This window comes from Eretmochelys imbricata, chromosome 3 (genome assembly GCF_965152235.1).
Source record: "Eretmochelys imbricata isolate rEreImb1 chromosome 3, rEreImb1.hap1, whole genome shotgun sequence".
In the NCBI taxonomy this organism is placed as follows: Eukaryota; Metazoa; Chordata; order Testudines; family Cheloniidae; genus Eretmochelys; species Eretmochelys imbricata.
The window spans coordinates 5,768,477-5,910,637 of NC_135574.1; the positions used below are offsets into that span (position 1 = coordinate 5,768,477).

Genomic DNA, 142,161 nt, shown 5'->3' on the forward strand with positions numbered 1-142,161 from the left:
CTCACCTGCCTGTGCCCCTGGCCTCAGGCAGGAGCCTTCTCTGGAGATAACCTTCCTCTCCATGTGCAGCTCCAGCTTCTCTTCAGTCCCTTTGGTGTCACTCAAACTGGGAAGGGGCTTTCTCAGCTCGCTTCTATCAATGAGGAGTGTCACAGTGAGCGTCTTCTCTGTTATTACGGTTCCTGAAGGTGGCGATGTCAGATCCATCCCTGCTGGCAGAGTGCAGCGATCCGGGTTAGTCTGGTTTCCTGCCGTGCCATCACTCCTGCCCGTCTCCATGGTGGTATCTTCCACTGGCGTTGGAGGACGTGTGGAACAAGAGGAGCTTGTGCTTTGCTTCCCTGTCTGCAATGCGCTGCGATGGTCTGCGGTTACTTTCCCTTTTGATGCTACTGCCCCAGGATGCTTCCAGGAGTAAGACCTGGCCATTTGCTGCCTTCTGTCTGTGGGTAGGGCACGTCCATCCTCCAGCCACATCTTACTGGGGGCCCTTAGAGGCAACAGAAGAGCTGTGTGAGGTTTCTGCGGGGAGAGGGGTAAGACCTGCTCATGCTGGAGTCTCCTTGTGTGCAAGTGACAGTCCAACTCCTCCCGGACATCATGGCTTCGGAAAGGGACCCTGCTCATGTTGAACTTCACCCTGGGGTCTCTGTCTGGTGGGCGCAGAGCAGGGGCATTAGGGATCATCTTGGCCAGTGACTCTGTGTATGGGGTAGGTGCCCCCAGTTGGCTCTGCAGATGCTTCTGTCGGATGTTGAAGTCTAAGCCATGGGCTGACGTCTGGTCCAGACCCATGATCTGCTCTCGCCGGTCTCGTCTGCTGTGGACAGCAGGCCTGGAGAGAAGATGGTCATGGATGGGATGAGTGGATCCTTCCCAGCCCGTGACAGCCATGATCTCCCTTGTGTGGCAGAGGGGCTCTGACCGAGCCACGGAGGCTTCTCTCAGCGAAAAGGAGCTGGGATTCCAGGGGAAAGAGGTGATGGATTCCATGGAGGAATCAGAGAACCGGCTCACGGCAAATGTCATCACATTCGGTCTGTGGGAGAGAGCAGACAGGGACAGACGGGACATGGCCCTGCTGAGCAAAGGCAAGCCTTGGGCACAGCCTTCCAACTGTACTGCGATGGGGCAGTGTCTAGGCATGCATGGCACACCATGCTCTGACACAAGGACATCAACTGGATAACGAAGGACTGTGAGGGGGAGCTGGCACCCATTTTATCTTTAACGATAACCCCCTTGTCACACGCAAAGGTGCAGCACTTTAGCACAATGGGGCCTTGAGCATGATTGGGGACCGAGTGCTATTTTAATAGAAAGATTAGCTAACAAAAATTGGTTTGGGTGAGGAAGATGTGAGCATGTGTATGTAACCCTTGCCAGAGGATGTTGTGAAGGCCAAGACCATAAACAGGGTTCAAAAAAGAACTAGATAAATTCATCAATTACTATTAGCCAGGATGGGCAGGGATGGTGTCCCTAGTCTCTGCCTGAAGCTGGGAATGGGCAACAGGGGATGCATCACTTGATAATTACCTGTTCTGTTCATTCCCTCTGAAGCACCTGGCATTGGCCACTGTCAGAAGACAGGATACTGAGAGAGATGGATCTTTGGTCTGACCCAGTATGGCCGTCCTTAAGTTCTTATGTTCTAACCCACTGGAAAACTGTCCTCTTCTTGTGTCTGAGGCACTAAAGGATAACCACCTACTACTGCTACCAGTTAATGGAGTTTCTTCTTTAGCTCCAGTGGTGGAGGTCTGTGCTCTGGTCCTGAAAGTCCTGGGTTTGAACCCAGTTGATGACTCATATTTGGGGTGTATCACTCCATGCACCTCTCACTGCTTGTCTGGTACCTCCTCCTGGTGACTCCGGGAATTAGCACTTGAGGTCAATGCCTCTTCCCATTGTCACACGTGGTCACATCGTCTCTCTCTCGGGTCTGCAACTCCTCTCTCGTTCCGGGAACTGCAGTGTCCTCTTCTTGACTCAGCCCCGTGGCTCGGCCACTCAGCGTTTCCCCCTCTTCCAGAGTACAGCCCTTCAATTATCTCTCACTCCCACAGTGACCCAGACAGTCTTCCTGTTCACTGACCCACCCGTCTATGCCGTGCCTTCGGTGGCCGGTCGGGAAACCCAAGCCCTCAATTTACACCTGGTTCCAGGCCAGGGACCCTCAACGCAGCAGTTCTGGGCTTTCCTCTCCCAGCCTTCACTGCTACTTCCCTGGACTGCTTCCTACTACTCCTGGTTCCCCTCCATGCTCTGGGTGTACCAGCTCCAAACTAGTACTTCCCACTTTTCCCAGGGAGGGATTGCTCTTTCCCAGCAGCAGCCCCTATCTCTTGCCAGATTCCTGGCTTTATAGGCCCCACCTATTCCTGCACAGCTGAGTCTGCTTGCAATCAATTCACGGCTCCCTGTCTCTTCCTCCAGGTGCACCCTGTAGAGTTCATACGTCTGCCTGGCCACCTTAGCCCCTTCCAGTCCTGGGTGGGGTGGACAGCTCATCACAGAGCCTCCCGCTCAAGACTGCTCCTCATGGGGGGAGGAGAAGAAGGTAGCACCTCCCCTGCCTCTCATGCAGCCAAGTACAGACTTTCCCTCCCTTTCTTTATGTCACCCACCATGAGTAGTTTCCCTTTCTCCTCCCTGCTGTCTCTCCGTTTCTGGTGCTGAGATTCCAGGTCTTGCACAACCTCTTGCAGGGTCTGCGCTGCAGCTACCAGCCTCCCCTACAGCTGCTTCATCTGCCCCACTGAGTCCTCCAGCACCCTCGCTCTCAGGGTCTCAGTCCCCACTGTCTTGTGGGTCACCTTGGCATTAATTCCTACCTGCCTCAGCTTCCTCCCCTGGCGGGTTTCTCTGCTCCCCCCAGTCTCACCTGCCTTTTGGCTTTCACCACAACATCTACAGGCTCACTAGGGGCCTCTCTTTCTCCTTTTCTTTTCTTTCTTCAGGCCTTTGCCTTTTTCTTGACTGTCTTTCTTTCCCCTTGGGGTCCGTTCCCAAAATACGGACCCTTTCGTTAGCGTTCAGCTGCCTTACAGTCTCGCTCTAGCCCCCTTGGGGTACTCTTCCTACACAATTTAGATCCGATCCCTTGCATCAGGGGCGACTGTCAGGTACAGTCTCTCTCACAGTCCCCTGACATCAGGGTGACTGTCTCATACAACGCTTCACTCGGTCTACAGTCCTCTGCACAATCCCTTTCCCACAGAGGTGACCGAGTACCCACATTTCCCAGCACATTGTCACGGGGGGCACCCCTCATTGCTTGTCTGGTGCCTCCTCCTGGTCACTCCGTGGATGGGCTCTTGAGGTCAATGCCCCTTCCCATGTCGCACGCCATCACTCCGTCTCTCTCTTGGGTGTGCAGCTGCTCTCTCGTTTCAGGAACCTCAGTCTTCATGACTCAGCCCGCTGGCCCTGTCACTCAGCGTTTCTCCCCTTTGGGGTACAGTCCTTCAATTCTCTATGATTCTTGCAGTGACCCAGGCAGGCTTCCTGTTCATTGTCTCGCCAGTCTCTGCCACGCCCTCAGTAGCTGGTAAGGGAACCTGGATCTGCCATCTACTCCAGGTTCCAGTCCAGGGACCCTCCATCCAGGAGTTCTGGGCTTTCCTCTCCCAGCCTCACCACTTCTTCCCTGGACTGCTTCCTGTTACCCCTCGTTCCCCTGCTGGGTGTACAAGCTCCAGACACTCCCCCCATCTTCCCAGGGAGGGACTGCCCTTTCCCAGCGGCAGCCCCTGTCTGTTGCCAGCTTCCTGGCTGTATAGGCCAGGCCTATTCCTGCCAAGCTGAGCCTGCCTGCAATCAATTCCCTGCTCTCTGACTCTTCCTCCAGATGCAGCCTGTGGAGTTAATAGGGCTAGCTGCCCACCTTAACCCCTCCCAATCCTATGTAGGCTGGACACCCCATCACAGGGTGTCATTTGATTGCTTTTTCTTTCAAACATAGCAGGGGAAGGTTCTAGACAGTCATCTGGTGGGAGATATTGCCGTACAGAAGGATTTGTTCCTACTCACAACCCCATCTTGTAGTCTCTGCATTTAATTTCTGATAATCCCTCACCTCGCTTTCACTGGTACCTCACCTTGGAAGCGAAACCCTCTTAGTGGCTTTTTCCCTGTTATTTTAGGATCCTGGAGTGTCTGGTTTTTTCTGCTCCCTCCTCTCTACATTCACTATCCCCTCCCACCCAGCCCCCAGTCTGGTACCCCCCGTTCAGTTGCCTTACGGTATCAGAACTTCATCCAGCTGTCTGGCCACGTACTGTATCCTCCTCTCAACCAGCCTGAGGCTGTCAGCCAAGGTGAGCCTCTCCAGGGGCACGCGGCAGCTGTGTAACAGAGAGAGCAGATAGTTGAGTGCAGGCCCTGCCCTCAGGCCCTCTTTTACCTACAGGTGCGGCACTGAAAGGCTCCGTGTCCCATTCTCCACTGAGGCAACCTCCTCCCATGCCATACCCAGGCCTTGGATGTTCTGGTTTTGTGTTAGCTGGATTGTTAGGTGATCCCTGTCTAGTGCTGAAAAGGTGAGAGTATGTCCTGCTGGCAGCGTCTGTGTCATGTGCCTTCCGCAGAAGCTAATCAACATATAGGATAACGGCCTACTACAGCTACCAACTAATGTGGCTATCTCTTTAGCTCGAAGGGGTCTTTTATGCTGCAGAGCTGAAGGTCCAAGGTTCAAGTCCTACTGGGAACCCATGCTGGAAGACTGGAGGCGGGGGTCGAATAGGGGCCATTACACAAGTGCTGCCGGATCCCTTTCACCCTACTCACCGTCCCAGAAAGGTCAGCCTTCCTCAGTAAACTCTCCCCTCCCTGGTGTACATGGGGCTGCTCCCATAAAAGGTTTTCTCCCCCTCTTGGGAGGGAAGGATGGTCCAGTCCAGTCGACACAATCTACCACCCCACCCCCAGCCCCATGATGCTAGAGGAAGGGAATGGCCCACTGTACGATGCATGGGGGTGGATTAGAGAGGGCAACTTCTGCTGGGTGAGAATGAATTGCATGATTCTAAAGTAGAATAGGTGCTTGCCTGGTATATAGGTCGGGGCAGGGGAAGGATTACTAGGGCTACTGCCCCGGAGTGGGGATGAATTGCATGACGCTAAAGGAGGGGACTGACCCACTGCAGATTTATGGAGGGGGGCATTGCTTACCATGTCCCTAGGGATGCACAAGCCTCCTCCATCTCTTTCTCACGACGTCCAAAAGCTGCCAGAAGTGAGACATAAGGGAGACATTGAGCTGCTTGGCCACCCTTTGCTTCCTAGCACCCCAGAGTCCCAGATTTCAGGGGCAGCGTGTGAACGGATCCCCAGACAGTGCTTCTACATGACTCTGGGCATGTCTGTGCCTTCGCAGGAAGAGGGGAGGCGAGTGGGGGAATAGACCCGATTTCTCTGCTTTGCATGGGGCCCGAGTCTGCCACCACAGCTGTGGGGACAGGGACTGCTTACCTTTCTTTTTCTTCTTTTTGTGTCTGTGCCTCGTCTTCCTCTGAGAAGCCTGCTACACACAGAAAAAGCAGCAGGGTTAGAGAGAACTCCTCAATAAAACTGGGATAACAAGGAGCCAGAGGGGATTGCCATGTGGGGCCAGAGGGAAGTTTTTTCTTGTGGGAGAGTATTGCACTCTGAGGCATCATGGGTAGGCATTGTACTTTCCTATCATGCAGCCTGTCATAAATATAAAGGGAAGGGTAAACCCCTTTGAAATCCCTCCTGGCCAGGGGAAAGCTCCTCTCACCTGTAAAGGGTTAAGAAGCTAAAGGTAACCTCGCTGGCACCTGACCAAAATGACCAATGAGGAGACAAGATACTTTCAAAAGCTGGGAGGAGGGAGAGAAACAAAGGGTCTGTGGGTCTGTCTATATTCTGTCTTGGCCGGGGATAGACCAGGAATGGAGTCTTAGAACTTTTAGTAAGTAATCTAGCTAGGTACGTGTTAGATTATGATTTCTTTAAATGGCTGAGAAAAGAACTGTGCTGAATAGAATAACTATTTCTGTCTGTGTATCTTTTTTGTAACTTAAGGTTTTGCCTAGAGGGGTTCTCTATGTTTTGAATCTAATTACCCTGTAAGGTATCCACCATCCTGATTTTACAGGGGGGATTTCTTTATTTCTATTTACTTCTATTTTTATTAAAAGTCTTCTTGTAAGAAAACTGAATGCTTTTTCATTGTTCTCAGATCCAAGGGTTTGGGTCTGTGGTCACCTATGCAAATTGGTGAGGCTTTTTATCCAACATTTCCCAGGAAAGGGGGGGTGCAAGTGTTGGGAGGATTGTTCATTGTTCTTAAGATCCAAGGGTCTGGGTCTGTAGTCACCTAGGCAAATTGGTGAGGCTTTTTACCAAACCTGGTCCAAGAAGTGGGGTGCAAGGTTTTGGGAAGTATTTTGGGGGGAAAGACGCGTCCAAACAGCTCTTCCCCAGTAACCAATATTAGTTTGGTGGTGGTAGCGGCCAATCCAAGGACAAAGAGTGGAATATTTTCTACCTTGGGGAAGTTTTGACCTAAGCTGGTAAAGATAAGCTTAGGATGTTTTTCATGCAGGTCCCCACATCTGTATCCTAGAGTTCAGAGTGGGGGAGGAACCTTGACACAGCCCACATAGGGCACACAGCACAACCCATTACAGGGGTCCCTGGAATCATCGAGGGGTTGGAGAAACAGGGATTGCTGGTACCAGGAGCCTGCAGAGTTTATCAGCGTTGAAGGAGAGAGCCTGCAAAGTTTTCTTTCCTGCAGAGCTTCTAAAACTCTGCAGGTTTAAGGTCTGCAGGGTATGCAACGAACCACAGATACCAGCCCCCGAATTCAGACCATGGGGGAGAAATCCGACATCTGGACAACAGTGTTTCCTATTTCCATATTTAGGGAATGGATGATATAGGGGCTTTATCTGCATGCTTTTGGGATGGCCATGCTACTCCTGAGTGGTGAAGCCAGGAATGGGTTATGAAAATCCTCCTAAACAAGTGCTGATATAACCCCGATATCATCCTGAAACAGCAGCTGTTTTGCACCAAAAAAAACCCAACACAACAGTTTAGCATGAGTTCAGCCCACTTGCCTGGGAGCTGCTGAGCATTGATGGGCTCTTCATGGTGACCTTAGGATCATGATCAGGACCATTTGGGTCAGTGGTGCTGGTTCTGGTGGCCAGTCCTAGGCTAGTCCTGCAGGTAGGGGTGGCATCTGAACTGGAGGTTGGAGAAAGCTGCTATCTCACATTTGAGGCTGCTGCTTCTTCTTCTTAGTGTACGCACAATGTGCCTGAAGTGGCACGTGAGCAGGATTCATCAATGAATTTGGTCTGTTGGTTGGATCATTGGCTTCCCCGGCCCGGCCTGGGTACCGCTGGGGTCAGGGAGTGCAACGTGAACATTGATCCATGCCCCCCGAGGCTGCCGAGATGCCATTTGTCAAAGGAATAGCAGTGCTGTTGCTGGGTCTGGTTCTCTGCCCACCACAGCAGCAGTCACTGGGATATGGTGCCTTGTAGATCCCACTCTTGGCACCACACCTGCCAGCCCCCAGCGGGCTGATGAAGGTCTGCCAACTTCAGGCTTCAAACACTTCGCTACATACCCACTGCAGGTCTTATTTCACCCTCTTGAGGCATTAACTCACAACAAAGTGTCCCTGGTTGACCGGGGACTGTTATGACAGTGCTAAGAGGACCAAGCACCCTGAGTTGAGAGAGCATCACTCTGCTCAGCTCTGGGTCCTTTCTGTAGGACAAATATTCTCAACCCAGGCCCAGACTGAGTGTGCTTCTTTCTGTGAGCAAGGACTTCTCCCATGGCTCAAAATCTTCCTTCTGTCATAAATATAAAGGGAAGGGTAAACCCCTTTGAAATCCCTCCTGGCCAGAGGAAAAATCCTCTCACCTGTAAAGGGTTAAGAAGCTAAAGGTAACCTCGCTGGCACCTGACCAAAATGACCAATGAGGAGACAAGATACTTCCAAAAGCTGGGAGGAGGGAGAAAAACAAAGGGTCTGTGTCTGTCTCTATGATGCTTTGGCCAGGGATAGAACAGGAATGCAGTCTTAGAACTTAGTAAGTAATCTAGCTAGGTGTGTGTTAGATTATGATTTCTTTAAATGGCTGAGAAAATAGCTGTGCTGAATAGAATGACTATTCCTGTCTGTGTGTCTTTTTTGTAAGTTAAGGTTTTGCCTAGAGGGATTCTCTATGTTTTGAATCTAATTACCCTGTAAGGTATTTAACATCCTGTTTTTACAGAGATGATTCTTTTTTACTTCTATTAAAAGTCTTCTTGTAAGGAAACTGAATGCTTTTTTCATTGTTCTAAGATCCAAGGGTTTGGGTCTGTGGTCACCTACGCAAATTGGTGAGGATCTTTACCAAACCTTCCCCAGGAAGTGGGGTGCAAGGGTTGGGAGGATTTTGGAGGGAAAGACGTGTCCAAACTACGTTTCCCAGTAAACCCAGATAAAGTTTGGTGGTGGCAGTGGAAATCCAAAGGTAAAATAATTTTGTATCTTGGGGAAGTTTTAACCTAAGCTGGTAAAAGTAAGCTTAGGAGGTTTTCATGCAGGTCCCCACATCTGTACCCTAGAGTTCAGAGTGGGGAAGGAACCTTGACACCTTCCTAATAGCCCATCCATGCTGACTGCCTACTATTTGGTGGGCATTCCCCTGGTGCAAGCACTTTTGTAATTGATACATAGCCCATGTTCCTGACTTCAGATACAGAAATGATACATCCATACAAATAGGATAATCACATTCAGTAAATCATAACCGTTCCAATGATATCTCACATGACCCATCTTGCATAAAACATACCTTACTTAGGCCATATTCATATAACAATATTTCTATGAAGAATATGGGATGTATGTCACAGGGGTGAACAAGCATGTGGACAAGGGTGATCCAGTGAATATAGTGGACCTGAACTTTCAGAAAGCCTTGAACAAGATCGCTTAAGCAAAGTAAGTTGGTTATCATGGAATAAGAGGGAAGATCTTCTCATGGACCAGTAACTGGTTTAAAGATAGGAAACAAAAGCTAGAAAGAAATGGTTAGTTTATGGAGAGAGATAAATTGCAAGGTCCCCCAAGGATCTGTATTGGGAAAAGAGTTGTTGAACATATTCATAAATGATGTAGAAAAGGGGGGAAACAGTGAAGTGGCCAGATTAGCAGATGATACACAACTAAAGCTATTTAAATTCAAAGCTGAATATGCCGTCCTTGTTCCTAGATGTGTAACTCTGTGTTGGGCTGTATGAAAACACACTTTCTTTGAATGGGCCCCTTTTTCAAACAAACTCTCCAGAACTCTCTGTGTGACTGCCCTGTCCTCATCGTTACTGACCATCCTGCCAATCTTTGGCTCATCGGCAAATTTTTATCAGCAGCAATTTTATATTTACTTCCAAGCCATTGATAAAAATAGTGACTAGCATCAGACCGAGTACTGATCCCTGCAGAGCCCCATTACAAACACCCACATTCAAGGAGCCCATTGACAATTACTTTTTGAGATCTGCCAGTTGGCCATTAGCCTGTACTCAGTCCATTTAACCTGTGCTCCAGTGATATTGTATAGTGCTAATTTTTTAATCCAGATGTCCTGCGGTACTTGAATGCATAAACAGGGGAATCTCAAGTTGGAGGAGAGAGGTTATTTTATCTCTGTATTTGGCAGTGGTGCAACCACTGCTGGAAGCCTGTGTCCAGTTCCGGTGTCTAACACTCAAGAAGGATGTTGGTAAATTGCAGAGGGATCAGAGAAGAGCCAAAAGAATGATTAAAGGATTAGAAAACATGCCTTGTAGTGATGGACTCTAGCAGCTCAGTCAATGTCGCTTAAAGAGGTTAAGGGTGGTTTGATTAAAAGTCTATAAATACCGACATGGGGAACAAATAATTACAAATGGGCTCTTCAATCTAGCAGAGAAAGGTCTAACATGATCCAATGGCTGGAAGTTGAAACTAGAGAAATTCAGACTGGAAATAAGGTGTACATTTTTAACAGTGAGAGTAATTCACCATTGGAACAATTTTCAATGTCCTGGTGGATTGATTCTCCATCGCTGGCAATTTTTAAAATCAAGAGTGGATATTTTGATAAAAGGTATGCTCTAGGAATTACGGTGAGGAAGATCTTTGGCCTGTGCTATGCAGGAGGGTCAGACTAGAAGATCACAATAGGCCCATCTTGCCTTGGAATCTATGAAAAACAACACCTTACAAAAGTCTAAGTTTGTCACATCTATGTTTGACATGACCCATGTTCCATAAAACATTGTTAACCTGCTTTAAATATATTCCTGTCCTTTAATTCTTTAGCGATTGAATCCTGTATCGCTTTGCCCATTATTTCAGGCTAACTGGCCTATAATAAGCCGGGTCAACCTCCCTTACCTTTTTGAATATTGACAAAACATGAGCACAAATTCCAGCCTTCTGGAATTCCCTCAGTTATCCTAAATTTGTTAAAAATTACTGTCAGTAGGCCAATAACCTCCTGAGCCAGTTCTTTGAGGACTCTTGGGTGTAGATGATCTGAGCCTGCTGATTCAATAATACTTAAGTTTGGTTCCTGCATTCAACTGGCATCAATCCAGCCTTTCCATCTCTCTCGGATTCTCACTTACCTCAGATCTGGCGAGGCTCATCACAGCATGAAAGACGAGAAACAGCACCGTGCATCTCAGGATCCTTAGGCAGGAGGCCCAGTTGAAATATAGGAGGAGTGAACTCATTTCCCAGGGCTCAGACACTAAGAACCACAGATACTCTCAAACCAGCAACAAGTACCCAGGCTACACCTGACTGCAGCTTGCTGCTCTGGCATCAGGCAGGTGCTGATGTCGTCTCTAGGTCAGAATGGGGCTGCCCTCCTGCAATCTCCCTCTCGCCTGTGAGCTGTCAATGCCATACTTACATCAGGAGATAGGATGGGGCAACCGCCCCAGGGGGCTGAGCTGCTGAGCTCAGAATAAGGCAGGAGAGAGGGCATCCAATTTCCCAGGAAAACCCCGGCTCTTTTCCGAGCTTTACGACTCTCAAGCCCCTAGGCAAGGGACGTTTTCCCCCTCCTTGTGGGAACTCATAAAACCCCTGTGACTGAGGCGGAATCTCCCAGCCTGAAGCGAGAAGCAGCCCTGAAGTGATTACCTAGCGCTACGAGCGCAGACAAACTTTCACGGTATCGCCAGCCCAAGCATTCCAAAACCATGAGTTGGGTCCCACCAAAATCATGAGATTGGCTTCAAAATAGTGAGATTTTCCAAAAAAATTCCTCTGGGGAACTCTTCATTTGCCTGCTGGTGTCTGAGCTTCTAGGGTGCATTCAATTCACGTCCTCCAGCTTCTCTTTGCAGCCATGAGGGCTTGAAAATGGTTAACAAATAAAATAAAAAGCAGAGATTCTCAAATAATTCACTTGACTCCATGACTGGATGCTTTAGGAAAAGCACCCTCTATCATAAGAAAATAAAGAGCCCTAGCTCTTATCTAACATGTTCAATCAGTAGATCTCAAAGCTCTTTACAAAGAGGCCTGGAACATTAGCCCCCTTTTAGAAATGGGAAACTGAGGCACAGAGAAGAGCGGTGACTTGCCCAAGGTCACCCAGAAAGACAGTAGCCGAGCCAGGACTAGCACTTAAGCCTTCTGAGTTCCATCTACCTGGCACGGTGGGGGGGAGAAAACCTGGATTTGTGCTGGAAATGGCCCACCTTGATTATCATACACATTGTAAGGAGAGTGATCACTTTAGATAAGCTATTACCAGCAGGAGAGTGGGGGGAGAGAAAACCTTTTGTAGTGATAAACACCCATTTTTTCATGGTCTGTGTGAATAAAAACATCTTCTGTATTTTTCACAGTATGCATCCGATGAAGTGAGCTGTAGCTCACGAAAGCTTATGTTGTTAATAAGCTGTTATGTATAATAAGTAATATGTAATAATATGTTGTTATGTATAATAAGCTTATAAAGCTTATTTATGCTCAAATAAATTGGTTAGTCTCTAAGGTGCCACAAATACTCCTTTTCTTTTTGCGAATACAGACTAACACGGCTGTTACTCTGAAATTGTTATTGAAGTTACACATTTTGACCTGTGACCTGTGCTGGCACGGGGCATCATTATTAAAACAAATTTCTCACAGCAGGTTGCATCTGAGTTCTTGTTCGGCCTGAACACAAGTTAACTGGACCATGTCTCCGATGTCCCCATGAGAAAGTTTAAAAGCCATTGAAGGCCTTGCAGTGCATTGACATACTGGGATTTTCAGAAAGCCTTTGACAAGGTCCCTCACCAAAGGCACTTAAGCAAAGGAAGCTGTCATGGGATAAGAGGGAGGGTCCTCTCATGGATCAGTAACTGGTTGAAACATAGGAAACAAAGGGTAGGAATAAATAATCCATTTTCACAATGGAGAGAGGTAAGTAGTGGGGACTTTTCATTTTTGAAAAGACAAGTACAGGGGATATGATAGAGGTCTTCCAAATCATGAATAGTGTGGAGAAAGTAAAGAAGAACATGTTATTTACTCCTTCTCATAACACAAGAACTCAGGGTCACCACATGCAATTAATAGGCAGCAGGTTGAAAACAAACAAAAGGAAGTATTTCTTCACACAATGCACAGTCAACCCAAGGAACTCTTTTGCCAGAGGCTGTTGGGAAGGCCAAGACTCAAACAGGGTTCAAAAAAGAACGAGATAATTTCATGAAAGATAGGTCCATCAGTGGCTCTTAGCCAAGAAGGGCAGGGATGCCACACCACGCTCTGAGTGTCCCTAGCTTCTGTTTGCCAGAAGCTGGGAATGGGCGACAGGGGATGGATCACTTGATTCCCTGTTCTGTCCATTCCCTCTGAAACACCTGGCATTGGCCACTGTCGGAAGACCGGAGACTGGGCTCCATGGACCTTTGGTCTGACCCAGCATGGCCGTTCTTCTGTTACAGCTCTTCAGTCTCCTTTATACCTGTGATGTCATAATCCTGCTCAGTTCTCCAGCCTTCCATGGCGTCTGGGTGGAAAGACAGGGGAGATGTCACCTCGTGATCTGGGCCTGTAAGAGCAACCTGTGTTCAGGCAGAGAGGGGCTCTTGGGAGAGCAGAGTCAGTGCTCCATTAAAGAGCCGGAGACAAGGGCCTGGCCTGAGTGTAACCCACCAAACTTTGATTACACCCGTACCCATAATAATTCCACGTTAGTGCAGGGCTAGTGAGCAGGTTCAGTCTGTTCTGACAGCGGAACTCCCACCTGTGGAGAACAACACAAATATGCAAATTGGGCAGTTGGGGATGTCAGTCACCTGAGTTGCTCCGATTTGGAGGAAAGACACCACAGTGTAGTGAAGCTGCTCAGACTAAACAAAAAAATCCTTCCCTTTATAAGAAGAAAATCTGTGGGTTAACTAAGACGCCTCATAAATCTAAACATGCTCTTATCATTACAGCAATACAGCACATAGCGGTCAAAGAAAAATAATCATGTCCAACAAACAGATTTCTTCACTACTGAAAGGTACATGGGCCACGAAGCCTCCGCCTTTGAAGCATGCGCTGCTTATTTGGCTTTTATGTCCTCACACCCTCCTGAGCTGAGCAAGCAGCAAGCACCCTGTTCTTTGAATGGGCTGGGATCTTTCTCCTGGCAGTTCTCTGCTTGCTGCAGGTAGTCAAAGCAGGCCTGCGAACATCAGTCCTCAGGGCAGAGATCTTCACCGCCCCTCCGATAGGGCTGTCTCCCTCTGGCGCTGGATGAACTGGTGGAACAGGTTGGCACCCCCCTTTTTTTCAATTTGGGAGTGGAATTGGCCCTCCGCCCTTGGAGATGCCCTTCTGAGCAGGTGTGACCCAAAGCAGCCCTCTATTCACACCCTACATGCTATGGTAAGAATCTTTGTACGAAATATGCCTTGTGAGGTACCATTTGAAAAGGAACAACTCTCTGGTCAATAAGATCATGATGCAACATCACATATAGAGTTATGAGTTCCCCCTCTACGACATTATTTGTGAAAACTCGACAGCCCCTCCTAGGCAAACGTTGTGAAAGAGGTCTGTCCTAAGCAAAGGAATGGGGGTTTATACAAGCAGCAAACAGGGTCCTCAAGAAAGCAGGGGAAGGAGATGGTGCAGAACAGAGCAATTTACATTTCAGCAAACAGAAGCGGGGGGAAGAAAGAAGAGCACATGTGATGTTGACAGACCCTGGTTACTGGCAGGCAGGATCAAACCTGGGATCTCTGGAGCTTAGTACAGGAGCCGCTATCGCATGAGCTCAGAGCCGACTGGCTGTTAGCTAAGGCTGCAGAGCAGACTCATTTCACTGTCTCTAAATGGTCTCGGTGCCACTTGATAGGACAGAACACCACACCCAGGAGGTGTGCGGGTTACATACTTCCCCTCGCTGAGGAAGCACGTCCCGAGCTCAGAGACTTCCTGGTTGAAATCCCAGACGAGCCCCCACTTGTACCCTTGACAGACCCCTGTTGGCGGCGAGCGGGATTGAACCTAGGGCCTCTGGAACATACTGCATGAGTCTCTACCGCATGGGCTAAAAGCCAACTGGCTCTGAGCTGAGGCTGTAGCGCAGACTCATTTCATCTCTCGCTCAGTAAGTGGTCTTGGTTCCACTAGATGGGACAGGACACCTCACCCAGGAGCTGTGTTGGTTACACATGGAGCCTTCACCACCAGACTTCAGGTCGCCTTCCTCACAGCTTGGATAAACTTTGTTTGAGGGGTACCCTGTAGAACAGTGGCTCTCAACCTTTTCCATCTACTGTGCCCCTTTCCGGAGTCTGATGTGTCTTGTGTACCCCCAAGTTTCACCTCACTTCGAAAATACTTGGTTACAAAATCAGTCATAAAATATAGGTGTGTCACAGCACACTCTTACTGAAAAATTGCTGACTTTCTCCTTTTGTCTGTACAAAATGTTAGTTTGTACTTATTTTGCTCGTGCTTTTTATGTAGCCTGCTACAAAACAAGGCAAATATCTGTAGGAGTTGCTGTATTCCCAAGAAGACCTCTGTCTACCCCGTACCCCTGTCTAAACCACTGCTTTAGAAGAATCAACTTCCAAGAGTCAGTGGGCTATAAAAGAAAGAGGCAGACAACCCCACATTCTTTCACCTAAGAAAACAAAAACACCAGCACCTTTGGGCCCCTTAAAGAGAGCCTGAGCAAGGGGAGAGCCAGTCACCATTTTGCTGCAAGACTGTGGATGAGAGAAACCACCTTGAACAGAGCCTGTTTCTTGATAGATTAAGTTTTAGACCTTTTAAAGTGCAGCTTGTTTTGTTTTACTTGTAACTCTTTCTATCTGCATTCCTTATACTTGACTTTGATGACTCCTATGTAGGTTTTGTTAATAGACTCATTTCAGTTTCAGTTTTACCCTAAACTCAGGGCTGCGTTTCAAGGGAAGAGTCTAGTTACCCCCAGTTAAGTTAATAAGCTGTGAAGGGCTTTGGTGTCTTTAAAGGAAGAAACAAACCATACGATTTCTCTGGACTGTCCATGGGTTGAGGAAAATCCAGGACTGGGTGTGTGTTGGGGTCGCCCTGCATGTAGTAACCCAGGCTGGTAGAAGCCAGAGTGGGGCTGTAGACAGGCTACTGGGGTCAGAGCTGTGGAACCAGGCCGCCTGGCACACAGAAACTCAGGGGGTGACCCGCTTGCTGGTAGGCTGGTTGTGAGTGGCCCAGGTTGGGAGCTACAACAGCAAAGCATTGTGAGGCACCCACAGTTACAGGGAAGATGGTGACACAGCCCCTCGCTGGTCTGGATTTGTACCCTGAACCAGAAAGACCGTGACAGCATGTCCCAAAGGTTTGTGAACTTCCCCCCCTCCATTAGTCCCAGGCTAGCTGGAGCCAGTATCCAGCTGCCTCACTCCTCTGGCAAAAAGAACAAACCATCCTGTATGACTGTTTCAAGGAACAGTGACAGATGCATGGGTTACATGCGCACATGGGAAGAGGCCCTGGGAAAGGAAGCCAGGGCAGTCTGGGATATAGGAGAGGCAGACCAATTGTTTAGGATCCCAAGGCCTGAAGTAGACGGTGGGTGGGTGTTCCCCCTATGCTGCCCCATAACAAGGGCAACATTGGAGCCCAGGAGGGCTGGATGCTGGAGCCAACTGAGGGGCTGAAGCCAGCTGGGGAAAGGACAGACCCTCAGAGGAAGGGCTGGGCTGGAAGATGGGGTTTGGCATTTTCCTTTGGACTCTGATTGACTCCGACTGCGGTGAACTCTGTGACTTGGCTATGTCACCCCGGTGCAGCAGTGCTCCTACATGAGAACCCCACAGCCGCTTGCCAGCCTGTGGATAACTTCTGAGAGGGGAAACTGAGGCAGAGGCTGGGCCTGCTGTCAGACTGGGTAGATTCCTATGACTGGAGAGAAGACCTGAATTTCTCATGTAAACCCCATTAACAAGCAGAACCACCCCCAGCCCCAAAACATACATTTTCCACCTTTCTGGAGCTCCCCCACCCTTTGCCCTTTGCAGGGGTGAACTGAGACAGCCATGAACACCGGCTGTGCACCGCTTGTCTCCAAGGCTCTTTGAGAAGGTCATAAGCAGATCTGAGGTGTTACTTTTGGAGCTGCCAGCATGGCTCCCTTTTGTTCAGCCTGAGCCTGACTGGCAAGGACCGGGGGATCTGGTGTGGCAGCCAACGAATATGCCCTTAAAGGCTGCTAAGAGGTTGGGGGAGCAGCTATGACAGAGGAGCAGAGTGCTTTGAACCCAGCTGCTTTTAAGCCGGCAGTGAACTCAGCTTCCCTGCTGCTGTTGCTGCTTCGTATCGTTCCCGCTTGGAAGCACTAACTGGAGCGATGTCGATGCTGAACATGAGGGTAGAGCAGGAGCAAACATCCCGAGCCTGCAAGCACGGACTTCTCTCCCAGCAAGGAAACCAAGGGTCAGATCGTCAGCCCGCAGAAATCAGCATGCCTCCACCAGCTGAGGCCCTGGCCCCAAATCTTTCCTGGCTGCTGGGAAGCTACAACAATTGGAAAAGCGAAGTACTCCATGTTGTATCAGAGATTCACCGGAGTAGCTACACATTGCGCTCGATTTGGAGCCCTGCAGCACAAAACACCACCCCTTAAGCTAGAGCAGTACCTCCGTCAGCTGGCTCCAGGACAACCCCCACACTGGTCTGCTTTGACCACGGTGGAGAAATAGTATTTATCGCTATGTTAAAAGAGTAATAGGTAAAGCAAAGCGTCACTCCCCGAACTCCTGCTTTTAATACACTCCTCTGGAAACGACTAACCCTCTTTTAATTGGATTTGATTTTTGCACAGACAGAATGATTACAAGAGCGAAGGGGGACGCGGGGAGCTGCAAACAAACCCGGCTGAAAGGATCTGTTCCCATGACTCTGAACAACCTTCGTCCTATGAATTAAGGGGTTTTAACCCCATTTGATGGCTCTTCCCCAACCTCAGATCTCAACGGTAGGGTCGTCTCTTATTTCCCTATGTTGCTTTTTATTAAACGCCACACTTGGGGCTGGATGTTAAAGGTGGATATTTAGGTAGCCACATGAAATGGGTTGGAGGGTTTGGGGGAAGAGGGAACCAGGGCCCCACTGTCCCCTCCCAGTTATTTGTGGGCTGAAGCCAGCCCCTGCAATCACAGGTCTCCTCTCCCCAGAGCAGGAGCTCAGGGCAGCAGCACCAGGACGATGGTGGGGGAGGCATCTTCACCGCCTCCTGGACCCAAAAGGATGGCACCAAATTCTGCTTTCTACCTGTGCACTCTGGAGACTCTTTCCTCTCTACTCATTGGCTGTTTGTGGCAACATCCTCTGAACCATCTCCTGCTGCCAGCCTCACTCTCCTGCCCTCCCTGCTCGTCCCTCCTTCCTTCCCTCCTCATCATTCCCCACTCCCCACGCTGCCATGTCCCTTTCTTCCGAGTCATCGATCCCAAGGCCAGAAAGAAGCAGTGTGATCATCTTGTCTGACCTCCTGTACAACACAGGCTAGACACCTGCCCCCCGATAGTTCCTGGAGCAGATCTATCAGAAAAATATCCAATCCTGATTTTAAAATAGTCAGTGCTGGAGACTCCCCCATGACCCTTGGTACATTGTTCCAATGGTTAATTACTCTCACCATCAAAAGTTTACACCTTATTTCCAGTCTGAATTTGTCTAGCTTCAACTTCCAGCCATTGGACCATGTGACCCCTTTCTCTGCTAGACTGAAGAGCCCATGATTAAATATTTGTTCCTCATGTAGGTACTTGCAGACTGTGATCAGGTCACCCTTTAACCTTCTCTGTTAAGCTCAATAGACTCAAGGGGCTCAGTCTGTCACTCTAGCGCAGGGGTGGGCAAACTTTTTGGCCCGAGGGCCACATCGAGGTGTGTATGGAGGGCCAGGTAGGGAAGGCTGTGCCTCCCCAAACAGCCTGGCCCCTGCCCCCTATTTGCCCCCTCCCACTTCCTGCCCCCTGACTGTCCCCCTAAGAACCCCCCACCCATCTAATCCCCCCGTTCCTTGTCCGTTGACTGCTCCCTCCTGGGACCCTCCGCCCCAAACTGCCCCCCCCCCGGGATCCCACCCTCTATCCAACCCCCCCACTTCCTGTCCCCTGACTGCCCCTCTGACTCCTATCCACACCCCCACCCCCTGACAGGCCCCCTGGGACTCCCACACCCTATCTAACCCCCCCCGTTCCCTGACCCCTGACCGCCCCAGAACCTCTGCCACATTGAACCATCCCCTGCTCCCTGTCCCCTGACTGCCCCCCAGGACTCCCTACCCAACCCCTCCACCACTGCCACCCTGTTACCATGCCGCTCAGAGTGGCAGGAGCTCGCAGCCCCTCTGCCTGCGCGATGGAGTAACTGCGGGGGAGGGGGAACAGCGGGGGAGGGGCCGGGGACGAGCCTCCCGGGCCAGGAGCTCAGGAGCCAGGCAGGACGGTACCACAGGCCACTGTAGTTTGCCCACCTCTGCTCCAGCACATGTTCTCTAATCCTTGAATCATTCTTGAGACTCTTCTCTGACCCCTCTCCAATGCATTAACCTCCTTCTTGACACCAGTTCCCTCGCTCCTGTTAAATCCTCACCTCCTGCCTTCTCCCCTGGCCCAAAACATTGCCCCATGATCAGAAGGCTTTGCTTTCTCTAGGGCCTGTGCAGCCCAGGTCTCCAGGCCAGGGAGCAGCTGCCCAGAAGCTGGTGCTCACACCCAGATACAAATGGGTGGAGTTCCATATATGATCCACAGCCACTTTCACATGGACCAACCAAGACATGCACGTTACAGCCCTAAGGGATCACACCAACATACCGTATCAATCCTCATTCTCCTTTCCCCACCCCCACTCCCACTCCCCCACCTCTCATCGAGATCCTTAGGGCTGGAGATACTGGAGTCAAGCTGTGCAAACGCTTGACTCCAGGAGCACTGCACTGTCCAGGAGACCCCTCACAGCATTAAGCACTGTGCTTGGTGGACAGCGATTGCAGGATCAAGCTCTTGGATTGTATGGTGCTTGGGGCAGGGGCCTTGGCTGAGAGATTCAAAGGGCCTAAGGGAGTTGAATTTCACTGGGAGGGACCTTAGTTCCCTATGAGAGCCCCAGCCTTCATCTCTCTCATCTCTCTGTCTAGTACCAGCATTTTCTAGGGCACTGGGCAGATCCTAATAGAACTGTGACTGACTGCAGAGTGGAGAAAGCCAGTCATTCTGTCTCAGCCGGTGCACATTGGCCCAGCCCCATTGACTGCAGTGGAGGTAAGCCGAATTTCCCCAGCGACAGATCTGGCCCCAGAGGATTGAGGGAGTGCTAATGAATGTTTCGCACCTCAGTTACAGACAGGTGTTGACTAGCAAAGATTAAAAGGTGGGTCTAGTTCGGAGAGCGGCTCTGTGGAACTGCTATAATTATCATCAAAGTCCGGGTTGGTTCAGCGTACAAGCCAGTGTCCACCAGGGATTTGAAAAACCAGCTGTGTTCTGTCCATCTCTCACATCCTCCTCTCTAGTGTAGATTTTGCAGCCAGAATTTAGCTACTGGTGACATTGATGCAGAATGGAGTCCCCAGTCCTGGAGCCTCCGGTGTGTGGAAGGCCAGCATCCAGCTGCCCCCATTCTCTTGGGGAAGGGGACAGACTCTTCCTTGCTTTTGCAAAGGGAAACCACAGCCTGGGGGTGGGGGGTGTTCCTTCCCAAGAAATATCCCTTGCAAGGAGAAGAACTGCAGAGCTGACCACATGGTGGTGCTTGGCTGTTGGCAGCAGAGCTTGCTAGTGCAATTCTGTCCTCTCGTCCATCCGTCCAAGGATCATTCCTAGGCAGGAATTGGGCGGGGCGGGGAGCCTTGTCTAGCTCCTCAGATCTTTGGGCTCCGCAGAGACTCCTTCAAAAGGCAGTGGGTCTCATGGAGTCAGCTAGCTAGAGATAAGCCCTGCTACGCAGAGATCAATAGCAGTCTGTGCACATGCCCCCCAACACACACCAATGGGCTGAGTAGGCACCAGGGACCTGAATCAAAGCATATAGCACGGGGAGGGATTATTCTAGGAGCCTATCAAGATGGAAGGAGTGTTAATGTGTCTCCTACTGGGTCAGGGCAGGTGGTCTTTGCTGCTAGCCCACAAGATGCCTGTCAGAGCCCAAACATTGACGAAAGATTGGAGTTAGGCTTTTCCTTTCTCCCCCATAGGGTTTGCCAGCCCATAGGTGGTGCAGGAGGTCCCTATGATTCTCCCTGATGTGTCGATCTGCTGGATGTTCTGCGTCACCATGATGGTGACTTGCTTGTTGGCCATGCGGTTGGATCGCCACTTGGTCTGGAAAGGAAGGAGAGGGAAGGTTAATCATTGGTGCCATGCCAGTCCAGGCCCCCCAGCAATGGTACCAAGGCAGCCGGTGATTCCACGTTGCCGGAATGTAGCGTATTATGGAGAGAATTCAGCCAGACCAGTGGCCTCTTCTGGTTACAAACAAATAAGCAAAAGGTAGAGGTGCAGGGTGGGGACTGGAGATATTGGGGCATTGATAGGTGCTAATGGGATATGGAATCGTATGGAATAAAGTTGGGTAGAAGGGACCTCAAGAAATCATCAAGACCAGTCCCCTGCGCTGAAGCAGGACCAAGTAAACCTAGATCAGCCCTGACAGGGGTTTGTCCAACCTGCTCTTAAAAACCTCCAGTGACGGGGATTCCATAACCTCCCTGGGAAGCCTGTTCCAGAGCTGAACTCCCCGTAGAGTTAGAAAGTTTTCCTAATGTCTAACCTAACTCTCCCTTGCTGCAGATTCAGCCCATTGCTTCTTGTCCTGCCTTCAGTGGACACAACGAACCATCGCTCACTGTCCTCTTGTAAGAGCCCTGAACAGATGTGAAGTCTGTTACCAGGTCCGTCCTCAGGCTTCTTTTCTCAAGACTAAACAGGCCCAGTGTTTGTAACCTCTCCTCACAGGTGAGGTTTTCTCAACCTTCGCTCATTTGTGTTGCTCTCCTCTGGCCTCTCTCCCATTTGTCCACCTCTTTCCCAATGTGCGGCCCCCAGAACTGGACATAGTTCTCCAGCTGAGGCCTCCCCAGTGCTGAGCAGAGTGGGACAGTTATCTCCTGTCTTACATGGGACATACCTGTCAATACACCCCAGAAGGATATTAGCCTTTTTCACAACTGCATCACATTGCTGACTCGTATTCAGTGTGTGACCCACTGTACCCCCCAGATCCTGGTCAGCAGTACGACCCCCTCGTCTATTATTCCCCATTGTGTAGGTTTGCGTTTGACTTTTCCTTCCTAAGTGCAGTACTTTGCCCTCATTTTACTGACTTTTCTCTTGTTGCTTTCAGACTGTTTCTCCAATTTGTCAAGGTTGTCTTGCCCTCCAGAGTGCTTGTAATGGAGCATAGCAGCCCCTAGGCACTAGGCAGTGCAATCTCATGGGTTAGACACCAGACTGGAACTCAGCAGAGCTCTGTTCTAGTCCCTGCTCTCCCACTAACCTGAGGCATAACCTTGGATATGTTGCTTCCCCTCTCACTCTGTCTGACTTGCCTTTGTGGCAGGGCCTGCCTCTTACTCTGTGTTTGTCCAGCTCCCAGCACACGGGGGCCCTGATCTAGCTTTTGGGGCCTCTAAGAGCTCACCTAATAATTAATGAGGATGGTTTGAATAGCACACAGGAAACAGCAGTGCTTGAAAGCTGCCCCCAGCTGATGGCTGTTCAGTGGCCTAAGTGAGACATTGGCCTCAGTCCAGTTCTTGGGGGACTTTACAGATTCTAGACCATTTGTCGGCCATCTCAGCAGAGGTGCCAAGGAATGAATGGGCCACGGAGCCTGAACTCCCCTCTCATGCATTTCCCCCTGGGTCAGACTCCCCAGAACGGGGGAGCTTTTACTTTAGTTTATTTGCATTATGGTAGCACATAATGGCTGTAGTCAGGGAAGAGGAGTCCGCTGTACGAAAATGAGTCACAAGAAGATGGTCCCTTCTCCAAAGAGCTCACAGTCTGGGTGGGACACAAGACAGGGCAGGTGCACGGAACAGACCCATGGAGGAGAAGGTGACAGTGGAATGGGTGCGTCTTGCAGAGCAGACAGTGGTTGCAGCCTGGCACTACCTTACACGTGCATGGGGGAAGTTTGTGCTCCAGCTGCCTTTGCTGGACCTGGTTTAGGGACAGCTAAAAGCTCCATCTGCCATGGGTGTCAGGCACCAGCATGAACCTCCTTTCGAAATGGGGAACTTGGAGAGGATGCTCTTGGAGTCATCAAGTATTTGGGAGGAGCATACCCCTGGCAGTAACAAAAGCAAGGGTTGTGGACTGAAGGCACATGCCTGGGACATCAAGGAGTGCTGGGGATTGTGTGACAGATGTGGGAAAGCGGGGACATGAAGTGACTCACTAATGCTGGAGGAGATTAACTGTTATAGCAGCTCTTTTCTCTCTGTGTCTCCCCCTACCCCAGCCTACAGAAACGGCACAATTGTACCTCTCAGCACATTTTGCCTGGCCTAGATTTAAATTTCTGTGTCTAGCTCCCGGGGGACCTTGGGCAACATCTGGAAGAGGAGGCCATTAGACGGACTGATGGAAGTCGGTGGAGGTGAAGTTTGTCTCACAAGCTTATGTTTCAGGGTTTGCTAGGTCTCCCGAAAGAGTCGGGTGTTGTTCAAAATTCCAGCTAGAAATGTGCTCCCTTGGAGAGAGGAGGTTGGTCATCTTAAGCCATAGAGATAGGATCCTCCCCCATCACTTGCATCATAGCACACGGTCACTTCCCCTCCACCCCATCTACAAGTAGGTACATCCCTCCACACAGTGCTGACGAACTACAGCTGGTCAAGAATATATTGATGAAACATTTTTTTAATTGGAAATGACAATTCATCACACCTGGAATTTTTCCCAGCAAAGGGTTGGGTTGGAAGGTTTCTCAGGTCCAGGATGGAATTTCTGCTCAAAATCTGAGAGAGAAAGAGAGAGGCCAACAACCCCATAGTTAGCACTCCCTGGGGATGTGGGGAGTGCCGTAATTCATGTCTCTCACATCTCAGGTGAGTTTCCTAACGGATAGAGTCAGTGACTCTTGTCGGAGCTGTGATTTCTATAATGTGCAACTAACGTATTGAGAGGCCTGCCGAGACTGACTCTGTAGCCTGGGGTTTAGTGCCCTCTCCTGGGATGTGGGAGACCTCGATTCAACACCTTCCTGCAAAGCAGGGACTTGAACCTGCATCTATCACATCCCCGGTGAGTGTTCTGGGCTCTCTTGCTCTCCCTCATTGTTTGTGAAAAATTTCAGAAGGTCTCAGTTTCTTCTTAATGTGGAACTGAACATTTTTTTGAAATCTCGACTGTTTGCAGGATGGGGAAACCATTTTCCACCTCGCTCTGCTCCTCACAGCATACTGGGGCACTGTGGTCGGTGCTGACAGAGGGACGAGCTCCTCCTACTGAAAAAACGAACCCATGGTCTATCTCTTGAGAAGTTACCCATGCATCTCCTGGTGAAGCCCACCTCCGTCCTATGAAACAACCTCACCTCCTCAGTACAGAGCACACTTTTTTTCTGCAGTGTTGTTCCAGAGGGCGAGAGTCCATTCAATGGCTTGTGGGTTACTTGACTTCCACCAGCTGGAGCTTTGACTTCATTCAAGGACAAATCAGACGTCACAGAGCAAACTTTCAAGTAGGCCTGCGCTGGGTTAGGAATCCCATCGTCAAAGAAATCTCCTAATGGAAAACGAAGAAATACTTTTTGAGCCAATTCAGAGTTATGCTTCCCGCTAATGTAAAATGAAGGGCTCACAATTAAAACACAGGGTTCAGAGTAACAGCCGTGTCAGTCTGTATTTGCAAAGAGAACAGGAGGACTTGTGGCACCTTAGAGACTAACACATTTATCTGAGCATAAGCTGTAGCTCACGAAAGCTTATGCTCAAACAAATTTGTTTGTCTCTAAGGTGCCACAAGTCCTCCTGTTCTTTTTAATTAAAACACAGAGGACCATTTCTGAGTGAAAACAAGCCCCTTTCAAAAACTCAGCATGGGCACTATTTTGCTGAAATGACTTTTTGGTATGAAATGAGATCCATCTCCAAGCTGAAAGGGAATGCCAAAAGCTTCAAATCTGGCTTCAAATTCTTTGCACAGTAGAAGAGCACGATGAGCTGTGAATTCTTTGCACAGTCCCTACTTTCACCAGTCTGGAGTTCATTTGCCGTGAAGTGTTGGAAATAGAATGAAACTCAAAACCATTTTTGTATTTCAAAATTACAAAATAAAATGACAACTAGGCTTGGCAGATTGTTTTAATAATTTTGACAGATAGCGACGTTTATGTTAAGCCTTTCCCCTCTATTTTTATCGATTTAAATGTTCACAGTCTCTTTGGGCTTCAGTTTCCCCATCTATAAAATAGGCACAAGACTTCCCTTCCCCCACCCTTTTTCTGATTAGGCTTCAAGATCTTCTGGGCAGGGACTGCCTATTGCTATGTGTATGTGCAGGGCCTAGCACAGTGATCCCCAGACTTTTTCGGTCACGCTCCCCTGCTTACCCGGTCTGTGTCCCCCCTCCCTGGGAGCTGCAGTGGGGAGGCCAGGCTGGGAGTGGGTGCAGAGCCGCGGTTGGGAGCCAGGGCCAGGACCAGGGGCGGAGCCTTGGCCACCATCGGGAGCTGGGAACTGTGGCCAGGAGTGGGGCCGTCATCAGGGGTGGGGCTCGGAGCTGCGGCTGGGGCCACGGTGAGAAGCAGAGCCACAGCCGAAAGCGGGTCCGGGAGGGGAGCAGGGACTAGGATTGGGGCTGGGGGCGGGGCCTGGAGTGGAACTGGGGGCAGAGTGGGCTGGGTGGCACTTCTTCCCCACCCTCTGTGGGGGCTGGCCTGAGCCCTGCCGTGCTCCCCTGAGCATTCCTCCGTGCCCCCCTAGGGCAGCATGCCCCACAGTTTGGGGACCACTGGCCAAGCACAACTGAGGCGCAACCGAGATTGGAACCCCAACATGCCACTGTAATAGCAATATTGTTTTACAAGTTCTGCCTCATTGCAAGTTATGCTGTCACGGCTGCTCTGCATATGGATGCAATGAACTGAATCAAACATACAGCACCTCTATGGAACACAGTGTGTCTCTGTCGATTTATTTCATTTTTATGGCTGGGATCAGGGAAGAGAAGCCATGAAATCCTCTCAGCAGGAAAGCTCGCAGATCTGATCATTTTCTTCCCTGAATTACACATTCTGCCCCCGAGATCTCAGCAGAAGTAAAAGGAACCACTTGCTATCAGGATGTGGGGTAACTTGGTGTGAAAATTATTGTAAATGATTATGGCTGCTAAGGGAGAGAGCCAGGACTGGTCATGCTATTTATTAGATCTAAGGATCAGGACAGATCTGCATGGAATGGTCAAATCTTTGCACCATGCTGTCGGTAGATGCCTTAAAAGGGGTATTTTATCCTCCTTTATACTGCATCTTGTGCATTTTCTCCTGTGCTCTACCCATGCGGAACTCAATGAACTCATGTAATCATAGCACGTCGAGATGGATGAGACCTCTGGCCTCATCTGCACCTTTCCCTAGGACCGGTGCAGACTTGGTCAGTATTGCTCATTTGCTACCGATTGGTCCAGTCTGGTTCTAAATGCCCCAACTAATGGGTTTAGCAAAACCTCCCCTATTCGCCTAAACCAAAGCTAGGGGGAAACTGGCATGTATTCAAGCTGCCTTTCTGCTCCAGTGAAAGCAGCTTTATTCCCTAGCCCCCAGAGACTCAGCAAATTTAATAGGGGGCTTGACATCTTAAGGAAGAGACAGTCATGGGGGTATGGACATGGGCTGTGCTGAGTTTTTCATCTGACAGTTAGCTGGCTTTTTCTCAAGATCACACCCTTAAGTATCGGTAGCAATCCTGAGGGAGTGCAAGGTCACTCCCCTGGCTGCACATCACTGTGCAGACTCCGGCTGAGTTACAGCACAGTAAGAGATGGCCTGTAGGATGGCTTTCCTATGGGGAATCACTGTTGCTTGCAGTCTAGAGGGCAGATCCTTGGAGGTGACCTGAGTGAGCTCTGGATCAGACCCTGGATGCACATAAGAATGGAGCCCTATCAAAGTTCCTGGACTGATACTCAGAGTTTCCCCTGATGGTTCATTTTCCCCTCTTGCTTCTGGGGCCAGTTTAGGTTTTATTTCACCAACTTTCCAAGGGATTCTTGTAAACATGGCTACCAAATTTGACAGCCAAGCTATATCCATGGCGGCAAATCTGAGCAACAGCAGATCAGCACATTCTAAAAAATTTTTCAGGCTGATGTTCATTTTACGGTGGAAGCCAGACTCAAGGGGACACCTTACAACACACAACTCCTCCTCCCGCGAAAGGGGGATACCTTGGGTTTATAGCCCCCTTCATTCCCCCCGTTCTTTAAAAGGCCTGATTTTTTTCCCCTGCTTCTTTTCACCAAGCCATTCCCCAGACTTCAATTCAAACACACAGTATCTGGGGGAAGTTCTCTGGCCCGTGTTATACAGAAGGTCAGACAGGATGATCATAATGGTCCCTTCTGGCTTTGGAGTCTATGAATCTATAAGGCACCATGTCAATACAAAACACCTCACAGTTTGTTCCCATCCAGCCGTGCAGCAGGGAGACCGGGAACAGATCCAGCCTGTGGGTATCGCTGGCCTGTGGGTATAGCGGCTCTCACCTGGCCTGAGTTTGCCCCAGCGTTACCAAGACGCTGCAGCTTGCCCTGTGCACCACGAGGTGTCGCTGTTGCTTCACACCGTTCTGTCCCGAGGGACATCCCCTACAGGTGGGCAGCGGCCTGCTCTGCACTGCAGGTTGGACTGAGGTGTTCACAGCGTTAACCCTGTCCATCCACAACCCCCAGCGTGGGGCTCCTATCGAAACTGGGGGACAACGTGTTCATGGTGCAAACCACAGCTCAGAGAGAGTGACTTGTGGCCTCCATCTCTCCCCCGTTCACCATCGTGCGGGTCCCTCCTCCGCTCCGTTGGCTGGACCTGCTCCCCATTCCTATCCGCCCGGCCCACCCGGCCCCCCGCTGTACCTACAGCAATTGGCATGTGCACCAGCCGGTACGAAGGCATTAAAAGATACCCTGCTCCTTTCCATGCCACTGAGCTCCTGGAGACCTGTCAGAGCGGCCAGCACCCTGCAAACAGCCCGCTCTCCGCAGGCCACCAGCAGCAAGTGCTCTGACCAGCCCTGCTTGGGGACCTCTGTTCTACCCTCTGAGCATGGCACCACCCTCAGAGGTATCTCAGCATGACTGAGTGCCCCAGAGGGCCAGGCGCCTATCCTTGCCATTGAGCACGGCCTGCTGTCTTACCTGAGTTCATCGTGCTCTTCTCCCTGTCAAAGGCAGCCCCAGGGGAGCTCTCCTGTGGGATGGTCTGGAGGGCGGAGAGCGGGATGTCGGCATCTGTGTTCATCAGCCAGGTAGACTCCGTCTCTTTGGTCCAGTTCTCCCGGTACCTCGGCTCCAGGCCGTCCGTCCGGCTGCCCCCACAGCCTATGGCAAGGGCTGACTGGCGTCACTGATGGCACGTCAGGCAAGCGTCTCGGAGTATGGCAGGGAAATCGGTCCCTCAGCCACCCTTTGTGAGCATCTTCCTGCCTCCCGGGTGTCACGCTAGTGGGATCCAGCCCCTCCTTCAGCCAGAGTTATTCCCACCCAACTCTCTTGGGTAGTTCCCTCCCCTGCACCTGCAGTCAAGGGAAGAGCCATCCCTGGGTGTGTTAGCCTCTGTGAAATGGGGTGGCCGGACTGCCGACCAGGGGTTAGGGTCCTTCAGCTGGTCTATGAGTTGGAGTAAGGCACCTGAAAGGGTAAATAAAAAAGATAGGCATTGTCTTTGTCATTCAACCACTCAGTTCATTGGAGACCAGAAAAACATTAACCACAATGTAGCCCTGGCTGGCCCTATTGCTGGGAAGCTTCTCTATGAAATAAATGTGCAGTTTGGGGCTGTCCTAGCAGATCTGAAGAGCTGCAGTTACTGAACCCAGCAGGCACTGAGCTGCTGCGGCTGGCAAATTACTAATGGCGGAGCGGGGGGGAGGGAATAATAAACCTAGAGGGTTTTAGAATCTCTGTCCACTTTATCCCTATTTCCCTGTCGTGCACGAGGGCACCCATGCAATCAAGGCACCTGCAAATCTCTATTAGATCTGGGGTTGCTATTTATTAGGAAGTATCTACTTACAGAATTGGACCCTTCTCCTGGTTTCCGAATCACCCCTGAGCAGCCCGTGACATTTACGATTTTTCGAAATCCAAATTAATAATTAACCTGCAGCATCCAGGAGGCGGTGCTACCCCATTGCTTTGCCTGTACGTTTTCAGTGGGGATGGGCTAAGCCTTCTAAATGTAGCTCTAAGCCCATTCCAGAGTTTGACTTGGTTTGTGTTTCACTACGGAAAGGCTGCAAAAAGGAGCAGAGGGGAGAGACCAGTGAAAATATACAGTGAGAATTGGAGTGGAAGCAGATAATGATTGAAAGAGAGATCCTAAGACTTTGATAAAGAGCTGGTGGGAGAGAAAGAAATCAAGTGCGGGGAAAGGAACAGAGAGTGACAGCAAATCCAGAGTGAGCATGTGAAGAATGGAGCCGAGAGGAATATTCAAAGAAGAAATGAGTGCAGACAACATACAGTGCGGAGAGGAAGCAGCAGGTGCCAGCCAAACCTTGCAGGGAACAGTCTATTCCAAGTCCATACCCCAGAACTCCTTCAGCTAGAGACTCCTTTTTAAGTGACAATGGGGGATTGGTTTAAATTGCAGGGGAGAAAAAGGTTTGGGACTCAAACTAGCTTGGAGAATCTTCAGACAATTAGTCTGAGAGCTTTGTAGAACTGAAAGCTCGTCTCTCCCTAGCTCCCATCTCTGTGGCTTCGTTAGTCATTTAGCGCTTTACAAGACAAAGCGTGGTCCCTGCCCCAAAGAGATCACCGTCAAAGGCCCCCATCCTAACATGGGAGCCTCCCAAATGACTTTATTATTTAGAGTACGGTAACACCTAGAGGCTCCAACCAAGATTGCACCAGGCACTGTACAGACCTTACCAAGAGACTGTCTCTATCCTGACAGGTTTCAGAGTAACAGCCGTGTTAGTCTGTATTCGCAAAAAGAAAAGGAGTACTTGTGGCACCTTAGAGACTAACCAATTTATTTGAGCATGAGCTTTCGTGAGCTACAGCTCACTTCATCAGATGCATACCGTGGAAACTGCAGCAGACTTTATATATACACAGAGAATATGAAACAATACCTCCTCCCACCCCACTGTCCTGCTGGTAGGAAAGCTGACTGTTAGAATCGAGGTGGAAGGGGAAACAGATGGGAAGCCCGTTGCTCCAGGTCACTCAGCGGGTCAACGGCAAAGCTGGGATTAGACCCCAGGTCTTGAGTTCCAGTCCACTGGCCTACCGGCTAGAAAAGCCTGCCTGGAGTAGGACGGTGCATGGACACCAGTCCACGGCAGTGAGCATCCCCCTGAAGGCAGACTTGGAGCTGAGGAGATGCAATGGGAAATCCACAGGGACTCATTCAAATGGGTTTCGATCTTTTCAGGGCAGGGAGTGTGTTTTTACAGCGTGTCTGCACATCGCTTAGCAGCACATGGAGCCCGGAGCCCTGACTGGTGCTGCTGTAACGCAGATAAACAGCAGTAACAGTGTGTGTGTGTGCAACACCCCCCCCACCCCCCCCAGGAATCGGAAAGTTCAGAGATCCTGAGGACTTTGTCAGTGTCTAGCAAACCAGCAAAGCCTTGAGATTCTGCACCAGTCCCCTTGGGGCAGCCCAGCTGAGCAGAGGCAGTGCCAACAAACCAACCCCTCCATTCTCCCTGCTCGCTCCCAGGAAGAAACTCTGCCTGCTGCAGTAATCCCTGGCCGGAGGGCGTGGTCGTGTTAAGGACAATTTTTCTCTCACCTTATCGGTGCTGGAGAAGCTGCTTCTCTGGTTCCGTTCCCTGCTTCTCTCCAGCCACAGCGGCAGCTGCTTTGTGCTCTGCCCCTCCTGTTCGCTCCTGCATCTCCTCAGGGCCTCGGTGCTCCACACCTCAGCAGCCCCCTGCGCTGGGATCAGTGTGCGGCACCAGCTGGAGGAGGTGCTGAAGCGGGACCCAGTGACGTCTGCTCTAGCATCACTCAAGGAGCAGCATGTGCAGAGTGAGCCATTGGTTTGTAGTGCCTCACTCTAGATGGGTCAATCCAGCCGTTGTGAAATACTAAGAAACCGGGAGACGTTAGTGGAAGACTCGGATATGAGACGCTGCGATGAATGCCTAGGTCTGCAGAAAATGCTTTGTGATCTTTTCTTCCCTTCTTGGATCTAATCTACTGCAGTGTTGCTGTATCTTGTTCAAAAGCTGCTAGGGTTCATCCCAGAGGGGGCTGCATTGCAGTGATGGATAAAGTGATTTTATATATTAGCTGGTTAGCTGCTTGGGACTGGGACTGGGCCCTGCTTGGCCCCTTTGGGAATTGCTGCAGTACGGATGTTAAACAATCAATACGCACATTTCAGCACAGCCCCAGAAGTGAGGCAGGTGCTTAACGTCTGCAGAGATGAAGCTCCCGTCCGGCATTCTCAGGCCTAGATTCTACCTGTGCTCACCCCCAGGCATGGTGCCAGTTACCATTACTACTGTCTGTACTGAGCGTTACTAGTGAAAACACTGAGCACCTGCAGGATCAAGCCCTAATTTCAGATGGGATTGAACCAGGAATTCCCAGACTGGATCAGACCCGAGCTCCATCTAGGCCAGGGTCCTCCACTCCGACAAGGGACAGCACCAGCTGCTTCAGAGGACGGGGGGAGAAATCCTGCAGTCAGCAGTGATGGGGCAACCTGCCCCTGGGGGCTCTTTCCTCCTGACCCCCAGCACTTAGTTTGGTTTATGCCCTGAAGCAGGAGGGTTGACGTCTCTCTGGTGCAATGGGAGGGTGCCAAACAACGGAGGGGCTGGGGTGAGGCTGGGCGAGCGCCGCAGGCCTGGGACTGGCTGGCGACTCGTGGCGTGGCAGACCTTAGGCTCTGTCTGCACTGCACTCGGGGCAGCAGGGGTCGGCACACCGAGCTAGTTTGCTAAACGCAGCGGCGTAGCCACCGTGGCACAGGCGAGCAGCCCACGGACGTCCCCGGGGCCCTGCGGCAGTCGCACCTCCTGCGGCAGAGCGGCGGGACCCCCAGAGATCTAGACACTGTTTTAAGGCAAGTACCTGCCGCGCTCTGGTGCTTCTCCAGCCCCCATGACCGTAGTACTTGAGCACCCCCGAGTCTTTACTGTATTTACCCTCACAGTGCCCCCGGGAGGCAGGGTAGGGCTGTGATCCCCACGGTACAGGCGGGGAACTGAGGCACAGAGACGGCTTGAGAGTGACTGCCCCAAGGTCACCCGTGCCACAGCAGGTGGCCCGAATCCCAAGCTAGCCCCAGTTTAGCCTTCCCCTCCAGTGCCAGCCAGGAGAAGGCAGGGACAAAGACCCACATTGCAGGCCCCTGCGTTGTTTCTGCGAGGGAGGCTTCCTCCCCAGAACCCGTCATCTTCCTCACGCGATCCAGTGCCTCCCAGCTGGGAGTCACTGGCAAGTCACCCTTTAGCCCTGGCAGCCCCGGGGATCCTCCCCCCGGATGGCTAGCAGCATTCAGAGCCCCCATTGTGAGCCTTCTCCCAGGGGTGCCTCCACCCATCAAATTCTTCTCATGGCGTGTACAGCTGAGCCGCTCTCACGTCAAGGGTCACTGCCGGGTCAGATTTCAGTCAGTGGCCCTGCATCCCTGTGTGCCAGGCTGCAACGCCACATTGCAATGCCACTCAGCTTTGCGGAGCCTCTCAGACAGTGGGCCTGGAACAAACTGCCCCTTTTGCCCCCGCTCTGGGATACACCCTGGGTTTAATGGGCATATGGGTGTGGGCAGCACTGCTTTCTCCTGCGTATAAATGGAACCCACTGGCTCAGTTGGGTCTTCCTCTAGTGGCTGGTCCACAAAAGAGGATAACAGCCTGATAGATCTACCAGCGAAAGGAGCGACTCCTTTAGCTCACACAGTAAAGCTTGTGCCAGGGAAGTGGATTATTCACTGTTATAGGTGAGCAAACAAAGACTTTGATTACAACAGAGGAACTCGGATCCCCTGCACTAGGACCACTTAGGACAGTGGTGTGGTCGAGTGAAAAGGCACTGGGCTGGCACTCAGGAGACGTGGGGGTCTGTTCCCAGCTCTGCTGCTGAGTTGCTGTGTAACCTGGGGCAAGTCACCTCATCTTTCTGTGCCTCAGTTTCCCTACCTAGTCTGAGGACAGTGGCCCTCAGCCACTGTGGTAAAGTGCCTAGAGCTCTCTGGATGAGCCGGTACCTAGCAAATCACCGCAGCACCGAGGCGGATTCTGCATCAACCCAGCAAGGCTGTTCCTGAACAGAAATTCCCTGTGTTATTACTGAAGAAGCCTGGAACATGAGACTCAGTGGTGAGATTCTGACCGCAAGGAAGCGGTGCCAGCCGCTCTCTGGACGGGAAGTGCCTTCACTGGCTTCTCCTGCTGTTTCTCTGAGATTCCTCTTGCAAAGCATTGCCACCCAAGAGCAGTCTCTGAGAAGCAGCTCGATCTCCACGCAGGCTGATTGCCCAAATATACAGCAGTGGTACTGTCATAAATACAAAGGGAAGGGTAACCACCTTTCTGTATTCAGTGCTATAAAATCCCCCCTGGCCAGAGGCAAAGTCCTTTCATCTGTAAAGGGTTAAGAAGCTCAAGTCACCTGGCTGGCACCTGACCCAAAATGACAAATGAAGGGACAAGATACTTTCAAATCTGGAGGGGGGGGGAAAGGCTTTTCTCTGTCTGTGATCTGATTCCTTTGCTGGGAACAGATGAAGGATGCAAGCCCTCCAGCTCCTGTAAAGTTAGTAAGTAATCTAGCTAGAAAATGCGTTAGGTTTTCTTTATTTTGGCTTGTAAATTCACTGTGCTGGAGGAAATGTGTATTCCTGCTTTTGTGTCTTTTTGTAACTTAAGGTTTTGCCTAGAGGGATTCTCTATGATTTGAATCTGACTGCCTGTAAGATTATCTTCCATTCTGATCTTACAGAGTTGTTCTCTTATCTTTTTTTGTTCTCTAATAAAGTTCTGTTTTTTAAGAATCTGGTTGGGTTTTTTTGGGTCTTAAAAATCCAAGGCTGGTTTGTGCTCATCTCGTTTATTCTTAAGCCTCCCCAGGGATATTTTGGGGAAATAGGAACTCCAAGTGGTCCTTTCCTGGATTGTTTGTTAAATCACTTGTTGTTGGTAGCGTTTACCTAATCCAAGGGCAAGGACTTTGTGCTTCGGGGAAGTTTTAACCTAAGATGGTAGAAATAAGCTTAGGGGGTCTTTCATGAGGGTCCCCACATCTGTACCCTAGAGTTCAGAGTGGGGAAGGAACCCTGACAGGCACCTTCATTGCTCATAACTTGGTTGGGCTCTCATCTTGTTTTCATGCACAGCACCTTCCCAATTACCTTTTACATCTGGCAGGGGGAAAATAGCCTTGTAACAAATCCACTGCTAGCCTGGACTTCAGGACTGTCACCATGCTGCACCGCACAGACACTCAGAATTGCACATTGACATTTCAACTCCTCCTTCTCTAAGAGACTAGACCAGTCTGCTCTGAAGGAGAATCTCCCTTAAATGTTTACACTATAGGGCCTGTGGCACACAGTATGGCAGTTCTTAATCCATCCAGCACAGGGCAGTAGTAACCCGTACACACACAGCAGTTTATTACAATATCAATAAGCTATCTTACGGCTTGTGGTTTAAATTGCTATGCAACAGCCGCTGCCAGCTTTGGGTGCCCCGTGCCCGTTTACTGTAAGAAAGCTGCACTCGTAGAACGGTGAGAGGCTCACAGATCGGTGGCAGAGCCCTAGGATGTACAGGAATCCCTGCCATAGCATGCAGGGAAACAATGTGTATGCCTCACTTCCCCCCCCTGCTTAAGACTCTGCATCTCCCAACACCTCAGCTTTGTACTTGCTACACAGCCCGTCGTGCTCTCCGCCTCCCAGCCCCTTGGAGAGGTGGGGAAGGAATTTTGCAGCTAGGGAACAGATAGATGAAGCCACTTGCCTAAAGTCACACAGACTGTCTGTGCCAAAGCTGGGAATTGAACCTAGATCTCCGGGTCCTGTGCTTCAACGCACTGTCACACTCGCTCTCCCCAGCACTGGCCCTTTTCGCCTGGCGCTTGAACCTGTGACCTTGTCATGAGAGATGGGCCTGGATCCAAACACCCCGGACTCTGGGGAAGCCAGGCTCTGAGATACCAGAACCAGCCATCTGTCTAATGGAGCTAAATCTGCCTCCTTTCAAACCTGGGCCAGAATCCACAGAACTCCTGGCATGCAGATAACACCCTGACCAGCACTTTCTCCAGGAGTGGTACCTGGGCAAAGGCCCCTTGATCAGCACATGATCCGACAGCACAGAGCCTACAGACTGTTTCCATTCACTGATGGTTCTTTATTGATGTGTTCTCTCTGACAATGTGTTCGGAGCTGTACAGGACACTAAATGTGGACAGTCCCTGACTCAAGAGCTTCCAGCCTAAGAGATGGAGATGGGACATGCTGGAAGCCCAGAGAGATAATGGTTAGGTTCTAATCTGGGGGACATCATGGAAGGAGCAAGTCTCACAAGGAGCATTTCTAAAGGACAGAGCATGGGAGATGGGCTGGCAAGCTTCATTTCTCTTCTCCAGCGTCCCGTCCTCCCTTAATAAAACACCTTCTCCAGGTACGCGTTCAGGAACATGCCGGTGGGATCCAACTCCTCCCGGATGGTGCAGAACTTCTGGAAGCCGGGATACATCTTCTCAAAGTCCTTCCGGGTACAGGTGTGAGCCTACAAGAGAGCGACTGTGTCACACAACCCCTGCCCACAAACACTGAGCAACAACAACAGCAGACATGAGCTCTCCGCCAGAGACACAGCAACAGAGTCCCGACCCCAGAGGCTTTACAATCAGAGCGGGACTAGCTGGCTCCATCTGGAGAGGAGCAGCACAGGGTGGTATGGTTGTTACAGATGGAAGGTCTGCGAAGTCCAGGGGTGGCAGGAGCTAAAACATACAGCTCTGCCCTGAAATCCCCCTGCCTCTGACACCTTTAGGGACATCTCCCTTGCTTTGTAAACCCAGGTCTGTGGCTCATTTCCAAGCCCAGCCTTGAGCGTCCACACTGCATGGTAAACCCGGGCTTACAATTGCTGGGCCCAGGTCTTCCAGTCATGCTAGTGCGTCCACACTGCACAACACAGACCTTCTGACTCAGGTCCACAGCTTGACCTGGGTCCACACTGCACAATGCCAGGGGTTGGACTGATTCACAGCAGGGCCTGGGCTCTGACCCACCCCCTGGCAGGGTCCTAGGGCCCAGGCTCTGAGTACTTGCTGACCTGACTCAGAGTGATTGGTGTGTGGACGGAAGAGGGACTTGGTCTCAAACCTGAACCAGAGCCTGGGTTCCGTGTGCAGTGTAGACAGACCCTCTATGTCTAAAGGGACCACTTTGCTCATCCATGAGATTCTAAAGGCCACGTTTGCCCTCATGAGTCCAGACTGAAAGCTAAGCCAAGCCACCCCTTCCCCCATCTCTCCTTCGCCCCCTGCCCTAGGAGGACCCTCACCTACCACCCGCCCCTCCTTGAATCTACTGAGGCCTTTCCCTTACCCCAGGGGGACAATGACTGATTCATGCCACCCCCACCCCTGCCTGGCCCCTGGCCCAACTCTCCTGTATATGGCTGGGAACCCGCAGCAGTGGAAATGGGGCACGTCAGAGAGGACAGGCCGGGGGGTTCCCAGATGAGCCAGATCAGGTCTCTGCCTCAGTGAGCATCCAGGCAGGCCCCACTGCACCTTTCCACCCACAGCAGCCACCCTCCTCGTTACCCTCAGAACCTGGAGTGTGGGTCAGGCCTGTCTAGTTCACGGGGTTAAAGAGCAAGGGCTGGGCTCAAAGACCAGGGCTCTGATTCCTCCCTGAGCCCACGGGCCAGGCTGCATCGGTACCTTTGCCCAGTGCGGTCGCCCCCCAGCCTTCTTCATGATGCTCTCGTAGGCCAGCCAATAGTCCAGCCGGGGCACGTCCTTCCCGTAGGGCCTGAGGGCACAGGGCAGAGTCAGTGGCTAGCAGCTGCCTCCGTCCCCCTTCACAGAGGGCTTCTTTGGCATTAAGACGACAAAGGGGGTACATGACGACAAAGGGGGTACATGACGACAAACTCATTCACCTCTTACACGGATGGGCCACTAGAGGGAGACAGAGCTACCCTCTCCTTCACAGAGGTTGTGGCTTCCCCCCCTGGGGGATGCTCATGGGACCCACGGGAGTTTGAGCCCCTGGGCTGGGTGCTGCTTCTGTAGCCAGCCCGACTCGGGCCAGCGGTGGGGTGTGAACCCGGCACCGTCAGCGCTGGAGGTAGCAGCTGCTGGCACATGAGCTCAAGGACGAACCCCGGCTGGGTAGGGCCTGCGGTAGACTCTGCTCCGGCTCAGATTAGGTGGGCCAGAGGCGCGCTCTGTCTCCAGGACCGGATTAAAACTGAGCCAAGGGCACCGGGGGTGAATGTCAGGAAGACCTTCTCGGGGGGGAGATGGATCTCTGCCGTGCACTGTCCCGCGGGAAAGACCCATCGCTTGGGACATTTAACATTGGTCAGGACAGAGCCCCGGAGAACAGGCTGGGTAACATTTTCGGGTCTGTGTTTGTCCAGCACAATGGGGACCTGGTCCATAACAGGGCCCGTAGACATCCCCACAATACGAACAATTAAGTAACAATAAGAATTCCCAGTGGGACAGGACCCAACAGCTCTTTTAATCTGGTTGTCCATGATCAAACCAACCAGCTGGGAGTAAATAATAAACTCAACAGTTAAAATCTCCATGACCCAGCCCGTATTGTAATCCCCGTGTGACATGTGGGGAAACTAAGGCACAGGGAGGCGACTTGACTGGCCCATGGTCCCATAGCCATGGAGCTGGGAACATAAGTCAGGACTCTCAAGCGAGTGGACAGTTTTTCTGCCCCTGGGCAGCAGAGGAAGGAAACTCTGGGGTCACCGGCCCACCAACTCCTAGCGGAGCACGAGCAGCGAGATCCGGATCGGCCGCGCCGTCGACGTCTGGTAACACCAGCTTCCAATGTCCACGTTAACTCTGCCTTGTGCTGCAGCCCCCGTCCTCTCGGCCCCCGGCCCTGCCAGAGCCAGAGCTGGCCGCAGCCCGTTCTTCCCGGCCCAGCCCCCGCTTTACCTGTACATGATGATGTTCATGTAGCAGCTGTCTCTCTGGAAACAGGGACTCAGCAAGATGTCGTCCCCCCGAGCAAAGCGCACCTCCACTGGGTAGTGGGCCACCACTTTGGGGTTGTTCTCCAGCACGGCCTTCAGCTCCAGCAGGGCCTCCTTCGTCTTCTCACTGCCCAGGTGCAAACGGCCCCCAGAGCGCACGTCAGCACTGGAGCCGCCATCTCGCTGCTGTGCCTCAAACCACCCGTCCCCACAGCGGGGCGAGTTCAGAGCCTGACCACCTCTGCCCCTAGCGCTGCAAGGGCAGGGGTTGCGGGTCGGGACTGAGGGGATCAGCAGAGCTGTTGGGGAGGGTGCCCCTGGTTGGAATAGCAGGGGGGCTGCGGCACGCTGGCAGAGCAGAGGGGGGGAAGCTTTCATAGCTGCCTGCATCGCACTTGGCTCTAGCTGGCATTAAAATCCCTCCCTTTTGTGAGTGATTAATTTACGGAGTCGTTATCAATTTAGCTTACGGAGTCGTTATTAGAGCTAAGCCGGGACCAGAACCACCTTCCAGCCTCTCGCCACCAGCAGAGCTGGTCCCTGCAGGACGGCCCCTCAGGCTAACAGGGAAGCGATGCTGCTCTGAGTTTTCTGTGCATGTGTTTGGAGAGATTCCCCCCACATACACACGCCCCCAGGGTTTAACCCCAGCGGCCGGGCCCTGCATTTCAGCGCTTCATGCCCGGTGTGCTCTCAAGAGGCGACGAATTCACCCTTCTGTGTCTGTTTGAGAGGAACATGCAAATGGAGGAACCAGTTTGGGTCCTAGTGCACCGGTGGCTGGGTTACCCACCTGGGGTGGGAATCTGCTGATTGGTCCCACATGGAACAAAACCAGAGTGTGAAAGCAGTAACCCGCTTCGAGGAGTAACCCTCCAAGGGTATTAGGTACCTGACCTCAGTGGGAGTTAAGCCACAGGGAGTTAGGATCTGGACCTAAATTCTGTGGGTCTCTTCAGGTCTTCAAGTGTCAGGGGGATAGCCGTGTTAGTCTGGATCTGTAAAAGCGGCAAGGAGTCCTGTGGCACCTTACAGACTAACGGACGTATCGGAGCGGGAGCTTTCGCGAAACCTTATGCTCCAGTACGTCTGTTAGTCTACACGAAGCCACAGGACTCTTTGCCGCTTCATGTCTTCAGTAGTTCAAGGCTCTCTCAGCCCTGTCCCCACATACCCCTAAGCTGTGCTGGGCTAGCAACTTGCTCAGTCATTGGGGGGGCAGGCGGGGGAAGGGGGAGGCTTCCTTTATACATCCTTGGATATGCCAATTAATCTAAATGGCTAGGGCAGTCATGTGACCTACAGCAGTGCTCCAAGCATGCCCTGGTCCCGGGTTGAGGAGACACAAGCTGCGCTGTAATGGCTAGAACAGGGATTCGTTAGTGAGGCAGCTGGATACAGACAGACCCTGAGTTTCTCTCAGGTCTCTGCTGCCAGCATCACAGCACAGTGGGGCCCCGTAAGCCCTGGCCTGGGCCCAGCCATCCTGCAAGGGATTGCTGATTACCCCAGAGCCTGGCCGTCTCGCAAACCCCCAGCCTGGACGTCCGTGTGCTCTGGAGGCATCCAACGGTTGCTGAGCAGATGAGTCACGGGAAGGAGCTTTCCAGAGCCTGGCTCCTGCCTGAGCGTGACTAGTGCACTGTTCAGTCATTGCCCTCACACCCCAAGCTTGAGATGCTGCGCCCCCTTTTCTGGCCTTGCACCCCAGCAGAGATGTCAGCCTCAGAGCACTGCTGGGAGCCAAAGGGGCCAAAGCTCACTCGGACATGCCACCCCCCTTAGAATCAGAGCAATGTCGGGCTGGAAGGGCCCTCGGGAGGTCCTGGAGATCAGCCCCCTGCGCTGAGGCCGTACAATCTGGAGGCTGCAGTGACAGTGCCCTAGAGGGTTCCTAAACCTCCTAGTACCTACAGAGGAGGAGATTTCAGAGAGTAGGCTCTTTAATCTAGCCAAAGGTAGATCAAGGCAGAGCAGCTGGGAGTTGAAGCGAGATAAAGTCAGGCTAGAAATAGGATGCATAGGATTAACTGCGAGGGTAATTCATCACTGGGGCAGCTCACCTAGGGACATGGTGGATTCTCCATCATGCAGAGTCTGTAACTCAGGCCTGGGTGTCTCTTTCTAACAGATCTGCTCTAGCTCATCCAGAAGCTCTGGGCCTGATGCAGGAATCGCTGGATGAGATGTGATGGCCTGTGCTCTAAGGAGATCAGACTACTCAGCGTACTGCTCCCCTCTGGCCTTACACATCTATCAGTCTGGACCTGTGTGAGCAGGAGGAAGTTTCAGCAAAACGCCCTCAGGAAGCCCAGATCATGGGCCCGATTTGAGGCCAGTGAAACTCCACCAGCTGGATGGGAGCTGGAACATGGATGGCTCTGGCCCAGGGAGTGGAAACGCCCACAGGACCCATGCAGCCAAAGGAAATCCTTCACATCAGGAGCTGTCGCTTGTATGCCAGAGACCCCCAGAGTCCCCAGCTGAGATCAGGGCCCGCTGGGCTGGGCAAACACAGAGCAAGAGACAGGTGGGGAGCAGCCTGGCTCAGGGGCCAAGTGAATGTGAGGCAAAAAGCAAAGCCAGGGAACAGGGGAAGGCGGAACAAGGCCATAGCCAGATTTCCACCCTCAAACCCCCCACACGCTGCATTCCCCCTCCTTCCCTCCCTCCACCATTCAGCCCCCGGCCCTTCCCTGGCCATGTGGTTCTAAGCTAGGGGGCTGAGGGTGGATTGCACCCTCAGCAAGTTTGCAGATGACACGAAACTGGGAGGAGAGGTAGATACGCTGGAGGGTAGGGATAGGATACAGAGGGACCTAGACAAATTAGAGCTTTGGGCCAAAAGAAATCTGATGAGGTTCAACAAGGACAAGCGCAGAGTCCTGCACTTAGGACAGAAGAATCCCATGCACCGCTACAGACTGCCACTGCTGATTTCTTCTCACACATGGGTAACCACCAGATGTCACTGGTAATTCAAGCAGTGTGTGTAAGGTATTTGTTTAATTTTGTGTTGTAAAAGCATTTGTACACCTCCTTTGCACCCTGACATAACTTTCTCGCCATCAGAGAAAGAACGTAAAGTATTTTGAGGGTCAAGACCCAGTTCATGGAGGTCTTTCCAAATTTATTGTGTAATATCTTCAGTGATGAGGCCATGCAATTGGGCCTCCAATAAGTCTCTCCTTGGTTTTGCCATCAGTGGAATAGTATAAAACAGTGGACACATTTTCTACATTCACAGCAACCCTTGTCAAGTTCTTCTGCCTGAAACGTGATATTACCTCGCCACTTTTCTGAGTATCTTCAACAGTGACTTTCAAAAGCATCCTCCTCACTGCATCAATCATTTCATTCTGAATTGCAGCAGAAGTGTACTTTGCATTTTTCAGAGTGGTTTTCAGAGCATCCTTGAATTTTGGATCTTGTCCCGCAGTAGACTTAAGTAGGTTGATGAGAATTCCTGAGGAACTGTTCAGAGTAAGATCTAAATCCTTGGTGTTTATGGTACCTTGATCTCCTCTCAGAGGCAATTCATTGATTATCACAGCAAACTGGAGAATTTTTGCCAAGGCTTTTAAATAGTACCTGTTTCTTTCAATTTGAGGGCATGACACCAAAGCAGGAATGGTGGCACCTGAAAAAGGAAGTTATGATGAAATAACTATCAGAATCAAATTCATAATTCAGTAACTTCCCTGGGCAAACGAATACTGAAATCATAAAACTAGTACATTTTTTGTATGCTGGAGCTTTCCTCAAGATAAGGGATTTATTATAGGCTGAAGAGCCTGTTTTTAAAAGGTTTCAGAGTGGTAGCCATGTTAGTCTGTATCAGCAAAAAGAACGAGGAGTATTTCTGGCACCTGAGAGACTAACAAATTTGTTAGTCTCTAAAGTGCCACAAGTACTCCTCGTTTTTTGTTTTTAAAAGGTTTTTTCCCCCCTCTCTCTTTTGCTCTCCTGTTCTCCTCTCCTCCCCCTCCCCCCCCCATGGCATGATGACTCATGGTTATGGAGGTGGGGAAAATTCCCCCCTTAGTTTTCCACAACTAGGCTTTTCTTATCAGATTCAAGTTGCTTCAATGTTTTCCCATTAACTTTAATGGTCCACCATTGTCTTTTCCGGGTTGTACTTGGAGGTACTTGGAGCTAGTCTCTGGCTGGGGAGGTGGCCCCTCCCGGTCTGATTGTTTCAGCTCTTGGTAGTCAGGTGGAGCTCAATGTTGCAGCACAAATTATGCACACATTTGTATACAGACAAAGTCTCAAAGGGGGAGTGTGAATACCAGCCTCTCGCACCCCCTTTCTTCTGGTTAACAACAGCTATAGGGGAGGATGCCCGGGAGCCTGCACAGATGATGATACACACAGCTTGAATACGTTACAGAGTAGCAGCCGTGTTAGTCTGTATTCCCAAAAAGAAAAGGAGGACTTGTGGCACCTTAGAGACTAGCAAATTTATCTGAGCATAAGCTGTAGCTCACGAAAGCTTATGCTCAAATAAATTTGTTAGTGTCTAAGGTGCCACAAGTCCTCCTTTTCTTCTTACAGCTTGAATAGAGACTAGGACTAAGATTCACATCTGCAGCCTCCACCTACTGTGGGCATTCCAGGTGTATAACACTGACCTTGCTCTTTGGTGATTTCCATACAAGACTCCAAATGAGAGGACAAATGGTTCTTGACAATTTGTTTAATAGAAAGATTAAAAAACCTTATTTTGTTATAAAAAAATAATCTCCCCGACTTTACGGATCCCTGGCTCTGTTTAGTGAAAAAAGCTTTTCCCACTTGGGAGCCATACCTTGTCACTGCTGCTGAATTAATTTAGATTTGGCCCATGTAGTCAAGGTGTCAACATAACCCAGTCATGGTCCAACATTAAACCGTCTTAAACAAGGTCTGGGGTTTGGTACACTGGACCTCAGCCTGCTTAGCACCATGGCAAACACACTAGAAAATTCAGACCAAAGGTTAGAAATTGATTGACTGAAACACACAAAGGGAAAAGAGTCAAAATGAGATAAAGAGCGTTGAAACTCAGATAGATGTGTTCATGCAAAACAAAACAATCAAAACCCGTCCAAGTCCTTTTTTTTCTTTTCTTTTTGAGGCAGTGAATATTGGTTAAACAGCCCTTCCTGATGGGGGAGAAAGGGATTAGTTCTAATGTTCCCATCTGAATGGGGAATGATAGTCACTTTCCTGCCTTACACAAAACCTGGAACACAGCTCTGTATAGCTAAAAAGTTTGGTTTTTTTCACCAACAGAAGTTGGTCCAATAAAGATGTTACCTCACCCACCTTGTCTCTCTTAGACCAAACAGGCAAACACTGACACAGACAGGAAAGAAGAGGTGGGGGGAGTACGGCTTTTCTGGATGTTCTCAGGATAGAGGGTGGCTGGTCAGTCACGGGCAGATGCTTTGGGCTAGCAGGCAGGTCACCATGACAGCTGTTGTTCTGGACTTCAGCTCCCCTCCCCAGTCAGAGACATCAGCTGGTTGGTCTGATCAGGTCCTTCTCATTCACTGATCCTTCTCAGGCCAGGCCGAGCTAGATGGGCCCTCTCCTCTTACCTCGCTGGTGCTGGTGCCCTGCAGCAAAGGTGAGTTCAGGGTCAGGTGGAAAGCCAAGAGAAGGAGAGAGCACAGAGCAGACACGAAGAAGGTGGGGGCAGAAAGGAGTGGAAGCGGGAGGGGGAAACAGAGCAGGAGCTCACACGTGGGGGATCCTTGCTGGTGCAGCGATCATGATCAGATGTCCTCACGCAAGTTCTGGTGTCATGGCAACAATACGTCCACCGCTGCCACAGTGATGGTAAAAGTTCTTCTATGTTCTCCCCCAAAGTCTCTTTCTACAGGCCCCAAACAGGCGGGGGGTGAATAACCATCCTCTCATGATTCTGTCCACCAGTTAGGCCTTATTTCCGACAGGCCAGTTTTGGTTCCTTGATTTCCGCTCCTCTTGTTTACCAGCCATGACCTGATCACAGAGCAGGAGCAATAGGCCCGTTCTGCTTAAATTCATTCAGCCTCCGTCGCCTCCCTTTTTCTCAAACAGCTTTATATAACAGAGCCTTGCAGCCATTCAGGAACCTTCACCCACTTCTCAGCAGGGGAGCTGACAATCAGGGTACATTTGTAGGCCAGTTATCACAATGCTGCCAGCCAGTTCTGCCCCCCCGTGTCATCGGCCCCATTCAGAACACAGGCCGTTAATGGAGAAGACGGGATTTCAGCAGCCAGGCCAAGGGGGTAGAAAGTTCTTTTGGAATGACACGGGCCACCTATCGATATTCGAGCTTCTAGCATAAATGGATCCACGTCAGTGAGCAGGAAGGAATCCCCGTGATAACATTACGCAGGTCAGCATGCTATCTTGTGGAGGGGGAGGATGTTCCCGCTTTTGAAACCCCAGGACTGACCGCACGGCTGGAGCCAAGATGGGTTATTTGTCCGATTTGGGCTGGCGGAGGGAGCCACAGAGACTAACTCCACGCTACCCTCTGCCCCCAGCGGAGTCCCTCCAGGGCAGGGCATGGCCCGTGCCCACGGCACGTGAGCAGGGCAGTGTGGGGGAGCGCACCCTGCCTGCCCCGTCTCCAGGGAGAGAAAGAGGACTTCCGCACCACCGACCGTCACGCCCATGCCTCCCAGTGGCATTAGACTGAGCTAGGAAGGCCTCGTCCCGTCTGTGGCATCCCCGTCCTCAGGGGCATGGGCTCTGGGGGCTGGGACCAAGGGAGTGGGGTCCGGGGGGGGCGGGGGTTGGGAAGAAGAGGCTGTTCACATGTCAAAGCCCATTCACTGGTTTACCTCGACCTGCGGCTATTGCCTGAATGAAGCAGAATAAACTGGAGGCAGTCTCTGCAGTGGCAGAGCCCCCAGGAAGGAAGGAAGCGAGGAGGAGACCAGTGTCTGGGCGGCTCAGCTGGACGCACTCTCCTTGTGTGTGGCCAGGTAGTGGCGTCCAGCCCCCGTCACGGCACTCGGGCTCAGACCCCGCCGTGCGAAGAGGGAGGGGGGCGTTTCTTCAGCTGCCTCCAGAGGTTCTGGCCAACAGGCAGCTGAAGAGGCCCAGGTACGTCTAGAGGAGCTTTGGGAGACAATAACTGTGGCAGAGAGGAAGGGCAGTGGTGTGTCTGAGACTTGGGATGCTGGAGGTCTGGATTCAAGTCCCACGTTGGCCACAGACTTGGGCAAACGTCACTGCATGATGTGGGCCTGAGTCCAACCACTCGGGCTGCCAACTTTCGAATCGCACAAAACTGAACACCCCTGCCCCGCCCCTTCCCCGAGGCCCTGCCCCTGCCCCGCCCCTTCTCTGAGGCCCCGCCCGCTGCTCGCTCCATCCCCCCTCCTTCTGTAGCTCACTCTCTCCCACCCTCATTCACTTTCATCGGGCTGGAGAAGGGGGGGTGCGGGAGGGGAGTGCGGGCTCTGGCTGGGGGTGCAGGCTCATGGGGTGAGGCTATGGATGAGTGGTTTGGGGTGCAGGAGAGGGCTCCAGGCTGGGGCAATGGTTGGGGTGCGGGGGTGGGGGTATGGACTCTGGACTCAGGGTGCGGGCTCCAAGTGGGGCCAGAAATGAGGGGTTCGGGTACGGGAGAGGGCTCTGGGCTGGGGGAGGGGGTTAGAGTGGGGGGGGGGGCTCCGGCTGGTGGTACGGGCTCTTGGGTAGGGCCAGGGATGAATGTTTTGGGGTGCAGGAGGGGTCTCCGAGCTGGAGCCAAGGGGTTCGGAGTGCGGGAAGGGGTGTGGGCTCTGTCTGCATGGACATGAGGATTAATTAATGGTTGTGAATGCAGTTTGATTGTATGGTGGCTGTGGATTATAAAAGAATTATGGGCCTGGCTAGGGCTCCCCTCTCCCGCTAAGGTTGATTCCAGGGCTGCCAGTGAGCTACTGCGGAGCGAGTGTCTGCTCCCGCCTTTCAGTGCCGGTACCTCGCTCCTCTCTTGTAAGGGCTTCGAGTACCAAAGGCAGCAGATCAACCCCTGAGCCCGGCTAAGCCCATTCTGGGCATGGTGCAGGCCAAGAACGTGAGGATCTGTTGTGGTGTTTATCGGCCACATTGCAGCCTATGCTCATGCTGTGCTAACTATCCCGTATCTTCAAGTTGTGGTGATTTACTCCTCAAAGCGGCTTCTTGTTCCCTCTGAAATATCCTTCTCTCGGCCATGTGTGACTGGCGCAGATTTGGTTTTACTGAAGTGTTTCTGCCTAATTCCACTCGTCCAGTTTCCCCCCCAAGTCTGTTTTCCCCTCGGAGTTGTTGGGGACACTGGGGCATGGCCACTAGGTAACTCGAGGGGATGGAAGACCACGAGTGTCGATGAAGCCCCCTCGCACTAGGCCCAGGTGTCCTTGGCCCCCGCCCCCCGCCTGGAGGCACTCGCAGCAGCTCTGCGTACTAGGCCCAAGTGTCCTTGGCCCCCCGACCTGGAGGCACTCACAGCAGTTATGCTGAGGATCTGCAACAATATGTTGCAGAGTCAGACTGCCTGAAACTAAGGAAGGCCACAGAGGGCAGATATGGAAGAACAATGGTGAATAAAGCAGCTTTATGTATGGTTTAACAAATGATACAGAGAATCAGGGAACTAGCTGGGAACTGGATTGGCTGGCTATATGGATACTTGGGGCAGCTTGCTATTGGATAAGTATGCTGGGAAAAAGGATGTATAAAAGCCTGTGTAACTTCCTGCTCTGGGTGCAGGATTTGAGATTTTATTCTCCCTGTACCTTTTTGCAGCTGCAAATAAACTTTTCTGCTTCTCCACCCCGTTGTGATTATTGGGTGTAGCACACTGGGTAACGAACCACTCAAGCTGTTGTTCAGCGTCTCGGCCCTGGGTGCCGGCAACAGAGTGAATAATTAGCCCGCTCCTTTGCTCACCACCCTGCCTTTCCTAGGGCGGCTGAAATACCCGCTTCCCAAACACTGGCCTTTGGTCCTGACTGCTCCATGCCTGAGCGCATCCCTGGCCTCCTACAACCTAGTGCTCAGCACACGCCAACGCCGGCTGCTTTCGGCCACAGGGTCTCTGTGCGATCGGCCTAGGGTGACTTCTCCCCCTCCCTGATGAGGAGAAGGGGTTCCAGCCGGGATCTACCACCTCTCAGGTGAGCGTCCCAATCACTGGGCTACAGGGGGAGTCTTGCTTTTCCCTGGCCCAATTAATATTTCACTGACTCCTCACAGCGGAGCTCATGATTAGGGTACATTTGTAGGCCCCATTATTACCACATTCCTCTTACGGGTCCCCACTGATGTTTGAGAAAGTGGCACATTCTCACCTTTATACGGCCCGCACCACCATACCAGCTCGCGAGCCCTATGATGTACATTTCCTCATTTCCTAGCTGGGGAAACTGAGGCATTGGAAGGGCTTTTTGTTTTTTTTAAGGGACAGGTTTTCCAGTGTTCAGCACCCACAATTGGGACCAGACCTTCAGAGGTGCTCAGCAGCCAGCTGCTCTGCTTGTGACCCTGGTGTTTAAACTGGAGCAGGGATTGCTTGTGAATCTGGTCCTTGGGGACTCACTCAAGGTCACATAGTCTGGGGCACAGCGCAGAGTTGGACCCCCATCTCCTGAGTCTCATGCGAGTGCCTGGCCCTGACTCTCGTTCCTCTGCCAGCCGGGGGCTGGACTCTGCCCTGAATAAGGCTTTCCTCTGATGCTCGTTCAATGGCTTGTATGCAGTGAGTGGGGAGGGTCCCAGTTCAGATCCCAGTGGACGGTGCCTGCGTTCTGAAAAGGCCACCAACGAGCATTGTTATTGTACAGCAAGGGGTGGACTGGCAAAGTGCCCATGGATGTCAGTGGAGTTGTGCTGACTGACACCAGTGAGGACCCTCCCCTCCCACGGCTGGAAGTTGAGTTCCTTTTTCCCTACTAGGAGCTGGTCCCTGTGGGGCAGGGCGGGGGCACATGGGCAGGGACTGGTGTGGGGGAAGCCAGCACTGTCTCCAGCTGTGTTGAACTTATCCCCAGGGCTTCAGTCTCCAGAGCTGCTTTTACCAGCACTTTGAAAACCTCGGACTCACGCCCTTCTTTTCCACAGTGAAAACCCCACAGATTTCAGCAGAAGTCTCTCCCGGTGGCAAATGTTCACATTTAATCAGCATGGCTGAACTGTGAAAGGGGAGGGGGCAGCCCAGCCCAGCTGCCCTCGGAGTCACTAAACCTGAACCCCTCACTCTGCTCTCACTCGGGGTGGAGGGAAAGACAATCCAGGCACAGGTGTCAGAGTCGCAGCTGTGTTAGTCTGTATCTGCAAAAAGAACAGGAGGACTTGTGGCACCTTAGAGACTAACAAATTTATTAGAGCATAAGCTTTCGTGAACTACAGCCCACTTCATCGGAGCCAGGCACAGACGCACTCAGCTCTGAGCTGCCGGCACTTCCAGCAGCACTGGGAATGGGCCTTTAAAACTCGCTGGAAAAGCCACCCACGGAAACCAGGCCCAGCTGAACACAGCTCTTGGAGTCACAGCAGATAGTTCCACAATGCGTTATTTACCTCTTCACATAACACAAGAACCAGGGGTCACACAAGGAAATGAATAGGCAGCAGGTTTAAAACTAACACAAGGAACTGGATGACAAGAGGATGGATCACTCAACAAATTGCCCTGTTCTGTTTATTCCCTCTGAAGCATCTGACACTAGCCAGTCAGAAGCCAGGATACTGGATCTGTGTGAAATGACAGGGTGGTCTTAGTCCTGTTTCAATCTGGCAAACCCCAGGAATAGTCTTATCTCAGCTACCTAGGGCTGAGTGAGAATAGAACTCTGAACCACCATCTCTCTCCAGGAGCTGGCCCCTCCAGGTAATGGCTGAAGGACGTTGATAAGGGATGATGGTACGTATGGAAATATCCCACTGCTTCCACCTATGCTCTGTGAGCAGAGCATATTGGTCGCCAGCCTTCACCTTGTTTAGCAACAGTAAGTTCACTTCTAAGAATCCCAAAGGACCCGCGGCAGGGCTGAGAATCTGCAGCAGCTGAGTCTGCCCGGAACGCCTTTGGCAATGTGGGAAGAGGACGAACCATGCACTAGTTCACTCGCCGATACATTGGAATGTACCAACCAGCCTCTGTTAAGCGGCTAATTCGCTAGGTCGCACTTTGCCCTCGGCCTGGGGATGAAGCTGTGGAATAGGCCGTGGGCACGTTGTGCAGCTTTTAATGACCTTTGGTCCTGCCCAGCTGGCGTGTTGAATCAAAGCTGCTGATCTGTTACAGAGGCCGATGTTCCAATGGTCGCCCAGCCTTGCATTCAAGGGTCACAGACACAACTGCATTTTACGCCGCTGGACCAAAGCTTGCTGAGGTCTGATAACAGGAGCATGAATTAACGGAGCCTGTGGCGGGGCGGGACTCACCACCATGGCGTCTCCTGCTGGTCGTCCAGGGAATTAGCTTCTCTAGCCTCCGGAGTGCCCTCTGTCGGCCGGTGTCTTGCCCACCGCTGGCCCCGTGTCCCTCCTGGACCCCGGTGCCCTTCTAGACCAGGGTTCTGCCCCCAGCAGTAACCCCCAATCTCCGAGTCTCCCTTCTCCGGGGAACCCCCTACCCTCTATCCCCACCTTACCTCAGTGGCTACTGCCAGTCACCATCTAGCCCCCGCTCACTGGGGCAGACTGCAATATATAAGCCATTCATCATCAGCAAGGAGGGTTTTGGACCTGCTGTCTTTGTCTACCCTGGGCTGCGCCTTTGCAACCCCAGTACCCTTCCCAGCCTTTAACAAGGCCTGCAGCCTGGGGGGTTTCCAGGCTGGAGCTCCCGAGCAACCTTGGCCTTCTCCCAGCCATGCTCCACTCCAGGTACCCTGTCCAGCTCCTGGGCAGCAAGGTCCTGTCTCTCCAGAAGCTAGAGAGAGACCGTCAGCCTCTGGCCCACTGCCCTCTTATAAGGGCCAGCTGGGCCCTGATCAGGCTGACCAGAACTGTGGCTGCTTTCCCCCAATCAGCCTAGCTTTTTCACAGCCGCAGCCCTCTCCAGGGCTGCTTTAACCCTCTCAGGGCAGAAGTGGGGTGATCACCCCGCTACAGAGCCACAGGAACTCGGCGTGAATGTGTCACTTGGACAGGGGCTGAACCCAGAATTATTCACTTCTTCGCACCAAACGTGGCTAAGAAAACGTCTGTGGGGAATTGGATCGAGGGGCAATGTTAGATCCCATCCGTTCAAGGAGTTTCCCAGGGCGATTTGAAGACCCCGGGAGAAGATGATGCAGACGCCATTATGCCAAGTAGCAAAAAGCCCCAAGGTCATCAGCATTAGAGAGAATATGTCGGTTATTAAGGAAATGGGGTAGGCAAAGTATCAGACCTGGGGAACAGGCTCCAGGGCCTTTGGCCTCTACGCCCCTGGTTCAAAAAGGAGCGGGAGCAAGAGTCGATCTCAGCTGGAGTCCGATCTCTGGTAGGAAGTTTTCCAGCTCAGAAAAGCCAGTGTCCCATTGGGCACCATTTTAGCGCTTTGCGGGCAGTGCAACGACTGAAGAGCTGTGGAGAGTGAACTCCCCTCTCATCCTTAATACGGGAAAGACACATGGGACTGCTAGATACCAGCAAACCGCCCGGCTCAGCACGAGCTGGCAGCTCCTGGGGATCAGTGACTTCTGAGCAGGTTCTGAAGCTTTATAAAGCAGCTGCCTGTCCACCAGCAGGGGTTTGAGCCAGAGCTCAGTGGCGTATGGGGCAGGTGCTGGTGGCCTGTGATAGACTAGACGATCCGCTGGTCCCTTCTGCCCCGAAACTCTATGACATAAATACATCCCGGCCTGGAGTTAACAAGCAACGTCCTTGCCTCCTGACACACTGTTTCATAACTCCACCTAAAGGATGCCTGGCACGCGCTCCCCAGCCTTGCAGGTGACCGGCCAGCTCTTCTCACAGGGGACCAGCCGGGCACCTCTGCACCCAGCCTGCGAGCGGCTGCAGCTAATTATGAAGTTAATAATAGAGCTGTTAACAGCCAGTCCCCTTTCGCCACCTGCCATTTATTTGGCCGTAGATCATTTATCAGAGGCCCCCACACGCTTCCTAAAGATCGCCTGGTCCAGATTTATCGTCCCTCCTGCGGTCAGCACTCATTGTCCCGGGGGACGTGATGAATAGTTATGGCTTTTCCTTTCATGAGCTGCATGCATGTGTGTGTGTGGGGGGAGTTCCCTTAGCTCTGCCCCACAGCAGCTGTCTGCCCCCAGAGAGCCAGGACTTCTGAGCGGGCTTTTAGACAAGATGGGAACCCCTGGCCTGGAATGCTCCTGGCTATTAACCTACAACCTCCTCTGTTTGCTGGGTCCAGCTCTGACAGCCAGGGGTCTGGGAGAAGCGGGTCCCAGGACACCTCAGCCCAGCTATTCTCAGTGTGTAGCATGGGACAATTGGGGGCATTTGTTCTTCTCCCTCTTGCAGCACTGACCAGGCGCTGGGGTTTCAGTCACTGTTATTAGTGCCGGTCTCCTGGGAGCTAGGGATGGTTGTTATCGTCCTCCGGATGGATTTATTCTCACCACACCCGGTTCACACAGGGAGCCCCAGGGCCAGGTTTGTTAAGGTGTTTACTTGCCTAAAGATGCAGATTTCTTGTGGGATTTTCGCCCAGATCCTCAAATGTAGTTAGGTGCCTAACTCCCATTGGTTACAGTGGGAGTTAGGCACTTTGTAACAGCATGGTTGCCCATGGGCTGGAGAGCCTGAGACTAAGCCAGCCCTGAGGACCAGATGAGCCCCAGCTGAGAGCAGGCAGCGAGTTCCTATCTCTCTGCACAAGGGAGCAGGGAGCTGCCAGGGGGCGGGTGGTGGGGAGAAGTAGTCGGAGGGGGAGGCCGGGTCGTAACCTGGGGGATGCTCAGGAACAGAAACCTGAGACCCTGTATCTGGCGTGAAGATGCAGCAAAGACTGGCTCCTGCAGAGGCGCTGAACTGGGACCCAGCTCTGGCCAAGCGGGATGGGAACCCCCAACTAAGGGGAGAGAGACACTGAACTGGAGGGCCAGAGTGTACCTGAGGACGGAATAATTTGGGCCCCAAATTTTCCCATGGACTGGGTGGAGTCTGTTTGAGGAGCCCTGTGAAGGAGGAAACAAGGGTGGGGCGGTGGCACCCCTGGCCATGAGGAGGCGCTGTGGAGACAGTAAGCGGCCGACCTGGTTACATACCTCATTACCATGGAGGATCTGGGGCCTAGGCACTTTTGAAACCCTACCAGGCTCCCACCTGCACCCCGTTAAACATTGGATGCGGTGGGTACGTCTACACGGAAGCTGGGAGGTGTGATTCCCAGTGCCGCACATGGCAGCTCTGCTTGAGCGAGCGCCTGAAAACTGCACCGTGGCTGCCCGGTGCCCCAGGGGGCAGGTGGGATTTAACGCCAGCAGCTACCCCCTGCTGCCGCGGCCATGCCGCTGTTTGTAGGCGCTCGCTCCAGCAGAGCTAGCAGGTGTGTGCCCACTGGGGCTGGGAGCGCCACCTCCCGGCTGCTGTGTAGACACAGTCTCAGTGACGTGCCAAGGGCCATGCAGAGTGCCCGTGGTGGAGCCCCAGCCTTGTACTCGAACCGCTGGACTGTCCTTCTGCCAAAGCCGCCACGGAGGGCAAGGTGGCCACGCCCACGTTCCCCGAACACCGGGCACGCTGGTACCTCATGTACGGCACGCTCTCCGAAAGGGTGGCCCCTGTCCGATGCTGGACAAAAGCACGCCTGGTTTTGTGTCTGTAACGGACGGGGGACAGACCAGCCCAAAAGAGGCCCGCCCGGCTTAAAACTGGCCCAGTGCCCTCCACCCCGGCCGCGTGCTGATTGAGCCAGGCAGGGGGCTAGGCCCAAGCCGACAGTGCAGGAGGAAGCACTTGTTTGTGTCCTGTATCTTTTCTAGGTGGCTCCCGGAGGCAGCAGGAGGCGTGAGCCAGATGCCAATCCGCTTCCTGCCAGACCTGGACCTAACACGCAGGCCACCTGGGGAGGCCCCGCGCGTGGCTGGTCCACCCTCTTTGGTTCCAGCTGGCCCGGGGGGCACCAGGTCTGAGAGATCAGATCTGCCATGGTTCCCCCTGTGTCCTGGGGCCTGGCTTGCTCAGAGGAGGGCAGGGGGCAGGTTGCAGAGACAAGGCGAGTGCGGTTACTCATTAGCCCTTCTTCGCCTGGAGGAGGGAGGTGCTTTGCTGGCCAGACACTTCCCCAAACAGGTTCTGCACCCAGCCAGCCTGACTCAGCAGCTGCTCCCTGCTGCTCTTGCAAGTCAGGAGAACGGTCTCCCTACGCCCCACACTCATCTTCTTCTGCTTCATCTGGGCCCAGCCCCCCACATACCACAGCCCCCCTTCGCCTGGAGCCACAATCCAGGACCCTGCTTTGGTCAGAGACCGGACCCCAGCGAAACCAGCGCGATGGTAAGGATCTGCTCCTGGAGGAAACTGCTTCTGGCCTCTGGGAGCAGGGGTGAGGGTGAAGGGTGCGGCTCTGCAGTGCAGGAATAATCCAGGGGCAGGCGGGGGTGCAAAGCACACGTGGGGGAGAGTTTTAAAATTGTAACTTGGGGGCGGGATGCAGTTGGACGAACAATGCCTCTTTGACCAACAGCCAACTTGTTGATGAAGCAAACAGGCCCCACACCCCAAACCACTTTGCTTTTGGTACCCAATGGTCAGGTTTGGGGCTCGGGAAAGCAGCATTACTTTGGGCACAAGCTTTTGTGAATAGAAACCCACACGAAAAGCCTACCCACGAAAGCTTATGCCCAAATAAATCTGTTAGTCTTTTCGGTGCCACCGGACTCCTCGTTGTTTTTGTGGATACAGACTAACACGGCGACCCCCGATACTCAGAATTATTTTGTTCTGACTGATTAGCTGGAACACGCGCGTGTTTTGAAAATGGAACATTATTGTTTAACCAAACACCGAGTTTTTGGTTCAGTTTTTGGTTTAGGTTTTTCATAGGAAAAAAAAAACATCATGGGAAAATTGAAAGCAATGAAAACTTCTGCAGAATGTCCCACCAGAACTGACTTGGCCTGGCCCTGCAGCTGTAATCCAGAGGCTGTTGGGGGCTGGGTTTGGTCAGTGGAATAAGTGCTGAGAAAGGGGGCGGGGGGGAGGACAAGCGGGGGGGCCTCTGTGCTCAGCACAGGTAGTAGCAATGCAAGCAAGGCCCATGCCCTGCTGGCCACTCCCCAAGCCCCTGGTCCTGGAGGAACCCCCCCACCCCCACCCAAGGAATCTGTCTCCCCCGCAGGAGTTTGAGATAGGAGATAGCTAACTGGCTGCTTGCTAGGGGCCCCATGTGGAGAACAGACAATGCAATGACAAAGGGCCTCATTTGTACAGCCTCTTCCAGAAAAACTGGGTCCCCAGAGCGCAAACACAATGCTAAACTACCCATGCACTAGCAAAGGGGGTGTGGGAGTGTGTCAGGAGTGCAGCAGATGGGGAGTTTGTGCAGCATGGCTGCTCTTGCACCAACAGTGCGGGGGGGGGGGGGGGGGCAGGGTCCAGGAGAGGATCTGGGGAGGGGAGCTGAAAGAGAAGTGAGGAAGCAGCCTTGGGGTTCTAATCCAGGTCTGCTGCGTGTGCCAAAGGGGGTGTCCATGCTGCAGCTGGGAGCGAGTCCCCCAGCCCGGCTACACGGCCACAAGGCAGTGCGCAAGCAATAGCTGGGAGCTCAGAGCCAGGGCTCTCAAGCCTGTAGAGTTGGGTGGGCTTGAGCCGCAAGGTCCGCACTAAAAGAAAAGGAGGACTTGTGGCACCTTAGAGACTAAGAAATTTATTTGAGTGTAAGCTTTCGTGAGCTACATCCGATGCAGTGAGCTGTAGCTCACGAAAGCTTATGCTCAAATAAATTTCTTAGTCTCTAAGGTGCCACAAGTCCTCCTTTTCTTTTTGCGACTACAGACTAACACGGCTGCTACTCTTAAAGGTCCGCACTGTGATTGCTAGCAAGAGTCTGACTACCTGGGCTGGGAGGCTCCGCCCACCTGCAGTGAAGACAGACCCTGGCTCTCCTCCCTTGTAATGCTGGGATAGGGACGAGTTTGTAGCTTGGCGACTGGGGGTGGAGGCTGCTCCGAGCTGCTGTTGAGGCAGTAGCAGGTTCTCAGAGGGAGGGAAAAGGGAAAAAAAAGGGAAGAAGGAGGATCCTGGGAACTACAGGCCAGTCAGCCTCACCTCAGTCCCCGGAAAAATCATGGAGCAGGTCCTCAGAGAATCAATCCTGAAGCACTTACATGAGAGGAAAGTAATCAGGAACAGCCAGCATGGATTCACCAAGGGAAGGTCATGCCTGACTAATCTAATCGCCTTCTATGATGAGATTACTGGTTCTGTGGATGAAGGGAAAGCAGTGGATGTATTGTTTCTTGACTTTAGCAAAGCTTTTGACACGGTCTCCCACAGTATTCTTGTCAGCAAGTTAAGGAAGTATGGCCTGGATGAATGCACTATAAGGTGGGTAGAAAGCTGGCTAGATTGTCGGGCACAACGGGTGGTGATCAATGGCTCCATGTCTAGTTGGCAGCCGGTGTCAAGTGGAGTGCCCCAGGGGTCGGTCCTGGGGCTGGTTTTGTTCAATATCTTCATAAATGATCTGGAGGATGGTGTGGATTGCACTCTCAGCAAATTTGCGGATGATACTAAACTGGGAGGAGTGGTAGATACGCTGGAGGGCAGGGATAGGATACAGAGGGACCTAGACAAATTGGAGGATTGGGCCAAAAGAAATCTGATGAGGTTCAATAAGGATAAATGCAGGGTCCTGCACTTAGGACGGAAGAACCCAATGCACAGCTACAGACTAGGGACCGAATGGCTAGGCAGCAGTTCTGCGGAAAAGGACCTAGGGGTGACAGTGGATGAGAAGCTGGATATGAGTCAGCAGTGTGCCCTTGTTGCCAAGAAGGCCAATGGCATTTTGGGATGTATAAGTAGGGGCATAGCGAGCAGATCGAGGGACGTGATCGTCCCCCTCTATTCGACATTGGTGAGGCCTCATCTGGAGTGCTGTGTCCAGTTTTGGGCCCCACACTACAAGAAGGATGTGGATAAATTGGAGAGAGTCCAGCGAAGAGCAACAAAAATGATTAGGGGTCTGGAACACATGACTTATGAGGAGAGGCTGAGGGAACTGGGATTGTTTAGTCTGCAGAAGAGAAGAATGAGGGGGGATTTGATAGCTGCTTTCAACTACCTGAGAGGTGGTTCCAGAGAGGATGGTTCTAGACTATTCTCAGTGGTAGATGAAGACAGGACAAGGAGTAATGGTCTCAAGTTGCAGTGGGGGAGGTTCAGGTTGGATATTAGGAAAAACTTTTTCACTAGGAGGGTGGTGAAACACTGGAATGCGTTATGTAGGGGGGTGGTGGAATCTCCTTCCTTAGAAGTTTTTAAGGTCAGGCTTGACAAAGCCCTGGCTGGTATGATTTAATTGGGGATTGGTCCTGCTTTGAGCAGGGGGTTGGACTAGATGACCTCCTGAGGTCCCTTCCAACCCTGATATTCTATGATTCTACGATTCTATGAAAAGGATCCCCCTCAGTTCTAAGCCGTGGGGATGTCTAGGAGAAGGGCAGGGGAGAGGGAGATGACCATGCCTTGCAAATCCAAGAGTTACGATTCCAGATCCGGCTGGCCTGGGCCACGCTGGCTTTTCATGGTGCCCATTTGCCGAGGGATTTCCCTGTGGATGGCCCATTTCCCCAGCAGGAGCAGCAATCTCGCTGGCGTTAAGGACTCTGCGTGGCCGAGCCTCCCAGGCTATGCCCAGGCGCTGGCTCAGCTTTGAGCCCAAGCCCCTTTCCGTTCACACACACATCAGGCTGACTCGGGCCAGCGAGCACCCAGGATGTGGCTCCTCGGTCCTGGCTGGGGCCTGGGTCAGAGCTGAGCCCTGCTGTGACGCGGGTCCACGCCCTGTCCTTGAGCAGTGTGGACACAGGCCCGAGTCAGAAGGTGGGCGGAGCACAGAGGGACGCGCTAACACAGGTGTGAGACCCGGCTCCAGCGAATGGAAACCCAGGCTCACAATGCAGCCTGGACACTCAAGTGCAGGCATGGAAACGCCGAGTCCACAAGGCCGGATCGGGCAGCCCCGGGTTTACAAAGAGTGTGGATGCACCCCCAGGGAGCTGGGTGGCCGTACAGAGGGTTGCGGCTGCAGTTAGAGAGCCGTTTACAAAGGGGCAGCCAGGGATTGCCTGCTGCTGGGCAGTGGAGGGCCGGGGGGGATCTGGCGTTCCTGTGGCTGAGCGAGCTGTGGTCAGCTCCACTGCTTCTGGGCACTGCAGCTTCCTGCGCCTTTGTGTTGGTGCCCGCTTCGTAACGCGTTTCTTCTCCGAAGCCCGAGGAGACAGCTCCACACCCGTGGTCCAAGCCTGATCCTGTCCGAGCCCCTAGGCGTGGACTTGGGCAGCTTGGGCTGTCGGGTAGGAGGGGAGCAGGGTGGGGGCTCTGCATGGGGATCGGGGGCAGTCAGGGTGTCAGGGATAGGAGGGGAGTGGGGTGGATGCTCTGTGTAGGGAGCGGGGGAGTGTTTGGCATAAGGGGGGAGCGGGGTGGGTGCTGAGCATGGGGAACGGGAGGGTAGTTGGGGTGTCCGGGATAGGAGGGGAGTGGGGTGGATGTTCTGCGTAGGGAGCAGGGCAGTGTTTGGGGTAGCAGGGGAGCGGGGTGGGTGCTGAGCATGGGGAACGGGAGGGTAGTTGGGGTGTCCGGGATAGGAGGGGAGTGGGGTGGATGTTCTGCGTAGGGAGCAGGGCAGCGTTTGGGGTAGCAGGGGAGCAGGGTGGGTGCTGAGCATGGGGAACGGGAGGGTAGTTGGGGTGTCCGGGATAGGAGGGGAGTGGGGTGGATGTTCTGCGTAGGGAGCAGGGCAGTGTTTGGGGTAGCAGGGGAGCAGGGTGGGTGCTGAGCATGGGGATCTGGCGGCAGTCAGGGTGTCCGGGATAGGAGGGGAGTGGGGTGGATGTTCTGCGTAGGGAGCAGGGCAGTGTTTGGGGTAGCAGGGGAGCAGGGTGGGTGCTGAGCATGGGGAACGGGAGGGCAGTTGGGGTGTCAGGGATAGGAGGGGAGTGGGGTGGATGTTCTGCGTAGGGAGCAGGGCAGTGTTTGGGGTAGCAGGGGAGCAGGGTGGGTGCTGAGCATGGGGATCTGGCGGCAGTCAGGGTGTCAGAGATAGGAGGGGAGCGGGGTGGATGCTCTATGTAGGGAGCAGGGGAGTGTTTGGCGTAAGAGGGGAGCAGGGTGGGGGCTCTGCACAGGGAGCAGGGAGCAGTCGGGGTGTCCGGGATAGGAGGGGAGTGGGGTGGATGCTCTGCATAGGGAGCAGGGGAGTGTTTGGAGTAGGAGCGGAGCAGGGTGGGGGCTGAGCATGGGGAGCATTTGCCAGCATTTCTCTGGAGTTGTCCCTGCTCCCGCAGCCATGCTAGACGTGGGACCCCATCGTGGGACCCCATCATGCTGCTGCTGCTGGGTGTGTTGAAGTCCCTTCCTTTGACCCTGTTTGGACACAGGGCTGGCGAGAGGCGCTGGATTGACAGTCCCTGAAGTTCCCCGGAAGCTGTTCAGCCGAGATAGCTGAGTGATCCCCACCCGTTGGAGTGGCCAACTCGGCGAAGAGACGGTGGTACACTCTCCTGTCCAAAGCCCAGTGCTAGTCCCCATCGGCAGCGCTGGGCTCTAGGCATTAGGTGGAGGCCATCCATGCCCTGCACGTGGCCTGGCTTCTGCACAGCCCTCAGAGGGTGATTACCAGGGGCTGTTCGTCGCTCCGGATCTGACCTGCAAAGGCAGGCTGGGTAGCTGGGTATACTGATCCCATTGTCCCCTCTCCTCTGGTTTTGACCAATGATTGGTGCTGTCAAGGGAACATAGGAACTGCCAGACAGCATCAGACCCAAGGTCCACCTAGCCCAGTGTCCTCTCTCTGACAGTGGCCAGTAGCAGAGACTTCAGAGGAAGAAGTAAGAAACCCCACAGTATGTGCTTACGGGATAATCTGCCCCCATATAGGTCACATCCTGGTTTCTCATAATTAGAGACTGGCATAAGCCCTGAAGCGTGAGGTCCAATAATGAATATCCCTTCCAGAATTCCATTGTCATTAATTATGATCATTCTGGATATGCCTGATATCCATATCCATATTCAGATCCTTTTGCAATGTTGTTCAGTTCTTTACCTCAATAACTTCCTGTGGCAGGGAGTTCCACAGTTTAATTGCATGTTGTGTGGAAAAAATCATTCCCTTTGTCAGGTTTGATTTGTTTTTGTCCTAGGTTCACGGCCAGGGAGGGGTCAAGTTCCAAAACTGGGCCAGGACCTATGGATCCTCTCCAGAACTGTACTTCCAGCCAACATCGGTGGAGGAGATCAAAGAGGTAAGAAGGAAGTTTCGATCGTATGGTCCATTGGAATAAAAAGCCAAGGCAGAATTGGTAGGTGGAAGGCTCAGGGCTGAGGTTTCCTCCCTTCCTTCTGAGTACCAACCCAGCCCTCACCAGGAAAGCAAAATAACCACCGAAGCCTCCAAAGTACAGAGCATGAGCATCTTCTCTGACAGCTACCCTTAGAGATTCCAAGGCCAGAAGGGATCGCAGTGATCATCTAGTTTGGACTCCCGTATAGCAAAGGCCAGAGACCTGCCCCACAATAATTCCCAGAGCAGAGCTTTTAGAAGAACATCCAGTCTTGATCGAAACATTGTCAGTGATGGAGAATCCGCCTGCAGCTTCTTAGAATCGTCCCTCTCTCTGATTGGAACTAACAATAGGAGGAGGAGGGGAGGAGAATCTGTACTCCAAAGCAAAACAGCCTTTTTAGACTCAGGGTGAAATCCTGGGGGACTCAACACGAGGTCTAGGCACCACTTCAGTCCATTCAAGGGGTGCCGAATCCTCAGGCTGGCCATCTGCATGTGGTGGATTTCACCCCTAGGGGTGGTCAGGGTAAATACACCAGTTACTGCCCCTTGGAGGATGACTAGCTAGATTTTATTTTACTGGGTGCTTATGCGTTAGCAACTTTGCTCTGTTTATTCTCCTGTGCTGTGGTAAAGCTTTGCTCCCTCTAGTGGCTGGAGGCCTAGGGAGGACAGCAGTGTTACCACAAACGCTTGCTGTGTTCTATTGTCATCCAGCTCAAATGGACTCACTGCTACTCTTGTACACAAGCGTCCTGGGTTCGAGTCCCGCGGGCAACTGATTCTCCATGTGCTCAGGACTCAGAGTGCCTTTGAAGAGTAGCCGGCACTCACAGTGTGATGTCTTTACAGATTTTGGATTTGGCCAGGCAGCGGAGTAAGAGGGTGAAGGTGGTCGGTGGTGGACATTCCCCTTCGGACATCGCCTGCACGGATGACTTCATGGTTCAAATGGGGAAGATGAACAAGATCCTCAAGGTACTGTAGGTCCCTGCTTTGCCAGGCTCTGGGATCTCCCCAAGGTGTTACGGGTTGGGGACACATTGGTGTAACGTTCCTACAAATGCAAATCGGTAATTATTGTGCATCATAGTAGTAACAATAACAGTGAGAGCTGATCAAAAAAGGAGAAGGGGGGGAATCACCAAAAAAAATTAACATTTTATCCCATTTGGAATTTTGGGGAAGAAAACCTCAAATTTTGAAATGTCCCAAAATAAAGAACTTTCAGGCAACTCTCCAACTGGTCAAAAAAACAGGGGTGCAGGAGGAAATTAGCAAAAGTATCCTCAAAATTGTGCCTCATTTTAAACTCTAAATTCAAAACATTATGACCAGCTGTATATAGTAATAAAGTAGTGTTGCTTTAATCTGTGTTTTGCTCTTATACACACTTCACAATCAACATAAGAACGGCCACACTGGGTCAGACCAATAGTCCATCTAGCCCAGTATCCTGTCTTCCAACAGTGGCCAATGCCAGGTGCCCCAGAGGGAATGAACAGAACAGGTAATAGAGTGATCCATCCCCTCTCACCCATTCCCAGCTTCTGGCAAACAGAAGCTAGGACAGCATCCCTGCCCATCCTGGGTAGTAGCCATTGATGGACCTATCCTCCTTGAACTTATCTAGTTCTTTTTTGAACCCTGTTATAGTCTTGGTCTTCACAACATCCTCTGGCAAGGAGTTCCACAGGTTGACTGTGCGTTGTGTGAAGAAATATGTCCTTTGGTTTGTTTTAAATCTGCTGCCTATTAATTTCATTTGATGACCCCTAGTTCTAGTGCTATGAGAAGGAGTAAATAACACTTCCTTATTTACTTTCTCTACACAAGTCATGATTTTATAGACCTCTGTTATATCCCCCTTTAATCGTCTCTTTTCCAAGCTGACAAGTCCCAGTCTTATTAATCGCTTCTCAGATGGAAGCCGTTCCATACACCTCGACATTTTTGTTGCCCTTTTCTGTACCTTGTCCAATTCCAATATATCTTTTTTGAGATGGGGCGACCACATCTGCACACAGTATTCAAGATGTGGGTGTACCATGGGTTTATATAGAGGCAATATGATATTTTCTGTCTTATTATCTATCCCTTTCCTAATGATTCCCAACATTCTGTTTGCTTTTTTGGCTGCTGCTGCACATTGATTTCTACTCCCCTTCCCTCCAGCTCTTCGCTATGGCAGGGCAGGGGGCAGGTTGAACCTGTCTGGGGCCTGGCACTGACAGATTGTGACAACTGGAGGTGGGTGGCCCCACAGTGAACACTGCTAATTCCAAGCTAATAAATCACCAGAGCTCAGTCGTTACCGATAATCAGCTGCGGCTTTTAATTACAGGCAAGGCCTGTTCCCTGACGGCTTTTGCTCTTAGGGACTGAAATAAATAGCTTGCAAGGTTAATGAATGGGCTGTGGAACTGCAGGGGTGGAAGCATCTCTGTTAGCCTGGCTGAGCAGTGACAGCAGGGCTCACAGGGCATGGGCATGAGCCAGAATAGACGGTGTCCCCAAGCAGAGCAAGGGGCCGGGGGGCACAAGGGAGTCAGTGCACAGGGTGGGGGCAGAGGCGTTGAGTCCTGTAGAGCACAAGCTGGAATGGTTTGGGTGGGTCAGGCAAGTCCCAGGTGGGTGGATTTTTCTCCGTACTGCAAAGTGGTCCCATTCTGAGCAAGGTTGGAGAAAGGGAAAGGACTGGAGCTGCAGGGGGGCTGCCGGTCAGGGCCAAGGTGCGTTGGCAGAGCTAGGGGATGAAAATGTGGGTTGGCACAGCAAGGGGGCTGCCGGTCAAGGCCGAGGTGCATTGGCAGAGCTAAGGGAGGAAGATCTGGGCTGGAAGAGCATTGGCTCCAGCAACATGGCTCTCTGCACCATCTCCCCTTTGCATATTGGTCCATGCTAAATCCCTTGGATTCATCCCCTGGGGTGTTTTACTTGGGAAGCTTCAGGATGTGTAGCTCAGAGGCTGGGGTCAAACCACAATAATCCCAGTGGAGGTGCTCTGCGAGGAGCCTGGATTCATTGCATAGTCACACCGGTGACTGCCGAGTAGGCATGTTGTCCACGTTTACCTTCTACCAGCAGCATCTTCAGGAAAGGGAAGGTGTCCTGCTTGGCTCTTGGTCCATTTGTGACCTTGGCCAGGAGCTTGTCTTGTTGAGAGATAAAGTGAAGGACATGAGGAGTCATTCCCTCCAGGCATTGTCCTGCTTTGGAAGTTGAGGATGGTGTATAAGGTCTTGAATTCCTATTTCTGGAAATATCAGGAGAGCTGCTTTTTCTCTGGGGCCTCTGGCTGGAAGCAGAAATGCAGGGTCACCTGAGAATACAACAATTGGGGGAGACAAGAAACCTTATCTCAACTTCTGGTCATCTTGAGAGTTTGGCTCAAGTCTTTGTCTAAAGTTCAGGTGGGTTCTAATGGCCTAACTTCATTATCATGCACATTGTGTAAAGAGTTGTCACTTTGGATGGGCTATCACCAGCAGGAGAGTGAATTTGTGTGGGGGGGTGGAGGGTGAGAAAACCTGGATTTGTGCTGGAAATGGCCTAACCTGAAGATTACTTTAGATAAGCTATTACCAGCAGGACAGTGGGGTGGGAGGAGGTATTGTTTCATATTCTCTGTGTATATATAAAGTCTGCTGCAGTTTCCACGGTATGCATCTGACGAAGTGAGCTGTAGCTCACGAAAGCTCATGCTCAAATAAATTGGTTAGTCTCTAAGGTGCCACAAGTACTCCTTTTCTTTTTGTCCTATGAAGCGGTTCCAAGCCTGGAGTCCCCTCTGTTCATGGAGCTGGCAGAGCATTAGGGCAAGCTTCCCCCCACACACCCCCCCCCCACACACACACCCATCCCTCCCCAGACACAGTGGGCTTCAACAGCAAGGACCTCTCTGTAGACACGGGAAGGTGGGTCCACACTCCGTGGCACATTTGAGACTCTCAAGGAGGCCAGCTGGGGCCAGCTGTGCTGGTGGGATTTCTGCTGGGGACACTTGTCCTCTAGGACCCGGAATGAGACACATCCGCTCATAGGCCACCAAGGAGCCAATTTGCAATTGCTGCCTAGCTGGGCCAGGTTCTGACTCGCAGCCCAGACATGGAACGCTATGTATCACCTCACATTCCTCTCACCAAACAGAACCCAACCAACCACCTCGGTTTGGCTTTCGCCTTCCGGTTCTATACAGCCACCCAGCAAGGGGGTTGATTCTCAGTGCGAATTGTGCCCAGAGGTGGTGACAAGCAGCAGGGGGCTTCTCTCTAGGCCATGAATACAAGTCCTCAGAGCTTATCTCTTGCAGGTGGATGAAGAGAAGAGGCAAGTGATGGTGGAAGCGGGAATCCTCCTGTCTGATCTAAACGTCGAGCTGAGCAAGTACGGGTTGGCCCTGGCCAAGTAAGTGAGCTGTTTGCTGTTTCAGTGTTATTCAGGACAACCTTAATGCTTTAAGGAGTACTTGTGATGAAGTGAGCTGTAGCTCACGAAAGCTTATGCTCAGATAAATAAGTGAGCTGTAGCTCACAAAAGCTTATGCTCAAATAAATTTGTTAGTCTCTAAAGTGCCACAAGTCCTCCTTTTCTTTTTGAGGATACAGACTAACATGGCTGCTACTCTGAAACCTGTCTTAATGCTTTTCTGATCTTTGGACTCCTTCATTGCCCCAAGCCAGGATCTAGAGCTTGTCTACGCAGGGAAAGTTACCGGGATAAGCGAAACTGAAAAAAGGCTCTCCTATTCCGGAATAAGAGTCCACATGGTAATTATATCAGTAAACTTCCCTGTATAGACAAGACTTTACTTACACACTGTATTGTTCAACAGCATGCCCAAGATCAATGATTTATCTTACTTGGTTCTAAACTGGCAATAGATTTCCCTGCTGGGAGTTCAGGACATGGGGAAGAGATTCCCAATAGATGGCTCTTCAGTCTAGGAGATGAAGGCCTAACATGAGCTGATGGCTAGAAGTTGAAGCCAGACAAATTCAGACTAGAAAAGGGGCAAGATTTTAAGAGTGATTGTAAATAGCCACTGGAACAACTTACCTAGGGCCAGGGTCTATAGCGGAAGTCTTTAACTCACGAGCGGAAGTCTATTTCTAAAAGATGAGCTATAGCTCAACCAGAAGTTATGGACTTGAAGTAGAAGTTTAGTGAACCCCTCCTCAAAGCCTTTTAAAAACAGTCACTGTTAGAAAGGTCTGTAGATTTAAAATGCGGAGGCCATGTGGGTCATACCAGATATGTGAATTTCACTGACACTAGGGGAGAGCATACTCTTTAATCACTGGGTAACTGAATCGATTGATTCCTCGGTCATCTGGAGTTTACGCTGCACTAATTCCAGGCTCCTGGGGACTGACTGAACAGGATGCTCGCCGGGCCTTGGATAGGATTTCAGAAAGACATGCCTCAGGGGCGTGACAAAGAGGGTAATTGCAGAAGTAAGCGATCCGTTTTGTGTGGTCACCATGCATTGTGTTGGGCGCACGTCTGGGGTGCACGTTTCTGTCCCCGTCATGCAGCCTGACGTATTCACAGCCTGCACTCACTTGGGCTTGGAAGAGCAAAAGAGTCACAAGTTTATTGTTTATTTGTTCTCTTGTACGAGCCCCAAGCGAGATCAGGCCACCGTTGTAGAAGCGCTGTAGAGACCCGTCGTGAGTGACAGTCCCTGTCCCAAAGACTGTACACTCTGTAATGATGTAGTTCCCGAGGCATACCAGGAATAGTCTAGTTATTACTTAGTCTTGTCTTGAAAGCAGGGGACTGGACTAGGTGACCTATCGAGGTCCTACTTCTAGCATTAGAGATTTGTGCTGTGGCTGAATTTTCACCCCGTGTTTCCCCATAGCACGTGCGAAAATAAACGCGAGAGGGTTTAGTGGTCCATTGCAAACCAATTCCAACCACGTGCCTCACTCAGAATTACATCCCAGGTTAAGGTCTCCCCATTGCCTGGATTTCCTGCGTCTTGCCCAATAACAGCCAGTGGCCTGGCGGTCGGTGCGCTGGGGCTGCGGGTCCGTTACCCCCTGCGCTGTCCCAGCACGCTGCGTTCCAGCTGGGCTCAGCCAGGGAAGCAGCTCCCCGTTAGCGGAGCTGACCTGCAGGTTACCCCGGTAGCAGGGGATCTCGGATGCTGGCAGGGAAGGTGGACCAGGGGCGTGGGTCCCATTTCAGCTGGTGTCATATGAACATGCCCCCTCAGTGCCCAGAAGCAGTCAGGGCTCGACCTGTCCCATGCACAAGTCCCACATGCCTGGCACTGGGTCCATGCCGTGGATCTGGGGAATGGGTGACGTTCCCTGAGATCAGCCTAAGGCCCTGGGAGAGCATCAAAGGGACTGTCTTGAATCGGAGTGTCAGGCCCATGTCTGGATCCCCTGCCCACCAGCCTGTGATCTCAGCACGGTTTGATACGAAGCAGCGGGTGCATTACATTGGCTTGGCACATCCTGATCTGGGACAGCTGGCAATTAACGGCCCTCGTTCTGGGTGTCACATTAATCAATATCGTCTCAAGAGACGCGTCTGGGAACAACAACCACAACTAACTGCCGATGACGTTTCTTTGTCTGTGTGCAGCTTAGGAGCCGTTTCGGAAGTGGCGGCCGCTGGGGTTATTGGAACGGGGACACACAACACGGGCATCAAACATGGCATCTTGCCCACCCAGGTAAGGCCCGGAGCTGGCGGAACGAGGGCTGGCTGGGGAACCAGAATGCTGTTGGGGGAGAAGTTTCAGAATAGGTTTGGTTGAAAACGAGCTCTTTGGGGAGAGAGGGAGACCCCCGGGGGGTAGGACGCGCTCACCTGGCCTGTGACAGACCCCGAGTCAAGTGCTGGAGCTGAATCAGGCAGGGCAGGGCCTTGAACCCGTAACTAGGCCGGGAAGAGTTTGCCTGGCCCCTTTCAAGTCAGACACAGGATGCTGTTTATCCCCCACTACAAACCATCTCAGAATTCACAGCTCAGGGTCCAGTTCATCTGCCCAGCCCCCAGCCTCCGAGGGAGGAAACTCCCTGAGGCTGCACTGCCCGCAAAGGGGGTCTCTGCTCACGGCCCCCGGCAGATGGCGGGTTTTCCCCGGTGTCAAGTGAGCTGATGCCTTCCTCCCCAGGGCTGGAATATTGCACACACCCCCAACCCCAACCCCGTCCTGCCCCCCAGCCCTGCTGTTGCTTTCAGTCCCTGAACAGGGAGAAGTGGGAGGGGTTAGTAACAAACGCTTGGTCCTTTCATGCCCTTCGTCTCCCAGTTCCTGGCTCCTCCTCACACCCCCGGAGAGAGGAGAGTCGACATCATTAACCCTAATCTACAGGTGGGGAAATCAGACCCAGGCAGGCGAAGTGAGGTGCCCCAGGCCACACAACAAGTGCTGGAAGGCTGGCTCCCGCTCCTGCGCTCCGACCACTAGACCATGCTGCCCCTCCTCACCCCGGTTGGTCCCTGGCCCCCATGGGGCTGCGCTGAGCACTCTGAGAGCAGGAATTGCTTTCTGCTGGAAGTGCCACCAGAGCGTATGATGGGCGCATCGCGTGCCTCTCGCCAGCATGACCATCTGGCAGGATCTGGGTCTCAATGCCAGGCTAGTCTGGACAGGATTCCCCTCATGCTCTGCCCACCTGTCTTGGGCCCTGTGTTGTAGTGACCGGCTCTCTGAGCATGGCTCTCCCTGGAATGCTGAGAACAGCTTGATATGCAGACCCGGGACTGAGCACATGGTCCCCTGGATACCATGTCCTGGCCTATCACAAGGGACCTAGGGCTTTAATTCTGATCTGCTTCCGGCCAGCACAGCCTGCTGCTCCTAGACCACTAGCTTGACCCGTCCCATCCTGCATCACCCGTCACACACAGCACATTCACAGAGCCTCTATGGCCTGACATCAGCCGTGAGGATCCAATTCATGTAATGCGCCAGGCAAAGGCGCCGTCTCCGATCTTCTCTCTCTTACGGGCGCAGAAGGCACAGAACAGACCATACCCCTTACGGTGCCATCTAGCGCAACAGGGCTTGCCAGCTGCCTGCGGCTTATCCTAGCTGAACTGGACAAAGCCCAGGCCAGTCAGCCATAGGGAACCGTCCTCCTTTAGCAGGGAATGAACTCCAGGCCCTAGCAGATCTTTTCCATCACTGACGTCTAGAGCAGCTGGAGGAATGAACTTATGCTGCTGGAGCCAGGAGGAGTCAAAGGAGTGAAAACGGCTGTTTCTTTTCACCTCTTTTACTGTTCCTCTCTCTCTCTTCCTTCCCCCGGCTCCCCAGAGTGCCCCCTCTCTTGGTAGAGGAGAAACAGGACTCGGTTTTACTGAATATAAAGGGAATGGTCTATTGGGACATGCTGCTGCTGGACACAGACGGACCCTGTGGTTCTCTCTGGCCCTTTAGCTTCCGCACCTTGTGTTGCCTGGCGTCACTAAACAGGGTCTCCTTCAGTCCTGGCCTGGACTCGGCAGCCATGGAAGGGACTGCTGACTATATTACACTATCCCTGCTGCTCTGTGCTGAGCGACCCACATGAGATCCCTAGGAAATGCTATGCTAAGGGTCAGGCACTGCTGGGCAGGGTCAAAGATCCAGGACCCAATCCTGCAAACCCTCTATGGGACTTCCACTGAAAGCAGCAAGAGCCCCTCTGCTTGGGAGGCACACAGGCTCAGGTCCCCTGACTGCTACATCATTAATATCTCAGAGCTCGGTACAGAATTAGCAATGCTTCCATCGTTAGATCCTAGCTGCAGAGTTAGATCCAGAGCAGACTTACCCACTTTCATCGTGTCTGACAAATGCATACAAAATCAGGGCATTAAGAAATGACAAATAAGTGAAGTGATAGAGGAGCGGACTGAATGGGGTGCAGGGTGGCTGGGGATCGATATACAGCCAAGCAGCTTCTGTCTCTCGAGAACAGACATCACCAAAAATTCACAAGCAGCTGTCAAAAATTCCATAAAGTACCTGAAAAGCAAATTATAATAAGCAACAATAAATCAGCCTGTTACAGTGCAGTAAGTGGCAAGGCAAGTCTTCCCGGTGAATTTCTGCAACCACAGGACCAGCCTCCCTCCTGTCGGGAGTAGGGATGGCTGAGGTTCACCCGTGCCCAAGGTATCAGGAATTTGAACCCCTGGGAGATATTTATTTCAGTGCTTATATGGCCCTCACTGCCATAGGTATCTGACTGCCAAATTTCAAGTTCCCGCTCCTAAGCATGGGGGTGCTGGAGCTTTTCAAAGAAAAGATCACTAGAATGTTTTAACACGGGCAAAACAAGTTATTTTTCCCTCATCTCATTCTTGGAAATGGCTGAATTGTTTTGACTGAAATTTTCCAAAAAAGTTCACCCTGCAGCAGCATGTCAATGGGATGAAGTTTGGCACAGCTACTGAAAACAGGGTCTTATAATGGGAAGTGTTGAGCAACCTGAATTACTGGGCATGCTACTCGACCACCTATATTATACTATCTCTGAGCTCCTTACAAAACAGTGCTTCCAGGGCTCGATCACAGCTGCAGAGTTAGATACAGAGTGGCTCAAAGTGATTCATTATGCATAAGGAAAGGCTCTGTGTCCCAAGGCCAAGCCACTAAGAACATAAGAGTTGCCAGACTGGGTCAGAGCATGGTTCATCTTGCCCAGTGTCCTGTCTCCGACAGTGGCCTGTACCAGAGCTCCTTGGGGAGTGTACAGAACATGGTGACCCTAAACCTCTAACTGCCAGAAGCTGGGTGTGGACGACAGGGGATGGACTTGGTAAACTGCCCTATTCTGTTCATTCCCTCTGAAGCACCTGGCACTGGCCACTGTCGGAAGACAGGACACTGGGCTAGATGGACCATTGGTCTGACTCAATATGGCCGTTCTTATGTTCTTAACACAATTATGGAGTTATCCACCCTGTCTTCTGCTCCCAGCTCCTGGTAATCAGAGGTTGAGGGACATCTTGAGCCTAGTGTTGCATCCCTGACTATCTTGGCTAATAGCCATTGATGGACCTATCCTCCAGGAACTTATCCAGATCTTTTTTGAACCCCGTTATACTTTGGGTCATCACAACATCCCATGGCAATGAGCTCCACAGGCTATTTGTGCGTTGTGTGCAAAAGTGCTTCCCCTGGCTTGTATTAAACCTGCTGCCGGTTAATTTCATCAGTGAAACCCTGATATTTTTATTGTGGGAACGGTAAATAATATTTATTCATGTTTTCCACACTGTTCTTGATTTTATAGGCCTCGATCATATCCTCCCTTAGTCGTCTCTTTTCTAGGATCAACAATCCTAATCTTTTTAGTCTCTCCTCATCTGGAAGCCGTTTCATACCCTTGATCATCTTTGTTGCCCTTCTCTGAACCTTTTTCCATTCCACGGTATCCTTTTTGAAACGTGGCGACCAGAACTGGACACAGTATTCAGGGTGTGGGCACACTATGGATTTATATAGTGGCACTATGGTATTTTCTATCCCTTTTCTAATGATTACTAACATACTGATAGCCTTTGTGACTGCTGCGGCCCAATGAGTGGAAGTTTTCACAGAATTATCCATGGTGACTCCAAGATCTCTTTCTTGAGTGGTAACAGCTAATTTGGACTCCATCATTTTATATGTATAATTGGGATTATCTTTTCCAATGTGCATTACTTTGCACTTATCAATGTTGAATTTCATCTGCCATTTTGTTGCCCAGTCACCAAGTTTTGTGAGATCCCTTTGTAACTCTTCACAGTCTGCTTTGGACTGAATTCTCTTGAATAGCTGTTGTATCACCTGCAAACTGTGCCACATAACTGTTCACCCCCTTTTCCAGATCATTAGTGAATACATTGAACAGCTCAAGTCCCAGTACAGATCCTTGGGTGACCTCACTGGTCACCTCCCTCCATTGTGAGCTCCAGTGAGCTCTAATCCACCTGCAGTCTGTCTGTGTAAGAGCTGCAACTTGAGCAGCAATTATATTCTGGGCACGTGGACAGAGATCCTAGAGCAACAGAACTTGGGTTCAGTAGCTTTCTAGATGATCAGCCGATCCCTTTCAGGGATTTTGCTTTAGATCAGTATTACAGTACAAACCTCTCTGAGCCCACAGCAATACCCTGTTGTGGCGAGTAAATCTCCCCCTTGTGCACCTGTTTTGTACCCTCCACTCTTCTTTTGAACACCACAAATACCCCACCAAAAATCCCCCATCCAGAGCCAGTCACAAGGGTTTTGCTCATATTGCCACACGGTGATACTTTGCATCAGCAGGCTCGGAAATCAGACGTCGTTTTCCTGCAAGCAGGCAGGTGACAGAGCGTGGACATAAACAGCAGAAGGAAAGAGGACGGACATGGTGCTTATGTTTTTAATTTGGAAATGCAAGTCCAAAATCAACTTGGCAGCGCCATCTGCGGGAGAAAGGTCCCTTTCATATTCTGTCAGGGGGAAATTCACCCACAAGGCCTAGACAGCACTTCACTGGGCCACAGCCTCCTGCTGGCCCTTTGCTGGAAGGTGAATTCCCCTCCCAGCGCCCCTGTCCTCAGCAGCAGCTGGCACTGCTGGGTCTAGGGCCTCCTGTGGAATGAAGCATGCAAAGAGCATGGCATATCCTTTCTGCTCCCGACACCAGGAGTGGAGGCAGTATTGCCTAGTGGGTAGAGCGCTGGACTGAGAGACCAGGGTTCAAATCCCAGTTCTGCCTCTGGCCTGCTGGGTGGCCTTGGGCAAGGCATGTCCCCTACCCGTGCCTCAGTTTCCCAACCAGTAAAAAACTGGGGATAACGATGCTGACTCTCCCTTTGTCAAGTGCTTTGAGATCTCCTGCTGGAAGAGCTAGGGATTATTAGTTTTATGTCATCGGGCCAGGGATCGTGTCATTTCCCACAAGCTAAACAGGGCTGGTGCCTGGAGGAGGGAAAACCGAGGTGCTGATGTTCCAAATGGCATTGCTCTCTCTGAGCTAGTACATTCCAGCAATGCGGTGGCAGGGGGCAGGGGGCTGTTGGAGGTGCCGTCTCATGGAGGGGTTATAAAACCCAAGGTCCTGACTGTCTGTGGTCATGGAGGATCTCAGGGCTTTTCCTCACAGGATGGTGAGGCCCTAGTCCAGGGGTGGGCAAACTTTTTGGCCTGATCGGGGTTCCAAAACTGTCTGGAGGGCTGGGTAGGGAAGGCTGTGCCACCCCAAACCCTAACCGTATCCGCCCCCTCCCACTTCCTGCCACCCTGACTCCCCCCCTCAGAATCCTCGACCCATCCAACCCCACCTACTCCTTGTCCCCTGACCGCCCCCTCCTGGGACCCCCCGCTACTAACCGGCCTCCCCCCGGGACCCCACTCCCATCCAACCCCCCCTGCTCCCGGACTGCCCGGACCCCAATCCACACCCCCGTCCCCTGACCGGCCCCTCAGGACCCCACCCCCTATCCACCCCCCCCTCTAAAGCCCCTTTCAGAATGCGGCCCTGTGAACACGGGCAGAGGACTCGGGAGGAGCAGGGGCAGCCATGCAGCCGGAGAGAAGCAGCGGTTTCCCCTTCAAAGCACTGCTTCTCTCCGGCCGGCTGCGCGGCTGCCTGGTCCTCCTGAATCCTCCGCCCGCGTTCGCTGTGCTCCCGCCACCCGCACTGCCCGCCTGCTCCCCTGTGGCTGCCTCCACCGGGGAGCCTCCCTCCTTGCTCTCCCCTGCCCCCGCAGCGCAGCCCCCTCCCACGCTGGCAGCACGGCGAGCTGAGGCTGTGGGGGAGGGGGGACAGCAGAGCCGGGGCCGGGGGCGAGCCTCCCCGGCTGGGAGCTCAGGGGCCGGGCAGGATGGTCCCGCAGGCCGAATGTGGCCCGCGGGCTATAGTTTGCCCACCTCTGCCCTAGTCAGATTCCAAATGATGCAGTTAAAATCCCCCTGCAGGCTCAGCTGGATACAACAACCCGCTTCACTTCCTGTCCTAAAGCGTCGGGCAGTGTTAACAGGAGTTAGTATAGAGCCTTCCACGCCACCAGGGCCTGCCCGTCAATGGGCCACGTGTGCTAGGGAGTTCCCTGGCTGCATTGCCAGACCCAGCAGCTGTCCAATCTCACAAGGCCCCCGCAAGGCAGGGCAGTGCTACGGTCCCCATGGAACAGATGGGGAAACAGAGGCACAGAAAGGCCAAGGCCCAGCTTTTGAAAGGTCATTAGACACCTGGGACCTTGTTATATTAGGCCAAAGCCTCATTACTACTTTTTTCTGAGCCTAAGGCATTTTATAGGCTACGCCCCTGACTCCCATTGATCCTGATGCGAGTCAGGCACCTAAGCACCTTTAAGGATCCAGGTTTAAGTGATTTGCCCAAGGTCATGCAGGGAGTCTGTGGCGGAGCAGGGGAATCAAACCCCGGTATCCCAAGTCCTACATTAGCACTCTGGGCTATCCATCCTCCCCCTGGCTGGAGTGATCCCTATGTGTGTAATTACCGCCAGAGAGGCAGCGAGTACTCTAACTAGTCATACTGCAGCCGTGCCTCGGACACAGGTCCTCAAACGGCTTCCAACTCCCACTGACTGCAGTGATGGGATTTGAGGATTTGGACCCAGAAGCCTCAGTCATGAACCTCCTCCCCTCTCCATCGGCGCCAGGCACTTTGCAAGCACCGATCAAAGGGAATATCCCTGCCCCAGAGAGCTTCCAATCGCAATATGAGACAAGAGACAGCCGATGGGTGTAGACAGAGGGGGGAGTATAAGGGAACTCAAAGAGATGCTTGAGCAGCACGCCAGCTGCCTGACGGCTGCCGAGGGTAGGGTAAGCGTGACGGCTATAGCGAAGACCGGGGGTGGCTCCATAGCCCTGCCAGCTAGTCCCCACGGGGCGAGCCTTGCTCAGCCTCTGTGGCTGGGAATGACACATCATTGTCTCCCCCCGACAGGTGGTGGCTCTGACACTGCTGACGGCTTCGGGGGAAATCCTGGAGTGCTCTGAGTCCGTCAACGCTGAAATCTTCCAGGCCGCCCGGCTGCATCTCGGCTGCCTGGGCGTGGTCCTGACCATCACCTTCCAGTGCGTCCCGGAGTTCTACCTGCAGGAGACCACCTTCCCCTCCACCCTCCAGGAGGTACTGTAATGTCCACAGTAGAAGCGGGAGGACAAAACGATAGGCCCCTCTCGTAAGTGGCCTCCGCGGCAGGTGAAATGCCGTGCATGGCAAGACAAGCTGTTCTGGCCCAGGCTGATGGGGAGCGACTGCAGTCAGTTAAGGAATATCCCACACTTGCACTACACCCCCCACATGCATTTATGGGAGACTTTCACGCCGACGATTCAGTGACTGATGGGGAGTCTCGTTTCTTTGGAAATGGAGTTTTAATTTCTCAGGCAGGTGCCTGGGGGTAAGGCAAAGTCAGCCGGGTCTGCAGCAGCCAGGGTTTGCAGGAGAGGGGGGACTGAGGCAAGTTGGCTGCCTTAGTATCACAGGGATGAATGTGTTTATTTCTTAAGAGGGACATTGACAACATTAAAGTGATGGGCTGGACCCACCCATTTGCTCTGGCTGCTTTGCACAGTAGCCTGTGACGGGCCCTGCTACCCCTCTCGGGTGCTGAGATAGCCCAGGAGGAGGCTGGGGCAGGAAGTCCAGGGCTCTAGGACTCTGGATTGGTAGGCAAAGGCTCATGGGCGGGGTGCAGTCAGCTGGAGTGAGTCTGTCAGCCTCCCAGAGAGGCAGGTGGGGCCTATCAGAGGAGGAAGCAAAGGCAGGGGCAACTGTTTGCTGAGAGTAATGAGGGCAGAGGGTAATCACGGTGGGAGTACAGGCTGCATGGAGAGGGGAGCCTGTGAGTTAATTTTACTTTAACACTCAGGAAAGGGGCTTTCAGACTGTTTGTGTCCCGTGGAGAAAGGGGAACCAAGGGCCTTAATTTGCTTTAATCCTGGAGACAAGGGCAGCTGGGCTCTCTATTAGGGACTCTGAGGAGAGGGGACCTGCAATGCAGCCTGGGAGGAAGCTGGTTATTTTCAGTTGAGTCACAGGCTGTGGCAGGACAAGCAACGTTTGCTTTCTTGATTTGTTTGGTTCCTTTTTAGCTGAAGGATGCACCGTAAATCCAGCTCAACCAGCCAGCCACACTGGGTCTGCAGCTGCTTTGTGCTGTCAGAGCCGGGTGGTAAATCTGTCCCCAAACATTTATAATGGGTTCACTGCCTTACCAACAATGCCAGCTAGTTTTCACAACTGAAAATATTTAAAAAATCTGTTTCCCGCTGATGGTGTTTGTTTGCTTTTTGCATTTATCCCAACCTGGAGAGTGAGAGTGAATTGAGTCAGTTTCATTCTTTGTTTCTGGTCAGTTTCACGTTTTGGTGTCCATGGACTAGCCAAATGCAGCAGCCTTCAAGGCTGCAGGGCAAGGCTCAGATGTTTGAAGCATTCTCATGGAATTCATTCTTTTAAAGATGTCATGGAAACATCCTAGGTGCTGGAAATAGCTTAGTGGGTGGGGCACAAAACAGGCCCTCAGGAGACCTGGGCTCTATTCCCAACTCTCTGCCACTGGCTTGCTGGGTGGCTTCAGGCGAGCCATTTCCCCTCCCTGTGCCTCAGTTTTCCCATCTGTAAAATGGGTAGAATGACGCTGCCCTCCTTTGCAAGGCTCCTTTTCAAGGAGATCTGCCAATGAACAGCGCTAGGTAAGAGCCAAGTATTATTAAAAGTGGGCCTGGCTGTGTCCCTTCTGAAGCTGATCTTTTTCCATCACAAGTTCAGGCGGTGCGTGCAAACACGGTTAAGCGCTAGGTGCAGCCCTCCTGTCTGGCCCTCCGCCTTACTCACAGGGGGGCGGGGTAATAAATGAGCAGGCACAGCGGGCGAATGGGAGTGTCTGACGTGACGGGGGTTTAAGCATGTTCCTCGTGGTGCTAATGAGCAGTCCCAGGCAGGAGTGACCTGGGGTTGTGCAGCAGCTTTCTAGTCAAGTCAGGATCCGGTTCTCCTGCTTTCTGCCTTGGGCGTGTGCACCTGGCACTCGGCACCTGCCCTGCACAGGGTCCAGCCCCCAATTTGTTCTGAAATCTGCAGGGCCCAACTGGGGCAGAATTGCAAGGAAGGCGTGTTTGGGAGAGACAATGATCATTATATGGGGCAGGGCGGGGCGGTTATGGGATTGTTTTCCTGCTGCTTTTGCTCGATGCAATGCTATAGGGTTCTCTCCACTCAGCCCAAGGAACCGGTCCATAGGGCTTAAACCATCAGGGTCTCTCCCGAAGACGGGCCATGTTAGCGGGTGAGTTCCACTGTCACAACATGGGCGAGAGGCAGTGGGTCTCATGGCCTGTCACGGGTAACCCTGCTCTGCAGAGTCTGCTTCCAGCTGCCACGCGGGTGGCTCAGGGTCAGTGGAAGCTGCTCATTAGAGTTGCCAGGCAGATGTGCGTAGTTAGTCCGGTGCTTATATCTCTGTGCACTCGGGTGGGCGGCACCAAGACAGTGCCTTTGCCGTGCAGACCCTGCAGCACAATCTCACTCTCCGAATCCAGGGTACCACATACGCCGCTTCTCCCGGAGGGCCCACGGGGCTGACTGGAGCGCTCACGTGCCGGACCCCAGGCAAAGGAGGTGCAGCGCCAATCTCAGGCATGAATTTAATCAGAAAAATGGCAATGATCATTGGGAATTGTTTAAGAAAACTTTGCTAGATCCCCCAAAAGCCACAGTTGAGGAAGGAGGCCATATTGGTTAAAAATCAACCTGGTTTGGGGGAGAGGTGAAAGCAGTGATAAAAAATGATATATGAAACAAATGGAAGAAAGGTGAAGCTGATGGTAATGAATGGAAATCAGAAGCTAAGAATTGTTGAAAATTGATCAGGGAAGCAAAGGGACACCATGAGAAATTGATGGTTAAGGACAATACAAAGGAGGTTTTGAATATATTAGGAACAAAAGGAATCCTGACAGTGGTATCAGACTATTAATAGATGGAAATGGGATAATTATCAATAGTAATACAGAAAAGGCAGAAGTGTTCAGTAAATATTTCTGTTCTGTATCTGGGGAAAAATGATGATGTAGTCATAGCTAAGGCTACGTTTTAGTCATGGGTATTTTTAGTAAAAGTCATGGACAGGTCACGGGCAGTAAACAGAAATTCACAGCCTGTGACCTGTCCATGACTTGTACTATACCCCTGACTAAATATTGGGAGAGCTGCAGGTGCTGGCGGAATCTGTGACCTCTATGACAAACACACAGCCTTAGTCATAGCATATGGTGATTCTCTTTCCATTCCACTCATGTCTTTGGAGGATGTTATATAGCAGCTACTGAAGTTAGAGATTGTTAAATCAGCAGGTCTAGATAACTTGCAAGAGTTGTAAAAGAGCCGGCCGAGGAGCTCTCTGGACAGTGAATGTTGATTTCAATAAGTCCAGGAACGCTGAGACAGTTCCAGAAGACTGGAAGAAAGCTAAAGATCTGCCAATATTTAAGAAAGGTGAACAGGATGATCTGGGTAACTATAGGCTGTCATTATAACATCGATCCTGGGCAAGATAATGGAGTAGCTGTTACGGGACTCAATTAATAAAGAATTAAAGGAGGATAATGTAATTAATGCCATTCAACATGGCTTTATGGAAAATGGATCCTAGCGAACTAAGTTGATATTTTTTATTTTTATTTTTATTTTATTTTATTTTATTTTATTTTATTTTAATTTTATTTTTTTGAGATTTCAAGTTTGGTTGATAAAGGGGAAAAACGTTTCTGTAAAATGCTGAGGTTGCCTCTTAATCTCCCCCTTTTCCAAACTGAATGTACCTAGTTCCTTCAGCCTTTCCCCTCCGGCTGCATTCCACCCCTCTGCTCAGCTTTGTCGCTCGCCTCCCGATCCTTTCCAGTGTCTCTACACCCTTTCCACACAGTGGTGACCCAAACTGGATGCAGTTCTCCTCCAGCTGAGGCCTACCCAGCGCCGAGTAGAACGGGACTGCCACCTCCCGTGACTTGCATGCTGTGCTTGCTAATGCCACCTAAAACTGCATTTGCTTTCCCCACCCCCACCCCCACTCCCCCACTCCATTCCCAAACAGCTGGGATATGGCCCGCATCAATATCTATGCAAGAAGGAGATTTTCTTATCTGAACAGCTCACGGCCTCCCTGTGAGGTAGGGCAGGGCTACCCAGCGGTATTTAACTGCCTTGGAAGATCTGGGCCTAAGTGACATGCCTGCAGTCTCCGAAAGTCTGTGGCAAAGCAAGGAATTGGATCCAGGTCTCCCAAGTCCCAGGCTAACTCCCTGTCTTGATAGAAATGCCCTCCCTCATCTTGCTGAGGTCACATAACTTCCCATTGCCTCAGTTTCTCTGTCTGTGAGATTGGGGATAACACCAGTCTCTCAGGATTAATCAGTGAGCGTGTAAAGATGGAAATCACCATATTAATATTAATTCCCATATCGACCCTGTGGGATTTTTGCCCATGCCCTGTAGTTCCTGCATTTCCAGCGCCCCGACTTTCCCATTGGTTGACCCAGTGAGGTGGAAGGGAAGAGCAAGAGAGCAGATGCTTTAAATATTTAAGCAAAATGATCGAGGCCATTACCAATAACGCCTGTTTTGAGAGGAGTGCAGGGGCTGCCCGGAGATGATTCGTGCTTCGGTCGGACCCGCCTGGTTTCTCCGCTTCCCATTCTGGCCTCGGGTTTCTCTTTAGCCCAGGCTACCCTGATAACACTCTGGGCCATTGGTGACACCCCCGGGGTGGGGTACATTGGCAATGCGCAGCGAAAGGGGGCTTCCATCACAGCTCCGCTACTCTGCGAAGACAAGCTGCTCCCAGGGGGAGGGGGCCGCTCAGCAGCCAGGCAGGTGCCTCCCTGCCCCTCCCGGAGATAGAGCACAGAGCCAAACAGTGACACACACAGGGGGCTGGAGCTCCAGCTGGTGTCAATCAGCAGAGCCCTTCTGGTATCGAGGGGACCACGGCCATTTGCACTGCGGATGTGCCCCTAGGCGTGAAGGCCCCCACAGCACCTAGCGAGTTATCTTGTCCACCCGTGTGACACTAGGTAGCTTTCGGCCTGGCCAGTCCTTGGATGGGAGACCTGTCCGAAGTGGTAGCAGTGAGCGGGGAGGCGCTGGTGAGGCGTGCTGTCTGTCAGATGGGATCTGAGGGCGCTGGCCACTGGGGATCACGGATTGCTGAGCATTTTGTGGGTGGGTGGGGGTTGGATTTGCAGGGGAGTGGAGGAAATGTGTCTCCTGTTATTGGCAGGGCTGGAGGTGCCGACATTTGGAGCGGGAGGGGGATTCTCTAGCCCAGCAGCCCCCTGATAGCAGCCAGCTGTCTCCCCCCGCTGCAACATGGCGGCTGAGCCTGCTCCCCTCTTCAGCTGTCACCACAGCCCCGTCCCCCTCCCAGCTCCACTCTCTTTGAACCGGCCATCAATAACCGTCCCCTCACGTTCCTCCCCCTTGGCTGCACCCACAGCCCTCTCCCATCGGCTTCGGCCCTCTCACCACCACGCCTCCCATGGCTTCCTGCCCCCCCACCCCTCAGGCCACTCTGCTCCCCCCAGCCTCTGGGCTGCTGTGGTCATGGCCAGTCGCACTGTCCTCAGAATCCTGCCCTGCCTTGGCGTCCCCGGCTCGTTCCCCGGTCCAGCCTCCTGCCTCTCCGGTTGGCCGTTCAATAGCGCTGAGCGGCCCCGTCGTGGAGCAGGCCCCCGCAGTGCTAGGCGCTGTACAAACAGACTGGCCCAGAGAGCTCACAATCTCAGTACACGCCTCTTCCCCCGCTCGGCCAGTGACCCCAGCCTATCACCCATCCATCCGCTTCCCTCCAGCCCCGCCATGCTTCCCTGCATGCTGCCTCTTATGTATGGAGCGCCCTCCTCACGCAGGCGTCTAGGGCCGTTGGAGAGGGGCAGGACGGCCTTGTGAGTCGCTGGAGTGGGACTTGGGATACCTGGCTTCAGTTCTCAGCTCTGCCACAGACTCTTTGTGTCACCTTGGGTGAGTCACTTGAGCCTGGACCCTCAAATGTATTTAACTCCAGTTGATTTCCATGGGAGCGAAGTGTCTAAATGCCCTTGAGGATCTGGCTTTAACCTGGTGTGTCTACACTGCACACTAAACCCAGGCTCTGGCTTAGGTTTGAGTCCAAGCCCCCTTCCGTCCACACACAAATCAGGCTGACTTTGGTCAGCAGATACGACCCAGACCCTAGCAGCCTGCTGGGGGTTGGGTCAGAGCCCGTCTGGCTGAGTTTCTGCTCCAAGCCCGTCACTTTGCAGTGTGGATGCAGCCCAAGTGCAGACCCGAGCTGGAAGGTCCATGTAGCGCAGGGTGGGACCCATTAACAGGGCTAAGACTGGGTCCAGCAGCTGTTAACCCGAGTTTACTATGTAGTTTGGATGCTCAAGTGCAGGATTGGAAACACACAGTCTCCAAGCCCAGTTTGCTATGCAGTGTAGACGCACCCTTTGTGTGTGACCTGAATAACCTGTTGATACCAATGGGCTCAATTCTCTTATTGAGTGGACACCAGAGAACTCAGGCCTGGTCGACACGAGGAAATTAGGTCACTGTAACCATGTCCGTCAGGGGGGTGAAAAAACCACCCCCCTGAGCAGTGCAGCTAAACTAACCCAACCCGCGGTGTACACAGCGTGAGGACCCTGGACAGCACCCACACACAACTCCCACAGAAGGGGGACTAGAAGTTGCTTTGCACAGAGAACCTTGTAACAATGGTCTGGTTCATCCTGGCTGCACAGGGATAGGCTGGTCCTATAGCCCCGTGGCCAGGCGGCTGCAGACCACACTAGCCTTCACTCTGTTCACAGGCACCGTCTTGGAGGTTCTGAGCTCCCCAGGGCCTGTGTCTGGTGGGCAGGGTAGGGCTGCTATTTAATATAGTTATTATCTCCATCACAAAGCGCCCTCGCATCTGACTTCCCCGCACTGCCAGGCCCTTGATCTGTCCCAAGTGCTGAGCTCTGAGCGCCAGGACAAGATACCCACCATCAGTGAACAGTTCCCCAGGGCCAGTGAAGCAGCTCTTGGCTGTCTGCTGCCTGTAACATATGGGCTAATATGCCGCTGCCCTCTACGGGATGCAATCTGAACTGCTCAACTGTGTGCCATAGATCCTAGACTGTAACCAACAACCAGAGATTCTCCTTTAGCATGCGTTGAAGAGACCTGGGATTTTTGGAGCTGAGCATCTGAATTCAATGGATGCTGTTATCGCGAATTGCCTAGTGGCGACGCTGGGTAGGACAGTGACAACTGACGCTCTTGCTTGATTTGCTGCCTTTGGAGCTTGCAGGTGTCTCCTCCCGTAACAATTTGGCTCTGAGCACTGAGCCCTCTGCCGGCTCATTTGTTTGCAGCCTGAGGCTGGAGCATGCACCTGCTGTGTTAAAAAGGTGGCGTTGTTTAAATCATGCCTGCTCCTGGTCTCGTACATCACCCACCCTCCGCAGTGCCCTCGTTCCCAGGGAATGATCCCTGCCTTGAAGAGTTTATAATCTAAGTGCTACTGCAGCTTGGGTGTGGGCAGTTTGTCTAGACGTGCTGTGAGTCTGATTAGATAACACAGAGGTGAAAACCAGAGTGAGAGTGAATTACAGGCAGTGCACTTACTAATGTTGCGGTTGCGCCAGAGGATCAGGGACACAAAACAGTCTCTGCCCTCAAAGAGCGTGCAAACAGTAGTGGATGGGCTCCATGCAGTGGATGGGCTCCTGGGAATGCCTGCCAGGCCACGCTCCGAACTCCCTGGTGCTTGAGAGCTGAGCTCCAGAATGTGAGAGGGGAAAGGATCATGTAACCCTTCTGTTCCCATGATCCTTACTCACTGCCCCTTAATTCTTAGCCTTTGATAATAAACTCGTGATTCTTTTCACTATCAGTCTATCTCAGTGCTGTGATGCTCTCGGGGAGCTGGTCCTGAGTTGAATCAGGCAAGCTGGGGCGCACTGTTCCTCTGGGGACAGCAGGACTGGTATTGCTGTGGGTTTTCAGTGGAGAAGGGGCTGGACGTGACAGGGCAACGTTTCAAATGGCCTCAGGGACTGGGGGGCTCCGATTGTTACCCGGCCTGGGCGGAGAAAGGAGTTCAGCATCCGAGCCCAAGACCTGGCCTCAAGCTCCCGCTCTGCCAAACTCCCTGTGTGACCCTAATCCCACCGCTTCCAGATCTGTGCAATGGGGATGAAACCCACGTCCTTCGGGGGGGGGGGGAGGGATCCCATCACCACCTCCTGCCCATTCACTGCATTCTTTCTCTGCCCCACGCAGGTGCTCGACAACCTCGACAGCCACCTGCGGCGATCGGAATATTTCCGCTTCCTGTGGTTCCCCCACAGTGAGAACGTCAGCATCATCTATCAGGATCATACCAACAAGGTACAGCCCAGCCCACTGCAGCCCTGAGCCTGCCTTCCACCCTGCCCCGGGGTGGGGCGAGGAAGGACACACGCACTGGCAGCAATGAGAAACCAGATCAGGCACCGTTTGAGATACAATGCCAGACCCCGCGTTGAGGAAACCACCATGCTAGAGGGCACCAGTTATGCCTCAGGGAGAGCCAGGCTCAGGGCCTTCTGCTGGTCTCCTCTCCCGGGCCTGGGATCTCCTCCCCTTTGACAGACTGAAGAGGGCCCTGCCTGGCCAACGCTTGGGTTGGAGTCTCCCAACATGCTTGAAGAAATGGTGGTGATGAATCATAGAATCATAGAATCATAGAATATCAGGGTTGGAAGGGACCCCAGAAGGTCATCTAGTCTAACCCCCTGCTCGAAGCAGGACCAATTCCCAGTTAAATCATCCCAGCCAGGGCTTTGTCAAGCCTGACCTTAAAAACCTCTAAGGAAGGAGATTCTACCACCTCCTTAGGTAACGCATTCCAGTGCTTCACCACCCTCCTAGTGAAAAAGTTTTTCCTAATGTCCAATCTAAACCTCCCCCACTGCAACTTGAGACCATTACTCCTCGTTCTGTCATCTGCTACCATTGAGAACAGTCTAGAGCCATCCTCTTTGGAACCCCCTTTCAGGTAGTTGAAAGCAGCTATCAAATCCCCCCTCATTCTTCTCTTCTGCAGACTAAACAATCCCAGCTCCCTCAGCCTCTCCTCATAAGTCATGTGTTCTAGACCCCTAATCATTTTTGTTGCCCTTCGCTGGACTCTCTCCAATTTATCCACATCCTTCTTGTAGTGTGGGGCCCAAAACTGGACACAGTACTCCAGATGAGGCCTCACCAATGTCGAATAGAGGGGAACGATCACGTCCCTCGATCTGCTCGCTATGCCCCTACTTATACATCCCAAAAAGCCATTGGCCTTCTTGGCAACAAGGGCACACTGCTGACTCATATCCAGCTTCTCGTCCACTGTCACCCCTAGGTCCTTTTCCGCAGAACTGCTGCCTAGCCATTCGGTCCCTAGTCTGTAGCGGTGCATTGGATTCTTCCGTCCTAAGTGCAGGACCCTGCACTTATCCTTATTGAACCTCATCAGATTTCTTTTGGCCCAATCCTCCAATTTGTCTAGGTCCTTCTGTATCCTATCCCTCCCCTCCAGCATATCTACCACTCCTCCCAGTTTAGTATCATCCACAAATTTGCTGAGAGTGCAATCCACACCATCCTCCAGATCATTTATGAAGATATTGAACAAAACCGGCCCCAGGACCGACCCCTGGGGCACTCCACTTGACACCGGCTGCCAACTAGACATGGAGCCATTGATCACTACCCGTTGAGCCCGACAATCTAGCCAGCTTTCTACCCACCTTATAGTGCATTCATCCAGCCCATACTTCCTTAACTTGCTGACAAGAATACTGTGGGAGACCGTGTCAAAAGCTTTGCTAAAGTCAAGAAACAATACATCCACTGCTTTCCCTTCATCCACAGAACCAGTAATCTCATCATAAAAGGCGATTAGATTAGTCAGGCATGACCTTCCCTTGGTGAATCCATGCTGGCTGTTCCTGATCACTTTCCTCTCATGCAAGTGCATCAGGATTGATTCTTTGAGGACCTGCTCCATGATTTTTCCGGGGACTGAGGTGAGGCTGACTGGCCTGTAGTTCCCAGGATCCTCCTTCTTCCCTTTTTTAAAGATTGGCACTACATTAGCCTTTTTCCAGTCATCCGGGACTTCCCCCGTTCGCCACGAGTTTTCAAAGATAATGGCCAATGGCTCTGCAATCACAGCCGCCAATTCCTTCAGCACTCTCGGATGCAACGCGTCCGGCCCCATAGACTTGTGCACGTCCAGCTTTTCTAAATAGTCCCTAACCACCTCTATCTCCACAGAGGGCTGGCCATCTCTTCCCCATTTTGTGATGCCCAGCGCAGCAGTCTGGGAGCTGACCTTGTTAGTGAAAACAGAGGCAAAAAAAGCATTGAGTACATTAGCTTTTTCCACATCCTCTGTCACTAGGTTGCCTCCCTCATTCAGTAAGGGGCCCACACTTTCCTTGGCTTTCTTCTTGTTGCCAACATACCTGAAGAAACCCTTCTTGTTACTCTTGACATCTCTTGCTAGCTGCAGCTCCAGGTGCGATTTGGCCCTCCTGATATCATTCCTACATGCCCGAGCAATATTTTTATACTCTTCCCTGGTCATATGTCCAACCTTCCACTTCTTGTAAGCTTCTTTTTTATGTTTAAGATCCGCTAGGATTTCACCATTAAGCCAAGCTGGTCGCCTGCCATATTTACTATTCTTTCGACTCATCGGGATGGTTTGTCCCTGTAACCTCAACAGGGATTCCTTGAAATACAGCCAGCTCTCCTGGACTCCTTTCCCCTTCATGTTAGTCCCCCAGGGGATTCTGGCCATCCGTTCCCTGAGGGAGTCGAAGTCTGCTTTCCTGAAGTCCAGGGTCCGTATCCTGCTGCTTACCTTTCTTCCCTGTGTCAGGATCCTGAACTCAACCAACTCATGGTCACTGCCTCCCAGATTCCCATCCACTTTTGCTTCCCCCACTAATTCTACCCGGTTTGTGAGAAGCAGGTCAAGAAAAGCGCCCCCCCAGTTGGCTCCTCTAGCACTTGCGCCAGGAAATTGTCCCCTACGCTTTCCAAAAACTTCCTGGATTGTCTATGCACCGCAGTATTGCTCTCCCAGCAGATATCAGGAAAATTAAAGTCACCCATGAGAATCAGGGCATGCGATCTAGTAGCTTCCGTGAGCTGCCGGAAGAAAGCCTCATCTACCTCATCCCCCTGGTCCGGTGGTCTATAGCAGACTCCCACCACTACATCACTCTTGTTGCACACACTTCTAAACTTAATCCAGAGACACTCAGGTTTTTCTACAGTTTCGTACCGGAGCTCTGAGCAGTCATACTGCTCCCTTACATACAGTGCTACTCCCCCACCTTTTCTGCCCTGCCTGTCCTTCCTGAACAGTTTATATCCATTCATGACAGTACTCCAGTCATGTGAGTTATCCCACCAAGTCTCTGTTATTCCAATCACGTCATAGTTCCTTGACATCACCAGGACGTCCAGTTCTCCCTGCTTGTTTCCAAGGCTTTGTGCATTCGTATATAAGCACTTGAGATAACCTGTTGATCGCCCCTCATTCCCAGTATGAGGCAGGAGCCCTCCCCTCACAGACATTCCTGCCTGTGCTTCCTCCCGGTATCCCGCTTTCCCACTTACCTCAGGGCTTTGGTCTCCTTCCCCCGGTGAACCTAGTTTAAAGCCCTCCTCACTAGGTTAGCCAGCCTGCTGGCAAAGATGCTCTTCCCTCTCTTCGTAAGATGGAGCCCGTCTCTGCCCAGCACTCCTCCTTCATGGAACACCATCCCATGGTCAAAGAATCCAAAGCCTTCTCTCCGACACCACCTGCGTAGCCATTCGTTGACTTCCACGATTCGACGGTCCCTACCCAGGCCTTTTCCTTCCACGGGAAGGATGGACGAGAACACCACTTGCACCTCCAACTCCTTTATCCTTCTTCCCAGAGCCACGTAGTCCGCAGTGATCCTCTCAAGGTCATTCTTGGCAGTATCATTGGTGCCCACATGGAGAAGCAGGAAGGGGTAGCGATCCGAGGGCTTGATGAGTCTCGGCAGTCTCTCCGTCACATCGCGAATCATAGCCCCTGGCAAGCAGCAGACTTCTCGGTTTTCCCGGTCAGGGCGGCAGATAGATGACTCAGTCCCCCGGAGGAGAGAGTCCCCGACCAACATCACCCGCCTCCTTCTCTTGGGAGTGGTGGTCGTGGAACCCCCAACCTCAGGACATCGCATCTCATGCCTTCCAACCAGCTGAGTCTCCTTCTGCTTTCTCGCCCCAGACATATCATCTGGTCCACTCTCCGCAACGGTACCTGCAGAGAGAACATGAAAGCGGTTAGTTACCTGTGTCTGTGTTACTGGAACCCGGACATTCCGCTTACCTCTTCTGGAGGTCACATGTTGCCAAGCTTCTTCACTGGCCTCTTGGCTCCTCTGTGCAACCTGCTCTATATCTTTAGAGCCTTGTGCCCCTAGAAGCCTATCCTGAGTTTTGTCCAGAAAATCCTCAGTTTCTCGTATGCAACGCAGGGTTGTTATCTGTTGCTTGAGACCTTCAATCTTCTCTTCCAATATGGAGACCAGCCTGCACTTTGTACAGACAAAGTCGCTTCTGTCCTGTGGAAGAAAGACAAACATGGCACATCCAGTGCAGGTCACAACAGCTGAACCCCCCACTTCCATATCACCTTCCTACTATGAGCTTCCTCAGAGCAGTTTGCAAGACGTAAGCCTCACTGGGCTCACTCCAGGCGAACTCCCAGGCAAACTCCTGCTGTGAGCTGCTCTGCTGTCCCCCGCTGCTCAGCTGGTTCGCGAAGCTCTGGCTATTTTTAAACAGCCAGGCTTCCCTGACGCAAACAAACAGACACCCTAATGCCCGCCCCCTGCAGGCTAGCAGCCAATCAGACACTCACTCAGGCTCTCACACTGCCAGTGGCATTCCAAGCCGCTCCCATCGGGGGCGCTGTGCTACCGGGAGTGCCCTCCTATGCCTGAGAGGGGTGACTGAACCTCATGTCACTTCTTGTACCCAAGACCCCATGATGCCTTGCACAAGAGTATGACCTCAGTCTCCAGGCCAGATTTGAGCGGGGGCAGGTCCGTTTTGCCACCCTCATTCCCCAGCGTCCATTTTATGCTCCCTGCCGTCAGTGTGAATGTCCTGGAAAGAGAGGCAAAGGAGGCATGGGCTGCCAGTCTCCTCCTGCCTGGGGAAATCTCTGATCAGAGCCTTCATGTGATACCTTTCAGCCTCCTTCGTCCTCCGCCAACTGGTTTTGGGACTACGCCGCCGGATACTATCTGCTGGAGTTTCTGCTCTGGATCAGGTAGGGATGGATTCTTGTCGCGTTTTGGTATGGCGCCCTGTTGCAGGTATGGCTGTTAAGGAATCCACTTGGGGATATGCTGACACAGCACGCCAGGCCCCTGAGGATTTACGTTTCATTGTTTGTTCCCTGCATCTACAGAATAAATCCAGTGCTAGGAGAAGAGGCAACCAGCTGTTCCGCCTGAATTAGGTCAGGGCACCTGATCTGGGGTGGAAGAAACTTGACTTGGAGTCTGGAACTGCCTGAGTGTTAGTCCTGGCTCTGCTGCTGACCTCGGAAGTCAGCACACACATACACTTTCTGTGCCTCAGTTTCCCCAGGTGTGCAATGAGGGTAATGGCTGGGTTTGGGACACAGAGGGTTGTGAGGATTAGTTTTTGAAGGTCTAAAGTGTCCTATACATGCTCGGTATTGTTAGAAACTGGTGGCACTGCTCCTTTAAATAGCCAGGAATCCACAATGTTCTGTGTAAGCTAGGGGATTCCAGACGGTCACCAGCTTACTGGCTGGCTGCATGGTGCTGGCTCCTCCTCCTCCTTTCCAGCTGCTCAGTCACTTCTTCATGTGACTCTTTTGCTGTCGGGCTGTTCCAGGATTAGGGTGGGGTCACGGGGAGGGCGAATGGGATCAGGACGCGTCTTACGACGGTGAGCCCCCTGCTACGAGGAGGTTGGAGCCCCACTGGCTGGAGCCAGTCCCCACCCCGCGAGGAGCCAGCATGATGATGGTTGCCCCATCTCAAAAAAGATATACTGGAATTGGAAATGGTTCAGAAAAGGGCCACAAAAATGATTAGGGGTCTGGAACAGCTTCCGTATGAGGAGAGATTAATAAGACTGGGACTTTTCAGTTTGGAAAAAAGACAACTAAGGGGAGATATGATTGAAGTCTATAAAATCATGACTGGTGTAGACAAAGTAGATAAGGAAGTGTTGTTTACTACTTCTCATTACACAAGAACTAGGGGTCACCAAATGAAATGAATAGGCAGCAAGTTTAAAACAAATAAAAGGAAGTATTTCTTCACTCAACGCACAGTCAACCTGTGGAACTCCTTGCCAAAGGATGTTGTGAAGGCCAAGACCATAACAGGGTTCAAAAAAGAACTAGATAAATTCATGGAGGATAGGTCCATCAATGGCTATTAGCCAGGATGGGCAAGGATGGTGTCCCTAGCCTCTGTTTGCCAGAAGCTGGGAATGAACGACAGGGGATGGATCACTTGATGATCACCTGTTCTGTTCATTCCCTCTGAAGCATCTATCATTGGCCACTGTTGAAAGACAGGATACTGGCCTAGACGGACCGTTGGTCTGACCCATTGGGGCCATTCTTATGTTATGTTCTTATGAATTCAGGGGAGGGAGGATGGTTGGGACTGGCCGGGCTAGGATGGAAGGTGTAATATGATATCAAATCACCACCAGGCTGTAACAAACTCTCCAGATACCCATTGTCAGATTAAGGGGGAACTTTCCCTTACTTCCGTTCTACATCTCTACGCATCCATTTCCAGAGGTGCAGAAAGCCCTGCGACTATTGTTAAAAACAAAACCACTCAGCTGTGTGTGTCAGCAACTCTCTACTGCTGAGGGAGATTCTCCCTCAGCTTAGATGTGTAAGAGGCGTTGTGCTTTAGGAGCAGGAGGATCTGAGTTCTATCTCTGCTGTTACCATGAAGTACCAAGTAGCCAGAGTACATCACATGGCAACAGCCACAAACTCCCCAGGTAGCTGCAGCTTCCGCCAGTCCCTGTTGCAAGGAGCTTGAGATCTAAACAGATCAGATGTAAGTGGTCCATACTGGATGTGGAAGTAACTGGCTTATGGCAGAGAAGTGTTCAAAGGCTTCACAGAAGAAGTGAGTTTTTGCTCTGTACATACAGCACCTAACACACTGGGGCCCTGATCCGTGACTAGGGCTCCTAAGTGCTACCATAATACAAATAATTAATAATAATGCTCAGAATCCAGAGGTGCTGAAGGCAGAAAGGGCTACCCCACCTACTCCCAGTCTGAGCCTTGTCACCAAGAGCCCACTGATCGGGCAGGATGAGGGGCGGATGCAGACACAGCCAGGGGACAGTAACCCTTCATCCTTAGCTGGGCGATCTCTGCACAGTCTGCTCCCTAGAGCTGCTGTTCTTTTGAGAGCCAGGCTGCCTCATGGGTGCATCAGGCAGAGTCAGAGAGGGTAAAGTTTACAGTGTGAGGGAAGAGGAGGAACCCAATGGTTCCTGGTCTTGTTGGATGCCCCCAATGAAATCTTTTAGTTTGATTTCTGTGTGAACCTGTGTGGATAACTGTCTGCCGACAGCAGCCACCTCGCATGAAGGGCACCCACAGAGAATTGTCAGGTGCCTTGAGCGCCTGGATTTTGAGCAGACTGTCGGCAAAGGCACCATCCGATGTGATTTCATGGGGTCACTGCTGGCTACCTGCCAGCTTTGTGTGTTGGGTGTTTTGGGGGAGTTAGTGCCCAGGAAACAGCTAATTAAGTCCAGGCCCTGAACTACATCTCCCGCCTCTTCCCTGAGCAGAGAAACATGCCACTGGGGTTTGTTCAGCCCTTGTACTGTGGCTGTGCAGGGCCCTTGGAAACCAACTAGTACAGGGGTGGGCAAACTATGGCCCGCTGTCCGGATTTGGCCCACCGGCCATTTTAATCCGACCCTCGAGCTTCCGCTGGGGAGCAGGGTCTGGAGCTTGCCCCGGTCCGGCGCTCCAGATGAGGAGCAGAGTTGGGGGCTGCTCCGCACAGTTCCCGGGAGCAGCGACATGTCATCCCTCTAGCTCCTATGCGGAGGGGCAGCCAGGGGGCCCCTCTCTGCACGCTGCCCCCACCCCAAGCACCACCTCCACAGCTCCCATTGGTCAGGAACCATGGCCAATAAGAACTGCAGGGGCAGCGCCTGCAGACGGGGCAGCACGCAGCAGAGCCATCTGGCCGTGCCTCCACCTAGGTGCCAGAGGGGGGACATGCTGCTGCTTCTGGGAGCCGCTTGAGGTAAGCGCTGCCCAGAGTCTGCACCCCTGAACCACCCCACCCCTCCCATGCCCCAACCCCCTGCCCCAGCCTGATCCCCCTCCCACCCTCCGAACCCCTCAATCCCAGCCCAGAACACCCTCCTGCACCCCAAACCCCTCATCCCCAGAGCCCGCACCCCCAGCTAGAGCCCGTACCCCCAGCCCCTCCACATCCCTTCTGCCCCAGCTGGGAGTCCCACTCTCACATCCTGAACTCATTTCTGCCCCACCCTGGAGCCCGCACCCCCAGCCAGAGCCCTCACCCCCTCCCACACCCCAACCCCAATTTCATGAGCATTCATGGCCCGCCATACAATTTCCATACTCAGATGTGGCCCTTGGGCCAAAAGATTTGCCCACCCCTGAAATACTGTGTTATGCTGCCCTCTAGCGGATGAACCCAGCCCTGATTGACACTGCCCAGGTAGCCCCCAAGCTTAGAGCCACATGGCCAGGGAAGGGCTGGGGGCTGAATGGTGGTGGGAGGGCAAGGAGAGGGAATGCAGCGTGTGAGTGTTTGACTGTGGAAACCTGTCTTTGCTTGTTACTTCACATCCACTTAGCCCCTGAGCCAGGCTGCTCCCCACCTGTCTCTTGCTCTGTGTTTGCCCAGCCCAGCGGGCCCTGATCTCAGCTGGGGACTCTGGGGGTCCCTGGCATACAAGCGACAGCTCCTGATGTGAAGGATTTCCTTTGGCTGCATGGGTCCTGTAGGCGTTTCCACTCCCTGGGCCAGAGCATCCATGTTCCAGCTCCCGTCCAGCTGGTGGAGTTTCACTGGCCTCGAATCGGGCCCATGATCTGGGCTTCCTGAGGGCGTTTTGCTGAAACTTCCTCCTGCTCACACAAGTCCAGACTGATAGATGTGTAAGGCCAGAGGGGAGCAGTACGCTGAGTAGTCTGATCTCCTTAGAGCACAGGCCATCACATCTCATCCAGCGATTCCTGCATCAGGCCCAGAGCTTCTGGATGAGCTAGAGCAGATCTGTTAGAAAGAGACACCCAGGCCTGAGTTACAGACTCTGCATGATGGAGAAACCACCATGTCCCTAGGTGAGCTGCCCCAGTGATGAATTACCCTCGCAGTTAATCCTATGCATCCTATTTCTAGCCTGACTTTATCTCGCTTCAACTCCCAGCTGCTCTGCCTTGATCTACCTTTGGCTAGATTAAAGAGCCTACTCTCTGAAATCTCCTCCTCTGTAGGTACTAGGAGGTTTAGGAACCCTCTAGGGCACTGTCACTGCAGCCTCCAGACTGTACGGCCTTGCCGCAGGGGGCTGATCTCCAGGACCTCCCGAGGGCCCTTCCAGCCCGACATTGCTCTGATTCTAAGGGGGGTGGCATGTCCGAGCGAGCTTTGGCCCCTTTGGCTCCCAGCAGTGCTCTGAGGCTGACATCTCTGCTGGGGTGCAAGGCCAGAAAAGGGGGCGCAGCATCTCAAGCTTGGGGTGTGAGGGCAATGACTGAACAGTGCACTAGAGGCAGCTCAACCCAAGTACCCTCCTTCCTGCCACCCCAACTGGCCTGCAGGGCCCCTTGGCCTTGCAGACCCTGAGACAGCCCTGGCCTCCTTCTGTCTCCTAAAGGGGACCTAGTGGCCTGTGATCACCCCTTCCCCTCCTAACGACCTCAGGGGGCAGCTGGTCGAGTGGTGCCACCCTTTGGGAACTACTGAGGGGCTGGCTTGGCCGTCAGATCCACCCACCCCTTTGGGGAGCCCTGGCCCCTTGTCAGAGGCAGACCTGAGATGTGCTCTCCATGGTTCTGCCCCGGCCCTGATCTCTCTGTCTCCCCTGCAGCACGTTCCTGCCCGTCCTGGTGTGTTGGATCAATCGCTTCTTCTTCTGGCTCCTCTTCACGGGCAAGGTGGAGCACGTCAACCTCAGCTACAAGATCTTCAACTACGAGTGCCGCTTCAGACAGCACGTCCAGGACTGGGCTATCCCCATGTAAGCGGCTCTGCGGAACCCCCCCACCACACCGAGACCGTGCAAGGGGCTGTACGGGAACTGCTGGCTGTGCAATGCAACTCTGCACCCCTTCATGGCCCAGTCCTGCGTGCGTACGCTAGCGGGAGGGGAGAGATTGCACGGTGCCTCTTTTCTTCCTACTTCCCAGTCACACTCAGGCAGGAGCCAGGCTCAGGAAAGCTCCTTCCCGTGACTCATCTGCTCAGCGACCGTTGGATGCCCCCAGAGCACACGGACGTCCAGGCTGGGGGTTTGCGAGACGGCCAGGCTCTGGGGTAATCAGCAATCCCTTGCAGGATGGCTGGGCCCAGGCCAGGGCTTACGGGGCCCCACTGTGCTGTGATGCTGGCAGCAGAGACCTGAGAGAAACTCAGGGTCTGTCTGTATCCAGCTGCCTCACTAACGAATCCCTGTTCTAGCCATTACAGCGCAGCTTGTGTCTCCTCAACCCGGGACCAGGGCATGCTTGGAGCACTGCTGTAGGTCACATGACTGCCCTAGCCAGTTAGATTAATTGGCATGTCCAAGGATGTATAAAGGAAGCCTCCCCCTTCCCCCGCCTGCCCCCCCAGTGACTGAGCAAGTTGCTAGCCCAGCACAGCTTAGGGGTATGTGGGGACAGGGCTGAGAGAGCCTTGAACTACTGAAGACATGAAGCGGCAAAGAGTCCTGTGGCTTCGTGTAGACTAACAGACGTACTGGAGCATAAGGTTTCGCGAAAGCTCCCGCTCCGATACGTCCGTTAGTCTGTAAGGTGCCACAGGACTCCTTGCCGCTTTTACAGATCCAGACTAACACGGCTATCCCCCTGACACTTGAAGACCTGAAGAGACCCACAGAATTTAGGTCCAGATCCTAACTCCCTGTGGCTTAACTCCCACTGAGGTGAGGTACCTAATACCCTTGGAGGGTTACTCCTCGAAGCGGGTTACTGCTTTCACACTCTGGTTTTGTTCCATGTGGGACCAATCAGCAGATTCCCACCCCAGGTGGGTAACCCAGCCACCGGTGCACTAGGACCCAAACTGGTTCCTCCATTTGCATGTTCCTCTCAAACAGACACAGAAGGGTGAATTCGTCGCCTCTTGAGAGCACACCGGGCATGAAGCGCTGAAATGCAGGGCCCGGCCGCTGGGGTTAAACCCTGGGGGCGTGTGTATGTGGGGGGAATCTCTCCAAACACATGCACAGAAAACTCAGAGCAGCATCGCTTCCCTGTTAGCCTGAGGGGCCGTCCTGCAGGGACCAGCTCTGCTGGTGGCGAGAGGCTGGAAGGTGGTTCTGGTCCCGGCTTAGCTCTAATAACGACTCCGTAAGCTAAATTGATAACGACTCCGTAAATTAATCACTCACAAAAGGGAGGGATTTTAATGCCAGCTAGAGCCAAGTGCGATGCAGGCAGCTATGAAAGCTTCCCCCCCTCTGCTCTGCCAGCGTGCCGCAGCCCCCCTGCTATTCCAACCAGGGGCACCCTCCCCAACAGCTCTGCTGATCCCCTCAGTCCCGACCCGCAACCCCTGCCCTTGCAGCGCTAGGGGCAGAGGTGGTCAGGCTCTGAACTCGCCCCGCTGTGGGGACGGGTGGTTTGAGGCACAGCAGCGAGATGGCGGCTCCAGTGCTGACGTGCGCTCTGGGGGCCGTTTGCACCTGGGCAGTGAGAAGACGAAGGAGGCCCTGCTGGAGCTGAAGGCCGTGCTGGAGAACAACCCCAAAGTGGTGGCCCACTACCCAGTGGAGGTGCGCTTTGCTCGGGGGGACGACATCTTGCTGAGTCCCTGTTTCCAGAGAGACAGCTGCTACATGAACATCATCATGTACAGGTAAAGCGGGGGCTGGGCCGGGAAGAACGGGCTGCGGCCAGCTCTGGCTCTGGCAGGGCCGGGGGCCGAGAGGACGGGGGCTGCAGCACAAGGCAGAGTTAACGTGGACATTGGAAGCTGGTGTTACCAGACGTCGACGGCGCGGCCGATCCGGATCTCGCTGCTCGTGCTCCGCTAGGAGTTGGTGGGCCGGTGACCCCAGAGTTTCCTTCCTCTGCTGCCCAGGGGCAGAAAAACTGTCCACTCGCTTGAGAGTCCTGACTTATGTTCCCAGCTCCATGGCTATGGGACCATGGGCCAGTCAAGTCGCCTCCCTGTGCCTTAGTTTCCCCACATGTCACACGGGGATTACAATACGGGCTGGGTCATGGAGATTTTAACTGTTGAGTTTATTATTTACTCCCAGCTGGTTGGTTTGATCATGGACAACCAGATTAAAAGAGCTGTTGGGTCCTGTCCCACTGGGAATTCTTATTGTTACTTAATTGTTCGTATTGTGGGGATGTCTACGGGCCCTGTTATGGACCAGGTCCCCATTGTGCTGGACAAACACAGACCCGAAAATGTTACCCAGCCTGTTCTCCGGGGCTCTGTCCTGACCGATGTTAAATGTCCCAAGCGATGGGTCTTTCCCGCGGGACAGTGCACGGCAGAGATCCATCTCCCCCCCGAGAAGGTCTTCCTGACATTCACCCCCGGTGCCCTTGGCTCAGTTTTAATCCGGTCCTGGAGACAGAGCGCGCCTCTGGCCCACCTAGTCTGAGCCGGGGCAGAGTCTACCGCAGGCCCTACCCAGCCGGGGTTCGTCCTTGAGCTCATGTGCCAGCAGCTGCTACCTCCAGCGCTGACGGTGCCGGGTTCACACCCCACCGCTGGCCCGAGTCGGGCTGGCTACAGAAGCAGCACCCAGCCCAGGGGCTCAAACTCCCGTGGGTCCCATGAGCATCCCCCAGGGGGGGAAGCCACAACCTCTGTGAAGGAGAGGGTAGCTCTGTCTCCCTCTAGTGGCCCATCCGTGTAAGAGGTGAATGAGTTTGTCGTCATGTACCCCCTTTGTCGTCATGTACCCCCTTTGTCGTCTTAATGCCAAAGAAGCCCTCTGTGAAGGGGGACGGAGGCAGCTGCTAGCCACTGACTCTGCCCTGTGCCCTCAGGCCCTACGGGAAGGACGTGCCCCGGCTGGACTATTGGCTGGCCTACGAGAGCATCATGAAGAAGGCTGGGGGGCGACCGCACTGGGCAAAGGTACCGATGCAGCCTGGCCCGTGGGCTCAGGGAGGAATCAGAGCCCTGGTCTTTGAGCCCAGCCCTTGCTCTTTAACCCCGTGAACTAGACAGGCCTGACCCACACTCCAGGTTCTGAGGGTAACGAGGAGGGTGGCTGCTGTGGGTGGAAAGGTGCAGTGGGGCCTGCCTGGATGCTCACTGAGGCAGAGACCTGATCTGGCTCATCTGGGAACCCCCTGGCCTGTCCTCTCTGACATGACCCATTTCCACTGCTGCGGGTTCCCAGCCATATACAGGAGAGTTGGGCCAGGGGCCAGGCAGGGGTGGGGGTGGCATGAATCAGTCATTGTCCCCCTGGGGTAAGGGAAAGGCCTCAGTAGATTCAAGGAGGGGCGGGTGGTAGGTGAGGGTCCTCCTAGGGCAGGGGGCGAAGGAGAGATGGGGGAAGGGGTGGCTTGGCTTAGCTTTCAGTCTGGACTCATGAGGGCAAACATGGCCTTTAGAATCTCATGGATGAGCAAAGTGGTCCCTTTAGACATAGAGGGTCTGTCTACACTGCACACAGAACCCAGGCTCTGGTTCAGGTTTGAGACCAAGTCCCTCTTCCGTCCACACACCAATCACTCTGAGTCAGGTCAGCAAGTACTCAGAGCCTGGGCCCTAGGACCCTGCCAGGGGGTGGGTCAGAGCCCAGGCCCTGCTGTGAATCAGGTCCAACCCCTGGCATTGTGCAGTGTGGACCCAGGTCAAGCTGTGGACCTGAATCAGAAGGTCTGTATTGTGCAGTGTGGACGCACTAGCATGACTGGAAGACCCGGGCCCAGCAATTGTAAGCCCGGGTTTACCATGCAGTGTGGACGCTCAAGGCTGGGCTTCGAAATGAGCCACAGACCTGGGTTTACAAAGCAAGGGAGATGTCCCTAAAGGTGTCAGAGGCAGGGGGATTTCAGGGCAGGTTTCACTGTATGTTTTAGCTCCTGCCACCCCTGGACTTCGCAGACCTTCCATCTGTAACAACCATACCACCCTGTGCTGCTCCTCTCCAGATGGAGCCAGCTAGTCCCGCTCTGATTGTAAAGCCTCTGGGGTCGGGACTCTGTTGCTGTGTCTCTGGCGGAGAGCTCATGTCTGCTGTTGTTGTTGCTCAGTGTTTGTGGGCAGGGGTTGTGTGACACAGTCGCTCTCTTGTAGGCTCACACCTGTACCCGGAAGGACTTTGAGAAGATGTATCCCGGCTTCCAGAAGTTCTGCACCATCCGGGAGGAGTTGGATCCCACCGGCATGTTCCTGAACGCGTACCTGGAGAAGGTGTTTTATTAAGGGAGGATGGGACGCTGGAGAAGAGAAATGAAGCTTGCCAGCCCATCTCCCATGCTCTGTCCTTTAGAAATGCTCCTTGTGAGACTTGCTCCTTCCATGATGTCCCCCAGATTAGAACCTAACCATTATCTCTCTGGGCTTCCAGCATGTCCCATCTCCATCTCTTAGGCTGGAAGCTCTTGAGTCAGGGACTGTCCACATTTAGTGTCCTGTACAGCTCCGAACACATTGTCAGAGAGAACACATCAATAAAGAACCAGCAGTAAATGGAAACAGTCTGTAGGCTCTGTGCTGTCGGATCATGTGCTGATCAAGGGGCCTTTGCCCAGGTACCACTCCTGGAGAAAGTGCTGGTCAGGGTGTTATCTGCATGCCAGGAGTTCTGTGGATTCTGGCCCAGGGTTGAAAGGAGGCAGATTTAGCTCCATTAGACAGATGGCTGGTTCTGGTATCTCAGAGCCTGGCTTCCCCAGAGTCCAGGGTGTTTGGATCCAGGCCCATCTCTCATGACAAGGTCACAAGTTCAAGCGCCAGGCGAAAAGGGCCAGTGCTGGGGAGAGCAAGTGTGACAGTGCGTTGAAGCACAGGACCCGGAGATCTAGGTTCAATTCCCAGCTTTGGCACAGACAGTCTGTGTGACTTTAGGCAAGTGGCTTCATCTATCTGTTCCCTAGCTGCAAAATTCCTTCCCCACCTCTCCAAGGGGCTGGGAGGCGGAGAGCACGACGGGCTGTGTAGCAAGTACAAAGCTGAGGTGTTGGGAGATGCAGAGTCTTAAGCATGGGGGGGAAGTGAGGCATACACATTGTTTCCCTGCATGCTATGGCAGGGATTCCTGTACATCCTAGGGCTCTGCCACCGATCTGTGAGCCTCTCACCGTTCTACGAGTGCAGCTTTCTTACAGTAAACGGGCACGGGGCACCCAAAGCTGGCAGCGGCTGTTGCATAGCAATTTAAACCACAAGCCGTAAGATAGCTTATTGATATTGTAATAAACTGCTGTGTGTGTACGGGTTACTACTGCCCTGTGCTGGATGGATTAAGAACTGCCATACTGTGTGCCACAGGCCCTATAGTGTAAACATTTAAGGGAGATTCTCCTTCAGAGCAGACTGGTCTAGTCTCTTAGAGAAGGAGGAGTTGAAATGTCAATGTGCAATTCTGAGTGTCTGTGCGGTGCAGCATGGTGACAGTCCTGAAGTCCAGGCTAGCAGTGGATTTGTTACAAGGGCTATTTTCCCCCTGCCAGATGTAAAAGGTAATTGGGAAGGTGCTGTGCATGAAAACAAGATGAGAGCCCAACCAAGTTATGAGCAATGAAGGTGCCTGTCAGGGTTCCTTCCCCACTCTGAACTCTAGGGTACAGATGTGGGGACCCTCATGAAAGACCCCCTAAGCTTATTTCTACCATCTTAGGTTAAAACTTCCCCAAAGCACAAAGTCCTTGCCCTTGGATTAGGTAAACGCTACCAACAACAAGTGATTTAACAAACAATCCAGGAAAGGACCACTTGGAGTTCCTATTTCCCCAAAATATCCCTGGGGAGGCTTGAGAATAAACGAGATGAGCACAAACCAGCCTTGGATTTTTAAGACCCAAAAAAACCCAACCAGATTCTTAAAAAACAGAACTTTATTAGAGAACAAAAAAAGATAAGAGAACAACTCTGTAAGATCAGAATGGAAGATAATCTTACAGGCAGTCAGATTCAAATCATAGAGAATCCCTCTAGGCAAAACCTTAAGTTACAAAAAGACACAAAAGCAGGAATACACATTTCCTCCAGCACAGTGAATTTACAAGCCAAAATAAAGAAAACCTAACACATTTTCTAGCTAGATTACTTACTAACTTTACAGGAGCTGGAGGGCTTGCATCCTTCATCTGTTCCCAGCAAAGGAATCAGATCACAGACAGAGAAAAGCCTTTCCCCCCCCTCCAGATTTGAAAGTATCTTGTCCCTTCATTTGTCATTTTGGGTCAGGTGCCAGCCAGGTAACTTGAGCTTCTTAACCCTTTACAGGTTAAAGGACTTTGCCTCTGGCCAGGGGGGATTTTATAGCACTGAATACAGAAAGGTGGTTACCCTTCCCTTTGTATTTATGACAGTACCACTGCTGTATATTTGGGCAATCAGCCTGCGTGGAGATCGGGCTGCTTCTCAGAGACTGCTCTTGGGTGGCAATGCTTTGCAAGAGGAATCTCAGAGAAACAGCAGGAGAAGCCAGTGAAGGCACTTCCCGTCCAGAGAGCGGCTGGCACCGCTTCCTTGCGGTCAGAATCTCACCACTGAGTCTCATGTTCCAGGCTTCTTCAGTAATAACACAGGGAATTTCTGTTCAGGAACAGCTTGCTGGGTTGATGCAGAATCCGCCTCGGTGCTGCGGTGATTTGCTAGGTACCGGCTCATCCAGAGAGCTCTAGGCACTTTACCACAGTGGCTGAGGGCCACTGTCCTCAGACTAGGTAGGGAAACTGAGGCACAGAAAGATGAGGTGACTTGCCCCAGGTTACACAGCAACTCAGCAGCAGAGCTGGGAACAGACCCCCACGTCTCCTGAGTGCCAGCCCAGTGCCTTTTCACTAGACCACACCACTGTCCTAAGTGGTCCTAGTGCAGGGGATCCGAGTTCCTCTGTTGTAATCAAAGTCTTTGTTTGCTCACCTATAACAGTGAATAATCCACTTCCCTGGCACAAGCTTTACTGTGTGAGCTAAAGGAGTCGCTCCTTTCGCTGGTAGATCTATCAGGCTGTTATCCTCTTTTGTGGACCAGCCACTAGAGGAAGACCCAACTGAGCCAGTGGGTTCCATTTATACGCAGGAGAAAGCAGTGCTGCCCACAGCCATATGCCCATTAAACCCAGGGTGTATCCCAGAGCGGGGGCAAAAGGGGCAGTTTGTTCCAGGCCCACTGTCTGAGAGGCTCCGCAAAGCTGAGTGGCATTGCAATGTGGCGTTGCAGCCTGGCACACAGGGATGCAGGGCCACTGACTGAAATCTGACCCGGCAGTGACCCTTGACGTGAGAGCGGCTCAGCTGTACACGCCATGAGAAGAATTTGATGGGTGGAGGCACCCCTGGGAGAAGGCTCACAATGGGGGCTCTGAATGCTGCTAGCCATCCGGGGGGAGGATCCCCGGGGCTGCCAGGGCTAAAGGGTGACTTGCCAGTGACTCCCAGCTGGGAGGCACTGGATCGCGTGAGGAAGATGACGGGTTCTGGGGAGGAAGCCTCCCTCGCAGAAACAACGCAGGGGCCTGCAATGTGGGTCTTTGTCCCTGCCTTCTCCTGGCTGGCACTGGAGGGGAAGGCTGAACTGGGGCTAGCGTGGGATTCGGGCCACCTGCTGTGGCACGGGTGACCTTGGGGCAGTCACTCTCAAGCCGTCTCTGTGCCTCAGTTCCCCGCCTGTACCGTGGGGATCACAGCCCTACCCTGCCTCCCGGGGGCACTGTGAGGGTAAATACAGTAAAGACTCAGGGGTGCTCAAGTACTACGGTCATGGGGGCTGGAGAAGCACCGGAGTGCGGCAGGTACTTGCCTTAAAACAGTGTCTAGATCTCTGGGGGTCCCTCCGCTCTGCCGCAGGAGGTGCGACTGCCGCAGGGCCCCGGGGACGTCCGTGGGCTGCTCGCCTGTGCCACGGTGGCTACGCCGCTGCGTTTAGCAAACTAGCTCGGTGTGCCGACCCCTGCTGCCCCGAGTGCAGTGCAGACAGAGCCTAAGGTCTGCCACGCCACGAGTCGCCAGCCAGTCCCAGGCCTGCGGCGCTCGCCCAGCCTCACCCCAGCCCCTCCGTTGTTTGGCACCCTCCCATTGCACCAGAGAGACGTCAACCCTCCTGCTTCAGGGCATAAACCAAACTAAGTGCTGGGGGTCAGGAGGAAAGAGCCCCCAGGGGCAGGTTGCCCCATCACTGCTGACTGCAGGATTTCTCCCCCCGTCCTCTGAAGCAGCTGGTGCTGTCCCTTGTCGGAGTGGAGGACCCTGGCCTAGATGGAGCTCGGGTCTGATCCAGTCTGGGAATTCCTGGTTCAATCCCATCTGAAATTAGGGCTTGATCCTGCAGGTGCTCAGTGTTTTCACTAGTAATGCTCAGTACAGACAGTAGTAATGGTAACTGGCACCATGCCTGGGGGTGAGCACAGGTAGAATCTAGGCCTGAGAATGCCGGACGGGAGCTTCATCTCTGCAGACGTTAAGCACCTGCCTCACTTCTGGGGCTGTGCTGAAATGTGCGTATTGATTGTTTAACATCCGTACTGCAGCAATTCCCAAAGGGGCCAAGCAGGGCCCAGGCCCAGTCCCAAGCAGCTAACCAGCTAATATATAAAATCACTTTATCCGTCACTGCAATGCAGCCCCCTCTGGGATGAACCCTAGCAGCTTTTGAACAAGATACAGCAACACTGCAGTAGATTAGATCCAAGAAGGGAAGAAAAGATCACAAAGCATTCTCTGCAGACCTAGGCATTCATCGCAGCGTCTCATATCCGAGTCTTCCACTAACGTCTCCCGGTTTCTTAGTATTTCACAACGGCTGGATTGACCCATCTAGAGTGAGGCACTACAAACCAATGGCTCACTCTGCACATGCTGCTCCTTGAGTGATGCTAGAGCAGACGTCACTGGGTCCCGCTTCAGCACCTCCTCCAGCTGGTGCCGCACACTGATCCCAGCGCAGGGGGCTGCTGAGGTGTGGAGCACCGAGGCCCTGAGGAGATGCAGGAGCGAACAGGAGGGGCAGAGCACAAAGCAGCTGCCGCTGTGGCTGGAGAGAAGCAGGGAACGGAACCAGAGAAGCAGCTTCTCCAGCACCGATAAGGTGAGAGAAAAATTGTCCTTAACACGACCACGCCCTCCGGCCAGGGATTACTGCAGCAGGCAGAGTTTCTTCCTGGGAGCGAGCAGGGAGAATGGAGGGGTTGGTTTGTTGGCACTGCCTCTGCTCAGCTGGGCTGCCCCAAGGGGACTGGTGCAGAATCTCAAGGCTTTGCTGGTTTGCTAGACACTGACAAAGTCCTCAGGATCTCTGAACTTTCCGATTCCTGGGGGGGGGGGCGGGGGGGTGTTGCACACACACACACTGTTACTGCTGTTTATCTGCGTTACAGCAGCACCAGTCAGGGCTCCGGGCTCCATGTGCTGCTAAGCGATGTGCAGACACGCTGTAAAAACACACTCCCTGCCCTGAAAAGCTCGAAACCCATTTGAATGAGTCCCTGTGGATTTCCCATTGCATCTCCTCAGCTCCAAGTCTGCCTTCAGGGGGATGCTCACTGCCGTGGACTGGTGTCCATGCACCGTCCTACTCCAGGCAGGCTTTTCTAGCCGGTAGGCCAGTGGACTGGAACTCAAGACCTGGGGTCTAATCCCAGCTTTGCCGTTGGCCCGCTGAGTGACCTGGAGCAACGGGCTTCCCATCTGTTTCCCCTTCCACCTCGATTCTAACAGTCAGCTTTCCAGGATAGAGACAGTCTCTTGGTAAGGTCTGTACAGTGCCTGGTGCAATCTTGGTTGGAGCCTCTAGGTGTTACCATACTCTAAATAATAAAGTCACTTGGGAGGCTCCCATGTTAGGATGGGGGTCTTTGACGGTGATCTCTTTGGGGCAGGGACCACGCTTTGTCTTGTAAAGCGCTAAATGACTAACGAAGCCACAGAGATGGGAACTAGGGAGAGACGAGCTTTCAGTTCTACAAAGCTCTCAGACTAATTGGGTTGGTGCTAAAAGGGAATTTTCAGCAATAAAAACATTCCAAGAAAATTAAAGAGCAAAGTGCATAAGACCATGGTTAGACCAGCTGTGACATACAGGTCAGAATGCTGGCCAAGGAGGAAGAGAGAACAACTACTTCACACTGCTGAAATAAGAATGCTCAAGTGGACAATGGGTAAGACCAGACCTGAGAGGCTAATTAGTGAAACGGTACAAGCCATGATGCAGGTAGCCCGCAATAGGGAAAAGCTGAAGGAGCATTGACTGAGTTGGCCAGGTTGCATGAGATGATGAGACATTGCATATGTTGGCCAGAGTTCAAGACCTAGTAGTCACAAGACAAAGACCATGAGGAAGACCCAGAAAAGGGTGGTTTGAGATGCTGGAAGAAGACATAAAGAATCATAGAATCATAGAATATCAGGGTTGGAAGGGACCCCTGAAGGTCATCTAGTCCAACCCCCTGCTCGAAGCAGGACCAATTCCCAGTTAAATCATCCCAGCCAGGGCTTTGTCAAGCCTGACCTTAAAAACTTCCAAGGAAGGAGATTCCACCACCTCCCTAGGCAACGCATTCCAGTGTTTCACCACCCTCTTAGTGAAAAAGTTTTTCCTAATATCCAATCTAAACCTCCCCCACTGCAACTTGAGGCCATTACTCCTCATTCTGTCATCTGCTACCATTGAGAACAGTCTAGAGCCATCCTCTTTGGAACCCCCTTTCAGGTAGTTGAAAGCAGCTATCAAATCCCCCCTCATTCTTCTCTTCTGCAGACTAAACAATCCCAGCTCCCTCAGCCTCTCCTCATAAGTCATGTGTTCTAGACCCCTAATCATTTTTGTTGCCCTTCGCTGGACTCTCTCCAATTTATCCACATCCTTCTTGTAGTGTGGGGCCCAAAACTGGACACAGTACTCCAGATGAGGCCTCACCAATGTCGAATAGAGGGGGACGATCACGTCCCTCGATCTGCTCGCTATGCCCCTACTTATACATCCCAAAATGCCATTGGCCTTCTTGGCAACAAGGGCACACTGCTGACTCATATCCAGCTTCTCGTCCACTGTTACCCCTAGGTCCTTTTCCGCAGAACTGCTGCCTAGCCATTCGGTCCCTAGTCTATAGCGGTGCATTGGATTCTTCCGTCCTAAGTGCAGGACCCTGCACTTATCCTTATTGAACCTCATCAGATTTCTTTTGGCCCAATCCTCCAATTTGTCTAGGTCCTTCTGTATCCTATCCCTCCCCTCCAGCGTATCGACCACTCCTCCCAGTTTAGTATCGTCCGCAAATTTGCTGAGAGTGCAATCCACACCATCCTCCAGATCATTTATGAAGATATTGAACAAAACCGGCCCCAGGACTGACCCCTGGGGCACTCCACTTGACACCGGCTGCCAACTAGACATGGAGCCATTGATCACTACCTGTTGAGCCCGACAATCTAGCCAGCTTTCTACCCACCCTATAGTGCATTCATCCAGCCCATACTTCCTTAACTTGCTGACAAGAATACTGTGCGAGACCGTGTCAAAAGCTTTGCTAAAGTCAAGAAACAATACATCCACTGCTTTCCCTTCATCCACAGAACCAGTAATCTCATGATAAAAGGCGATTAGATTAGTCAGGCATGACCTTCCCTTGGTGAATCCATGCTGGCTGTTCCTGATCACTTTCCTCTCATGCAAGTACTTCAAGATTGATTCTTTGAGGACCTGAAGAAACACGAGACAGGAATGCTTGGAGACAAAGAACAAGAGTCACTGACCCTGACTAACATGGGACAGGAAATAGAAGAAGAAGAAGAAGAGTTTGTTCTCTGGCCTCTTGAGATGTTTCTCCAGACAAATAGAAGAACTCTTGTTGCCTCTTACTGGGGACTATTTACAGGGGCCATCTCAGTTTCATTAGTTTCATATGTTAAGCCTGAGCAACATATGTAAATTGGTGTTCTTGGGCATAATGACTTTGGTGGTGCTGCTGATCTGCCCGGGTCTCCCTTCCAGCCCCCCAGCAGACTGCTGTGAGGGGAATCCAAGTCTCTGGATCCCTGGGAGTTTTAAGCTTCCCTGGGTCTCAATGGGGTGCAGCACTGGTTCCTCCCTTGGCCTCTCTGGAACATTTCCTGGGCATTGACTCGGTCTACTACCCCTTCACGGAAATGGAGCTCCTCACACCTCCTGCATTGAGCCCCCTGGACCAGAACTGACCCCTGGTGCCTTTCTCTGTGGGTTTCATGAGTGGCTCTGGGAGCATTCATGCAATCTAGCTGTGTGTGGGCCTTCACATGTGGTTGTGCTGAGTGATCACAGCACCTGGAGGGGTTTGCTGCTTGTCCCTAGCAAAGCATTGACAGCCCGGGCTGGAGAGTTACGGTGGCACAGTGGTCCCACAGTCCCAGGCTGCACCCCCGGGGGATCCTGTCACAGTGGTGCAGCGAGCAGGGTGAAATACACAGCTTGTTGTACTGAGCGAGATTTGCACTTCATACACTGGTGTAAAGATTTTAAGTGAGATTTAAGTGTAGTGGCTAAGGATAGTCAGGAGGAGGTTGCCAGTTCGTTGTTTTCTGTTTGCTTCTTTTGGGCTAGCGAAGAAGGGACAGAAAAGCAGGAAAATGAGTGAAAGCAGCAAAGCCATTGCCAAGTTGGAGCTTTTTAGACTGCAGGTTTCAGAAAAAGAGAGAGGCACCAGCCAAATCCCCCTAGTTCCCAGCCTCGTACCTCAGGAATATACTGTCCTGCACTGCTCAAGACCCTTTCTTGAGCAATGCAAGTTTATTAATTGGTTCACCACTTCATCATTGGAAAGTGGATATACACCAGCCTCTGTAAACCTGAGCAGATTTGCCAAGCATGTTAGGCAAACTCACTGGTAAAGATAAACAGTAAAACAAGTTTATTGATTACGAAGTTAGTGACCATGAGATGGTCGAGTTCAGGATCCTGACACAAGGAAGAAAGGAGAGAAGCAGAATACGGACCCTGGACTTCAGAAAAGCAGACTTTGACTCCTTCAGGGAACTGATGGGCAGGATCCCATGTGAGGCTAATATGAGGGGGAAAGGAGTCCAGGAGAGCTGGCTGTACTTTAAGAAGCTTTATTGAGGGTGCAGAAACAAGCCATCCCGATGTGCAGAAAGAAAGACCAGCTTCGCTTAACACAGAAATCTTCAGTGAGATTAAACACAAAAAGGAAGCTTACAAGAAGTGGAAACGTGGACAGATGACTAGGGAGGAGTATAAAATATTGCTCGAGCATGCAGTGGTGTAACCAGGAAGGCCAAGGCACAATTGGAGTTGCAGCTAGCAAGGGATGTGAGGGGTAACAAGAAGAGTTTCTACAGGTGTGTTAGCAACAATAAGAAGGTCAGGGAAAGTGTGGGACCCTTACTGAATGGGGGAGACAACCTAGTGACAGATGATGTGGAAAAAGCTGAAGTATTCAATGCTTTTTTTGCCTCAGTCTTCACAGACAAGGTAAACTCCCAGATTGCTGCACTGGGCAACACAGTATGGGGAGGAGGTGAGCAGCCCTCAGTCATGAAAGAACAGGTAAGGACCATTTAGAAAAGCTGGACATGCACAAGTCTATGGGGCCAGATGCAATGCATCCAAGGGTGCTGAGGGAGTTGGCTGATGTGATTGCAGAGCCATTGGCCATTATCTTTGAAAACTCATGGTGAATGGGGGAGGTCGCGGACGATTGGAAAAAGGCAAATATAGTGCCCATCTTTAAAAAAGGGAAGAAGGAGAATCCGGGGAACTACAGGCCAGTCAGACGCACCTAAGTCCCTGGAAAAATCACGGAGCAGGTCTTCAAGGAATCAATTCTGAAGCAGTTGGAGGAGAGGAAGGTGATCAGGAACAGTCAACATGGATTCACCAAGGGCAAGTCATGTCTGACCAAGCTGATTGCCTTCGATGATGAGATAACTGGCTCTGTGGATATGGGGAAAGTGATGGACATGATATACCTTGACTTTAGCAAAGCTTTAGATACGGTCTCCCATAGTATTCTTGTCAGCAAATTAAAGAAGTATGGGCTGGATGGATGGACTATAAGGTGGATAGAAAGCTGGCTAGATTGTCAGGCTCAACGGGTAGTGATCAACGGCTCCATGTCTAGTTGGCAGCCGGTCCTGGGGCCGGTTTTATTCAACATCTTCATTAATGATCTGGATGATGGGATGATGGGAACATAAACACATGAGTGCCCCACGGCAGGAGCGGCTCAGTCAGCAGGGGGAATTTCTGCTGTCCCGTCGGCCACTCAAAGGGTTAAGGTGAGGTACCCCGACATTGATAGACTGGGACAAACAACTTACATACCATCTTAGGTGTTTCCATGACACCTCTTTGTTACCTCCCCTTCTACTTTTCTTCTGATGTCTCAGGCAAAACATTCCCATTCGTCTCTTCTGTCAAACCCTCTTTTCTTTTGCTAGGTTGGGGTGTACCTGTGCTAGCCTTCTGGAGTGTGTTTACGTACGCTAGGAATGCCTGTATTTTAGCAACACTAGCAGGAGCCTTGCCAAGTTCATGTACCAGACAGTGAACTTCTAAGCACCTGCTTTAATACATGGCCTGACTTTGATTCCCAGCCTCTGACTCAGGGCTCAAATCAGGTCTTTCACCAGGCCCCATACTCCATGCTGTCTCTCTCTCTCTCTCTACTACAGGGGTCAGTCTGAGATCCTTGTGGATGGGTGGAGGAGTTCCAGAAGGATTAAAGAGGCATGGGAGAAGGAGTCTTGGAACAGGAATTGGGATCTGGGACAAATCAATTCCTGCTCAGAGTTTCACTGGCGTCTCTGCAGTGCCCTGAGGCGGTGAGGCCCCTCCCACTCTGGGCTGGGGCATGTGTGGGCATGGAGGGGTCAATTGTATTGAGGCATATGAGGGAGTGTCATTCTCTGGGGCAGCCAGGCTGGCTCCTTTCTCCAGCACTAAAGTCGCTGTCACTAGAAGAATCAGCTAGATGTCCCCTCCGGTGGTGCCGTCAATGCCATTGGCTGCCATTCTTTTCTTCACCTAAACCCAGCACCCGCCACCCTCCCTGCCCAAATCCTGCCCACTCTTATCTAGAGCTCTGACTGCTCCCATCTTTCCAACAGAGGCGGCTAAGATCCACGGGCCGCAATCCTGCCAGAGGATGCAAAATACCCTCAAGGAGAGCATTGAGAAAAAGGCGGAGGGTGGAATGTTTGAGACGGCAAAGGAGAAGATGAAGATGCAGCTCCAGGAACTGAAGGTGAGGGATGCTCCCCCCTGCTCTGTGGGGCTGTATTTATGGGTTTGGGTGGTGCTGTCTGGCCACAGTACAGTGTCCACAGAGGGAGCAGCCCAGAGCAAGCTACCCAGCAGAATGTAGGCCAAAGATATTGAAGGAAATTCCCTTCTCCAGGGGATGTTTAATTTCCACCTAGAGCAGACACAACGTGACCTTGATTTTCAAGGCATCCTTTAAGGCCCCTGTCAGGGTTCCCTCCCCACTCTGAACTGTAGGGTACAGATGTGGGGACCCGCATGAAACACCCCCTAAGCTTATTTCTACCAGCTTAGGTTAAAACTTCCCCAAGGCACCAATTCTTTGCCCTTGGAGGGTATGCTGCCACCACCAAGTGATTTAACAAAGAATCAGGGAAAGGACCACTTGGAGTTCCTATTCCCCCAAAATATCCCCCCAAGCCCTTACACCCCCTTTCCTGGGGAGGCTTGAGAATAATATCCCAACCAATTGGTTACAAAGTGATCACAGACCCAAACCCTGGGTCTTAGGACAACAGAGAAATCTGTCAGGTTCTTAAAAGAAGGATTTTATTTTAAAAAAAAAGGGTAAAAATCACCTCTGTAAAATCAGGATGGAAAATAACTTTACAGGGTAACAAAAGATTAAAACACAACAGAACTTCCTCTAGGCTTAGTTTCAAAGTTACAAAAAACAGGAATAAACCTCCCTCCAGCAAAGGAAAAATTCACAGACAGAACAAAGGATAATCTAACACGCCTTGCCTGGTTTTTACTTACAACTGTTGTAATATGAGAGACTTTTAGGATGGTTTATAGGAGCAGGAGTTTTCTGACCTGATGCTTCTCTGCTTCCCAAGAGAACAGTCACAACAAAGCCTTCCCCCACCCCAAGATTTGAAAGTATCTTCTTTCTCCATTGGTCCTTTTTGGTCAGGTGCCAATCAAGTTATTTGAGCTTCTTAACCCCTTACAGGTAAGGAGGAAGTCTAGGCTACCCTTAGCTGTATGGTTATGACAGCTCTGATCTTGCAAACACACATGTGCCTAACTGAACAGGACCATCGACTCCAATGGAACCCCAAACAGCTTAAACATAAGTGCGTGTGTGTTTGCAGAATCATTATCATGTTTCTTATTGTGTTACCATAGCACGAAGGAGCAACGGTGCTGGCCAGACCTTATCGTGTTCGGCGCTGTATAAACACAGAACAAAAGGACAGGCCCTGCCCCAGAGAGCATATGATCCAAGTATAAGATGAGACAACAGGTGATCGGGGCCTAAAATGATCTCTCTGCAGTGAACTGCAGGGATCACGAAGGCTGTAGCAAGAAACAAGAGTGATTGCACTATTTTCCTGAGAGTAGGTGTATGCTCCAGCAACTCATGTCTTCTTCATATAGAATAGCAATCTGGTACAGTGCAATGAACAACAGTTTCCACCAGCTCCTTAAAGCTACGTGCCCGTGGCAACTGTGAGCACATCTGTTTGTAGATGAATCCAAGTATTTGCAAGACACTAAAAGATACAAACAAGCAGGATGATTACACATGCAAACTGATGGGGCCTGCAGTGAGTGTAAAAGCTTGTTGAACCAGCCCTGTCTACCTCTGTGGATTGTACTGAGCATAGCTACTGCCTAGCTATTACAAGAACCAACTGTGAGATGCAAGCGGTTCTGGTGACGTTGTAAATGCTGTCCCCTAATAGAGACAAGGTGGGTGAGGTAATATCTTCTATTGGACCAATCACAGGCGCTGGCTTTCCCTTCTCCCCGGGGGTGCTCCACCCCGATCCCCATGCCCACTCCACCCCTTCCCCCAAAGCCCCGCCTTTGCTCTGCCTCTTTCTGCCCCTGCTCTGTCCCCGCCCTGAGGCCTCTGCCCACCCGCTGCTCTCTGCCCTCCCCCAAGCCCCTCCCAGAACCACCAAACAGCTGTTTGGCAGCAGCACCATCCCCCATCAGCTGTTGGACAGTGGCGCCCCCCCATCAGCTGATGAGCGGGGCCGGGGAACAGCTGTGGCAGGTGGGTGCTCAGCACCTATGGGAACAGCTTCTGTTGGTGGAAGAGACAAGCTTTGGAGCTTCACAGAGCTCTTCTTCACATCTGGAAAAGGTAACCAGTGTGTCAAAGCTAAATACAAGGTGAAACTGATGGTTAAGGATAAGGGTTTAATATGTAGCAGTAGACCATTGTAAATGACGTGGGCAATTAACACCTAATTACCAGTCATAGGACAAAGGAGGGTTGGTTAGGTTGCAGGTTGTTGCAATAAGCCATAAATCCAGTGTCTCTATTCTGTCCAAGATTTTTGGTCTCTAGGAGAGTTATTAAGGTCCCAGGCTTGTCTTTTGAATGTGTTGTGCAGGTTTCCTTTGAGGAAAAGGACAGAGATCAGAGGAGGATTGATCTCTTCGTAAAAAATGTTTGCCCATAGGTAATACGGTGATTTTATGAGTTTTCTGTGTGAGCCCATTCAAGGGCATAGCGATTGTCTGGTTTCACACACATGGTGGCAGTTGGAGCATTTGATGCACTGGATGAGGTATACCACACGTTGTGATAGGCATATGTAGAACCCATGGATCATGAAAGGTGTGTTTTGGGGGAGTATTGGTCATCTCAGCAGTGGAGACATGTCTGCAGGCTTGCATCTGTTCTGGCAGGATCTGGTGCTGCTTTGAGTTGGTGTGTCCTGCTCTGTGGGGATTTTGCTTCTGATGATGAGGTTAGCCAATTTGGTGGTTTGTTTGGAAGCCAGCAGAGGTGGCTTGGGGAAAAATTTATTTCAGGATGTGATCACTATCAAATATGGGTTGTAACTGTTTGATAGCCAGGGGTTGAGTGCATCAGCCACTCCATTATCTAACCGAGGATCAATGCCAGACTGACAAACCTATAATTTCCCAGGTCATCCTGTTTAACCTTTTTAAATATTGTCACAACATTAGCTTTCTTCCAGTCTTCTGGAACTTCTCCATGTTCCAAGACTTAGTGAAAATCAACATTAACTGTCCAGAGAGCTCCTTAGCCAGCTCTTTTTATACTCTTGGATGCAAGTTATCTGGATCTCCTGTTTTTAAAAAAATGTCTAATTTTAGAAGCTGCTGTTAACATCCTCCCGAGACACTAATAAAATGAAAAGTGTGTTATAATCATTGTATGATATGAGTAGATTGTGTGTTTTTCCCCAAATACAGAATAGAAATATTTATTCAACACTATTGCCTTTTCTGAATTACTATAGATTATTTTATCATTTTCAGCTAGTAATGGTCCACTACCATACATCCATTCAATAATGGACAATAATGAATAATGCTATTGTTAGGATTCTTTGTTCCTAAAATATTTTAAAAACTCCTTCTTATTGTCCTTAACCCTGCTGACCATAGTTTTCTCCTGTTATCCTTGTGCTTCCCTTACCAGTTTTCTATAACGCCTAGCTTCTGTTTTATATTAATTTCTATTAGCTTTCCCTTTCTTAGATAAACATAACTAACTATATGTATGTATAGATATATTGAGTTTCATGCAGTTCACTATGTTCAGCTTTCCCAGATGAAACCTTAACAGATGGTTCTACTCTGAATAGTGACTGTAAAAATGGCATTGTGAGTATCATTTGTACCGTCACTCCAGATGAAATGTGCTCTGTTTACAAGCCACCTGCCAGCTCTGTAAATTCCCCTTATGATCTAAGGGTCAAGCTGGGCTCTTTTCTTCCTGCCTGTCATAACCAGCAATAAAAGCTCGCAGGGCAAACAAGGTTCATAGTTACACCTGGGTGCAGCCCCAGAGCCTTCACATGATGCCCTCGGGGTAGTTGATTGTGATTAGAACTTCAGACAATGCAGCTGGTGCTGCACCAGATGGTGCAGACTCCGGCTCCCTTTCCCCTAGCTGGGCTGGCTCTCAGGAGCAAAAAGCTGTGAGGTCACTTCCAGGCTCACGTGCTGGGCAATGTGTTTGCTGCAGAACTACGTCGTGACGAAGCTGCAGAAGGACGTTTCCATCATGCTCAAACTCGCCTTGTCTCACCAGGAAGGACTCACCGAGAGGCTGCCAGGTAAAACTCTGAAATCTCCTCCAAGGTATGTGCGTGGCTGGAGCCCTCTGATAGGATGAAATGATACGACAAGGGGCTCATTGGTCCACAGAGCAGCTGCTGAACCAGGCCCTGACATGACATTTAAGTGTGAACTGGCCTACGTCTATTTGGAGAAGTCCACTGCCTTACTACATGGAGCCACAGTGCTGGGGGAAGCAGGAACGTCCTCCCGGCAAGGGCTGGAAGATTGAGCTTTGGCACACCACTACTCCTCCCACCCTTCGGAAAAAGGGGTCTAACGCAGAAGACCCCTGTGATGGCAAGAGCTGCATTTGATGCAGGTATTCCATGGCTCCAGTACACAACCCATATGACCATCATGAAAGGACTGAAGATGGAGCAGGGAAGGCTGCATGGCAGCCTTGCATCCTGAGAGCTACCCGACCTCCACACATGCAGCCTAAATATTCTGGGAGCTTTCCATGGACTTCTGTGGCTGCAGGGTTGGGATAAGTGACTTACCTAAGGGTTCACAGGGATGCTGAGAGAGCTGGGAATCAAACCCACATCTCCTGAGTACCAGTGCAGTATCATAACCACAAGACCATCCGTTCTGCTGCATTCTTCTGTGTGGCCTTGGGTACATCAGTTAATCACTCTGTGGCTCAGTTTCCCCATCTGTAAAATGGGAATAATGAGACTTTAGCCACTTTTCCAAAGTACTTTGAGCTCTACGGATGAAAAGCCCTAGGTGGGTGCTAAGTATGATTAACTCAAGAGTAAATAGATTAATAAGAGTGGGGGTTGTCTGCAAAGGCGTATGGCCCATTCGGAACTGCTACTGGCAAATGTCTCCAACAGCCAGAGATGGGGACACTAGATGGGGAGAGCTCAGAATCACTACAGAGAATTCTTTTCCAAGTGTCTGGCTGCTGGGTCTTGCCCACATGCTCAGGGTCTAACTGATCACTGTATTTGGGGTCGGGAAGGAATTTTCCTCCAGGCACGATTGATAGAGACCCTGGGAGTTTTTCAGCTTCCTCTGCAGCGTGCGGCACGTGTCACTTGCTGGTTTGAACTAGTGTAAATGTGGGATTCTCTGTATCTTGAAGCCTTTAGATCAAGACCTGAGGACTTCAGTGACTCAGCCAGAGATCTGGAGCCTATTACAGGGTGAGCTTCTGAGTCCTGTGATGTGCAGGACGTCAGACTAGATGACCATGATGGTCCTTTCTGGTTTTAAAGTCTGAGTCTATGAGGTGAACGTATTAAAGCCCCAATCTAGCAAAGCACTTAAATACATAAAATTGTAATCCCTTGTTTTCCTTCATTTGTGTGGGGGATTAGAACACTTTTCTCTCTACATAATAAAGAGAAATGGACAATTCTTTTTTTAAAAGAGAGACAACTAACCATGTTTTAATCTGCTGTTCTTTTTGCAGACTTCCAGGATGAATACAGAGAAATTGATCAGATTCATAAAATGCTGCAGGGAATGTGAAGTTCTTAAAAAGAGACATCAGAAATTCTCTATCATAAAATCTGTTTCTTTAATTGTGTGGAGTATTAATTGAGCTATTTCAATTAATTATTTTCTCTAGGTCCATCAATGGCTATTAGCGAGGATGGGCAGAGATGGTGTCCCTAGCCTCCGTTTGCCAGAAGCTGGGAATGGGCGACAGGGGATGATGGATCACTTGATGATTCCCTGTTCTGTTCATTCCCTCTGGGGCACCTGGCACTGGCCACTGTCAGAAGACAGGATACTGGGCTCGATGGACTTTTGGTCTGACCCAGTATGGCCATTCTTATGTTCTCTTGTTTAAGAGTTGTAAATCTAGAATTTAAAACACATTTGATTGTAGTATTAATTAATTAGAACATGAAATATAGGTGAAATGTCCCCTCATGCTGTGCTGAGAAAGTGAACAAGATACAGACTTATTTCAGGTTTCAGAGTAGCAGCCATGTTCGTCTGTATCCGCAAAAAGAACAGGAGGACTTGTGGCACCTTAGAGACTAGCAAATTTATTTGAGCATAAGCTTTCGTGAGCTACAGCTCACTTCATCGGATGCAGTGAGCTGTAGCTCACGAAAGCTTATGCTCAGATAAATTGGTTAGTCTCTAAGGTGCCACAAGTCCTCCTGTTCTTTTTAGGTAAGTAAATTATACTGTACGTAAGGGGGTTCACTTCACCTCGAGGCACAGGCTGACCAGCTGCTGATTTTGCTCCTGGAACAGCAGGAACCAGTTCGCTAGAGGGGGGGAGGAGGTAAATCAAGATAGAAGAGCGGATAAGGGTTGGGCAATTACTGCCAGAACTGTTCACACAGAGCAGTGTACCTGTGAGCAGGCAGACAGATGGATTGACCTCGGGCAAGTGGGCCGGCTGGCTTAGCCTGCACTGAGGGCCTATGGCCAGCAGGAGGAGCCCAAGGAGTGTGTAAGCACACAGCCAGCAGTGTGATCCAGCAGGGATAGTGCAATAACACACACATGGAGGCATGAAGCCCAACAAGACAGCAATGAAATGGCACCTTGTGTGGGCAGTGTTGGTGATGGCAGATGTTTTAATTGCAAAACAGAGGATGATTTCATCTAAAACGATTCAAGCTGGCGCTCTCAACTTTTTTTAAAATGGTCCCTCCTGACTAGGACCAAGATTTACCACAGGGGTCGGTGTGCCGAGTCCTCATTTATTCACTCTAACGTAAGGTTTCCCGTGCCGGTCATACATTTTAACGTTTTTAGAAGGTCTCTTTCTCTTTCTATAAGTCTATAATATAGAACTAAACTATCGTATGTAAAGTAAACAAAGTTTTAAAAATGTTTAAGAGGCTTCATTTAAAATTAAATTAAAATGCAGATCTTATCATTTTAGTGTGATCCTTGCCCTTGCTTTTCCTTGCTGAGTTTTCCAATGTCTGGCACGTATTTGGATACTTTAAACTGCACACAGTCTTCTGAGTGATCAGTTGTTAACCAGCTCGGAGAGGGACAGAAGATAGATTTCATGTGTGAAAATACCTGTTCACACAGGTATGTGGATCCAGATGCTGAAAGCATTGCAAACGCAGTTTTCTTCAAACAGTTAAATTTCACTGGCAGGGGCGTCCAGCAGGTCAGAATAGAGGCGAATCCAGAGTAACACGGCTGCTACTCTGAAACCTGTCATTAGGCAAGGCACTGCATTTAGCCGTATGGAGTGGAAATCTATCAACTTCATGAAAAAACTCGTCTCAGATAAATTGGTTAGTCTCTGAGGTGTCACTAGTCCTCCTTTCCTTTTTGCGAATGCAGACTAACACGGCTGCTACTCTGAAACATGATCTCTCTCGGTAGTTTCAAGTGCACTTCGCAGATCTCCAAACTTCGATGCCCACAGTTCTGAGCTTTTTAACTGAATGAGCTGCATTTTGAAATCTTCAGCACCCATCCACTGAAATATAGGCAAATCCAAGTCGCTTTCGCTGAACTTTTCAGGTTTCATTAGAAAAGGAAAGCATTGGGCCAAATTGCTGGAAATCTTGAAATCTGTCAGAAATTCTGTCAGAAATTCTTGAAATCTGTCAGAAATTCTGTCAGAAATTCTTGAAATCTGTCAGAAAATTCTGATTCCGGTCCTTGCACGTACACTAATCTCCACGTCAAAGGCAGCGCGCTGGTCCGCGTGGCGTGAGAGTGATGTAAGCAGCAAATCAGGACTTAAAAATATCCCAGCACAGTGGTGCTGGAACAGTTTTTAAGGTGGGGGTGCTGAGCTGTACCGCCTCCTGCCCCTGTCTGCACCCCTCACTGCCCCAGGCTGGGGCCAGTTGGCCACAGCTGGGGGCAGCTGCAGAGCCCCAGGCCAGCGGCCAGGACCCTAGGCCAGCAGCAGAGCCGGGAGTGGGCTGAGCGGGGCCAGCGGACAGAACCCCGGCTGGCAGGGGGCCGGTGGCCAGTACCCTGGGCGGGCAGCAGAGCCCCCGGGACCGGTGGCCAGGACCCGGGCAGTGTGAGTGCCACTGAAAATCAGCTCGCGTGCCGCCTTTGGCACGCATGCCATGGGTTGCCTACCCCTGATTTACCATCTAGAAACGTAACCCACCCCCGTGCGGTAGTGTGCTCTGGCCCTTCCTAGTGGCGTCTGGGCTGCACAGGGTATCGTGTTTTCTGACTGCGGAGTCTAACAACTGTCTTGGTCTAGACAGGATGAAAGGGTGGGTATCTGTGTGTGTAACACTCTGCCCCTGGGAGGGTCAGCAGCAGGACCTGAACCTGAGATCTCTGCATTTAAAGACACGAGCCTCAACTGCCTACGCTGAAAGACCCTGCTGTGTAAGCCAAGGCTACCGCAAGCTTCTCCGCCCCCATGGCTCTGTCTGCACGGCCCTCGGCGGGGGGTGACTGCAGCACGTGTAGCCCGTACCCCCGCTAGCTCGGGGCCGGCTACTCGGGTGCAATCGCAGTGAAGCCACTGCAGCAGGGGCTAGCTGCCCAAGTACATACCCAGGCTCCCTGCGGGGCGGTATTTGGCACCTAGTCCATGCCACAGCCTGGGCTGCCCTAGCTTCACTGCTGTTGGCACCCGAGCTGCCCAGCTCGAAGCTAGCACAGGGATGTCCGCACACGCTGCAGTCACTGCCGTGTAGGCAAGACATAGTCCGTCCGTTGAATACAGTGGGCCCTCCAAAGATACTGAGCCTTGAAGGCTTTATTGGATTAAAGGGCAGGACCCTACTGCTGCTCCTCTGGCTCACTCAATCATTCGCGTCCATTGCTGGGCCCTTTTCCCTCGGGCCTCCCTCCAGCCAGTGAAGGCTCAGCTTAGTCCTCCCCTCCTGCGTCAGACAAATGGCTGTTTTTAAAGCCTCTGTTATGAAATGCGGGGCTGGTTTTGCGGGCTGACCTCGGCGGCCTCCGTCAGCTTCACAGCTTACCCAGAGCCATGCTTTGAAATCGCAGTGTGTCATAAATATAAAGGGAAGGGTAAACCCCTTTAAAATCCCTCCTGGCCAGAGGAAAAATCCTCTCACCTGTAAAGGGTTAAGAAGCTAAAGGTAACCTCGCTGGCACCTGACCAAAATGACCAATGAGGAGACAAGATACTTTCAAAAGCTGGGAGGAGGGAGAAAAACAAAGGGTCTGTGTCTGTCTGTATGCTGCTTTTGCCAGGGATAGAACAGGAATGGAGTCTTAGAACTTTTAGTAAGTAATCTAGCTAGGTATGCGTTAGATTATGATTTCTTTAAATGGCTGAGAAAAGAACTGTGCTGAATAGAATGACTATTCCTGTCTGTGTGTCTTTTTTGTAACTTAAGGTTTTGCCTAGAGGGATTCTTTGTGTTTTGAATCTAATTACCCTGTAAGGTATCTACCATCCTGATTTTACAGAGGTGATTCCTGTACTTCTATTAAAAGTCTTCTTGAAAGAAAACTGAATGCTTTTTCATTGCCCTAAGATCCAAGGGTTTGGGTCTGTGGTCACCTATGCAAATTGGTGAGGATTTTTACCAAACCTTCCCCAGGAAGTGGGGTGCAAGGGTTGGGAGGATTTGGGGGGGGGAAAGATGTGTCCAAACTATGTTTCCCAGTAAACCCAGATAAAGTTTGGTGGTGGCAGTGGAAATCCAAGGGCAAAGAGTAAAATTAATTTGTACCTTGGGGAAGTTTTAACCTAAGCTGGTAAAAGTAAGCTTAGGAGGTTTTCATGCAGATCCCCACATCTGTACCCTAGAGTTCAGAGTGGGGAAGGAACCTTGACACAGTGCGTTGCAGCCCTGGCCCTTGGTGAGCTGGGCAGGCCATCACCCTCCTGAACACTGGACATCAGCCTGTCCTTGCCGACCGCAGGCCACTCACAAGGAGGAAATTAGCTACGAAGGGCCAGATTCTCTGCCAACAGCCCATGTAAGTAACACGGTGTCTACACAGACGCTGTGTCGCTGTAACTACACTGACATAAGCCCTGCGCCTCTTGCGGACGTGGTGTTACGATGTCAGTGTTGTTACGTTGGTGGGACAAGACTGTAATGTAGACGCTGACGTAATCGGGTGGACGTAAGCTGCCTTACATGGCTCTGTGTGATGCAGACCAGGCCAGAGCATTGCTGTCCCCACCGACGGCTGTGTTCTCTCCCTAAGGGCCAATCACAGTGCTTTTCTCACGCCTTTGGGGGCCTTCCCTCCAATCAGTGCTTCGATACCAGAGTGAAAGTAAATAAGGGACGGGCTTAGCTATGCACGGGGCTTTTTGTCCTTAGCAGTTGGGGGGGGGGCACTCACTGAGTTGCTTTCTCACCTTAGTCAGTCCTGTATGGGGCCCCCCTCCACATGGGACAATGCACCCCAGCCCCGCTGCTGGCAGTCAGCTCCCCTCCCCCATCGTGTAGGCGTGGAAGGGGTTAAAAGCTGCATGAAAGCAGTGGGTGGGGGGAGAGGGGTGGTGAAAGCCGCTGCAGGTGGGCAGGGTAACAGGGAGCTTGGGGCCATGGGGGTGTGGTGGAACGCTAAACCCGTAGTACACGGATCAGCCAGTAGGAGGCGCTGTGTGTAACATACCTTACCTGAGCCAGTAACAGCCACACCTGGCCATGCATCAAAGCAGAGTAAAGAGACACGCCCCTCGTAGCTCTCCCCGGGATGGACGCTCTGTCTCCAGGCCAAAGCCGGTACACAAGCCAAGCTGCTGGGAGCGGCCCTGCAGCCTGCCAGGCACCTCAAGGAGCCCAGGACGGTGCACCGCATAGGCAGCGCAGGGACGGGGTAGCTGAGAGCCTGGAGCAGCTGACATGTTCCCTGGTCGCTCTGCTCACTCCGGAGCGGCTGCTTCGAAGGGAGCTGGCCTCCTCTTCCCTGGTAAATCGTTCTTGGCCTGCTCCTAGCCTGGGCAGCTCTGTGGAATCCAGCCCCGGGGTCTAATCCCGGAGACAAACCCAGCTGGGCTTGCTGCAGCGTGAGACCATCCAGAGCTGTTTGCTAGGGACACTGAGAGCCTGCCAGTGAGGGGCACCATGCCCACGGCCCTATTAACCCCGAGGCCAGGGACAGCCCGGCCTTGGCCCAGCAATTCCCAGGGCACCACGTGGCAGGGCCAGCTGAGGGGCAAGGAGGGGGTCGGCCCTGACAATGGCTCCTCTTAGCCCCCTCTGCAGTGCCTGGTGGAACAGGGCCCCACTGGGCTCATCTATGCCAAATCCCTGCTGAGAGCAGGGATTGGGGGCTGGGAGACAGGACTCTTGGGTTCGCTCTCTGGTTGTACGGGGTAGTGGTTAGAGCAGGGGGCTGGGATCAAGGACTCTTGGGTTCTCTCTCTGGTTGTACGGGGTAGTGATTAGAGCAGGCGGCTGGGAGCCAGGACTCAGGGGTTCTCTCTCTGGCTGTACAGGGTAGTGGTTAGAGCAAGGGGCTGGGAGACAGGACTCTTGGGTTCGCTCTCTGGTTGTACGGGGTATTAGTTAGAGCAGGGGTTTCGGGGATCCAAGAGGCTGCTACTTCTGTGACCTTGGGCAAGTTACTTAGGCTCCCCTTTTCCAAAGTGGCCACCAGTTGTGGATGCTCAAGTGTTGTGTCCCCAAGCTGGGCCCCCCCCCCAAGAGAACCCACCACGGCTCTCAGAACTGTGGCCTTCACCTCACTGTACCTGACTGTGCCCCTCTGTAAAACCGGGGCAGCGACACCGTCCCTGCCTGCTCAGTGCCTCAGTGCTGCCCAGGAGCTGCCCACGTACAGCGTGTGATGCACTAAGTCGCTAGCTGCCACCTCAGCCCCAGCCCTGCGCCGGGGGCCCGTGGGGCCGGGAGAGCCCTGCCCCCCCTAGGGAGAGCACAGGGTGGGTCCGCCAGTGAGCTGCGGCTGGGCGTGGAGGGCTTCCTTCGCGGGCTGTGTATGTTCAGGCGGGTTCCCCCGCCCGCCCAGCTGGAGCAGCGGTGCCCGATGGAAATGCCCAGGGTTTCTGCGCCATGAGCCAGGCACGGTTGGTTTTGGCCGGATGGCCCGGCTGGATCTGTTTTTCAGAGACTAAAGAACCCGCCTCTCGCTCGGCGCGAATCCGCGCTGGGGTGTGAATGCTCCGTGAGCGTTCGGTGCAGGGCTGGGTGTGTGTGAGAGCCCAGTGGAGCCGTTTCCAACCAGGGGGACTCGCTGACCAGGGCAGCCCTGGGGGTCCCAGAGCAGATGGAGACGGAGCCGTTTGCCCCGGGAGTCTCGGTAAATAAACCCAGAGGAGTTAGCAGGTGGCAGCTGATGGTGGCTGGAGCCAGAAGGGGCCCGGAGGGGGCTTGGCGGAGGGAGCAGGCCCTTCTCCACCACAGCCAGCGCTTGAGGGGCACACGTGAGATGAGTTTGGGGATGCTCAGCACATTCCACCTGGCAGGCTCTGCTCAGACAGAAGCAGCCCCATATTAACCCCCTCCACACCACAGCCGTTGTGGAGAGTGCGCTGGGCCTGGCCTGGCTCTCCTTGGCCAGCTGCGTCACTCTCCCCAGTGCCAGGCCAGTGTAATACCCCCCTCCCCCATTGGCCCCACAGCACTGCTTTACCCCCATGGTGCAGGCCAGCAACACAAAGGGAACGGCCGGCGGGGAGGGAGGGGCCATCAGCCCTGATTCCTTTTCCCTGGCACCACGCTGACCCTGATAAATCTCTCCGCGAAGCCGGCCCGACTCCCACCTCGGGGACTGTGGGATCAGCCCCACTGGGGCCAAGAGGGGCCGCCTGGCTCCCTGTTAGCTGCGCAGACACAGGGCCAGGCCGTCTAGTAGGCGGGTTTAGGGATGGATCCAGGCAACCCGGAGCATCCTCTATGGGTGCCCGGCCTCCGCATGGGGCAGGCGAAAGGTAGGGTTCGGAGGCAGCAGGAGGAGCTCAGTCAGCAATTCAGGAGGAGACCTGGGAGGGAGGTGGCGCTGGGGGCTCAGCAGAGTGACATGGGCCTGGAAGGAGGAGGTCACGTGTGCCGGCCTCCAGCACAGGGGCAATAGAGGAAACTCTGCTGGTGGATACGGCTGCCTAGGGATTAGGTGCAGGAGGAGCCATGGGGGCGCCATGCAGCTCCCACAGAGGTGGGGACTAGAAGGTCCTTTGCACAGTGACCCTTGTAACAGGGGCCTTGTTTGAATACGAACGATCTAGGGAATGGGGCAAGTGGTTCTCCTTTGCTGGTGGAATGGGCTGGATGGGTCTCCGTCCAGTCCCCAGGGGACAGGTGTCCCCAACACAAATCTCACCTGTGTAAAGAGCATTGAGCTGCCTCTCTCACCCCAGCTTCCCTGTTCGCTCCACCCAGCCCCTCTCCACCACCTAACCCTAGACGGACCACAGCCAGACGCCTCCATAAAATCATAAATCTCAGGGTTGGAAAGGACCTCAGGAGGTCATCTAAGCCAACCCCCTGCTCAAAGCAGGACCAATCCCCAGCTAAATCATCCAACGCTACCCCGACTGTAGGGAGCAGCGCGTTGGCAGAACCGTGTGCATGGAGACCAGGACTGGAGTACCAGGTGTGGGGTGGGTGGGCGGGCGGGGGGGAGTTTGCATAGCTGCTATCGGCACACTAGCCGTCTCTAGCCAGCTTTATAAGCCCCCCTCGTCAATGAGCGCGACATTTACTCGCCGAGGTAAAGTCGCCAGCAGGAGTAGCTCTTTCCTCATGCTGGATCTGGCCCAGGCAGAGTAAGCTGTCCCGGTTCTGCATACCAACAGAAGACAGTCAGCGGCTCCTCTCCTTTGCCTCTGAGAGCCCGGAGCCCTATTTGAGCCTGCAGCTAAAATGTTGTGTCTTTTCTCCAGACCCTCCCTCCTTTCCAGCCCAAGAATCTGGACAATCTTTTTGGAAATTGCTTAAATGAGAAGGGTGCTGGAACTAGGGCTGCTGCCGCACCCCTGGCTTGAAATGGTTTCCATCATATCCAGGGTTTACCATTTGGTTCAATGACTCTCAGCACCCCCACTATAAGAACAGCCAGACTGGGTCAGACCAAGGGTCCATCTAGCCCAGTATCCTGCCTTCCTGCAGGGGCCAATGCCAGGTGTTTCAGAGGGAATGAACAGAACAGGTCATCACCAAGTGATCCATCCCCTGTCGCCCATTCCCAACTTCTGGCAAACAAGCTAGGGACAGAAGCTAGTTCCAACGCCACTGTAAATGAGGACTCAAAAGAGCCAATAAACCAGCGAGGACATGTAAGGAATGTCCCATCGGCCACCAGATGGATTTTTATAGCTCTGGTCAGGAAGGATTGCGGGGGCAAGGTGATGGATGCTTTGACGAAAAAATCAATACCAACATCCACTGGGTCACAAAGAACTGTTAGAACAACCGAGAAGGGCTGAGCAGAACAGTAAGAGAGGAGAGCAGGTAACTTGTATTATTCAAAAGAAATCAATTGGCTCCTTTCTTCTCCGCCTGACCTTTGTATGTTCCTGGTGTGTGACTATTTGGATACCTTTATGCCCCCTGTCACTGTGGGTTTTGATGGCCTGTCTTTACCACAACATACGGAAGCTGGAACATGACTGGAAAAGTCAACTTAACTAACACGATGCTGACGTCCCAAAAGATGCCAAAATGATGCCAAAAGAGTGAATGTGATCCTGGGCTGCATGAACAGGGAATCTCGAGTGGGAGCAGAGAGGTTATTTGACCTCTGTGTTTGTCACTGGTGCGACCACTGCTGGACTCCTGGGTCCAGTTCTGGCACCCACAATTGAAGAAGGACATTGATAAATTCTGGAGGGGCCAGAGAAGAGCCACGAGACCGATTAAAGGGTTAAAAAACCTGCCTTAGAGTGATAGACTCAGAGAGCTCAGCCTAGTTAGCTTCACAAAGAGACAGTTATGGGGAGACTTGATCAGTCTCTGAATACCTAGGAACAAATATATAATCATGGGCTCTTCAATCTAGCAAAGAAAGGTCTAAAAGGACCCAGTGAAGCTAGGCAAATTCAGACTGGAAATGGGGCCTCGGTTTTTAACAGGGAGGGTAAGGAACCATTGGAACTATTTACCAAGGGTCAGGGTGGATTTTCCAGCCCTAGCCATTTTTAAATCAAGATGATGGTTTTTTCAAAGGTCTGCTCTAGGATTTGTTCTGGGGCAGTTCTTTGGCCTGTGTTATACAGGCGGCCAGACTGGACAATCACACTGGTCCGTTCTGGGCTGGGAATCCATGAATCTATGATCAGGAATTTGCAGCCACATTCAACATCAGGTCACCTGCTCATGGTCAAACTCAGATACCCGGAGTGAGACACTGAAATTTTCAAACCAATCCAAGGGGGGATTTAGCCACATGACTGCCTTGGGGGCCAGGCATCTAAATGCGCTAGCCAGCTTTGATGTGTTGACCGAACTGAACACCTGCTGTAGCTCGACCAAAGGTGAAGTGGAAAACTCCTGCTTGTGACGCTATAGTGTGGGTTCCACAGTGGGGAAGAAATGGAATTGTACTGAGGACTGTGAAACTGGCTCTTGCAAAGAGAGGTACTAATGCAAAACACGTAAATGGCTTTACTGCTTTAGCTACAGCTGTGATTGGATAAGGCGTGGGGCTGGAGCACCCATGGGGAAAAAATGGTGGGTGCTGAGCACCCACCGGCAGCCCCCCATCAGGCCCCCCGTCTTCCCCCAGCACCTCCCACCCACCAGTGGGCCCCACCGATCAGCACCTCCCCCTCCCTCCCCGTGCCTCCCGCCCGCCGCAGTCAGCTGGTTTGTGGCGTGCAGGAGGCTCTGGCTGGGAAGGGGGAGGAGCGAGGATGTGGCACGCTCAGGGGAGGGGGTGCAAAGAGGCGAGTGGGGGTGGGGACTTGGGGGAAGGGGTGGAGTGGGGTCGGGGCCTGGGGCAGAGCTGGGGTCGAGCACCCACCGGCACATTGGAAATTCAGAGCCTGTGGTGGCATAACTAACATAAGAGACTAGCTAGTAGTAAACAGGTGTCACCGTGCCTCAGTGGGTCACAGCTGACGATGCCAAATTCAGGACAACCTGCTGAGAAACAGGGCCGACTCACCCCCAACGGGTGGTTATTCTATCATTGATGATACCAAGCAAGTAACAAAAGTGAACTTCTGTCTGGCCACACTGGTTAGCAAAAAGCCAAACATGAAGTTTCCTTTGGTGTTCCAGCCCTTGTCTAACCACCAGACACTGGATTCTATGATGAGCGGTTACTGAAAACCAATTTAATCACATATAGGGTCCTTCTACTCCCAAGAGATCAGTCACTTAGCCAGGCCACTGTATAACCCAGATCTTACCCAATAATCATGCTGATGCCAATACTTGTGTAACTAAAACTAAAAGTTTAATAATAAAAGAATAAGAGGATTAATAACAGCAAATAGATCAGCTACATACAAATAATTGCAAAGTCCGTATATCAGGTTTGTAGCAGTGATGGAATAAACTACTGGCTTGTAAAGTCTCGCTGGTAACTTCCAGAAGATTGGAAGGTTCTCAGACCATTGTTCAAAATGCTCCTTTTAGTTGTAAATCCACAGTCCAGAGAAGTCCAGGGCAGGAAAGAGGCAAAATGGAGCCATCTCTGCGGACCTTTTATATCCTCTGCCATGTGGATGGAATTTGTACTGTCTCAGACAAAGCTCACAGCCTCTGTTCCTGGTCCAAGATGGAGTCCAGGGTCACATGAGCATATCACATGTCTTTCCATGCTTTGATGACTCCGGGGCAGCCACTGCCCCATATTCTAGCTGAGGTGTCCACAGGAAGCACTATCTGGGTGAAATGAGTTTCTTCTATGCCCCATTGTGAGAGCTAAGTGTCCTTGATGGGCCATCGATACATAGCTGTCTGGCCTTAATGTAAATCTTACCTGGTGGGTGTTACCCAGGAATACAACACCCGTGTAAGCTACAGTGCAGAGCCAATATTGATAACTTCAGATACAACGATAATACATGCATATGAACTGGGTAATAGCAAATCATAACTTTTCCATGGACACTGGCCATGCCATGCTTTGTACAAGATTTGTTGCAATTGTCTGACAGAGGCAAAACCAATGATATAAGAAGTAATATGCAATCACACATAAGGCTGTGAGTCTGTCACATATTCTGTGACTTCCCGGGACCTTTGGGACTCCTGCGGCTGCAGCTGCCAGTGCGGCTTACTCCAGGGCCAGCCGCTCAGGCAGCTGCTGGGGCGGACCCAGGTAGCTGGCCCTGGGGACCGCCGGAGCAGCGGACGGTCCCAGGAGGCCATCGAAGCAGCGTAAGGCAGAACCTACGAAGGAATCCAGGATGGCTTGGCCGGTGCATTGCTCTGGCTTGGCCAGATGGACCAGGTTCTAACCACGCTGTACCCTTCGTCTCTCTATACCCGCCTAAGCACCTCCAATGCGGCGTTCCAGCCGGCTGGTAGCCAGCCGGGCTTGAGTGCCTGCTCTCACTGCCAGGACCCACTGGGGTGCCTGGTCCCTGAAGAGTGTCCCAGGCTCTGCCAGGAGTCTGTCCCAACTGGACTGGCTGGGTGCGAAGCAGCAGCGCTGGAGCCCAGGGGCTCAGCCTCGGAAAGGGCCTGCCGTGAAGGAAGAGGGAGACCCCTTTGGGGGGCCCCACCCAGAGACTATTTAAAAGCCAGGGCGTAGCACCAATGTTGTATATCCAGGACACCCCCTTGGGTGAGGCTCATTTCTCTGCTGAGGATCTGCTTCCCCAGCACCTACCCCAGCCCTGCTGGCTCGCGCACCCCACTGCGGAGCTAATGCAATGAGCATGGCAAGAAGGAAAAAACGAGGCTGCAGGAACTGAAGGAAGAATTAACCCAGGATATTTCAAAATCCTCACGAAAGGCATCTCATGTCCCAGCCTAATGCATGAGGACAGGGGCAGGTTTTCTGAGCAGGGGGAGCTAACGAGAACAGATCTGATACAGCGAGGGGAGCAGGACGGCGGTCTAGAGAGAGGCCAAAGGGGCTGGTGAGCGGCACAGCAAAGCTGCATGCCAAGGTAGCTTCCCTTTGCACCAGGAGGTTGTAAACCGTTCCCCATCACTGGGCGTAACGAGGTAATGAGGTGCATAATGCATCCGTGCCGAGGGAGCTAGGTCCATACAGCATCCAGAGCAGACTAGACTCCTCCTAATCTGATCAGATAACTTGCTGCATCCCAGCGACAGAGAGAGGGAAAAGGCTCGGAGGAAAAGTACTCAATATTTAATGGAGGTTTCTGTAACTGGCGGGGAAATGGTCGGTAGGCTTTGACACATCCCTGGGAGAAAGAGCCCATGTGTTAAAGCAACGGGCGTGGATTGAGAAGAACTGCAGCCCCGGAACGTGTTACAGCGGGAACCGAGTCAAATCTGCGCTGGGAGCCGGGCTGGGATTTGTGGCTTTATTTAGCCGTGTGTTAGTCAGAATCCCACGCCCCTGCGAGGGAAACTGGCCCAGGTTGGGGGTTTCCTCAGAAACTCGCTGAACATGTTCGGGTGCAACTAGAAATCCAGGGATTTGCAAATGTACCTCATTTGCTCGCGGGACCATGCAGTGCCTCGTTTACATACGCGGCTGCAACTGCACAGATTCCCCGGACCCATGCAACTGCCCCCACTCCCTCTAGTGCAGCGGTTCTCAAACTGTGGGGTGGGACCACAAAGTGGGTCGCGACCCCCTTTGAATGGGGTCGCCAGGGATGGCTTCGACTTGCTGGGGCCTAGGGCTGAAGCCCGAGCCCCAATGCCAAGGGCCCAAGCCAAAGCCCGAGGTCTACAGCCCTGCGCAGCAGGACTCCAGTTACAGGCCCCCTTGCCTGGGTCTGAAGACCGTGAGCTTCAGCTTCGGCCCCCCTGTTCAGAATGGTGGGGCTCGGGCTTTGCCCCCACCCCACCCAGGGCAGGCTCAGGTTTCAGTCCCCGCTTCTGGGGTCATGAAGTAATTTTTGTTGTCAGAAGAGGGTTGCAGTGTAATGAAGTTTGAGACCCCCCTGCTCTAGCGTTTCACATTAATGACAGAAGAAATCCATCCCAGGCCAGGTTCCTCATCTCTCTCCCCCCAAGCTCACATTGGTCGAAAGGTTCATGGACCTACCTGGCAAGCCTGGGCTTGTTGGGTGGGTTCCCATCGCAACCACACCAAAGCCACACGTCTCAACATAGGGCTTCCATGAGCTCTGCCATGACTCTTTGTGAGCTCATGGAGCAGGCTACTGAGCCCAGCAAGAAACCATCAAGAAGAGGTTGTCTGGACCAAGCGTAAACTCAATCCCGGGTCTCTACCACCCTACACCCAGTGAGCTTAACTCTACTCCCTGCACCCAGACAACCAGGGCACAGCAATGGGCCACAGCATATCCTGCATCTTAGCCACTGACAGGAGAGTCACATGCCCGCTACCTGCACCACACAGATCTCTGGAACACCCATTGCCCACGTGTGCCATGTAGTCTGGAGATGGATCTCTGCATTGCCCACCTTGGCAAATCGGTACCACCGTATATACAGACCAGAGAGCCACTCGCCTTCCTAATACACATCCCCACGTGCCCTGCACTGACGCTTTCTGCCAAATTTAACCCTTTTGCTATCCACATGAGTTGGCCCACAACCACTGCACACATCTGAAATCCACAATGCCAAGGTAGGTCCTTGCAGACCGTGATCAAAGTCACCTTTTCATCTTCTTTGGGATGAACTGAATAGATTTGGTCACTGAAGTCTAACCACAAGACATGTCTCCAGACCTGCCCCTCACCACCCTGGGGGGCTCTTTTCTGACCCCTTCCCAGTTTCTCAACATCCTTGTTGAATTGTGGACACCAGACCTGCGCACAGTATCCAGCAATGGCCTCGCTAATGCCGTACATGGGATAATACCACACCCCTGCTCCTAGTGTTACACCCCTGCTTATGCATCCAAGGATGGCATTTGGTTTCTTAGCTACAGTGCCTCATAGGGAGCTCATGTCGATCTGCTTGTCCACCATGACCCGCAAATCCTTTCAGTGTCCCTGCATCTCAGGGTACCAATTTCCATCCCGTAAGTGTGATCCGCACCAGAACATCCGACTAGCCTCACTGGGTGGGACCAATGGTCCTCCTAGCCAGTATTCTGTCTTTCGACAGTAGCTGGTGCCAAGTGCTGCAGAGGGAATGAACAGAACCAGGCAACTACTGAGCTCTTGTCCATTCAGCTTCTGGCCATCAGAGGTTGTAGGACACTGAGAGCATGGGGTGTGTCCTCCTGACCATCTTGGCTAATAGCCATTGATGAACCTATCCTCCAGAAACTTATTTGCATTTGGCTGTGTTAAAATGCAAGTTGCTCAAATGATCCCACTTTACTACGTGATCCAGTTCAGTCTGTATAAATGACCTGTCCCCATCACTATTTGTCACCTCACCCATTTTTGGCATTATCACCAAATTTTACATATTCTTCCCGATAGTTGATGAAGCTATTGAACAGCCTAGGGCTAAGAATAGATCCCTGTGGGACCCAACAAGAACCCCCCCTAAGGTGACCATTCTCTATTTACCGTAACTTCGAGATCTATCAGCTAGCCAGTTTTTAATCCATTGAACATGGGCTATATTGATTTTGTGTGGTATTAATTTTTAAATCAGATTGTCATGTGGGACTAAGTCAAATGCTTTACAGAAGCTAAACTATTATGTCACCTTTGAAGTAAACTTGAGATCTCTTAAAAAAATTATCAAGTTTATTTGGCAAGACCTGCTTCCCCTAAAACCCATATTCACAGACAAAGCCTCAAGGGACCATGGTGATCTTCTCATCTGCCCTGCATAGCACGGGTCATAAGGCTCCCCTGAATTAATTCCTGTTTTAACGACAGCAGTTCTTTTATAAAGGCATCCAGACTTGATTTTAAAATTTCCAGTGAAGGAGAAGCCACCACAGCCCTGGGTATGTTGGTAAATGTGTGCACCTTATTTCTAGCCTGACTCTGTCTAGCTTCATCGTGTTAGTTACGCTGCCACCGCTGGCCTCCCACACCGGCCTTTCCATGATTTTGCCTGGGACCCAGGTCATGCTAACCAGCCTATAAGTTGAATTTTAGATCTACTTTGATTCTCAAGGCACCTGTCCAGCTGGGTGCACCCATTTCCCCAGCAGGAACAAGAGCTGCTCATCAGTGGATAAAGGGAAGAAAAATATGAAAACAATGGAGGACGGAAAGTGAAACAAAACGGAGCTGGGAATGTGCCTGGGGCCACTATTACTCAGTCCCCGACCGTGTCTCTCCCTTAACCCTGCACATTGGAAGAGATCTTTTTGTTCCCATTTTCCATGGGAAATTGAGAGCAAAAGCTGGCGATGGGGAGGGAGCGACAGGGACAGAGCAATTTAACAGCTGATTGACTAACCTGGCGAGAGAGATTCATCATTTGCCGCTTTGTTGGAGGTTGAAAAGAAGTTCGCCTCACCTAGGAAGGGATTCATACAGCCCCTTCCTCCACAGAACCTGAGTGCTGCACCACGGTTAATGGATCTTTGCCTCACAACCTCCCTGTGAGGTAGAGGGGTATCATTCCCCTTGGACACACAGGGAAACTGAGGCATGAGGTAGCTGAGTGACTTGCCAAGGTCTTGCTGGGATTCTGCAGAGGCAGGACTAGGACCCACACTGGCTGAGTCTTACCCCAACGCCTTATTCCCTATGCTGTCCATCCTGCCGTGAAACATGGGCCAGCTGCTTTGCACCAAATACCTTCTTGCCATCCTGAGTTTGTTCTGAACTGACACTAATGACCATGGCTCGGTGTTTCCACCTCTCCCTTGAGCCACAGCACTTTACAGTCTTTGCACAATCAAGCAGCTACCCGTTCCCTCGCCAAACATAGTTAACTTACAGCTAAGGCTGCTGCGCTCAGTATAACCCTTACCCAATGCATGGAACAAGACAGATAGCCCAGTGACATGATCCTCTCGCTAAGTGGTTCCTAACGCCTGGTGGGACCGGTTTGCATGGCATCCTCTTCTCACACTGACAATGAGTCTGTGCAAGCCCCTGGTTCACCCCTGTCACCAGCCTTCAGTCCGTCCAGGCATGTTCCAGTCTAGAGGGCTCACAGCCCCTTTCTTGCAATTACGAGCAGGTTCCAAGCAGCCGGTACGTGGGCTCGTCTAGTGGCCAGAACTGAAGCCAGGCAGAGCGTGGAGGGGTGGGTTTGCAACGGCGTCCATGTGGGGAACTCTGGGGCTTGGGGAACTGGAATGACGTCCACCCTCTTCAGGTTTGCTTGGATGAATCAGACTCCCTCCCCGCCAAGGGAACATCTCACCCGCCTCAACCCACGATGGTCCCTCACTCCCTCCATCTTCACCTCAGTGCACTGCTGCAATGTTCAGATGGGACCAGCAGCCTCCTGGGCCTCCAAGGACGTAAGCTGTCTGTTCCCCCCATCTTCTTTCCCTGGACAGCAGAGAGAGAGAGAAACCCTTCCTTCAGCCACTGCAGTTGGCTCTGCACTGAGTTGTAAGGGCAGGTAACACCCCATAAGGCCTCAGGGGCATCATGTCCCGGTGCCTGAGTGCTGGGAAAGCCTGTCCCAGAACAGCGCATGGCGGGGAGAGGTTATCGTGCAGTTCCAGGGGTTCCAGGCCCTCTTGAGGGTGGCTTTGGGATGGCTGAGTGGGCAAATTGGGGAAGGGAAGTGTCCTGGCTGCTCTGCTGTCAGTTGGGGGAGGAGAGAGTCACATGAGATGAAGTGGGGAAAAACATTTCCCCACGGGGTGAACTTCTTAAAGTCACAAAACTCAGTCAACCTCAAAGCCAGGCTCAGCTCCAGTGACTGCAAGATTCGCTATGAAAATTTCACACCTGGCTCCACTCAGGACTCCAGGAGCCCACTGGTGTCTCTGCCACTCGCTTCCCGTGCGATGTAGGTCAAGTCACTTGTCTCAGTTCCCCATCTGTAAAGGTTCCCTTTCTCCTACCCTGTGTCTTGTCTATCGAGATTGTAAACTCCTTAGGGCAGGGGCCATCTCTCAGGAGGTCTATGCTCAAGACCCAACACAATGAGGCCTGATGTTGGATGAAATTAGTAGGCAGCAGGTTTAAAACAAACAAAAGGAAGTATTTTTTCACACAACGCACAGTCAACCTGGGGAACTCCTTGCCAGAGGATGTTGTGAAGGTCAAGACCATAACAGGGTTCAAAAAACAATTATGTAAGTTTATGAAGGATAGGTCCATCAATGGCCATTAGCCAGCATGGGCAGGGACAAACCCCATGGCCTGGGTGTCCCTAAACCTCTGACTGCCGGATACTGGGAGTTGATGACAGGGGATGGATCACTCAATAAATGTCCTGTTCTGTTAATTCCCTCTGAAGCACCTGGCATTGGCCACTGCCAGACAGGGTACTGAACTAGATGGACCATTGGTCTGACCCAGTGTGGCTGTTCTAATGTTCGGGGCTCCCAGGAGCTCTCCCTTCTGAAGGATGACAACAAGAAGTGGAAGGTTGGACATATGACCAGGGAAGAGTATAAAAATATTGCTCGGGCATGTAGGAATGAAATCAGGAGGGCCAAATCGCACCTGGAGCTGCAGCTAGCGAGAGATGTCAAGAGTAACAAGAAGGGTTTCTTCAGGTATGTTGGCAACAAGAAGAAAGCCAAGGAAAGTGTGGGACCCTTACTGAATGAGGGAGGCAACCTAGTGACAGAGGATGTGGAAAAAGCTAATGTACTCAATGCTTTTTTTGCCTCTGTTTTCACTAACAAGGACAGCTCCCAGACTGCTACGCTGGGCATCACAAAATGGGGAAGAGATGGCCAGCCCTCTGTGGAGATAGAGGTGGTTAGGGACTATTTAGAAAAGCTGGACGTGCACAAGTCCATGGGGCCGGACGAGTTGCATCCGAGAGTGCTGAAGGAATTGGCGGCTGTGATTGCAGAGCCATTGGCCATTATCTTTGAAAACTCGTGGCGAACCGGGGAAGTCCCGGATGACTGGAAAAAGGCTAATGTAGTGCCAATCTTTAAAAAAGGGAAGAAGGAGGATCCTGGGAACTACAGGCCAGTCAGCCTCACCTCAGTCCCTGGAAAAATCATGGAGCAGGTCCTCAAAGAATCAATCTTGAAGTACTTGCATGAAAGGAAAGTGATCAGGAACAGCCAGCATGGATTCACCAAGGGAAGGTCATGCCTGACTAATCTAATCGCCTTTTATCATGAGATTACTGGTTCTGTGGATGAAGGGAAAGCAGTGGATGTATTGTTTCTTGACTTTAGCAAAGCTTTTGACACGGTCTCCCACAGTATTCTTGTCAGCAAGTTAAGGAAGTATGGGCTGGATGAATGCACTATAGGGTGGGTAGAAAGCTGGCTAGATTGTCGGGCTCAACGGGTAGTGATCAATGGCTCCATGTCTAGTTGGCAGCCGGTGTCAAGTGGAGTGCCCCAGGGGTCGGTCCTGGGGCCGGTTTTGTTCAATATCTTCATAAATGATCTGGAGGATGGTGTGGATTGCACTCTCAGCAAATTTGCGGACGATACTAAACTGGGAGGAGTGGTAGATACGCTGGAGGGGAGGGATAGGATACAGAAGGACCTAGACAAATTGGAGGATTGGGCCAAAAGAAATCTGATGAGGTTCAATAAGGATAAGTGCAGGGTCCTGCACTTAGGACGGAAGAATCCAATGCACCGCTACAGACTAGGGACCGAATGGCTAGGCAGCAGTTCTGCGGAAAAGGACCTAGGGGTGACAGTGGACGAGAAGCTGGATATGAGTCAGCAGTGTGCCCTTGTTGCCAAGAAGGCCAATGGCATTTTGGGATGTATACGTAGGGGCATAGCGAGCAGATCGAGGGACGTGATCGTCCCCCTCTATTCGACATTGGTGAGGCCTCATCTGGAGTACTGTGTCCAGTTTTGGGCCCCACACTACAAGAAGGATGTGGATAAATTGGAGAGAGTCCAGCGAAGGGCAACAAAAATGATTAGGGGTCTAGAACACATGACTTATGAGGAGAGGCTGAGGGAGCTGGGATTGTTTAGTCTGCAGAAGAGAAGAATGAGGGGGGATTTGATAGCTGCTTTCAACTACCTGAAAGGGGGTTCCAAAGAGGATGGCTCTAGACTGTTCTCAATGGTAGCAGATGACAGAACGAGGAGTAATGGCTTCAAGTTGCAGTGGGGGAGGTTTAGATTGGATATTAGGAAAAACTTTTTCACTAAGAGGGTGGTGAAACACTGGAATGCGTTGCCTAGGGAGGTGGTGGAATCTCCTTCCTTGGAAGTTTTTAAGGTCAGGCTTGACAAAGCCCTGGCTGGGATGATTTAACTGGGAATTGGTCCTGCTTCGAGCAGGGGGTTGGACTAGATGACCTTCAGGGGTCCCTTCCAACCCTGATATTCTATGATTCTATGATTCTATGAAGATCCCGCCTCCACTGAGTTACAGTAAGTGCATGTGTTGGGTTCCCATTCGTTTCCGTCCCTCGGTAGGTTAATTCACTGCTCAGGGCCAACCCGGAGGAGGGATTGAACAAGGAGAGGCAGTGGCGTGGTGAGCTGGGCTGGAGGGCTGGGTGGAAAGAGTCAAGAGATGGCAGCAGGGCGCTAAACCTTTCCAAACTGGACCTGAACTTACAGAGTGGGTGCTCAGCACGTTCAGAAACTCAGGCCCCTTTAAGAGCTCTCAAATTGGGCCCCAAATTCATTAGTATAAATCTTGGCCTGGATAAGTGAAAGGAGGGAAAAATCAAGGCTGGGGTCACTGGCAGAATGGAGGTGGGGGCAGGGAATGTGGTAAGTATTGCAATGGGGTTAGCAGGAGTTTTTCACCTAACTTCCAGGCGTCTGTAAAAGACAGCTCCGTGCCAGGGATAGGCTGGTGCCGCTCTGCGATTTGCTCAGCGTGTGCATGACACGTGACACACATTCTCATCCTCCGGCAACACGGTTCCATCCTAAGTTCAGAAATATCAACCTTTTCCCAGAGCCCCATGCTGCGAGCTGCAGACACCTCCCTCCCCGCCCCCGGAACAAACCCAGCCCTAGTAGAATAAGGGGAACAGATTCACAACAAAAGCAAAAAATGCTGAAAAACTATTTTTGTCAGCGAAAAATCAAGGCTCTCTTGTGAGCTGAGCAGCAGAAGGCAGTGAAGTGGTGGAATGTATCTCCCGGGAGAGGGAACGGCTCAAATGCTTTTCTCTGCAAGGTCCCGCTGCGGTCCTATAGCAAGCTACCTCCCTGTGCTCCCAAGGACCCTATTGCTCTCCAAAGAATCAGCGATGCTGACCTGAAATTAGGGTAGCCTATTTCCCACGTGCTTACTCAGTCTCTGCAGCATGTCATGAAGCAGCCTTGTATGTTTCCACTGGTTTGATTTTCTTCAACTCAAACATTCGGATGGCGGCTGAAAGTGACAGCCTGGAGGGGACCCATACATCGGGGCTGTTCTAGGGTAGTAACCATTTATGTGATGTTTCATTGTAAACACACAAAGTGGTGACAATATCCTCATGTGGTAGACTGCCAAGCCATGTGACGCCTCTAGCCATCTCACCGCACACTCTCCACGACATGAGATTGGCTGTCTAACATACTGAACGCCAGTGAAAGTAAGGTAGGATCTGAGGCTGAAATAACAAGTTGAAAATTACTTAGCCACGTTAGATGTTTTCAGGTCACCAGGACCTGATGCAATGCTCCCTCCCACCCATCCCCCTGGACTCATTTTAACACTAGAAACCTCCAAGAAGCTCTAGACAAATGCAATTTTAAAAAGCAACCTGTCCCCCCTCTCTGCTTCCAGATGACACTGGCTCAAGGCCCGGGATATATTTAGAAGCTCTGACACAGAGATTTTTTGCTCTGGAGACAGAACGCTCTGCACCTAGAAATGAAGCACATTTGATTGTCTAAAGGCTGAATTAAGCACGGCTCTATTTATTTCAGCACGTGCCCATCCTGGAGACCTGCCCTCAGCTCCTCCATAAATCAGGAGGGGAGATCACAGACTGTGCATAAGCAGTGCGTTATTGTCGATCATTTATAACTATGTCACCACAAATCCTTTTCCAGCCTCGCGAAGCCCCCATTCCTCAGGCAGGAGGAGCCTACCTGCTCAGTACCAGCTGTTAAAACGAAGCAGAAACATGCATGGTACAGTGTTGCCTGGCAGTTAGAACAGGGGTCTACAAGTCAGGACTCCTCGGTTCTATTTCAGTCTCTGCCACTCACCCTATGAAACGGAACTGGGCAAGCCGCTGATCTCTCAAGTCAGTTTCCTGATCTGTAAAATGGGAGATAATGCAGCCCCACTTCATAGAGGTGTCATGGAGCTTAATTAAATTCACATTTGTAAAGTCCTTTGAGGTCAACTAGGGGAAGTTGCTATACAAGCCCAATGCACTATTGTTACAATAAGGCAGGTGTCAGTTATCTGAGTGCATAGGAAAATCATCAGAGACCTCTCTGAGAGCAAGAAAAACCCTCTAATGTCCCCCATGCACCAAAGAACAAGTCAAGTGGGAGTTCACTAGCGTTTGAAAGTGATTCCCTTGGGCTGTTGGTTGTAATCTCTTTGGGGCAAGGACCCTCTTTCATTCTGCGTGTGCAGTGCCCAGCGCAATGGGGCCCTCCAGATAATCGTCCAGACAAACCATGAAGCAGGCAGGAGAAGTGGCATTGAGACACTCCCCCAAAGTACTGTAGGGGACGGGGTTGGAGGGTGAAGGGGACATAGAACCTTGGCCTGGCTTGGCAGTGAGTGGAACCTGTTCCCACCTGACAGCTGTTCGGTGTCCACGGTGTGAATTCAGTCAGTGCACCCTGCTCCAGTCCCTAGTAACCAGATGGCCATATCCCCAAAGCCACCAGCTGGACTGGCCCCCTTGTAGGCCGGCTCAGAAGACATGGGCCATGGAGGTTGAACTGCTTTCTTGCCCATAGAAGTCTCACAGATAAGGCCAAAAGGGAGCACTGTGATCATCTAGTCTGACATCCTGCATAGGACTTCCCCAAATTAATTCCCGTTTGAAAAACAGGGCCCCTCCCTCTAGGCAGAGGCTGATGTCCCTTGGCAGGGCAGTGTGAGCTAGTTTGAGCTAAACTACAATAGGAAACAGCAGTTCCTCCTTCAGCCCCGTCACTTCCCTGGGTCTCAAATCTCATAAGAACATCATAACGGCCACACTGGGTCAGACCAAAGGTCCATCTAGCCCAGTATCCTGTCTGCCGACGGTGGCCAGTGCCAGGTGCCCCAGAGGGAATGGACAGAACAAGGAATCATCTAGTGATCCATCCCCTGTCACCTACTCCCAGCTTCTGGCAAACAGAGGCTAGGGACACCACCCCTGCCCATCCTGGCTAATAGCTATTGATGGACCTATCCTTCATGAACTGCTCTAGTTCTTTTTTGAATCCTAGCGGCAGCTGCTCCCATTTGTGCCCCCAGAGCTTAGCTGCACTTCAAACACAATTCATCCCTGTCAGCAGAAACGCGCGTGCGTCTAACGGATTGGCCAATGTGTCCCTCTGCGCCATGTGCAGATGCCAGAGAATGCAAGTGCCACTGTGTTGCAGAGAGAAGCTGTCCAGAGTCCAGAGGCTGTGCCAAACCTGGAGAGCCAGGGCTCTTTTAGATCCACAGGGGTGGGCGGACATGTGATCACGGGCTGGAAAGGGACAGTAAAAACAGCCCCATCCTATGTAAGGTGCCCTGGCCAGAATCAGGCTAACATCAGATGTGTCCTCTCCTGGGCATGTGGAGGGGAGACTATGTCCTGCCCTGGCTGGGGGATGAGTGCTGCATTGTGACCTACCAGGTGTGTTCCATCTCTAGCTGCTGCAATGCCAGGATTCACTCCCTGCTGAGACCATATTATTGAGCAGGCCTCAAGCTGCCTCCATTTACAGCATGAACATTTCCTGTGCAACTCTTTGCTCAGCATCCCTGGAGTGCACCACAGATCCCAAAGGACCATTGCGATCATCTAGACTGACCCCCTGGGTAAACCAGGCCAGAGAACGTCCCCCAAAAATTCCTAGAGCAGAGCTTTTAGAAACACATCAAACGTGACTGAAACATTGTCCGTGATGGAGAATCCAGCCCTTCATAAATTGTTTTCATGGTTAATTACTGTCACCATTAAAAATTTACACTTTATTTCCACTCTGAATTTGCCTCACTTTAACTTCCAGCCGTTGGATCTTGTTAGACTTTTCTCTGCTAGACTGAAGAGCCCATTATTACATATTTGTTCCCCCATGTAGATACTTATAGACTGTGATCAACTCACCCTTTGACCGTCTCTTTGTTGAGATACATAGATTGAGCTACCACTATCCGGCACGTTTTCTAATCCTTTAAACATTCTCGTGACTCTTCTCTGACCCCGCTTCAATGTATCAACTTCCTTCTTGAATCGTTGACACCAGAACTGGACACAGGATTCCAGAAGCGGTTGCAACAGTGCCAAAAACAGAGCTGGAATAACGTCTCACTCCTACTTTCCCTGTCTATGCATCCCAGTATCGTATTAGCCCTTCTGACCACAGCATCACTCGGGAAGTTCATGTTCAGCTGATTATCCACCAGGACCCCCAAATCTTTGTCAGAGTCACTGCTTCCCGGGGTAGAGTCCTCCAGCCTGTAAGTATGGCCTGCAGTCTTTGTTCCCACATGTACATACTTATATTTATCCATATTAAAATGCATATTGTTTACTTGAGTCCAGTTTACAAAGCAATCCAGATTGCTCTGCATCAGTGACCCGTCCTCTTCATTATCGACCACTCCAATTTCTTGGTCATCTGCAAACTTTATCAGGGATGATTTTATGTTTTTTTTCCAGGACATTAAGAAAAACGTTAAATAGAGCAGAGCCAAGAACCAATCCCTGTGGGACTCTACAAGAAATACACCTGTGAGATGACAGTACCCCATTTACAGTTACATGTTGAGACGTATTAGCCAGCTTTTAATCTATTGAATGTGTGCCATGTGAATTTTGTATCTTTCTAGTTTTCTAATCAAATGCCATATGGTACACAGTCAAATACGTTACAGAACTTTAGCTATATCACATCAACACTGTTACCTTTATCAACCAAACTTGCAATCTCATTAAAAAAAGATATCTACTTAGTTTGACAGGATCCATTTTCCATAAACCCAAGTTGATTGGCATTAATTACATTACCCTCCTTTAATTCTTTATTAACTGAGTCCCATAACAGCCACTCCATTATCTTGCCTGGGATCGATGCTAGAACAACAGCCTATAGTTACCCAGGTTGTCCTGTTCACCCTTCTTAAATATTGGCAGAACTTTAGCTTTCTTCCAGTTTTCTGGAACTGCCAGACGGTCATGCTAGCAAGAGGCACGTGATGCGCTCATCATACGCTCTGGTGGCACTTCCAGCAGAAAGCAATTCTCCCTTCAGAGTGCTCAGCGCGGCCCCATGGGGACCAAGGACTAACTGGGGTGAGGAGGGGCAGCGTGGTCTAGTGGTCGGAGCGCAGGAGCAGGAGCCAGCCTTCCAGCACTTGTTGTGTGGCCTGGGACACCTCACTTCGCCTGGCTGGGTCTGATTTCCCCGCCTGTAGATTAGGGTTAATGATGTCGACTCTCCTCTCTCCGGGGGTGTGAGGAGGAGCCAGGAACTGGGAGATGAAGGGCATGAAAGGACCAAGCGTTTGTTACTAACCTCTCCCACTTCTCTCTGTTCAGGGATTGAAAGCAGCAGGGCTGGGGGGCAGGACGGGGTTGGGGTTGGGGGTGTGTGCGATATTCCAGCCCTGGGAAGGAAGGGATCGGCTCACTTGACACTGGGGAAAACCCGCCATCTGCCGGGGGCCGTGAGCAGAGACCCCCTTTGCGGGCAGTGCAGCCTCAGGGAGTTTCCTCCGTCGGAGGCTGGGGGCTGGGCAGATGAACAGGACCCTGAGCTGTGAATTCTGAGATGGTTTGTAGTGGGGGATAAACAGCATCCTGTGTCTGACTTGAAAGGGGCCAGGCAAACTCTTCCCGGCCTAGTTACGGGTTCAAGGTCCTGCCCTGCCTGATTCAGCTCCGGCACTTGACTCGGGGTCTGTCACAGGCCAGGTGAGTGCGTCCTACCCCCCGGGGTCTCCCTCTCTCCCCAAAGGGCTCGTTTTCAACCAAACCTATTCTGAAACTTCTCCCCCAACAGCATTCTGGTTCCCCAGCCAGCCCTCGTTCCGCCAGCTCCGGGCCTTACCTAGGTGGGCAGGATGCCGTGTTTGATGTCCATGTTGTGTGTCCCCGTTCCAATAACCCCAGCGGCCGCCACTTCCGAAACAGCTCCTGTCATAAATCTAAATGGAAGGGTAAACCCCTTTAAAATCCCTCCTGGCCAGAGAAAACATCCTCTCACCTGTAAAGGGTTAAGAAGCTAAAGGTAACCTCACTGGCACCTGACCAAAATGACCAATGAGGAGACAAGATACTTTCAAAAGCTGGGAGGAGGGAGAGAAACAAAGGGTCTGTGTCTGTCTGTATGCTGGGTCTTGGCCGGGGATAGACCAGAAATGGAGTCTTAGAACTTTTAGTAAGTAATCTAGCTAGGTATGCGTTAGATTATGATTTCTTTAAATGGCTGAGAAAAGAACTGTGCTGAATAGAATGACTATTCCTGTCTGTGTGTCTTTTTTGTAACTTAAGGTTTTGCCTAGAGGGATTCTCTGTGTTTTGAATCTAATTACCCTGTAAGGTATCTACCATCCTGATTTTACAGAGGTGATTCCTTTACATCTATTAAAAGTCTTCTTGTAAGAAAACTGAATGCTTTTTCATTGTTCTAAGATCCAAGGGTTTGGGTCTGTGGTCACCTATGCACATTGGTGAGGACTTTTACCAAACCTTTCCCAGGAAGTGGGGTGCAAGGGTTGGGAGGATTTTGGGGGGAAAGCTGTGTCCAAACTATGTTTCCCAGTAAACCCAGTTAAAGTTTGGTGGTGGCAGTGGAAATCCAGGGGCAAAGGATAAAATTAATTTGTACCTTGGGGAAGTTTTAACCTAAACTGGTGAAAGTAAGCTTAGGAGGTTTTCATGCAGGTCCCCACATCTGTACCCTAGAGTTCAGAGTGGGGAAGGAAACTTGACAGCTCCTAAGCTGCACACAGACAAAGAAACGTCATCGGCAGTTAGTTGTGGTTGTTCCCGGACACGTCTCTCGAGACGATATTGATTAATGTGACACCCAGAATGAGGGCCGTTAATTGCCAGCTGTCCCAGATCAGGATGTGCCAAGCCAATGTAATGCACCTGCCGATTCATATCAAACCGTGCTGAGATCACAGGCTGGCGGGTAGGGGGTCCAGACATGGGCCTGACACTCCGATTCAAGACAGTCCCTTTGATGCTCTCCCAGGGCCTTAGGCTGATCTCAGGGAACGTCACCCATTCCCCAAATCCACGGCACGGACCCAGTGCCAGGCATGTGGGACTTGTGCATGGGACAGGTCGAGCCCGGACTGCTTCTGGGCACTGAGGGGGCATGTTCATATGACACCAGCTGAAATGGGACCCACACCCCTGGGCCACCTTCCCTGCCAGCATCCAAGATCCCCTGCTACCGGGGTAACCTGCAGGTCAGCTCCGCTAACGGGGAGCTGCTTCCCTGGCTGAGCCCAGCTGGAACGCAGCGTGCTGGGACAGCGCAGGGGGAAGGGACCCGCAGCCCCAGCGCGCCGACCGCCTGGCCACTGGCTGTTACTGGGCGCGACGCAGGAAATCCAGGCAATGGGGAGACCTTAACCTGGGATGTAATTCTGAGCGAGGAAAGCGGTGGATTGAGGTTACTGGCATGGCTGTGTCCCTGAGCCCTCCTGGCTGGGGGACGTGGGGTATCGCCCAGACTCTCATCACCGCAGGCTGCTTTTACCATGTGCTCTTGATGTGCCAGGGCTCGTGAAACTGAGGGACTGACAGGCTCATTTGCAGCCCCCCCCATCTCCATGCAGCCACCCCGGAGCCCTCCCACCCAGCTCTGCCAGTGCAGGTCTGTTCCCAACCGCAGAACCCCCCCACCAGGCCATTCCTGGGCTCCCCACACAGCTCTGCCAATGTCCCTCAACGCCAACCCACAGCCCCCTCCCTCGCTGTCCCAGTCCTGGGCTCCCCACACAGCTCTGCCGCTGCCCCTCAATCCCGACCCACAGCCGCCTGCTTTTCCAGCCCTGATTCTCTCTTCAGCAGAGATTCCCACCTGTGACGGCGGGGTGAGTTTTTTTCACTGGGGATAGATGGGGATCAGGGTGTGACCGGCCAAAGCCATGGACAGGTGAACTCTGAACAGAGCTCTGTAGAAGCTGACTGCGAGCACAGCCCCCAGCAGCATGTCCCCGCCCTCGCCAGCCTCCCACCCCGAGAACTGGGAGCTGGGCTGGGAGCCAAACACTTTGTAAACATGAATTAATTCCCATAGTGCTGCTGGGAGGAGAAGTGCCATTACCCCCATTTGTAAATAACGGGAAACTGAGGCAGAGAGCGACGAGGTGACTTTCCAAAGATCCCAGAAGAATAGAACCCAGGAATCCCAGCCCTGTGTCCTAACCACTAGACTCACTCCTACCCATTGCTCACTTAAGCCAGATTTTGCGCTGTAGTTTACACCAATTCTGGGCCAAACCCAGATCTGATGTAATTGGGAACAAATCTCCCCTACTGGGGCTGTTCACCTTAATTCTATCACTTATTAGCAGAATTAAAACAGCACCTACCGGCCCTGTCATGTTGGGCGCTGCACAGACAGACCCTGCCCCAAGGGGCTGAGGTGACAGATAAAAGGTGGGGGGGGGGGGGCGAAGTGACTTGCCCAACATCAAACAGGAAGTCAGTAGCAGAGCCAGGACTAGAGCCCAGGTCTGCAAAGCACCAGTCCAACGCTCTAACCACTAGGCAATGCTACCTGACATAAATAGGAGTGTAAGTTAGACAACAGTAAGTGGGGGGGGGGCAGAAGGCTGGGGGTTGTAACATGGGAAGCATCAAAAGGAAAGTGTCAGAGAGTCTGCTTTCTCTCACACCTCGTACACACTCTTGTTGTTGCTTTCTTTGCTACAGCCCTGTCCTTAGCCTGCAAATTACACTGGCAACCGGCTGTGTACTCCCGACTGTGTAACTTTCTGCCTCATTTCCACTGGCTCTGAATTCGGCCCTCTGCAACCAACATTACAAACCCACACTCCCCTGCAGCCTGTGATCTGAGATGACTGGATGGGAGATGGGGGGAAACAAGCCAGACGATTCCTATTTATTTTGCCATCATTTAAAGGGTTAAATCTCACTGAGACCCAGAGTGAGTGCAAGTCGCCAGTGCCTGGCTAACCCACTGGAGCTCAGGAGATCGGCTAACGCAGAGCGTTTTGGGGGACCTCTCCCTGCATGAGGGGGGGCTCAGGCCCTGCACAAGGGGCGCCTTCTCGTTCCATTCAGTCTAGAACTCCATTACAAAGTCATCAGGAGCGAGCCTGCCTCTCCCGCAGGGCAGAGTTAATGACACATGGACGCCTTTCGCTCACCGCGAGGGCAGGAGCACTCAGGTGAAGAACCCCTGGTAGCTGCGCCGGTGGGCTCTGTGTTACCGCTGTGTGTGTGCCCACTGACTCCCAAGTTTAACGGGGCGCAGGGGGAAGCCTGGTTGGGTTTTAAAAGTGCCTAGGCCCCAGATCCTCCATGGTATTTAGGCATATTAACATGTTGGCTGCTTACTGTCTCCACAGCGCCTCCTCATGGCCAGGGGTGCCACCGCAGCGCCCCACCCTAGTTTTCTCCTTCACAGGGCTCCTCAAACAGACTCCACCCAGTCCATGGGAAACTTTGGGGCCCAAATTATTCGGTCCTCAGGTACACTCTGGCCCTCCAGTTCAGTGTCTCTCTTCCCTTAGTTGAGGGTTCCCAGCCCTCTTGGCCAGAGCTGGGTCCCAGTTCAGCGCCTCTGCAGGAGCCAGTCTATGCTGCATCTTCATGCCAGATACAGGGTCTCAGGCTTCTGTTCCTGAGCATCCCCCAGGTTACGACCCGGCCTCCCCCCACAGCTACTTCTCCCCACCACCCGCCCCCTGGCAGCTCCCTGCTCCCTTGTGCAGAGAGATAGGAACTCGC

At 52.0% G+C, this 142,161-nt stretch overlaps 2 protein-coding genes across 2 annotated transcripts; one reads left to right on the top strand and one right to left on the bottom strand.

Annotated features, from left to right (window-relative positions):
- Positions 1-35,336: 35,336 nt before the first annotated feature.
- On the bottom strand, positions 35,337-39,482 carry LOC144261879 (L-gulonolactone oxidase-like). The gene is made up of 4 exons (XM_077811452.1): positions 39,424-39,482; positions 37,879-38,169; positions 36,634-36,724; positions 35,337-35,465 (listed from the first exon to the last, which is right to left on the bottom strand). The coding sequence occupies exons 1-4, from the start codon at positions 39,480-39,482 to the stop codon at positions 35,337-35,339; spliced, it is 570 nt and encodes a 189-aa protein (XP_077667578.1).
- Positions 39,483-41,920: 2,438 nt separating this feature from the next.
- LOC144261880 (L-gulonolactone oxidase-like) lies at positions 41,921-96,076 on the top strand. The gene is made up of 15 exons (XM_077811453.1): positions 41,921-41,939; positions 43,468-43,530; positions 44,885-45,005; positions 57,280-57,364; positions 59,216-59,317; positions 60,211-60,336; positions 63,671-63,765; positions 65,959-66,049; positions 73,263-73,448; positions 81,636-81,743; positions 86,630-86,706; positions 91,539-91,688; positions 93,365-93,529; positions 94,684-94,774; positions 95,948-96,076. The coding sequence occupies exons 1-15, from the start codon at positions 41,921-41,923 to the stop codon at positions 96,074-96,076; spliced, it is 1,608 nt and encodes a 535-aa protein (XP_077667579.1).
- The last annotated feature ends 46,085 nt before the right edge of the window (positions 96,077-142,161 follow it).

Excerpts from the sequence above, each read along its gene's own strand:
- LOC144261879 (XM_077811452.1), bottom strand. The coding sequence starts at position 39,482 with ATGCCTCCAGAGCACACGGACGTCCAGGCTGGGGGTTTGCGAGACGGC. Across the intron at positions 36,725-37,878 it reads ATGAACATCATCATGTACAG|GCCCTACGGGAAGGACGTGC; the intron begins GTAAAGCGGGGG and ends CTGTGCCCTCAG. Across the intron at positions 35,466-36,633 it reads GGCGACCGCACTGGGCAAAG|GCTCACACCTGTACCCGGAA; the intron begins GTACCGATGCAG and ends GCTCTCTTGTAG.
- LOC144261880 (XM_077811453.1), top strand. Across the intron at positions 45,006-57,279 it reads AGGCAGCTGAAGAGGCCCAG|CCCGAGGAGACAGCTCCACA; the intron begins GTACGTCTAGAG and ends TCTTCTCCGAAG. Across the intron at positions 60,337-63,670 it reads AGATGAACAAGATCCTCAAG|GTGGATGAAGAGAAGAGGCA; the intron begins GTACTGTAGGTC and ends TATCTCTTGCAG.